This window comes from Pantherophis guttatus, chromosome 1 (genome assembly GCF_059756535.1).
Source record: "Pantherophis guttatus breed Tessera chromosome 1, ASM5975653v1, whole genome shotgun sequence".
Lineage (NCBI taxonomy): Eukaryota > Metazoa > Chordata > Lepidosauria > Squamata > Colubridae > Pantherophis > Pantherophis guttatus.
Window position 1 is genome coordinate 216853409 of NC_142063.1, and position 144179 is coordinate 216997587.

Below are 144179 nucleotides of genomic sequence, written 5' to 3' on the forward strand. Positions count from 1 at the left end.
TTAGTGGTGGAGGAAAATCAAAAAGGGCCAAATATTTTCAGCCTTCTCTATGATTTTCTGTCCCATCACTCCAAATAATATGGGGCAAAGAGAGATACGTCACAAAGGGAAAAGATAGATAGGTTTAGGCAGATAGGACCTTTTGTTCATAAAGATGGCTACCACATCTATACATAATTCTGAGTGAATTGAACAAGTACAGGTTTTGCCGCTACTCCTGTTGAGCATTGAATCTATTTCCAATTACATACTATACCATACACCATCTTAGAACAGACTGCAAGGTGGATGGTGTGCATTATAGAGGTCTAAGAGGATGGAACGTGAACTTCCCTTCTGCTGGCTGAAATTCTGTGCAGCAATTGGGGAAGGTTACTGCCTTGGTCCATAAAGGTACCATTTCATTTTCCAGGCCTGTAAGTAGGTTTCTTTTGAGAATGTATAATCTGTCTGTCTGCCATGTCAGGTAAAGGTAGGGATTCTGTTGATTGCCCCAGTAATTATTGGAATCCCCAACTAGGTCTATGATCTTCATCATTCCCACTGAGGTAACCCTGAATTCAGAATTTCATGCTTTACTCCAATTGCTTCAGCACTATGAGTCTGGCCAGATTCTTGATTTGGATTTTATCTTGGATAAAAAACATGGATCTCTTATGTGATGAATCATTCTTTGTTGAAAGCTGGTCTGCCACAGCAAATTCCCTTCTTCTGAAGAAGAGAAGATTAGTTGGTCTGCCCAGATTAATGGATCTAATTGGATTCCAGGCAGCACTGGAATATATTTTCCAGTGCTTCCTTAAATCTAATTGATTATTCTATTGATAATCAAACTTGAAAGAATAAAGTCTTCAGGGCACTTGATGTGATGGTGATTAAGCTAGGTCCTGTTCCTTGCCAGAGCCCATAATATCCCATGGCATACAGGCAGTTGTGTGTGATGAAGAGACTTGAATGATTATAGGAACAAATTTAAACAAATTGGTTAGGCCCCATTACAAAGACAATACTGTAATGGTCCTTGATTATATCTATGAAGAAGCTTCTGGAGTTCTTAATGCTGTTGGATGTTTGACATAGCTCTTTGCAGTCCTATCCACCATCCTTCTACCATCCAAGCTTCATTGTAACCACTTTGCATGCTTTCTCACATACAAAATAGCTTGGATCTGTGCCACTTTGTACATTATGTTATCTAAGGTATCCAGCACTCCATTGTATAACATTTGTTTGAGACTTTCATTGCTTGTCTTTTGAGGAAGTGAGTAAGAAACTTGGATTGTTTCCCACCATTTCTTGCCTATTAGATCTTTCACTGGCTTGTTTTATAAGGACTTCCAAGGACTGCATTTTGGAGATTAACACCATTATACAGCAAATGGAGTTCTCTGACACCTTGCTTAAGAAGTCTCTTCTAGACTGACCTATTTTAAAAAGAGTATGCTGGAGTAGATTCACCTCAGCTTCAATGCAAGAACTTCAGTGGGAGATCATATATAGCTGGCACTTGACTCCAGATAGAGTGGCACATATATTCTTCCAAGTTGGAGAGATTGTTAAAAAAAAGAGTCATTTTTTCATTTGAGATCATCATGCAATAAAGCTATTTTCTTTTGGCATAAAATTTTTGGGGAGAAAAGTACCATCACTAAACAAAGAATTGAATGCTTCCAAAAGTTAGGCCGAATGCATTTATTTACAGGACCAAACCTCATGCTTAAAAATAAGGCACATATTTTCTAATTTTAGCAGCTAAAATAATAATTGCCCAACATTGAGAAACTTATATAACATAACAATTGAGATGTGAACAAGCCCTCTTCAATTCCCACATTAGAAAAAAGTTAAAATAATGGCATATCAGAGACAGGAACCATACTTTTATCAAATTTGAATGGATTTTATGGCTTTCCTCAATAACAGTAGACTATAATATGGTAATATTTTACATATACTGTATGGTGACTTCCACATGTACAGTACAGTGCTTGTCTATTTTAATAATTTATTTGTACTTTATATATCATTTTTCTCTGTCCATCTTAGATTTATGTTAATTTAATTACCCAATAATATTTGTTAATTATAGTTCAATAAAAACAAATTTAAAAAACTCAACCATCAACCAATGTTTATCCAAACTGTAGAGAAGGAAGTGAGGCCACAGTTCTAGGAATTCTGAGATGAAACAGATTATCTACAATTTTTCCAGTGTGGATTTAGATCCAGATTTGACAAATGATGTCCTTGATCCCTTTGATGAATGAGCCATATACAGAGGAATTATTGAGTCTGTCATCTGCACCTCCATAACTGTCTGGTTTGGCTCTGCAACCAATCAAGACTTCAACGGATAATTAGAACTGCAGAAAAAAACAATTGCTACCAACCTGCCTTCCACTGAGGACCTGTATACTGCACAAGTCAAAAAGAAGGCTGTGAAAATATCTACAAACCCCTCACATCCTGGCCATAAATTGTTTCAACTTCTGCCCTCAAACGACCCTATAGGACACTGCACACCAGAACAACAAGACACAAGGACAGTTTTTTCCCAAATGTCATCACTTTGCTTAACAACTAATTTCCACAACACTGTCCAATAATCTACTATGACTTTATTACAATTATTCTAGGGCAACGCGTGCCATAGGTTCGCCACAGTGGTGGGTTCCTCCTGGTTCGGTCCAGTTCGGCCGAGCCGGTAGCGGTGACGATATGACATCACCGAACCGGTTCTCCCCCCCTCCCTCCCACCCCCCACATTATTCTTACCTTTTATTTGGTCCCACCCCCAATCTATTGCTGCCTCCTGAGTCCCAGCTGATGACTAGAGGGAATAAAACTGTTTAAACTCTTGCCGCGGGGCTTCAAAAGGCCGTCCTACAGCTGATCAGTGTTAAAAGCAAACAAATGAGTTGGGTCGTAAGTGCGAGGACTGGTCGTAAGTGCGAGGACCTTCCAGAAATGACTCTGACCAGCTAGCCACGCCCACCTAGTCACATGACCTCCAAGCCACAGCCACAAAATAAGCCACGCCCACAGAACCGGTAGTAAAAAAATTTAGAACCCACCCCTGGTTCGCCATCACAGGGATAGACAATTTTCAAAACCCTATCTAAAAGGTTTATACTTTCCAAGAATTCTGAAGTATAGACAAAAAAATCCTCACCTGAAGTTTCAGTAAAGTCAAAGTTATACCACAGATTATGAACGGTCATTTAAATATGTTAAGATTTGCTTGTTAGATTTATATATTATTTTTCTTTTAGGAGTTTAAGAAGGTATTATTCTGTTTTCCACTTTTATTCCCTTTGCAATGAGCAGTCAAGTCAAGAAAGAATGGCTGGCTGAATAACCACCATAAATACCATAAAATTTGAAAGTTGGGGGTGGATTAAACCGAGGCCTCACTGGTTCGTTTCCTGTATTTTAACCACATTACCAGAAGTGGCTATCATATATTTTTTTAAAAGAGAAAGGAATTTAAGTCTATGTTTGGACATCTCTTAAATTTCTCTAGGTTTGGTTAACATTCAACTATTGTGGGAAAGGCACCCCAAGTGACAGTGCCAGGAACCACTAAAGCAGAGCCAAAAAACTTAATCCAGCCCTTCCCCTTTAAGAAAACCAAGAAACACCAACTGAAAGGAAAACTAACAAAAGTAACAAAAGCTGTTACAAAAGTAACAAAGCTGACCACAAAAACACTTAAATAGAGCCAATATAAGAGCCAAGGTGGCACAGTGGTTAGAGTGCAGCACTGCAGGATACTTCAGCTGACTGCTAGCTGCAGTTCGGCAGTTCAAATCTCACCAGGCTCAAGGTTGACTCAGCCTTCCATCCTTTCGAGGTCGGTAAAACGAGGACCCAGATTGTTGGGGGCAATATGCTGACTCTGTAAATCGCTTAGAGAGGGCTGTAAAAAGCACTATGAAGCAGTATATAAGTCTAAGTGCTATTGCTATTGCTATTGCTATTAAGATAAGGGGAATCAGGCTAAAAATAAACTCTCCAAGGTAAACCGAAGCTCCCTTTGTTTTAGCCCTGACAGGATTAAACCCCAAGGACAGGAAAAACAAAAGACCTGGGACCAAGATTAACCCAGTAAAACAGAAAAAAAAATCCAGGGCAATCAGAAACACATCAAACTCATCAAGCTGCAGGAGCTTCAAAGGGGAATTAAGTATAAAAGGCAAGATTCACACTTCCAAGCTGCTTGCAAGCCAGGAATGCTCGAGCTGTGTCACTTTTTACTTCTTGCCTTCCTACATTAAAAGAATTCCACTTTCTGGCAGCTGGCTTCTCTATCTATTTCTTCTCAGCATCTCTAATGTATCCCAGCTGGGAAAGAATTGGGGAAATTTCTTCCAACACTATGAACCTCAATCTTTCTCAACACATCAACATTCCTTGATTGGATTGGAGTCAATCCAAATTAATTGCACATAAGTCTTACTGAATCATGGTTACATTTAACCAATGTTTTTAGTAAGACAGATATTCTGTTAAGTAAGTCTGAGTCAATTCTGTTGTCTCTGAGCTGAATAAAATTTGGAGTATCCAGGAGTGGATTTTATTTAGCGTATGGTTGGTCACACACAGTATTCCAGGAGTGGAATTTTCTGTGAACAGGGACTGAAAGTTCACTCAGTCCAAGTCATCACAACCAAGTCCTGCCTCAAAGTTATTCAATTCCATATCTGTACCAAGTTCTATCTGGTAAGTCAAAAGCTTCCCAAAGACAATTTCTACAAGCCTGACATTCTTCATTGAATATATTCAACAATGAAGTGTCTTCCTATTACCTTTTCAACCAATATTCCTATTGGTTGGCTTATTTATATTGTCAACTTTATGGGGAAGACAACAATGTCTCTCCCATCCTTTCCTGTCTCTAGTTCCCATGCTCTCCAAACTATAATCTCCTTTTTCACAAAACCAGGCTTGTTCTGATGCTGCTAATGTAATATAATTACTTTGAGCTACCTGCAAATATCCACATCGCATGCCAACATTTTATTTCTGTTCCTATTCCTCTAAAGGTAAACCATCTGTAATTTTATTTTACCCCTATTGAAGAGGAAAATGAAAGCGGAGAAGGAACAGGTTATCAGCATGAGCTAACAACCAGGTTTAGAAACTGTTTGACAGCAAACCTCACAAGAAGGGTTTGGGGAATGGATTAAGGACTTGTGCCTGCATGACAGGTAAATGGATTACCTAAATTTAAGCTACCATTGTGTAATCCATTTTAAAAGTTTGTATGTGAAATGTTTTAAGTTCCTTAAATGCAGTACTAGACACATTTCTCGCTCACTCTCTTTTATTCATTCTTCCTGTATTAAACACAAATCTCTTCCTAAACATTCAGCAGGGAGGGTGCTGATTAGAAATCATTCTCTCTCCTTCCTTCCTTCCTTCCTTCCTTCCTTCCTTCCTTCCTTCCTTCCTTCCTTCCTTCCTTCCTTCCTCCCTCCCTCCCTCCCTCCCTCCCTCCCTCCCTCCCTCCCTCCCTCCTTCCTTCCTTCCTTCCTTCCTTCCTTCCTTCCTTCCTTCCTTCTTGTCAGAGATCAGAACTGAATATTTGTAGAACGTTTAGTTCAGAAATGTTATTTTTCCATTGTCAGCCCAAGCATTCCTCCCAATTCCCAATCTTTATCAGAAATGTTAACTGTAGCAAAGTTATTCCCAAACATTTTTCCACAGTGTTTGGTGGGAAGGAGAATCTTTTCCTAATGTCAAAGCACATGCGGATCCAAGAATAAGCAATATTATTTTATTAAATTTAATTAATAAACTGTGCCTTTTTCGTGGGATAAATGCATTCCAAGTGTGACAAGTGAATTATTACTAAGCCAAATGTCAAGGGATATTGTTCTCCTATCTGACAGGCCTTTGTCAAGGAGGAAATCTCACAGGGCAATCTGTAATGCTTTCTTACCACGACTTCCTGCTGAGCCTCCTTTTCAGCTACCCTGAACTTCATTTAATCACACGCCCAAGTGCAAAGTGGATATAAAGTTTCTCATCTAAGAGCATTTCACACTCGCTTTGCATAGGCATCAGTGACTGCATAAAGTGCCAGACCAACCAGCAAATATGGTCAGAGAATTTACTCTTGGAGAATCTCTTACAAATTTTATAACTGAATTGGGATTTTAAATAGACACTAAAATTGGGGCATATTCTGCCAGTAAAAGGACATTGTGTTACAAAAACAGTATTAGTTTTTCAGAGACTGCAAACCATAGTTCTGTTTTTCATTGTCTTGTCTATATCCCACAGTATAAAGGGATTTTTCCCTCTTCTGGTACTTATTTATTTATTTAAAATACTTATAAAGCTGCCCATCTCACAGCAGCGACTCTGGATAGGGCACCACAGATTAAAACAAAAAATAAGAACATAATCTACAAAATAAACAATGCAGTTACTATTCCATAATAAAAATATAACAAAATGTGCTAAGGTCTAAAACGCTCACTTTTCAATCTCTAAAGAAAATTCAACTCACAAAAAGGCTGGTCTACCAATAGGGCTGCTTTAATCTTCTGGTCTAAATTCCTGCAAGAACAGTCAAGTTTTAAATCCTTGCAAAAGCTGAGTACTGAGGGGAAGGAACACAGGGAAGAGGGAGGAATGCTGTTCCATAGGTCTGGTCCTAGCACAGAGAAGGAATCTTTATGACCTTTTGTGTCTTAAAACAAGCCTCACACATGGTTCCTTGCTCCACATTCACCTACAGTTCCCAACTCCTGAATCAGGGGACTGTAAATGAGGAGTATGCTTCCTATCACTTTTCTCGGTCAGCTTAAATTGAGATCAATACAAAAATATACCAAAGTTATTTCACGAGTTACACCCAGTCAACAGAAATTATTAGCTGTTCTGAAACAGGCTATATATAAGTTCAGATAGTCCTCAACTGACACTCATTCATTTAGTGACCAATCAATGTTACAACGGCATTGGAAAAAAAGACTTATGACCATTTTTCACACTTACAACTGTTGCAGCATCCCCGGTGGTGGGTTGCCCCCCATTCCCACCGGTTCTATAGAACCTGTAGTAAAACCGGCGGAAGGCTCCACCAACCGACCCCGATGTCATAAAACTGACGCATGCACATATGAGCGAAGCGAGCACACGTGTGCGGCCCTGCTGCAAACCGGTAGTAAAGGTAAGTAGAACCCATCCCTGAGCATCCCCATGGTTACATGATCAAAATTCAGACGCTTGGCAATTGGCCTGTATTTATGAATATTGCAGAGTCCTGGAGTCGCTTTTTGTGACCTGACAAGCAAAGTCAATGGGAAAGCCAGGTTCATTTAACAACCGTGTTACTAACTTAACAACCGCAGTGATTCACTTAACAACTGCGGCAAGAAAGGGAGTAAAATGGGACAAAACTCAATAATAGAATTGTTCTGTTCTATTGCTGAGCAATAGAAATTTTGGGCTCAATTACAGTTGTACATTGAGGACTATCTGTATGTGTTTTATTTACATACACAGAGCTGCAATTTGTTATAAGCAGCAAAAAATGTATGTTCTTGTCTAGCTAGTAGCTTTAACTGTGTAGATGAAAAAATATGATAAATGTTGTTAAAGAGTCCTAAATAAATGAAGTCATCTCTGGTTCATAAAGACTTGCAGGGAGCAGCATTAAAAGAGCAGATGTAGCCAAGGATCATATATTGTCCGGTCTTGCTGTTCATATTTAATTGGAAGTAAGCCCCACTTAATGCAAAGCTGATTTCTGAATATACCAGATTCTACAGTCAAGCAGAATTCTTTGGCTGAAAGCCCAGTACTCCTTTTTATCCTCTGGAGTAGAGCAACGATTCTCAAAGGTTGGAACTACTTGTGGGCATGCAAGGAAATTTGATAAGGAGTTGCACTCACTCCCACGTTGCCTCAACAGCAGAGGAGATATTTGCCAAGCTTCTAGATGTATCTTGACCAGGGGTGAAATCCAGCAGGTACTGACAGGTTCTGGAAAATCAGTAGCGGAAATTTTGAGCAGTTTGGAGAATCGGTAGTGAAAATTTTGAGTAGTTCAGAGAACCGGCAAATACCAGCTGGCCCCAGGAGTGGGGAGGGAATGGGGATTTTGCAGTATCCTTCCCCTGTCACGCCTACCAAGCCACGCCCACCAAGCCACACCACACCCACCAAGCCACGCCCACAGAACCAGCAGTAAAAAAAATTGGATTTTACCACTGATCTTGACCCAGCAGCAATGGTCCTGCAAATGCCCCAAGTCAGTTTCTAAGATAAATCCCAAAGATGCTTTTTCCAAAAGGCAACTGGATCTTCTTGTTTTTTTTCTCTTTGAAAACGTTTAGCTTCTCATTCAAGAAGCTTCTTTGGTTCTGAACTGTTCTGAACTGAAGAAGCTTCTTTGGATTGGAAGCAAAACATTTTCAAAGATTAAAAACCAAGAAAGTCCATTGCCTTTTGGAAAAAAAACATCTTTGGGACAACCGTGATCTGGATGATTGAGAATCTTCATAGACATTCCCAAGATAAGAAAAAAAAAAAAAATCTCAGCAGATTACCAACATTTCCAGTTTTGGAATGGAAGTAGAAAAAAAAGAACCTCAGTATAACTAACTTTTTGGTATTCATAACAGGCCCAGCTAAAGCCTTGTTCTTTGTGTTTTTCTTTCTCACTTTTGAAGATTTTTGCTTAAATTCCAAGGCTGTCATTGAAAAAAAATGAAAGTCCTTTTTGATTTATGACCCAGCTATTGTTGAAGGGATATAAACCCTGTCTGCATTACTATTATTCTGCGGCAACAATAGTTGGATGATTCTAGAAGATGCTATAAATCTTTAATGAAGAAAGGCCTTACAACGGGCCTTGAATCAGTGTCCAAAGCTGCGATCCTACCCATATTCCTATACAAATAAATCCCAGTGAATCCCGAGGGACTTGCCATTAGCAGACATACTCCGCATACTTTTTTTTCCATCAAGGTTTTTAAATTTATACATATCATTATGTGGATGGTGTGGTGTTTGAGTATCATACATTTCAATACAGATAAACATATTCATAATTATTACATTCCATTTTCCTTATTCCATATTATTTACCCCTATCTTTTACACAAAATTTTTATTTTCATATAAAAAATTAACAAGTATGCAATAACATCTAAACCAATATGCTTTAATGTCCATCATATTATCTTTCGTTATAATTTCAATAGTATAACCCTCAAGTAGAAAAAATACGAAATTGCCCGTCTGTTTTCTTTTCTCCTGTACATCATATTTCACCCAATTTTACAACAATCCATCTCCTTTCCTCTTTTTTCTCCTCCCTCTCTTCCCTTCTCCCCTCTCTTTCTCTCTATTTCCCTCCTTCCTTCTCCTTTTTCCCCTCTACTTCCCACTCTCCTTCTCTCCTTCTCCTCTCCCCTCTCTATTTCCCCTCTCTTCTTCTCCGCTTCCCTCTTCTTCCCTTTCTCCTCTCCTCCTCCTCTCCACTTCCCTCTCTCCTTTCCCCTCTCTACCATTACTCTTTCTCCCCTCCTCTTCTACTCCCTTCCACTCTACTCCATTTCCCTCTCTCTTTTTGTTGTTATATATAATATTCCCAATATCTACACCATATGGTGTATTTTCCAATTAATATCTCTTTCAACTATAACTGCAACTTCTTAAAGTTACATTCAAAAATAAAAGAAACAGGCTTAATCACTTAAGCATGTGTTATTGATAATAAGCATCATCATAATTATAATATCATAATATTGATTAATCTTGATGTTAATAATTTTACCCACATCATCATTCTAATCTTTTAATACTAACATCACTTCATTGATCAAACAGCATAACGTCTGAATACCAGTTTCTTACATCCTAACATTTCAAGCTTACCACCATTTTCATTCTTTGTGTCTATTTTTCATGTTTCTTTTCCTAACTTATTTTACTTTGTGATACATTGCTTTACACCCTTCCATTCTAAACTTCCACTAATATTCCCCCCCTCCACATTATTATATTCAAGGACATGATACACTGTTTTGTTATTCATATTCCCATTATTTAACTCTTCCTCTCTGTATATTTTAAAGTTTGTTAATACACATAAATATATCTACCTATACAATAGTCATATTTTATACACTTTTAATAATACCATCATTCAACCTCTCATTTCCAATTAATGAATTCTCATTCATAATTTTCCAGTTTAATATCTATTTGTAGTAATGTTTATCCTAATGTTTATTTATATTAAATACCAACTAATTGTCCAGCCTATATCATTCTAATATTAATACAATTATTAACATATAATCATGACATATCTATAACTTTTTCTCCCCTTAACCATTATATCTTAGCCACATCCCATCCTTTAATCCTACTTTTTTTTCACTTGTCTCCCCTGTTTTCCTCTTAAATCTTTTTCCATCTACTTCGAAGTTTATATTCTGAATCCATAATTTAATTTTTTCTCCTTGCCCTTTCTTTTCCCATTGTTTAATTGGAAAGCTTTCTGCTCTAAATCCTATCATTTCCCTCCAAACCTCTTCCTGTTCCTCCCATTTCTTTTTAAAATCTTTTAAAATGTTTTCCCCCTGTTTTAATTCCTCAATTCTTATTAATTTTAATACTATCTACTCCTTGTTATCTTCTTTTTGCTGGTTTCTCAGTTCTAATTCCCCTTCTTTTCCAGCTGATGATTCCATTGTTTCCTTCTTGTCCTGGTCTTTGCTCCTTGTCTCTTGTATACAATTTTCCTGTCTTCTATATATATGATCAAATATTTCCACCATGTCCTTGTGTAATTCCAGGATAAGGTCCTTAATGTCCTTAATGTTTTGAATCATTAACTCCATTCCATTTGAGTTTCCACAATCATCAGTTCAGAAATCAAACCCCCAAGTCAAATTTAAATGTCTCATCAATGTTCAATCAAATCAGTTAGTTACTTCAGGGATCCTCCACTCCTCAAGTCATTTTTGTATATCCAATAGTATTTAGGGGTCCCCAGACACAAATTCTTTTTTAATATTCCGGTCTCGAGTGGTTAGAAGGTAAATATGTATAGTTCAACAGTTATTTCCCTTCATTTCAATATTTACTCCCAAATTGCAAAAATTCACTGTCATCAGCAGATGGCACTCTTTACTTCACTCTGCTACCTCTCTGCTTTTATTTTGACTCTGCTGCCACTCTGCTTTTATTTTGCTTTTATTTATATTTGAAGAAAAGGTAGGTTTATATTTCCAGCATCTTAATATGCCTTCTTAATATCACGCCTTTTGTTTTGGGGATTCCATTTCCAACTTAATTTTCTTTTTAAACAAATATTTACTTCTTTAAATTTCCAATATGCTTTTTTACAATAGTTACACGCCGCTGTAACAAATTGTTCTAAAAGGCATTCTCCTTAAATTTTTGGGGGGTCCGGCTTCAGCTGTAAATCTTTTCTTACCCAGACAACACACCATTCACCCTTTCTCTGCTCCTGCACAAACTAATGGTTTCTGGATGTTCCCCAGCTTCATGGCAGCCATTTTAACTGCCACTGCTCCTAGTCTTCGAATGAAGGGGTTTTCCAAGTCAGGGAGGGGAGATGTGGCTACCCTCAACCTGCAAAGTGGTCCCCTTTGCTTCACCACCCCTACAGGGTGGCTATGGCTTCAAATGAAGCCCCCAACAGGGAGAGCTCAGAATGGACTCATGGAGGTCACGGATCTCACTTCCGAAGGCGCTGGAAGTTCAACCGGAAGTCCCCATATTTCACATACTTGAAATCAATTCCAATTTTCATTGAAATTTGGGTGTTTGACAAAGGAGTGACCCACCCCTTCTCATCTTTCCTCGGTGATATACACTTTTTAAAACATGCATATTGATTTTATCAAAAGTATTACATCTTCAATAGAAGCTACTGTCTATAAATAAAGAGCAAACCCATACTTACTAACACTGCTGATATTACCTGTTCTGGTAATGAAACATCTGCAAGCAAAGAACCATGCTGAGAGAGCACCAAGGACTTCACAATATCACAACTCAGTTATCCCCTCATTACTTTATGCCCATGCATCACTACTGCTCCTGGGCAGCAATGTTTGTTTCCCCTTGCTGCTGGAATTTAGAAGAATTTGCTTCAGACAACAACTGTTGCCTTTTCAAAGAAGTGTATGCTAATTTATACAAGCTCACAATGTCACAACTTTATTTTCGAATGTTGAGTAGAAGCACATATCTAAATTGTTTTGAGTAGTAGTATTATAGCATTTTGGTAATGAAGCAGAAGATAAAATTTAATTGTGAATTAAATTCCAGACAAATTTTGTTACTAAAGTTCCACTGGAGGCCAAATTATACAGAGCTGCCTGACAAATGAATCAAAAACAGATCTGTAAGTATGTTATTGTAGGACCCATACCATCTCAGAAAAGCCAAATTATCTTGGTACAGTTAGGCAAAAGATTGTCGATTACTGGTATAACTGATTTACATGGTGGCTGTATAGATTATCTGTATTTTCCTTATTTTTGTTATGCGCCTAATTCTCCTCAGTTGCCTTAAAATCTCTCTCATAGTCTGTAAATATGAAGCTCAGTGGGTAATTACACTAATTTATTTTCAATAATTTTCAAATTAAAATGATGTGCTGTGGAGATGTCTGATTGAAAATCGTGCTGTTCTGTTGCTTGGCTGAAAATGTGTGTTGCAGTCAATCAAACTGCTCAAACTTCTATTTAGAGAAATGTGTGTAGTCTTCCCCTAATTATTGAAAAAGGACCATTAAAGATCTTTGGTTTGGTTTGGTTTAGCTTGGTGGGGTTTCTGTTCTGGAGAATCCCACCATTTTCCTTTGAAGTGTGGCATGTCTCTTCAACAATAGGATCTCCTATGTAAAAAATACGAGACAAAATTCTGGTTGTGGATATATATTCTTTGGCTATATGTGAAGATAACCTTTAAAAAATATGAATCTATTAATATATTATGAAAGCAACTGATGCATATTACTATTGCATTTTTCCCTGAAAAGAAATCATTTTCACAAACTGTATTGGAAATATACAGAACAAGAAGTTGGGCTAGACCATGAGCCCCATCAGCAACATTGACCATGGCTTTATAAAAAGTCTCTCTATATAAGCACATTCATCTTTTTATGGCCATGTTCGGTCATAACAAGCTTGGCTGTATGTTGGAGCAAAATTAGCTATACCCACCTTGTTCTTGGTTTTGTGCTCGTGTGCCAATATCCAAAATTCTGTCTTTTAAATCATTACTTGCAATTCATGGAATGAATTCTACTTACTTCTGAATAAGTAATATGATGAGTATATTACTTGCTCAAGCATGCTATCTCTGCCCCTCTGGTAGAAGAAAGTTTCCTGGTCATCTGTCTATAGAGATTCTCAATCATCTAGGTCATCATTGTCTCAAAGGTGCTTTTACAAAAGGCAACTGGACTTCCTTGGGTTTTTTCTTTGAAAACATTTTGCTTCAGAAGCTTCTTGGATAAGAAGTGAAACAAGAAGTGAAACATTTTCAAGTTAGTTATGTAAACAGTTTCAGGCCCTGGGATTGAAAGATGATGGTTTCTTTCCCTCTGAGCTGTTAAAATGGTTAATTGTATTTGGCTGATTGTGTTTTATTCCTGTTGCTTATGTAGATGTTACCGTGTTTCCCTGAAAATAAGACCCTGTCTTATATTTTGTGGAACCCTGAAATAAGAGCTTGGCCTTATTGCCATGAGCTCAAAAGCCTGATGGGGCTTATTATCAGGGGATGTCTTATTTTGGGGGAAACAGGGTATCTTAATTGAAGATACTGTTTCTTTGGTATGTTCTTAATTTAACATAGGAGAGAGAATGCAACATTGTTGGAGCAGTCTAAAAGCTTTATTAAATATGATGACCAAGGAGAATAAGTTTTTTCTGGATAAGCTTTCTTGCACATTTAAGTGGGTGTGTTTGCTTGTTGATTTAGAAGTGAATTCTATGTTTTATTCAAGCCAATCAAGGTAAAAAAACAGGCTCTGATTGTCAAATAAAGAATAAGAGAATTAGCTTAATATGAAATAAGGAGGGTGGTGCTAAAGAGCAGAAGGAATGCTATGCTACATGGTAAGCAGTAGGGACAAAGAGGAACATTGTAGTTATGAATAACAACTATGAGAAAGAATCTCATTTGTACCAGCTGGACCCAATAGCTTGTGAAGTGACCTGTTCCCAGGAGCACAGACCAAGATGTGACAAAATAGCTGCCTGCGCTCATCAAGTCTACTGGCAAGTTTACCATCCTGCTTATCCATGTGAGGAGAAATGATTCTTCAAGAAGAATTAACCATGGAAGAAGTTGAAGCAGCTGGAGACTTAGATGTTGTTCTATCTCAGACTGTGGAAGGAGACCGTAAAGGAATAAAAATATTGTATTTTTATTCCTTTACAGAATAAAACCATTTTATACCAAATATAGATTTGGAGTCTTGATTTAATGGGGAATATACCAGCAATTTATTTGATATCACCAAATGTCAATCTCCAATATTGAAGCAGACTTCAATAAACAATGCAGAGATAAATCAGTAGGGCTGTACAATGATTTGGAAAAAGCGATTCAGACCTCAGGTGAACAAATGGGAGATGAGGAACTAAATTTGTGCAGAAAAATAGAAGGAAAGGGACTTTTTATAAAGCTAAAGGATTATCACACAGAAGATAGTTAAGACCTGGGGTTTTTTATAGTCTTGGAACACAGATCATGGAATAATAACCCCGAGTTACAGATTGAATGCTAGAAAGAACATCTTGACAGTAAGAGGAATTCAGCAAGAAACCAGGTTCAGATAGTTATTAAGTTCTGTTGGGGACTATGTTCAAGCAGCATCTTTTGATGGCTGTGTGTGTGTGCTTTAATTTGGGCTTGAGTACTCATAAAGGTATTGCCCAAGATATTCATCTCAGAGATCTAAGTGGCCCTTTCCAGCTCCAGAATAATGCTAGAATTTTTCCCCCTTAAATGTCATTTCATGTTTCCTTCCCTCTCTCTTTTAAAATAGCAGTTGCGTGCAGGTCCAATCACAACCAGGAGATGAAGTATTTAAAGAAGTTCTTAATCCTGTTCCACATGCTGTGCTTCTGGCTGAAACACCACCCACACGTGAGTCTGTCTTTTTGGCTTCTGCTGTGCAAGAAATGGAAAACCTAGAACTGGAAAACCAACTTCCATCTCTGAAAATATCTTTAGTTTAAAGTTTAGACTGCTGTGCCATATTGACTCATTCAGCCTGAAGTTGAGTCCAAATGAATGTTGTTGTGTTCCCAGGAAAAAGACTCACAGAAAACACTTGATATGCCATTGTGTTCATAAATGGAAAAAGAAGACATTCCTAAAAAGATGTAGTTAGTGTAGCCTGCAATCTTAGAAATTACTTATCTTGCTATATTTCCCCCTAAATTTGTGGACTGTAAAACCAAATAATCAGAAAATAATATTATGGCCTGTTCTTGTCCCATATAGTAATGGCATAATGATCTGTATGAACAAACAGGTGAACTTGTGAGATATGATAATGATTGGAGATCAATCTGCTATTAAAATAATAGATTTGTTAGTTGGCAACCTGTGGAGAAATGTTATCTTTTAACACAGGGTCCAAGCAAACAAAATGTATGGTGTTGCTATTTTAACCATGATAAATAATCATCTTCCCTCTAACACTCATACAGACAAACAGACAGGCACCCCTGGGTATTTCTAGATAATTGGGACTATCCTCTTACTGTATTTTCTACTCCACTTAAAGGGCTGTTACCATTTCCCAGTGTTTGAAAAGTAAATCAGAATATAGTATTCAGGTGTGTGGCTCCTGATAAGAAAATAAACAACTGAGAAAGATTATAATTACCAGAAGCCAAATACCTCCAAAGGCTTGGGAATGTTATCTCACCCTTTTGAGCAGCTAGAGAAATCAAGGCATTGACTTGGCTTAAAGCCAAGTAGTTATTGTCACCACTAAGATCAGAATTTTCTAACCTCATCATTCAATACAGATAGTGGTGCACTGAACACACCAAACAGGAGAAGCGTGAAGGCGTCTTGAGGATTACGCTATGATGCCTTTTTAGTAAAGAAAGAAAGTTTGGCCAAGAGATGTTTGCACAATTTGAGGCACTTTCTTAAGGACTAATTCTTTGCATTTAATGAGCTTTGGACGACTTCTCTTTTCCTTTCTTTGTAAATCCCCATAGAAAACAAAAGTCCCTGATAAGATCCATGGATGTATCTGCTTCAAATTTCTTTGCTCTGTAAGAAGTGTGGGAAAACTTTTTGAATGTTTTTAATGTATACTAGATTAGGCACACAGATTACTTGCCTTGTTTGTCAACATCTCTCAGAAAAATCCGCCTGTGACAGGCGTAGGGAAAAATAGCATGTAAAACAACTCCTTTTTGGAATCCCTCAGAGGACTTTTCCAGATGCAGGCCGTTATTGTCTGTCCAAACCCCCAGGCAATGAATGATATCTGATGCTGTATTTTAGTAAGTCTTTTCTCCAGAGGTGAGATTCATTTCAAAACATTGCCTTCACTCTTCAGGTCTCCATAGGGTCACCCAGAGGGAATATACCTGTTTCAGGTATCCTACCATTGAGGTGTCAGGGAAATGATTTGAGAGAGGAGTGCCATCTGTTTACATTGCATGGTTTTATAGGTACTGTGTGGAGTTGGTGTGACTACCCTGTAAAGTCCAGAAGTCGACTAAGACTATACTTTTTATATGCCATGTGCAAACAGCCACTTACGGTGGAGTCCTATGTGTCTCTTGACAACAGAGTAAATGTTGTTACTTTCCAAGTGGTAACTCTATTTATTTTAACCATTTTTAGATGATTATTTATTTATTTATTTATTTATTTATTTATTTATTTATTTATTAGTTTTTATTTATTTTTATTTTTTTAATTACTAACATTACAAACAACATATACAATACTTCACCCTGTGCTATACATAAGAAAGGAAGATTTGGTTCTTCGGATATATCCTCATGATCGCCAAAATCAAAATATTTATTTATTTATTTATTTATTTATTTATTTATTTATTTATTTATTTATAACACAACACAATATAACAAACACAAAACACATAATATAAGTTCCCTTTTTACGACTGTTTCATAACTGTCATCTTCTAATATTTACATCTTCCCCCATTTCCCCTTATACTATTCTTTTCCTTCTTGTCCCTTTTTCTCTTATTTACATTATAATTTCTAACAATCATGATATTAATTTTGTACATTTTATACCTTGTCCTATAAACAATTTATATTTACAACTTCTCACCTGTTCTTATTGTGCACTATTTCTAATCTTCAGCCAGTTGTACCATTTATTCGATACTACATAGTATTCCATATCTTCCTTTTCTTTAAGTTCTTTTGTTAATTTGTCCATCTCGGCACACTCTAAGATTTTTTTTTTATCAATTCTTCCTCTGTTGGTGTATTTTTATTTTTCCAATTTTGTGCAAAAGGGCCATAGCCTGTTTAATACAATTGATGGTCAAATGCGCATGTGCGAAGGTCCACTCGCACGAACAGAGGGTGCTTTATACTTGCGCTCAAAACTCTACTCACACGAGCAGTAAATGCTTGCGCTTGTGTGTGAAGCTCCATTCACATGAATGGAAGGTGTGCCTGCTGCTAGCACAAATGGAGCTGTGCACATGTGCATGCGCCTGCCACTGCCGGGTTGCCAAGCTGGAAAGGTTGGGAACTGCTGGTTTAGAGAACCAGTATGATAGCAATGGCAATAGTACTTAGACTTATATGCTGTTCACAGTGCTTTACAGCCGCCTTTAAGCGGTTTTACAGAGTCGACATACTGCCTCCAACAATCTGGGTCCTCATTTTACCGACCTCAGAAGGATGGAAGGCTGAGTCAACCTTGAGCTGGTGAGAATCGAACTGCCGAACTGCTGGCAACTGGCAATCAGCAGAAGTAGCCTGCAGTACTGCATTCTAACCACTGCGCCACTTCGGCTCTGATGTAGTAGTTAAGGTGCTGAGCTAGAAATCAGAAGATGATGAGTTCTAGTCCCACCTTAGGCACAAAGCCAGTTAGGTGATCTTGGGCCAGTCACTCTCTCACAGCCCTAGGAAGGAGGCAAAGGCAAACTACTTCTGAAACCACTAGCGAAGAAAATTGCAAGCCACCTTCCCTCCCAAAGGACCTGGGTATTCTCATTGTCATTAAATGTTAACTATTGGGAGGGGTGAAAAGAAAAAACAATAACACAGGGGCAGGGGAAATTTAATGGAGCAGGTTATATGGAAACCTCAACACAGCACCTTGTTGTACGAGGATCCATTTTGATAGCTGAGTAGAACCTACCTCCTCCCCATCTCTTTGTTAAGCTTCTTTTCTTTTCTTTTCTTTTCTTTTCTTTTCTTTTCTTTTCTTTTCTTTTCTTTTCTTTTCTTTTCTTTTCTTTTCTTGTCAGTTATGCACTGAACAGTAACTGGGTATACTTAAATATGAACTGCAGATGACCAAAATGACCCTTTCTGTCTCTAAAAGGCACAGTCATAAAATTTTCCAGGATTTGGGTTTTTTTCCCCCCAGTTTTGGGACTGGAGAATTGAGCTTTTCTCTCTTTCATCATCTATAGGTATTATACGCTTTATTTACTGCCTCAGGCTACACGATCTTACATGAGTGTAATGATTCAAACTAACTAAATGGGACTTTCTTCTGGGGCGAAAAACAGAGGTAGTGTTGTTTACCTTTTGAAATTAGGGGTAATATAATTCCTCGCAGAGTACTTTCTTAGCTCCAGCTGCCCTCCCCTTGACAAAGACACATAATAATCTGTCAACAATTAATAATGCATCTCTTTACTTTTGGTGTCCAGACAACCACAGATCTGAGAAATACTTACTTAAAAGGGCAGGTTGAGAAAAGTCTAACAGAAATCCAGGGGAATAACTTCTTAAATCTAGTGAAAAGCAAACTTCTACTTTAGACATATTTAACGGGTTTAAGGCCAAAGTGATATTCAGCAGGTTCTGACCAGTTCTGGAGAACTGGTAGTGGAAATTTTGAATAGTTCGGAGAACCGGTAAATACGGCCTCTGACTGGCCCCGCCCCATCTATTCTTTACCTCCTGAGTGCCAGCTGAGGAAATGGGGATTTTGCAATATCCTTCCCCTGGAGTGGGGAGGGAATGGAGATTTTACAGTATCCTTCCCATTCCACGCCCACCAAGCCACGCCCACCAAACCATGCCATGCCACACCCATCAAGCCACGCCCACAGTACCAGTAGTAAAAAAAAATTGAATCCTACCACTGGTTTAAGGACATTCCAAAAGGCACATTCGTTATTGCTTACACAACGGAGAATCATTTTTAATGTTCTCAAGAGGTGTTTCAAAGGTAACAGTTATGATTATGATAACACTATAAATGAGGCTCAATAGTCACCATGGATTATTGCCATTATCTAGTCATTTTTCCTATCTGGTTGACCCAGATGGGTTGACACTTCTTTATGGAGCAATTAGTTTTGATAGTTTATGAGAAAGAAGATGGGCAGCCATGAGCAGGAATGGTCATTTTTCCTTAGAGGACCTGTGGTGGCCTCTGTGTCAAAGGATTTATTGCTGGTCCAGAGAAATGAATCCATTGTTCAAATCCATTGTTCATTTAGTTCAAAGACTAAAAGAATAGAGCTAGTTATTCCATACTGGATTTGTATTCTGTTTGTCGATTTATTATTCTGAATAAATTCCCATTTTAAGTTTTGGAGAAGAAAAGCTGTTTTTTTCCTATAAACCACTTAGGATGTTCTGCAGCAGAACCAGGATTGTAAGATTATTAGAGACCTTATTCTCAGTTGTTGAGAAGAGAACATTTCAGAAGCTATATAATATGTGACACTTAAAAGAACTGGTCTGAGATGTGATAATGATTCTGGGAAGGATGGAACCATATTAGAAAATCCCAAGTCCTTATTAATTTATCCCCACCCCCATTTATTTATTTATTTATTTGTAATTTTGCTTTTCTCGATCTGGCATACCAAAATTTGGTTTATGAATGAGACATTCAAAGAGCCTCAAACATTCTTTTCCCCATTATTTTAAAGCAGTACATTCGGCTTGATGGGATAACTATATTTATATACAGTTAGAGCCTGGTGGCATAGTGATTACAGTGCAATATTGCAGGCTAACTCACCCCTCACTGCCAGCAGTTTGATCCCAACCGACTCAAGGTTGACTCAACCTTCCATCCATCCGAGTTCGGTAAAATGAGGAGCCAGATAGTTGGGGATAATATGTTGACTCTGTAAACCACTTAGAGAGGACTGTAAAGTGGTATATAAGTCTTAAGTGCTATTGCTATATGAAAGTAACTGGATTTTCTACTTCTTTTAACTGAATTGTTAAAGGGGGGGGGTGGTTCCCCAAATTTAACCATTCTGTTATTTTATCCAATGTACTACTGTGGGATAGACTCCAGGAAGTGTTTTTAGAGATAAAACCCAGTCTACTGTGTATTCATAAACTTAGGGACCTGTCTCTTAAAGTAATAATACCGTGTTTCCCCAAAAATAAGATCCTGTTTTATGTATTTTGAACCCCGAAATATGTGCTTGGCCTTATTTTCGGGGAGGTTTTCTTATTTGGGGGCACATGGAGCAAGGTGGGGCTCCCCTTGCCATCTTACCTGATTTCCAGCTCTGCATTTAAATATTTTAGGGGAGGGCTTATTTTCAGGGGGAGGCTTATTTTAGCTCATGCACTCAAAAGCCTGATTGGGCTTATTATCAGGGGATGTCTTATTTTCAGGGAAACAGGGTACTTATATCTATTATTATATGATAGGCTACAGGTATGGGATACATTGCAATAGTTTTATTATAACCATCTAGCTCTTGTGGCCAGTTCTTTGCTTTATTTGATATTTTAGTCTGAGGATCCTTTGATTCTTTAGATAAGACCCATTGTTCAAAGAATTAAAATACAAGTATTTGTGATCTTTAAAACATACTTATACATCAAAGACTGAATCATATGCACGTTAAAATGTAAAATTAGATTGTAATTCTACAAATTTTATCAACTAACTCAAAAAGTATTTACTTCAAAGTAGACAAGTAGATAAGCATTGAGCGGCCATTCATTAATTATATAATAATTTTCTCTCTAGCAACAATTTAAACCATTAAATATATCTTTTAAGACACACCCTTTAAAAATCTTACAGTCATATATACAGTCATGTATACCTTCATTGCAAAAAATCATGCCTCCTGCTATTAATAGTATCACTGAATGTTGATTATTTCAGATATTGAAAGCGCTTCTACGCAGCATCTCAAAAATGTTTACATTCCTGTATGATACATCAATGGAACGACACTTGGCTTAATTACCATCTGTGACCACTTGCTAGCTCATTATTGAATTACTGTTGGTTTCATCAGGAATGAATTTCCTCACTACCTGAGAAACAATGCAGATGCAATAAGTTTGGGGAAAGATTGCACTGACTTAATGTATTCTTTACAGTGCCAAAATCCTCCCCCTTTGGAGTTGTCCAGGGACTTTATTTTTTACCAAGATGATCCTCCTTTCTGGAATAAAGGATGAAGGAGGAGAGATTCCAAAGCCCATCTGAATTATATTTTCTCTATGGCGCCTACAAGAAGGTGGGGCCATGCTGGAAAAATCCATTAATGGGAAGGGACATTTCCAAGCAAATCTTGTTCTGATGTTCATCCCTTCTGGAAAATACATATTTTAACAGGCATCACTTTCTCATATTCCAGGTGCATAACCTGAAGCCTTACGGGAAGAAGTAGGTAACTACTCCTAGACTGTCGTTGACAGAAAGCGAGAGAGGGAGAAAGACAAATATGGGGTGTGTTAGCCGAATAAAGCTGGTTCCTCCAATTTGCAACATCTGTTTGGGGGCTTTGGAGGGGGTGGGGGAAATGAACGCACATGTGAATTTTGCAGGATATTCTTGCAGGACTACCCAAAGCAGTGGATTTGCTTTCATCTGTCTGGGAAGTTGCTTCTGCCTGATCAGCTTTGCCTCTTCCTGGCTGTTTGAGATGCAGCCGGCATCACCAGAGACACCGAGCAGCCCGCTGACGCAGCTGTGGTGTCGCAGCTCTTGCTTCAACATATTTAGACACAGCACTTCGGTAATTTGTCTCGACATGATATCATCTTTTGTCTTACGCAAAACTGACCCTTCTTATCTGCCTTCGTTCTGCACTCTCTCTCTCTCTCTCTTTTGCCAGGCATTTGCTGGCATTGAGAAGGGGAGAAGGGGGCTGAGGGGAACATAAAACCAGACCTGGGTACAGGAAGGAGAGCATCACAGTAATGCGCATTGTTCTTTTCCTAAGGGGTATTCCTTCTCCCTCCCTCCCTCCTTCCCTCTCTCTCCTCATTCTCTCTCATTCTTCCTCTCCCCCCCTTCTCAAAAAAGGGAACATTTTGTTTTTATCAACGTTACAAATATTATTAGTATACATCCAATAGAACCCAGTAAGGAGTTATCAAGGGGGCTCTATCTTCACCTGATTAGAAGAAACACAACCTTTTAAAAACAGCATCTTTATTAGGGATTCTTTTTAAGTATCTACAGTGCTCTAGAGATTCCTCCCCTCCCCAAATCTTGTGCATGTGACATTAGATGACATTTTGGTTAGTGTGACACCAGAATAAATGGTTGCCCCCATGTGGCTCCTCTGCTTTACCGCAATTGCTTCGTTGTTGATGGCTCTCCCGATGTTGATGAGTGAACTTCTTATGAAATATTTTGATTCTTCTGGAGGGGAAGGTTTATTGATTTGGTGACAGAAGTTCACAAATTATGCAAATGTGAACTTGTTACATCTCTGGAGGCCCCATCAGTGAGGTTCAAGCCCTGAAGTCTGGCAGCTGAAACACGGGATCCATTACAAAAGGAGGGAGCAGAGCCTGCGGGAGGCATGGCTTTATTTCTAAAAGGAAACTGACTCAAAAATGTTTGGCAGGGATTTTTTTTTTCACACTCCTTCCCAAGCCTGAGTGTGGTGAGCTGCTTTATTGCTCTGACGGTCAGTGGTTCTCAACCAGGGGCCCTATTGCTCCAGGGGTTGGGGGGGCAGGGTATTTCGATGTGGCCACAGGTGAAAAACATGTAATAGGGACCCATGCCACATGTTGAGAAGAACCACAAATAAATGTCTTGATGCCAGAAAATGTACCAGTTACTGTCCCATGATCATATGTAATAGTTGGACCTGGGCAGGAGGCCACAAGAGAAAAACAAAGTTGGAAGGAGCCATGAGGGGAGAAAGGTTGAGAAACATGGTATAGATCAGGGTGTCAACTCGCAAAGTCGGAATCCTGACACAGGGAACAGTTCTGATACTGTAATGGTATGTGAAAATGACCTTGGAAGATGCTGTCTAGGGAACAATCAGATAAGAGAGGTCACAACCCATAGCTGCATAACGGATGAAAAAGGAGGCTCTAACTTTTACCGCCTAACTTCTCAGGGCTTAAAAGAGATGGTGGGAGATCAGACTTGTAATGTAGTTGTACAATAAAGTAGAATTAGCTCATGTGGTTGTTTTTCCTGTCTGGTTTAACTGGGAGGGTTGACAGATACAAAGAGGGCGCATGATGGAGGAGGAGAAAAACAAACAAACAAACAAACAAACAAATAAATAAATAAATAAATAAATATTTTTGGGAGGAGAAGCTCTGTTTGGAGCATTGGACAATTCAAGTTTTGCTAAATTTTGGCAGTGTGATCGGGGGACTCTGAAGGGAGGTGAAAATTAGGTCTTACATATATAATAATCTCTCATAAACAACAGACTCTCTTCCTTAAATTTACATCACTTCTCTCCAAATCTAGTAAAACACCCACAGTTTTAATATTTATTTATTTATTTATTTTAAAAAGAAGACTTTAGCCTGGTGTTGCAGAAATTGCAGAAAGGCATGCAATTGTCTTTACCTCCTTGAGAAAACCTTACCACTTTATCATGGACATTTGGCAGTGATCATACTTAAAACCAATCATAATTCAGTTGCAATAAGATCTTGGAAACACACCAAACTGTTTGCCAAACATTTCCCAGAGCTCCCTGGAAAACCTCTGGGTCTAAAGATCTCTGTGGGTGGATTCCAACATGTGGACCTCCATCACTGCAGACTTGTAGACATGGACAGGAAGAGATCTGTCCATGACAGCTGCTGAAAAAAGCAATTGATAGAAATTAAAGATATTCTAATGGGATAAACTCTCTTCACGCCTTAGATGTGATTGTTTTATGTTAATGTTTTTATTTCTAGTCCACAGCTACTGTTAGGTAGATCTTTCAGGCTCATGTTACAAGCTGTGGATTAATTTCCAATAGTAAAATGTTGGCTTTTGGTTTGAATTATGGCAGATAAATTTGGACTGCCAGCGTCCAAGTTTGAGTTATTTTGGGAGACTTGAATAAAGTCAGTTTGACCAGTTGAGAGGAATAAAATATGTCTGAAAAAGTTATAGGTTCACAGAGAACTCATAGCTGAGAATAACATTTTAACATGATTTAATTTCATGCACTGTCACTCTGTGATCAGTCAGAGGAGCACAAGCTGTGGAAGAATGGGGAAAAATTCACAAACATTCGGAATTTGGTGAAATTCTCTGATGTCCAGAGGGCAATAAACCCTAAGGTACTTCATTTTATCTTCAGTTCAACAATGCCCTAGAAATAATAGATGCAAAGCTTCTTCTGCTCTGGGACTAGAAAGTCTACCAAGTTCAATTTTGCTCAGTTTCTTACTCTGATTTTTCTATTCCTTCCTACATTGTCATCAATTTAGATTTTTTTTAGTTATACATTTATATCATTTTTGTGCACATTTTGGAATGTGTGCTTTTTGCACAAGGCTTCTGCATACACACACACACACACAATTTGTATACATTATTTGTAATATGTTAATTTGGATAAGAATTTTCCTTAATGTTGTGTGTTCAATTCTTCTAAATGTTTATATTTTCTTGTGGAACATCTCCTAACAACCATGTTTTTGTTCATATTTTTGAATTGCAAACTCAACATTATCAAACTGGGAAAAATAGTGATAGTGATTATATCCAAATTTGTAAACATTTCTACTAATGATGATAACATGCTGGTTGGAGCATTTATAACTAGTTGGAACAAGATAGACTTCTCTAAGCCTGAACCATTCCTAGAGCACTAATGTCGGTATAAGTTCTTCATATCCGCAGATCCACAATGAAATTAACTTTCTTTCTTATATATAATGTTTTTTATTAACAGTTTTATAAAGGACATAAACACTAACACAAACTAATAAAGAGTAAAAGAAAAAAAGAAGAAGAAAAAACAAAAGTGCAAAAAGAAAGAATAAAAAGAGGAGAAGCTTCCAATTTCTTTTCTAGTAAATGCAAGTACAGTTACAAAATAATCTCTTCCTCTTTGATTAAAAATGTTCACTTTTTATTATCCAGCCTTTTTCCCCCTAATCATCAAAACCACAAATCATAAGTACGTTTTCTCCCACTTCATACGAAAAGTTGATAAGGGGTTTCCAGTCAGCCATAAACGCAGATCATGTTTTTTTTTCTCTGATAAGTTAATTTAGCCATCTTCACAAGTTCCAAGATCTTCACTAACCATCCCTTCAGTGAGGATAATTTAAACTTTTCCAGTTTAAACCCACTTGTCATATTTAAGTTGTCGTATATAAAAGCAAAATTCCATGTCCATATATTTATGTTGTTGTTAGTTGCAAAGTCGTGTCCGACCCATCGCAACCCCATGGACAGTTTTCCTCCAAGCCTTCCTGTCCTCTATTATCCTCTGGAGTCCATTTAAACTGATGCCTACTGCTTCAGTGACTCCATCCAGCCACCTAATTCTTTGTCGTCCCCTTCTCCTTTTGCCCTCAATCTTTCCCAGCATTAGGTTCTTCTCCAGTGCATCCTTCCTTCTCATTAGGTGGCCAAAGTATTTGAGTTTCATCTTCAGGATCTGGCCTTCAAAAGAGCAGTCAGGGTTGATCTCCTCTAGAACTGACTGGTTTGATTGCCTTGTAGTCCGAGGTTCTCACAGGAGTCTTCTCCAGCACCATAGTTCAAAGGCCTCAATTCTTTGGCGCTCAGCCTTTCTTATGGTCCAACTTTCATAGCCATACATTGCAACTGGGGAAACTAGCCTTGACTATAGGCGCTTTTGTTGGCAGGGAGATATCTCTGCTTTTTAGTATGCTGTCTAAATTTGCCATAGCTTTCCTCCCCAGGAGCAAACATCTTTTAATTTCTTGGCTGCAGTCCGTATCTGCAGTTATCTTGGAGCCCAGGAAAATAAAATCTGTCACTACCTCCATTTCTTCCCCATCTATTTGCCAGGAATTGAGAGGGCTGGGTGCTTAACATTAGTTTTCTTAATGCTGAGTTTCAAGCAAACTTTTGCACTCTCCTTCTTCACCCACATCAAGAGACTCTTTAATTCCTCTTCACTTTCTGCCTTTAGAGTGGTATCATCATCTGCATTTCTGAGGTTGTTTATATTTCTCCTGGCAATCTTAATTCCAACTTTTGATACATCTAGCCCCGCCTTTCTCATGATGTGCTCTGCATATAAGTTAAATAGGCAGGGCGACAGTATATAGCTTTGCCGGACTCCTTTCCCAATTTTGAACCAATCAGTGTGTCAGCATTCCAGAACACCCCCACTCCAAGTAAAGATGTGGAAGCAAGCATTTTCCAAAGTTCTCTTTACTAAAATAGGTAAACTGGCACATCTGGGAAACCTGAATCTGAGAGGTCCGAGTTTTCCCTCAGTAAATCAAAAACCCCCAAACCATCCCCTCACTCCTCAGTCAATTACATGCTCCAATCAACGTCCGTCCCATCTCAACTCAGCACTCTGACCACTCCTTCTCCAGATGCCGGATCACCCTGACCTTGACTGACAGGAAGAATGCTAATATGTCTACCAACAACTCCTCTACTAAATCCCCCCTCCTACTTTCCCACACATGAGAGGGTAGCAGCATGGAAGCTTCCAGCCTAATATGGCTTCCAAAGCTGACACAGTGGTTCCATGTCCAGTTCTCACTTTTGCTTCTTGACCCGCATATAGGTTTCTCAAGAGACAAATAAAATGGTCTGGTACTCCCATCTCTTTAAGAACTTGCCACAATTAGTTGTGATCCACACAATCAAAGGCTTTAGCATAGTCAATGAAGCAGAAATAGATGTTTTTCTGGAACTCCCTTGCTTTCTCCATGATCCAGTGTATGTTGGCAATTTGATCTTTAGTTCCTCTGCCTCTTCGAAATCCTGCCTGTACTTCTGGTAGTTCTCAATCCACATACTGCTGGAGCCTAGCTTGTAGGATTTTAAGCATAACTTAACTAGCATGTGAAATGAGTGCAATGGTGCGATAGTTTGAACATTCTTTGGCATTGCCTTTCTTTGGAATTGGAATATAAACTGACTTTTTCCAATCCTGTGGTCACTGTTGAGTTTTCCAAATTTGCTGGCAAATTGAGTGTAGCACTTTTACTGCATCGTCTTTTAAGATTTTGAATAGCTCAGCTGGAATACTGTCACCTCCACTAGCTTTGTTGTTGCTCAGATTTCCTAAGGCCCATTTGACTTCACATTCTGGCTCAAGGTCAGTGACCACCCCATCGTGGTTATCAGGGATGTTAAGATCATTCTTGTATAGTTCTTCTGTGTAATTTTGTCACCTCTTCTTAATCTCTTCTGCCTCTGTTAGGTCCATGCCATTTTGGTCCTTTATCATGCCCATCTTTGCATGAAACGTTCCCTTCATATCTCCAATTTTCTTGAAGAGATCTCTGATCCTCCCTATATTCTATTGTTTTCTTCTATTTCTTTGCACTGTTCATTTAAGAAGGTATTTTTATCTCTTCTAGCTATTCTCTGGAATTCTGCATTCAACTAGGTGTATCTTTCTTTCTCCCTTGCTTTTCGCTTCCCTTCTTTCCTCAGCTATTTGCAAAGCTTCCTCTGACAGCCATTTTGCTTTCTTGCATTTCTTTTTCTTTGGGATGGTTTTAGTTGCTACCTCTTGTATAATGTTGCAAACTTCCATCCACAGTTCTTCAGGCAATCTGTCTATCAGATCTAAATCTATCTAATCAGATCTAATTCCTTAAATCTATTTGTCACCTCTACTGTATATTCATCAGGGATATGATTTAGTTCATACCTTAGTGGCCTAGTGCTTTTTCCTACTTTCTTCAATTTAAGCCTACCAAATGCAAAGCCTATCTGTAGCCATCAAATCATTCGTAAGAAAGATGCCTTTAACTTTTAACCCCTTCTTGCCTTCTCTGCAATCTCTCCCTGCCTCTGATGAATTCCATTTCACTTTTTGGCATCATGTCTCATGAAGATAAGAGCTTTCCTTTTAGCAAGACTTGGACTTTAATTTATACCTTTCTGTTGCCTTGGCCAATGTCACTCTGCCAACTTCACCGTGGCATTATTCTAAGCTGGCTTTATGCCACCCAGCGATTGGCCTCAGTGATTGACAGAATGAGCATAATGTGGCAGATAGCACAGCCTGTTCAGTGCACCAGGGAGGATAAGCAGAGTGCTGCCCCAAATCCATTGGGAACTAAGAATGCAAGCTTTATGGTGTCTTAAATTGGATGAAATGTTTACTGTGATGATGTACAAGGCTGCTCTGAGTTATATTTATACACTAATATTCTTCCTGTAGTACAACCTCATTCTTCTAGTGAGGACTAGAGGTGACATGCCAGCAATGTTCCAATATCTCAGGGGTTGCCATAAAGAAGAGGGGAGTCAACCTATTCTCCAAAGCATCAGAAGGCAGAACAAGAAGCAATGGATGGGAACTAATCAAGGAGAGAAGCAACCTAGAATTAAGGAGAAATTTCCTAACAATAAGAACAATTGATCAGTGGAAGGACTTGCCTCCAGAAGTTGTGGGTGCTCCAACACTGGAGGTTCTTAAGAAGAGATTGGATAGTCATTTGTCTGAAATAGTATGGGGTTTTACTGCTTGAGCAAAGGGTTGGATTAGAAGATTTACAAGGTCCCTGTCTGTCCCCGTCTCACACACGCACACAAACAGTCAGCCAGGAGTTAATAAAACCAGCAGTCAGGAATTCCTTTGAGATAACAGAATTGGCAGCAACCCAGTAGCTGCCTGCCAAAGACTTTATTCACAAAGGGAGGTTTTTCTCCTCCGTCTGATACACCAAAATAAGTCCACAAAGCCAAAGAATTGTCAAGTTCAGTCCATAATAAATCCAAGGAGGGCATATAACAAAGTTCCAGAAACGCAGTATGACTTGCTAGCTTTTCAGTTTTGTCCGTCACAAGGCCTGAATGGCCACCACACCCCCTTTTATCCCCTGTGGGATGTGGTCCAGTGACTCAGCTTAATCTCTGGCATGCCTCTTTCTCTGCTGCGCGCGCTTATCTTTCTGATGCTGTCAGGGATCCAGCCAAGTCGCTGTCTAACTGCGGCTGCTCGGAAGTGCCTGGCTCCTGCCCTATCTCTTGGCCTTTGGAGGACACCTGAGGCATTGCCAGAGAGGAGGGTTCTGGAGAGGGAGGCCTTGCCAACTCCTCTCCTTCACTTTTGAAGTCTTCTCCCTCTGATAAGATGGGCTCGGGGGTCGGAGTCACAACAGTCCCTTCCAACTCTCTATTTCTGCCATTCTGTTATCCTGACCAGTTCACGAACCTTTCTCCACCTATGACCATGTGATGATGAGAGCAGGAAGAAAATACATAGCACCGGGAATGAAACCTCAAGAGTTCAATGTGGCAAGCATAGGGTTATTGCATTCTGTCCTTATATCAATCCTGTAGGTTAGCAAGAAAGCTGAGAAGTATGTATCCAATACGTTGACATGCTCTTCCACACCTCCTATCAGGTTCATCTCATTGTGGACTGCTACTCTGCTGAGCAACAGAATGAGCCACCCAGATAGCAGAGTCTGTTTGGTGCACCAGGGACAATGGGCAGAACGTTGCCCTGAAGGAGAGCACAGTGGAATAGGAAAGAAGTGTATTATCGCAATTAATTCTTTTCTTTCTTTTCTTCAAGTCAGTGAGAAATCCACCAGGAAGAAGAACTCCACTAGGAATATTGAAGTTATGCTGAAAACTCAACTACTGGACATTTTTTTTTTGTAAAGCCAGGTAGCTTTTATTTATGATATTTATACCCTGTCCCAATCAATAGGAATTCTGGGCTGTATTGGCAGATAGTGTGGTATCTGGACTGTAATGGTAGTAGTGCTAGAATAACGTCGGACCAGGATGAAATTGAATATTTTTTTTCTTTTTTACTTAGAATAGAATAAAATAGAATAGAACAGAACAGAATAGAATTTTTTATTGGCCAAGTGTGATTGGACACACAAGGAATTTGTTTTGGTGCATATGCTCTCAGTGTACATAAAAGAAAAGATACGTTCACCAGAATCATAAGGTACAATACTTAATGATAGTCATAGTGTACAAATAAGCAATCAGGAAACAATCAATATCAATATAAATTGTAAGGCTACAAGCAACAAAGTTACAGTCATACAGTCATAAATGGGAGGAGATGGGTGATAGGAACGATGAGAAGATTAATAGTAGTGCAGACTTAGTAACTAGTTTGACAGTGTTGAGGGAATTATTTGTTTAGCAGAGTGATGGCGTTCGGGAAAAAACTGTTCTTGTGTCTAGTTGTTCTGGTGTGCAGTGCTCTATAGCGTTGTTTTGAGGGTAGGAGTTGAAACAGTTTATATCCAGGATGCGAGGGGTCTGTAAATATTTTCACAGCCCTCTTTTTGACTCATGCAGTATACAGGTCTAGACTATATTCTATATTCTAAAACCTGTCCCTAGTTAATCTTTACCAAAGTTAAAGAGTTTGGGCCTTGAATTGACTAGAAAGAAAAAACTTGAGAGACAATTTTAATGTCATTTTATCCATGATCAATGCATATCAAAACCTTTAAGAGATTATAAATGGAAAATTGAGATAAGCAGATCAGTGCAAAAATTGGAAGCGTAGTCAAACTTACCCAACCACCATCGAAGCTTCACTGCATGAGCCAGGTAGTGTATAATCATTTACCATGCCCTTATATGAAATGAGCATTTCTCATTCATTCATTCATTCATTCATTCATTCATTCATTCATTCATTCATTCAATTTCTATAGGCATCCATCTCCAACTCATAACTCTAGGGGCTTACAATTCTAAGATCCTGAAATGAATTTGAAATCTTTCCACCAATCCAATCTCTCATCACCAGATGAGAGATGAAGGGGAGGGTTGGTGTTTTCAGACGAAGGGTTGACTCAGAATTAGCTCAGTTTCTATGCTATGCTGAGCTCAGAATTAGCTCAGTCTCAGTGCTATGGAGCACTAATTTCAGTTGCAATGATATTTCTAAAAATGAGTAATTGCCTCAGTTGCTGGAATTGGGTCTTTGTACAGCTGTCTTTCCTACCTCATGTGAAACAATCCTGATGACAGTTACAGCTCACTGATAGACTGTGGAGAAGCCAGATGTCGAATCGTCCTTCTGCACACTGTCTTTGTCAGATGGTTACCTCTGAGTGCATATAACGCGAGACCACAAAAATACGGGGGCTTCACTTGTCTGCATAAATGTGGACCTTGTGATTTCACCGGGGAGACGTGCGAATTCTAGACTTTTTGGATATGGATTAAAAGAACATCTGGAGGAAAAAATACAATTAGTAATGACATGTTGATTTGCAAAAGAACATTTCAGCCATGCTGATTTTAGAGCTGGGGCAATCTGTGCTACCCACAACAGAGAGCTCAATTTTTATAGTCAGTTGTTTCCGTATGCACTTGGAATGTGATGTTTGTACGATAAATAATTGTGCATTGGAATAAATCATCCCGAAGTTGCCATTTAACTTTTTGGAAAGCATGTCAGAGAACAATGAATGTTTCTGCCACATTTTAGACAAAAAGGAGGTTGCGTGAATGTTTGAGCAGTCTAGGATTTAAGGTGGTGTGCGTTTGGGTTGATACTATTATATATTTACAGCCTTGAATGACAAGAAAGTAGCAGGTAGCATTTGGTGGAAAAAGCTCTATTATTGCACAAGGGATAATGCAACAATTCTGCGCCGGCAAATTAAAGCTTGCAGGGTTATCATTTGAAGATGAGCAACTTCATTCCATGTCAGAATCAATGAGATGTGTTATGCAATCCTGCCAGATGGTGTAGTAGACTTCATCAACTGTATATAATAAATTGTTATGAAACTATGGCTGCATTCAGGTTCAAAGTGTTTCTGCTCTCCTGCCATTGGACATGACATAAAATTGTCCTATATGACAGCCTTGAGGATTAGTGAAATTCTAGCACATGGCTTTAAATATCTAAAAATGTAATGATGACAAATACTTGCATCTCTTTTCAATGCCTTTGGTACCTATTGACTCCTTGGCTTAAAAGAATCTTTTCAAATACTAACCCTGTTTGTATTTCATCAGATAAACCTCAAAGCCTGAAGTAAGAAAAGTATTGAAAAGTCCACTTACCGATCCAATATTTCTTGGGCAACTAGATACTTCTCAGAAATGTTAGGAAATCTACTGTCTACATTAAATGTCTGTTCTATAGTATTTTATCATTATTGCCAAATGTGTTGGATCATGAAGTAGCCCTGTACATAAAGTTTGAGGAAAAAGAGTGTAATAGTATTCTGGAAAAAGCACTCAAGCAAATGGCATATAATGAAAATGTTGACATTTAGATTTTTTAAAAAAGAATATTTCTAAGCCGATCATTTTCTGCAATGCTTTCTCTGAGTACATGGTAAATATCAAGATTTTTTAAGGATTGGCTTCACAGAATTCAAAATGTAATAATGAACTGTAATACAATGTGTTATTGTGTTTTAGATCAGAATCTTTATGAGTCTTGAACAACCACCTAAGTGTGCAATCTTCTCTCTCTCTCTCTCTCGTGTTTGTTTATTTATAAACAACTAAAGACACCGAACATACCTAATATTCTTTCCTCCTCCTCTTTTCCCAACCACAACAATCCTGAGAGGTGGGTTGGGCTGAGAGAGACAGTGATTTGCCCCAAGTCATCCAGCTGGCTTTCATGCCTAAAGTGGGATTAGAACTCACAGCCTCCTGGTTTCTAGCTTGGTACCTTAACCACTAGGCCAAATTGCCTCTGTCTATCTCTTAACAATAGAAACACTCCAGGATGGTTCTATAGAATATAGAATATATTCTATAGAATATAGTGAATAATGTTGATCCCCTCCAAAGAGACTAATCCCAACTCTGCATAGCCATGCCAAAATGTGTCCCAGCAGCATTAACAAGCTTTTTTATCAGGAGAGGGTCACCATGTTGCTAAAAAGCCAAGCCTTTTCCTGATGCTCAAAGGTTGGTACAACTGGAATATCACAACAGAAGTGGCCCTCTTCCTTACTGTTACTCTCTGGAACTTACTCTGCAAGTAGGAGCAGAACCACTGAAGACCATTGCCTCCCATTTAAGCTCCAGGGCAATTAGTGCAATGGGATACAGGTAGTTCTTGACCTAACAACAATTCGTTTAGTGACTGTTCGAAGTTGCGATGGCATTAAAAGAAAAAAGTGACTCAGGGCCGTTTCTCACACTTACGACTGTTGCAGCATCTCCACGCGATCAAAATTCAGGTGCTTGGCAACGGATTCATATTTATGACGGTTGCAGAGTCCCGGGGTCACTTTGAGCGACTCTCTGACAAACAAAATCAATGGGGAAGCCAGATTCGCTTAACAACTATGTTAGTGACTTAACAGCGGCAGTGAATCACTTAACAACTGTGGCAAGAAAGGTCGTGAAATGAGGCAAAACTCATTTAACAACGGTCTCGCTTAGCAATGGAAATTTTGGGCTCAGTTGTGGTCATAAATTGAGGACTATCTGTACCGTGTTTTAATGGTATCAGAAACTACTAAGGAAGGCAGGAGATTCATATCCACGCCATCTTTCCTCAAAAGCAGATGAGGTGTTTGGTGAACAATGCGGTTCTAGTCAGGGGTGGCATTCACTGACCTTTGCTGCCAGTTCACAAATGTGAGGGGCCTTCCGCCTTGGGGAAATGGGATGTGATTACGTCCAGGCGGGTGGGCGGAGCTACCCGCAGCCACCGCTCCTGAACCCGATAGAACCTGCTGAATACCACCACTGGTTCTAGTACTAAAACCTGATCTGAATTCAGATTGGAAAAAAGTCTGGATAAACAAATCTTCCAGAGTGTATGAAAGGTGGTTGGCTTTTCCCCCTTTAGGGACTCCTCCCCAACCCCAGCCTCAAGGGGATTTTGTTAACAAGTAGCACAGTGGTGAAATCCAATTTTTTTTACTACCGGTTCTGTGGGCGTGGCTTGGTGGGCATGGCTTGGTGGGCATGGCAGGGGAAGGATACTGCAAAATCTCCATTTCCCCCCCTCCAGAAAAGGATACTGCAAAATCCCCATTCCCTCCCCACTCCTGGGGGGAGGATATAGCAAAATCTCCATTTCCACCCCACTCTGGGGCCAGCCAGAGGTGGTATTTGCCGGTTCTCTGAACTACTCAAAATTTCCACTACTGGTTCTCCAGAATCTGTCAGAACCTGCTGGATTTCACCCCTGAAGTAGCAGTCCTTGGGCTTCAATGAGACCCTTCTTTTAAGGGAAGGGTGTAGGAACAGACATGCAGGCAGATGTAAGGAGGCACTTACCATTTTCACAACCAAGGAAGGCTACTCTTCAACTGAGATTAGCAGTATATGCAGAACTTTTTCCCCACTGGGATTTGCGGGTATCTCCCATCAATCACTGCCTTTGGCACATACAAGCTTCAATGAACACAATCCTGGATTTTTTCCCCCCCACAGTGAATGCCCTCTATATATCATTGCCCAATTTATGTTTTAGTCAATCATCTTGTCAAGTAAGGGGAGACAAGCTTTGGAGAAGGTAAGATTGCTTTTTTCAGCACTCAGTGGCTTCGTAGTGTGAGGCAAACGTGTGCTGTTAGATTCCCTGGGGCGGTTGAAGATTTATTAGGCTCCTCCTTTTACAGTTTTCACGGCAGGATTCAGTTGGGAGATCTGGATGAGATCCCTTGCTTGGTCATTCACGTTCATCATACGGCTTTGTTTGGAATGTTCTGTACAGTTTTGGTGAACACTTGGATTGGAATGTTCTAGATCTAGAAAAGGACCAAAAAAAGGACACCTGAAATGATCAAGTGGGTTCAAACAAACTGTTCTGTAAGAAAAGGCCAGTGACAGCAAGACCCATGCAAATATGCAAAGCTGTTTTTCTGTTTGTTGACTTTACATTTTCTTGAGATTTTAAAGGGAGGTTGAATACAAAGGGAGGTTGAAACAGCTGAAGATCTGAAGGGAGCTAATTCAGAACTTAGTGTCAACACTTCACATCCAAATAGTTTGACCATTGCATCCATTTAAAAAAAAATGGAAGAGGAAATACTGTATGTTGTTACATCTGCAAACATCAAATGATCTTTAACTGAGCTTTCTGCCCCGTTCCCTGCTGTCTTCCGTAGGCCTGAGTAATCAGTCCCCCACTGCAGGATCATTAGAGTGGAATACTGAACAAGCCATGCGTGAGACCAACTTGTATGTTTACTTCAACTTAATTATATTAAAGAGATTATCATTTAGTAGTGATGTTCTCCATTGATATGCATGCATAATCATACATACAACAGAGAAGGTCTTTGCTTGGTGTGTGATAGATTTCTTCTGAGTGTTGGTGATGACACCAGAACTTCAATGGGCTGTTCTGGGGCTTGTCAGCTACCTTGGGACTCAGCTAACTGCTCTTTGTATCATAAGGTCATTTATAATTTTAACTGATGGTCCATAAAAATAACTCTTTAAATAACACCCTTTTGCCATCTCCTCCTTGAAGGCTCTGAAATCTTCTGATCACTTCTGATTTTCAGCTTGGCCCGTTTATTGACATAGATCCTTTGTTTACAGTGTTTTTTGACCCTCATGTGCTCATTTATTTGCTCCCTGAAAAAGTTATTTAAAAAAAAAATCATTGCATTTAACTCCTATCCATTGTATTACTGCATTTGTGTTACTAATTCGTGGCACTGTTAGCCAGATGTTCAGACTGGATTTGGCATTTGTTATCCATCTATCAAGTCCTTCCAAGGGACCTGAAATGGGCAGATTTATTACTATTATGGTGGTGAAGATGATGATGATCATATGATGATGTTGATGATGATGATAAGCCATATACTGCACTCCCAATAAGTATTGGATAGATGATTCACCACATTCTAATACATTATACTAGATGATAGCTAGCTAGCTAGCTAGCTAGCTAGCTAGCTAGATAGCTAGTTAGATAGCTAGATAGCTAGATAGATAGATTATAGATAGCTAGATAGATGATAGATAGATATAGATGATAGATATGAATATGAAATAAATAGACCCTTCCTTCCTTCCTTCCTTCCTTCCTTCCTTCCTTCCTTCCTTCCTTCCTTCCTTCCTTCCTTCCTTCCTTCCTTCCTTCCTTTCTCTTTCTTCATATTTCTTCTTTATATTTTGTTTTGAGTTTACAAAAACCCTCTCCCGTTATGTTTTAAATGCCCTTTTTAAAATGCATTTTAACCAGCCAGAGTCATGACCCGATAGTCAGAGAAGTGGAAAGTCTGGAGAATAGTTCCGTTCTACAGTTTAGTCTGAGATCCATCCATCATATCATAAGGTAAAGCAGAATGCTAAAATTCACAAAGAAGCAGTCTGTGGGTTAATCACTGCAGAATGATGATCGCTTAGGGTTCTTAAGTTTGCAAAAATATATTTTTTAAAAAAAATCCCCACAAACTTTCCTGAAAAACCAGCAGGAGAACCTAACCCTTGGAATATGCCAGCAATTGTTTTAGTGCAACAAACCTTATCTCAGTAACAGCAGAGGTAATCTTACAAAAGGATGGCATATTTGGGTATATCTAGAGGGTGTGCGCATGTCTGTTTACATTTCTTCAGGCCCAGTTATCTGTGATGCTGTTAATACTGGCTGATCTACTGACAGCTCCTCTGTGTCAGATTAAACTGAGCATTTTTTATTAGGCAGCTTTCCAAGGTTAAACCAACCTGGAATACTGTACAGCTTCCAAGATAAAACTTTCTGAACCTTATGGTGACTCTTTTTAAATAAACAGGGTAAACATGACAGTGAGCAACGCAGAATGAGGCCACAGAAAAAGGACGAAAGCAGCTTAAATGGATATAAAATGAGCCCGGAGAAACATGAAGCTTAAAATGAGTTCAAAACATTTCAGGGTTACCAAACTTTTTAGGAAAATATAGTTATTTTATATCTGAGACTTTAAGGTGGAACTATGTATAAGTTTGATAAATGCGTCTTTATCCTAGTTTGTAGGCAAAACAGAAATGGGGAAGAAAGTGAAGCCTGTTTAGTTCAGTGGAAAAGTATTCACTCCTTTTAGATTTCTGAATTGTTACATATCTTTGCTGTGGAATATTAACAGCTATCAGATTTTTAAAGGGGGTTTGAGTGGAAATATGACCATTGGGTGCTTCCTTCATTTCTTTCATATAAAAGTCACTTAACGTACAATATGCTATCGTGAAAAAAAATCCTCCCCACCCCTTAGCTCATTCAATTAAGGGGAGATCTAGATCACTTGTCTGAGTACTGCATGAAACAATCAGCCAGCCCTGTGCTATATAAATCTCCCCTCATCACAGTGAAAATCTCACTTTACAGATGTAGAAGCATATTATGACTTGCTCAAAAGAAAGCTTTGAAGACTCCCATAAAAAAAAAAATACTGATGTCTACCTGTTTGGAAGGCTTAAAAGATCATTTTGGAGATCACTATTCCACCATTGTGATCATCATCATGAGATGACGATACTGAAGCAAAAGGGCATCCTATCAAAATCTCTCAAAAGAAGAACATAAAGTTGTCCAAAGAACTCAGAACAACATCTGGAGATCTTCAGGCCTCTCTTTGCTTTGGCTAAAGTGGATGTTTGTGACTCCATTACAGAATAACTTTGGGTAAAATCCGCATTGCTGACTAAGAGGAACGTAGATATTCATTTCAAGCTTGCCTAAAGCTCAGGATGACCCTTCAGAGTTCTTGAAGAATATTCTGTGAACAGATGAGTCAAAAATTGGAATTTGGGTGGGGTGGGGTATTTATTTATTTTATTTATTTTATTTTATTTCTATACCGCCCTTCTCGGGACTCAGGGCGGTGTACAGCCGAGATAAAACATTGCATATAAAATTTAAAAACAGTTTAAAAAACAATTAAATAATTTCGGCCCAAGATTTAAAACAACCCAATTAAAACCGAATTCAATTAAAACTGAGAGGATGGGATCAAGCCAGCCCGGCTAGATAGAATAAGTGTGTTTTCAGGGCCCGATGAAAAGTCCAGAGGTCTGATATCGTGCATATCTCAGGGGGTAGGCAATTCCAGAGGGCAGGTGCTGCCACAGAGAAGGCTCTCCCCCTGGGGGTCGCCAGCTGGCACTGTCTGGCCGACGGCACCCTGAGGAGGCCCTCTCTGTGTGAGCAAACCAGTCGGTGGGAGGCTATTGGCGTCAGAAGGCGGTCTCGCAGATACCCAGGCCCTAAGCCATGGAGCGTTTTAAAGGTGGTCACCAACACCTTGAAGCGCACCCGGAAGGCCACAGGAAGCCAGTGCAGCTCGCGCAGGAGAGGTGTCATATGTGAGCACCCCATTGCTCCCATAAGCCCCCGCGCGGCCACATTCTGGACTAACTGCAGCCTCCAGGTGCACCCCAAGGGGAGCCCCAAGGGGTATAAAGGTATCATTGTGTTTCAATCAAGCAGTGCATTCCACAGTAAAAAATACCTCCTACTTTGAGGTTCTAGTGTCATACACCTTCTAGTATAGTGGTTAGGTATTGGATTGGCACTGGGGAGACCCAGGTGCAGTCATAGAGTCATTGAGTATGATACAATATAGTCTGAATTCCCAAGAGGGAGGAGTGCATTCCAGAGAAGTAAGCGGCAGCTCAGTTCATGTGTGAGATAAAGAGGGTGAAGACAGCTCCTTCCTAACAGTTATCAGAATATATGCTTGTTGTAGATAATAGTGTGCTTCAGTTTGGCAAGATTCTGTCTATAGGTGTGAAACAATAAAGAAATCTACTTAGAAGAATTCCCACATGTCTTTCTTGATTTTTGGAGCCTGACACTGAATATCTTTGGGACAATAATTTTGTTTCAGCCCAACCTACTTTATAAAGCAACTGCTTTAATAAGTAAAAGTGGAGAAGGGACTGTGATGTATGCCATCTTGAACTCCCAGACACAAGTGTGATATAAATTGAACCAATATTTGGGAATACTTTGCTACCTCAGTATCTGGGTGCCTTGCCGTCATTGAAGGAAGCATGAATTCTGCTTGGATCGGAGATTACAATGAAGAATAACATGCCTTCGATCTGATGAAAACGAAGAGCATGTAGATCAAACAGGAAGATAGTGACTCCAAATTTACAAACAAGTCTTAAAGGGAATGGATGAAGGACAGTGTTGTGGATGATGAGATCAAACTTCCATAGAAATGTTGTGGAAGGCCTTGAAACATATAGTTCATGCTTGAAAACACTCAAATATTGCTGAGTTGAAGCATCTTTCCAGTTACATTGACCACCAGGAAGCACTACATGATTAGTTTCATCCTTATTGGGACTTCTCAGAAATAGGTTGCAGGTATTATTTATGGGGTTCAGGTCCTTTACCTGAAACTGAGCTCACAAACCTTCACATTTAGTTGGGTACATACAGTGCATTTGGTTTCAGAGCTACCAGGTTCTGGCAGTCAGTACTTGCAGTTCACCATGTAATTCACTATATGGCAATGGGCCAAAATGTTTACACAATGATGTTAGCCCTGATTGCCAATTACTGGAAGCATTTTGTTATGGTTATAGCAGCTAAACGTGGTCAAACCAGTTCCCAAATCTAAATGGCTTTTTCATGGGGATATATCACGTGAAATAAATGGAGCACGTACCAAACACCAGTGTTATTATGTTCACTCAGCCTCTATGTGAGTATTAGCAGAACCCACAAAAAATTCTGATTGCATTTCACAACAAAGATAAGTGAACATTCAATAAATCTTTTAATAGGCAAATCATTTTCACAAAATTATAGGAGTTAAGGGAGGGATTTAATTTCATTCATCTGTATATATTTATTAATTCAATTTATATGGCCACTCATCTCAAATTCACCTCTGGACAGCTAGCAGCAGTTAAAAACTATACAGATACAAACACACAAAGCTGAGAAACAAAAAAGCACTAATGATAATCAATATAAACACTGCATGGGCTCTACCATACTTCCTGGTCCACGTTCTTCCTCAATTAGAGATTCTCCTCTGCAAATACATTTCCCCCACCAAGTTGGTTCTCTTTCCCCTTTGAGAACTGAATTCTGGAGCTCAGCTAATTGAAATAGAAAAGCTTTACCATAGGCCAGAGGAAAGAGAGCAAACAAATTTCTTCTGTGTGGTTGCTATTCCCCTTTTAACACCTAGTTCTGCTTCGGGAACACAAAATGTGTTCTTAGAGTGCTATTTCCATTCCATCTTTTAAACTCTAGCAACCTCAAACATTTCACACAACCACAAACTACCTCTGCCTTTAAGTTGAGGAGAAAACCACTTGGAGTTATCTTGAAATATGGCCAAAACGCATATTTTTCATATTTCCAGTAGCTTTTTCTTCCTCTGAGCTGTGCTAAGATTTCCAGGAATAAAATAAAACCATCCTCGAGTCTACAAAATCCAAAGCATAGGAAAAGGAAGAAGGAAATGAGCCTGGAGATTGCATGGAGGGAGGTATAATATTTCACTGGGAGAAAATACTTTTTAAAAAATGATCTGCTTTTGGAAATATCCACTGACAAGAGTAAAACGAAGCAAGAGCAGCTTTAGAGTTAAGAGAGAGAGAGAGAGAGATTGTAAAGATTCCACCTTCAAATGTTTTGCTTTCCTCTCCTTGGTCTTTATTTTCATAAAGACTCAGAGATGTCAGAGTGACTTTTTAGGCAAGCATTGCATTTTTATCCCTTCGTGATGGGCAAGTTGTCACCTTCTGCAACTCCCCATTTCTCTCCAGTGCTCTGCCTTGTCGATTCTTCCTGCCGGCGTGGCTCCCTGAGTCGTAGGCCTGTTTTAAATGTCTGTGTGACATAAAGGCAGTAGGATATGTGACAGAACATAACTGGGAGGGATTCGTCTCTGCTGTTTTTTCTGTGAAAGAGCGAAAGAAATGCAGCTAAAGGCAGGGATATTAAAGAGGGCTGTAGATCTTTTGAGAAAAAACAATGCGCTGTAACTGAGGAAGAAGGAGATGTGGGGTCTAGAGGATTTCAATGAATGTTATTTATTCTGGCAGCACAGATAGCCCTGAGTCAGGTAAGATAGGAAAATGTGGACTTTGTAAGCTGTCATCACAATGGTTTTCATATCGCATGGTCAGGCTCTTGCCCATTTGCCTACCTGACATATTGACTGGGCCCAGGAACAGCCTTCTGCCTCTATCCCATCTGTGAAAGACCCATATGTCTTTCTCAGACATGGATGCCACAGCTGCTCTTGCTATTGTTAGAAGAAGCTTCTCGGTTCATTCCAGACTGGGTCAAAAAACATAGAACAACCGCTTGAAGTGGAGGTAGAATTTTTCAGTAACAGACAGGTTAGCAATTGAAGATGGCCACACATTGAAAGGCAGGGTTAGTAATATTTATAGGAAAGCTGGGTCTTTGTTTTAAAGAGCACACAAATGTGGTTCTCCTTGGGGGTAAAGCTGTCTGGTGTGGATCATATGCAATTTTCTCACCCTCCAAGATGAGATAATCTTCTCCTCTTTGTGTGTCCAGGTGCCAATTTTGGGTGATGGGTCTGGAGAATCCTATTGTGCATGTAGATAATTTCCATATTTTGCAGGGATCTCTTATGGATGTGATTGAGTTGCTGACATTTGCCAATTTCCTAGCGAGGGAACCGCTAGTTTCAGTCCAAGGGTCAATGTGGGCAGAAGAGCATAAGGAGTCTTTTGTTTTGTTGCTTGGGATTCACTGGCATGACAGGGAAGATCAGGGTTGGGTGGCAAGGGTGGCATAAGAGTTTTGCCTTCCCACACTACTTGCTGCAAACCAACGTTTAAAACATGGTGATTGTGTGCAGCCCAAGACAATAGAAATGATGATAAGGGTAGTGGCAGCCCTTTACTGATCCATAAAGACCACTAAGTTTTAGGCTTGGTCCAATCTGATTAGTTTTTGGAAGTGAGATCATTAGAAAATATTGAAAACATAGGTTAAATTGGGAAGTCAAAAAGAACCCCGAAAGGAGCCATGGATAGATCATTTTTGTTTGAAAACTATAGAACACTAGATACGTGTCCAAAGAAATCTACCTACAGTATATGTTCAAATGTTGAGCTTAACTAACTCAAACTGGGCTTAACTAAGATGTTATTCTTCAAGTAGTAAAAACTGTAGAAAATACACATATGTGCCAAGAAAAGTGGCTCAGGAAAATACTTGTCCTTCTGAAATAGTTTTTGGTTTCTTATGATTACATGTTTATTTTAACATTAAAGGGAATGTAGACATTCTTCCGTTTTTGTCTTGTGTGAAGCTCCATTTGATTCGGGGCTAGAAAGAATGTCCTTTGATGGTACATAAACCACCCGAGATAAGAAAGAGCCCATTTGACAATTGTTGATTTTCTTTTTTTAAAAAAGAAACTCTTATAATGCATCTATAGATAGCTGAGAAGTATAATGCTCTCTTTATCTAAAAGGTGGACTTCAAAGGAATTTACCACTTCTACAAGTGCAAGCCATGTGAGAGTTGAAATTTAAGCTACTTCACTGTAAATTGACCTCTTCATATAGAGATCTTCATACGACCAATCCAGAAAAGGGCAGAAATATGGAAAACCATTTTCCATTTTTGAATTATTTTTTCCTTCCACTGTTCCCTCTCTTTTGGTTTTGTTTTTAAAAGACTATCTTGAAAATTTCCACTAGTAGTTTGAGAATCATTCCATTGCATCCATTCGATTATCCTTTTTCCATTTAAATTTCATTATTCTTTTTTTATTTATTAATTAAAGCATTATTTCAATTTTGGTATCAAACAATTAATATATAAGTGGCTAGTCTCCATTCTGCATGGTTTCACTTAACAATGGCCTTGCTTAGGAATGAAAATTCTGGTCTCAATTTTGGTTGTAAATTGAGGACTACCTATATAGATGACAGGGCTGTTGTGTTTTGTTTCTCAGTGCAATAAGTGATGGGTGGATCTTACCTCCCAAAGAAAGAATAGGGATCCTGCAGTAGATTTCCCATCTACAGCCTAATCCTAATGCAATCGGCATTATAGCATATTTGTAGCTATACAATTTGGGATGAACACCTTTTGAATGGTGTGGAATGGATTAAAAAAAATATTTGAAGGATGGGGATGTCAGCATGAGATGTTGATTTCTCTTCCTTATAAATATCACGTATGGTAAATCACTCAGATTCAAAGTGGTGAGGCAAGGCCTTTTATAGAGATGCATGATAAAACAATACCGCAATGTGGGATAGGATTGGTTCTTTGGGGATGGGAACAAAATAAATTTTAGGAGATTATAAATGTGCAAGGCACATTTTCCCAACTATTACGTTCACAGTGTAATCCCCGCGCTTGTATTGAAGCCTCAGTTCAGTCCTCTTCTTCTCAGCAAGATTTATACTAAAATACATCTACTTACGGGCCTGTCTAATAAGCAGACCAGGGATACCACTTTCTTTGTATTAGATGGGTCCTGCTTTGTATTAATCTATGCTGGAACAGTAATTTTGTTTTTCACATGGTGATGCTTGTTATTTTTACCCATTTTTTTTTACAGCTGATTGTCGCATCCAGACAACTCAAGGGGTTATGAAAGCACTCAGTTTAATTAAATAATGGGAGAAGGAAAGTGATTAGTCATGCAAATGTAAAGCAACAATCATGTGGATGGGCTAACCCAACTAACAAATGAATAAAGAATAGCTCCTATTCAAAAGAGAAAATTCAGTAACCAAATTACAAAAGATTATGCTGCACCCCATTGTGTGACTATTTGTACGCTTACTGAACTTAGTTTTTCATTAATAGAAAAATATGTATACGATTTATCTAAATTCAGCCACTTCTTCCAATTTCCATGGACTAATACAAACATTTAGTAGGCAAGGGAAACATAGCTATGGTAAATGGGCTTCTATAATCCCCTATAGAGTCTGAGTTTATTATCTTACAGTCCTAGCAATATTTAATTTGAGATTGTGCATCTGCTTAGCTAATGTGTTTTACTTTGAAATGTATAGCAATTAAGGACACAAGTTGGCATTTTATAAAATTGTTCTTTATTGTTCTAAACTGGATTGCTATGCTTTGGAGCATGGAACTTTGCACATAAAACAGTATGGATCCTAAGATGATAGGAGCTGTATTTTGAGAGGCTGCAATCCATTGACACATGGGCAGATATAGAAAATGACATAATTTGAAGGGTGAGATTGGTCTGAATGCTGATATATCCATGGCAAGGTATGTTTAACAAAGAAAGGAGCTTGTTTATGATAACTATCCAGGAACTGATAGCAAGTCTCTTAATTAAAATACTGTAGACCAAATATTAGTTTCCCTCACCACAGGGTTTCCTAATCTTGACAACTTTAAGATATGTGGACTTTGACTCCCAGAATTCCCCAGTCAGCATTGTTGGGGTAGAAGAGGGTTTCCTAACCATAGTAAGTTTAAGATGTGTGGATTTCATCTCCCAGAATTCCCCAACCAGCCATGCTAACTGGGGAATTCTGAGAGATGAAATCCATACATCTTAAACTTGCTATGGTTGGGAAACTCTGTTCTACCCAAACAATTTTAGAATATTGTTATGCATCCTCTTTAATGGTTATATATGGGAGGCACAATTCTGTTGATTCCAGTTGTATATAGGTTTGTTCAAATGAGCTGTTAATATCTCAGGGCTCTTCTGCAGAGCAGCATTAAGCTGCTGCTATTCGGTGAGGGAACCAGCATAAAATTATGCCATTGTTCAAATGCACTGCCTGTACCTTTGCTCTCTATTCTACTTTGACAACAAAGCCAGGTCAAGATTTTATCCTTCACGTGATCAGAAAACAGAAAGGAGAATGTTCACTTCCCTTCTCTCTACTAGAGCTGTTTCCCTCTCCTCCATGGATGAGTTAAGTAATGCCCAATCTGCAGGTGGGGGTATAGGTTTGACACATGGCCAGAGCCATTTCAGAAAACATGTCAAAATTGCATCCTCAACCTTTGATTAAGAGCCAGTTTCTCTAGTGGTTAAGGCACCAAGCTAGAAAGAAAGAGATCAAGAGTTCAAATCCCACCTTAGCAATGAAAGCCAGCTGGGTGACTATTGATTGATTGATTTAGTCAAGCATGTATTAGATAACAGATATAAGTATAAACATTTTTTATTTTATTTTATTTTTATTCAATTTGTATCCCGCCCTTCTCCTAGTGGACTCAGGGTGGTGCACAGCCAGAACTAAAACACATACCAATACAAAATTTAAAATTATTAAAAGAATTATATGACTTTGGCCCAAAATTTAAAACATTCAAACTAAAACCCATTGACAATTTAAAAGGCTAAAAAAAAAAAGGGGGGGGGGTGTTCCATACCAGCCCTGCTTGATGGAAAAGAAAAGTTTTTAGGGCATGGCGAAAGACCCAGAGATCCAATATCCTTCGTATCTCCGGGGGCAAATCGTTCCAGAGGGCAGGAGCTGCCACAGATAATTATGAATACATGAAATGAATACGAATAAAAGGGAATATTAGGAAAGGGACGGTCCAATCACTCTCTCTCAGCCTAACTCACCTCAAAGGATTGTTGTTGTAGGAAAAATGAGAGGAGTGTAGGAAGTTAGCATCCACCCCTCTCTTAGGAAAATGAGATATTTTAGGAAATATTAAAAGGGCAGAATATTTCCCCTAAAAGGGAGGCAGAAACCCCACCCCCCACCTTTGTCAATGGGCCATTGAGGCCTGGGCCAGTCTATTCAACATAACAAAGATCTACCTCCTTCAAGCAAAGCCATAATAGGAATTGCCCAAAGCCCCTTCATTACATCATCACCCAGCAAGAGTCAACCAAACTTGGGACTCAAAAACACAACCTACAAAGTTACCCCTGCATGGCCCCATGGGAGTCTGACAACTAATCAGAATGCAAGCTCAAATTCAAAAGCCCAGGGACGGTATAAAATTCAGGCACTCTCAGCATCTCTTCCCTTTTTTTCTTCACCCAAGATCTTCAAGGCACGTTATTCTGTCCACCATTAAAACCATCTTTCCAAGCAGCCACCATGTTTCCAGTGTCTTTCTCCCCACTTGGAACTGAACCCAAATGGGCATTGCTTCCAACAGGAGGAAGGAGGATTAGATATGTTATTTGTAACAATAAATATGGAGTTATTTGTAAAAATAATCAAGGTGGGAGATGGAGACAGATGATAGACAGACAGACAGACAGACTTGTTCTTCCTTCTTCTCCAGGGTTGATGACTAAAGCATGCTCCCCTCTCCCCGCTGATACTTCTGCTACCATCCCTCCAAGCTCTAGTAACCCAAAGATCTGCTGTCAGGTCTGGCAAGGTTGGCAACAGAAGGAGAATAAGATTTCTTCAGTTCTAGAGTTGCTGGCTGTGACACCACAAAGGTTTCCCCCCCTTTTTTTTTAATAAAAGGACCTAGATTTATTGCTTCTTCTAACCAACAGATGCCGCTTGCCCTGAAAACTAGAAAGTGAAGTGGGATGAACAGTGCATAAAGCATCAGCGCCTGGTGTTGTTTTCATGGGCCGAGACTGGCCAAAAAAGCTTTTTGGAGTGTCTCCCTTATGACCCATAATAGAGCAGTTCGCCAGAAGATGTAGAGCTTTTTCAGTGATGGCACTCCAGCCATGGAACCCCTTACTCCGAGGGCTCTGCCTGTCAACCTTTTTATTGGTTTCTAGAAGGAAGGTCAAGACAACCGTAATTCAGGGAGCTTTTAACTTGAAGTCAATATATGCTTAAATATAAAACACAGAGAGCCACATTGCTCCTTGTCCAAAGTAATGGTTTGTTTATACATTTCTCTACTTTACATTTTAACCCCACAAGTTTGAGCATGATGATGAGGTCATCCAGAGGGGCTTACAAATTTGAAGGGAGGCAGGGAGAATACAAATATCCCAGTTAAATCAGGCAGTTAATACATACTAGAAAAACGCATATAAAAATCTGAAAATGAGCTTGGCAATTTCATTAGCCTGTCAAAATACATTTTATTTGCATTGTTTACACAACTGTATATATTGGATATCACCATCGTTTTTAATGATGACTCTTCTTGTATTCCTTCTGCCCAATAATTTTTACTGCTTTTTCCAACTTGGGCCTGCATCCTGCTTTTTCCTTGTGCCCCTGACTCCCCCCCCCGCCCCCCACAAATCTAATACAATATGAGAGAGTGCTACAAGCTTGCCATGAAGTTTATTATGCATGCATTCATGGGAACTGCAAACAAGATGCCAGCAGAGAAGTGGGCAGACCCTCATCCTATTCACATAAGGTATAAAAGGAGAGAAACAACAGATTTGAGGGAAATAGTAGTAGCAATCCCCTTTCCCCTTAATACAATATGTATTGTATTGGAAAAGCCCCAGGATGTGCAGGAGACAAGAAATGAAGAAAACAGAATTGTATCATTTAATCTACCTTGTAGAGTGTTAGTGTTATTATTTGTCTCTCCCTTAGTTTCTAAATGTAGTTATATAAATTATCTGCTATCAACTCAGTATAAGAAATAGAAAGAGGCTGTATGTGTGCATGTGTAGATGGATACATGGATGATAGGGATGATAGACAGAGAAGGAGAGAGAGAGAGAGAGAATAGAAGATAGATAGATAGATAGATAGATAGATAGATAGATAGATAGATAGATAGATAGATAGATGATACAGATAGACAGACATGATAGATGATAAATAGATGATATAGATATATAGCAATAGCAATAGCATTTAGACTTACATACTGTTCCATAGTGCTTTACAGCAGTCTTTAAGTGGTTTACAAATGTCAGCATATTATCCCCAACAATCTCATTTTACCGATTTCAAAATGATGGAAGGCTGAGTCAACCTTGAGCCCCATCAGGATAGAACTTCTGGCTGTGGGCAGAGATGATACAGATAGCTAGATGATCGAGAGAGATGGTAGATAGAGGTAGAAAGACAGACAGACAGACAGACAGACAGACAGACAGACAGACAGACGAGGATAGTGGAGGGATGAATGGATGAAAGATAGATAGATAGATAGATAGATAGATAGATAGATAGATAGATAGATAGATATAGATTTTTATAAAGGAATACAAATAAAAGCTGAAATCAAAATAAATCCAAATATAATTGTTGTGCCCTCAAAACTTCTTAAATGTCTTCTTAAAAACCTCACTAAAACGCAAAGGAAATATAGAAGCAGTAGTAAAACTCAATAGCAAATCATCTAAAACCTCACCATCAGGAAAATTTAAGGCACAGCTGATAGTAAAGTTGAAATTCTTGCCAAAATAAAAATAAAATTAGAAGTATCCTTGTCTCTATAACACTGTTATAAAGCAGCCTTCTGCTGCTTCAGATATATATATTGTTCATTTAGATAGCCACCTATCCCTGGAGAAAATCGGAGGAGAGCTACTTTAACTAGTTCTCATTTATATTTTCTTATATCTAATATGTTATTAATGCTAACTGTATTATTTTTTCCAAATCAAGAAGACTATGGTCTTCAAAGGAGTTTAAGAAATCAATTAATTCAATTAAACACTGAACACAGAAAAATGTTGCTGTAGCATTGTGTTGTCTAAGTTGTGTATGTGTATGTGTATGTAGGAAGTAGCTTTCCTCAACCTATTTTTGCAATATTGACATATTTTCCCCTGAAGTTTATCCCCTGATATACTGCACTTCATTATAGTCCTTTGCATGGAGCTAACTATGGAATTACACATGTTCCATTCCCAAGAAATTGTATCTCTCTAAATGGCTCTGTTACGATGGCTGATGAGGTTGCTCTTAATGCAGAACCAATGGCTATTTACTGTGCTGAAGCATTGTTTATTAGATAAAAGATATGTTTTGAAAAGTACTACAGAATCCTTTAATGGAGATAGGAAAATTCTTCCAATCATCTTTCAGTATACTTTTAACACAAGGATGGCAATGAACTGAAGAGGTGAAGGATGGCCTTGCTCTTGTGGGTGGTGAAAAATTGTATCCTGGGCAGAAGGACAGAGGAAGAGACGTATCATAAACAATTTCTCAAGGTGGGTCCTCAACCCAACAGCATGAAGACAGTGAAGTCTTCATGAACCTCTGGATGTTCCACATCAAATAAGTTTAACAAACGTGCCATTATGCAGGGCACAAAAGCAAGCTATAATGATACTTCAGAATGGTCAAGCATTGTGGACAGGAAATGGCTCTATTTATCACAAAGAAATAAGCCAGCTTTGTGAGGACTCACATCTCCTATCAAAAGTTTTGTTCAATTGGACAAACATTTTTTCAGTTAAAAATCAAGGTCAGTTTTCTCCCCAGGAATGGTGAGGCACTCATAATTGTCTTCAGGTCAGACTTCCAATAAGGTCCTGGCATCTAATGAACTGCTGCCACATCACACGTGCACACACAAAATCACATTAAAGTGTGATTCTGATACATAAGCTAACTACAGTATACCACTGAATCGAAGCCCACTTTAAAACTTGTGGAAATAAATGTTGCAACAACAACAAAAATAGCAGCAGCAGCACATCTATTACAATAGTATTTTTAGTAAACCTACCTGACCCAAAAGCCAGAAGTACCAACTCCTTGGTAGTATAGTGGTCTAAGGCACCCTGTTATTCAGCTGGTTATTAAGACCAGCTGCCTGCAATTACTGCAGGTTCGAATCTTGCCAAGGCTCAAGGTTGACTCAGCCTTCCATCCTTTCTAAGGTAGGTAAATTGAGGACCCAGTTGTGGGGGCAATAAGCTGACTTTGTATAAATATACAAAAGGATGAAGGCTATTGCTTAGCGCATTGTAAGCTGCCCTGAGTCTCCGGAGAAGGGCAGCATATAAATCAAATTTAAAAAAAAAGAAAAAGTCCAGCCAGAGTTATCTAGTAGACTGTATGGAAATAACAGCATTGATACAAATATTTTAACCCCATTGTCTTAAAAATGTCCTTGATATCTGTGCAATATTCAAATAAAAAAATGGTACTGAAAGCCAAAGTTCTTTGATTCTGGATATGAATCTTGGTGACTTTACCAAGTTATCTGACCTTGATTCTTTGCGAAAGAGATATAGGAAGCCGTTTAGAATTAACTGGTATTTACTTGGGTTTGTTTTTGTTTTTTTACCCAAAAGAGAGAGAGAGAAAGAGAGAGAAGAGAGTTTGATTGAAATCTGTGGCATCTGGAAATGCATACCATAAAATGCATTTTAGAAAATGCTGATTTTTAAAGTCTTCCTGTCCTTCCATTGTTTGCTTGATATCCATAATCCACTGGTACTTTTTGAGATTTGGGTGCTGAGCAGCACACAAGGAAAGTTTTGATTCCCCCCCCCCATTTGTCACCCCCAGCCCCTATTAGTATCCTTTGAAAATTTGCACATTTCTTTTTCTGCAACATATTTATAGTAATGTCAATTTCATGTAAATTTTCACAAATAGGCTTCTTTTGTCTTCTTGAAGAATTTACATACTTCCCTTCTACAATCTAGACATTCTGATTTGCCAGTGACAATGGCCGAATCAATGAATGGTCCCCTTAAAAAGGAATTGTATTTTGAAGGCTCACAGTGATGTCAGCAGTCCTGCCTTGCAATTCAACACCTGACATAGAAATGTGAGTCGGAGGCTTATCTATCCAAATTAGCTGCAAGTCCTGGTATATTGTTCAATCATCTCTAGATATATTAAGGTACTCTCTGTCCAAGGTGGATTATTGCTTCTGGGCATAATTTAAACTGTCTCTAAAATTTATTCAGATAACACAAAAAGTAAAGAAGTTTTCCAAGTGAACTTAATTTCTAATGATTGTATTTAGGCAATTGTATTGTTACTTCTGTAATGGCAGCATTACAGAAGTAACTTGTTATTGCCATATTCTGAGGTGCCTTTCAGTCTAGTCAACAGCCTTTAAAAAGGTGTCCTGTATCCAATTAAAAACCATATCACTTTTGCTAACGATTGAGGTCAACAAAGACCATCTAGGTGCGATCCCTTGTTCAGGCTTTTAAAACATGGCAGCCTAAAAGACTTCCTTTCAGACCTCGATTAATTAATTGATGTCACAAAGAGACAGGTTGTCTGTTATGGACAAACAAATCATAGGAGCAAAGTAATAGAAATTATTTTTTATCAAAAAAAGTGCTCAAGTGAGATGATAGAATGAGTTCATGGTAAGTGTTTCATTTTATTTTTTTCTTTCCATTGTCTTATTCTTGGAGACTACTTGGACTAGTCCCTGCAATTTTCTTGGCAAGGTTTTTCAGAAGTGTTTTGCCCTTGCCTCCTTCCTAGGGCTGACAGAAAGTGACTGGCCCAAGGTCACCTAGTTGGCTTTGTTCCTAAGACAGAACTAGGATTCATGGTCTCCCAGTTTCTAGCCTGGTTTCCTAACCACTACACAAAACTTGCTTTCTTTTCAGCATAACAATGCAAATCTATGTTCCAACCACAAATGTAGAAAATGCTAAGAATTCTATCCTACTTCCAACATTTTGCCAATAAAATGCACACACACAATTATAATAAACATAGGCAAATGGAATGTTAAAATATGAAATAGACTAACAACTGAAATATCATGACAGTAAGGTACAAGAAATTAATCACATGATTAATAGTTACGACAGTATAATTTGATGCATATGGCAAATATCATTTTTCTAACAACTTGAAAGACAATTATGTACATGGACATATCGGATGAATTGCATCAACATTACATTTATAAGCAAAATGGGGGAACTCTATTCAGTCAACAATAAGACCTGGAATTGACTGCGACTCAGACCATGAACATTTTTTCCCCAAAATTCAATTTAAATAAGTAAACAAAGAGAACCATGAAGGTACTATCTCAGCAATATTCCAAATGAGCATATGGTGAAGATAAAGAGCAAATAATGGAATAGATTTAATAAACGGAGTGCCTGAAGAATTCTTGACTGAAATTCACAATATCATTAAAGAGGAAACATTCATAAAATGCTTTATACTGGGGGGGGGGAAGCAAAATAGCTATTGTCTTGATACCCAGAAAATTGTTATGGAAAGACAAGGAGCAAAAGGCAACAACAATAGAGGAATATGTGCACGACTAAATTCCCAATTCCAGAGAAAAGGTGAGGAGATATATCTAAAATCTAAAAGAAACTGAGAACTGCAATTGAACAGGAATACAAATACTATGGGGAAAGACTATGTAAAAGTACAGATACATCAAATTGATAACAAAGGCATATACTGTCAAGGCCACCAACTTTCTGATCTTAGCATATGGTTGTGTAACAGGGTCATCAGAAAGGCAGAAGAAAATTGATACCTTGGATCTGTGTTGCTAAGGAAAATTATGGAGAGTACCTTGAACAGCAAGAAGAAGAAATCATTTACTACCAGATGAAGCAACACCAGACCAATGACTAATAATAAAGGTGAAGCTTCATTACCTTCAGCTTCACCATATTGTGAAAGTAACAGTAATTGGAGAAGACCCTGATACCTAGAAAAAACAAAGACAATGGAAAAAGCTTGATTGATGGCTAGAGGCTATCACTAATGACATAAGCAGGGGCTTACCAGAAGCTATAGAAGTAGTTATTGACAAGCAAACTTTAAAAAAACAATGTCTGTCAGATCACGAAAAGTCACATGTGATTGACAGCTGAACAAGAACATATTATACTGAGAAAGGGCTCCAAAAATAAATTACCTTTCATTTGTGTTGGTTTTGCAGAATTGGATTTAGCAATTTCCAATCCATTATCTCGAAAAAGGACTTCTTTATACTTATCTGCATAAACCAAAGCATAATTCTCACTACTCGGCAGATTTTAAAGATTCCCAAAACAGAAAATAAAGGAGAGAGGAGTGAACGCAGCTCTACACTACCGTTTGCAATATTTTGGATTTAATTTCATAGAGATGCTTTGGAATGTCTGGGATGCTGCAGAGAAACCTCTTTGTAGCATCTTCATGACCTTGGAAAAAGACACAACCGCTTTAATAGCCATAGAAAGTCCCGCACTATGATCCTGTGCACTCTGAAATACTTTTTCCAAATGAAATCCATTGCATTGCACGGCCTTATTGCATACTTCTGTCCAATAAAAAAATATTGATTATATCATTGATACTGATATTCATATAAATTATTTTTATATTTTATAAATAACGCTCTACTATATTATTAACATTATTTTAGATTTTTGGGAAAAGAATAAAAAATGCCATCCAATTAACATTTCCATACAAGTAATGTTTAAAAGAATAACTAGTTTTGTCAATAAATTTTATCAAACGCTTCTCTGCATCTAATGAAACTGTTACAGCAGGAGCCACCTTTGCTTTATTTAAAGTTATAAGACAATCTTATCAGTGGTGGGTTTCAACTGGTGTTACCACCAGCTCACTTCGCTTGCACGCACGCCAAACTTGCACTTTGCACAAGCGCATTGAATTTCAGAACAGCTGAGGCACGGCAATCTGCTCTGATGCGCCTATCAGCTGGGCTAAAAATGAACGAATATAGGTAGATATAGCGCAGGGGCGGGCAGGAGGGCCCAACTGATGGTTGGAGCGAACCGGTTTGGTCTCACCTCACCAACTCCGCTACCCACTCGCCCGAACTGGGGAGAACCGGTAGAAACCCACCACTGAATCTTATATAGTCAGCTCATTGTCCAGGACAGATAGACCCTGCTTCATCAAACACATCAAATATACTGCTAATTTCTGAAGCAAAGATGCCAGATTCGAACATATGAAACTTGAAGCTGACAAAAAGTTTAAAAGTTGATAAATGAAGGTACAGGCAAATGGCTAGAACGTCTGTCACATTGATTCTCCCACACTGTTATAACAAATGTATATTACTAGGCCTTTTCCTATTCGGCATCCAGTAATTTCCCTTGTACAGAAGCCTAGATACTCTATCCACGTTTATTAATATGCTCATTTTACAATCGATACATTAGAAAAAAAGATCTTCTTCATCAGCTCCCAAAAATTGCTGAAATTACCATTCTCCACCCTGGCATTAAAATCTCCAACCAACAGCAGTTAAACTCAGCTTAAATGAATTTATCTGCTTCAAAAACAGATCCCAGGTGTGTTAAAGAAAACCTTGATCTGGAAAAAGGGAAATGTAAACATTCATGATGACAAAGGATCAAGTACTATAGTTGTCTAGTTTCAGATTAGCTGGACCTGATATTTGTGTATCAAATGCTACTTTAAGGAGACTAGTATAGCTGGACTTCTGATAGTGTGCCCCCTGCTTGCATTTGGACTGGGAGTGTCCATACTTTATATCTTGAGTTCAAACTATGGAAGGGGTCTTTCTTTTGTATCCAGGTTTTCTTATGGCTTGTTTTCCTTCTGGCTTTTGTTTTGGCTAGTTTGGGGCATATAAGAACCTCTATTACGTTGAGAAGGGGCAATTCTACCCTGAGAAAGGAGAATGAGAATGGAGTCTAGAAGAAACTCTACTAGATTGCTCTAGAATTCATCTTTTCCCTTGGCCAAGGCTTTGCATTGTCAACTACTGGAATCCAAATAGGATTGTTATAATTCCTACAGCTCTTTGGGTACAAGGGGTATGAAAAGAGTTTTCATAATTACTCTTCCAGGACGTTCTAAGGCAGGAGTCTCCAAACTTGGCAACTTTAAGACTTGTGGACTTCAACTCCCAGAACTGAGGAATTCTCAGGTGTTCTAAGGTGATAGCCTACCTCCAAGTCTGAAGAGGCATGTTCTTTTCTGTTTCATTTCTCCTCTTTAGACAGGGGAAAGGTTTCTATCTTTTTTTTTGCCTGATATTGATTATGGTATCCTACACCCGCTTTCTTCTCAGCATGGAAGATGGAAGATAATTCTTTCATGAAGAGCAGTTTCCACAAATAATTTATGCCTCTTAGAGAGCAACAGGTATTTACAGCTACTTGCCCTTTAACACATGCTTAGCTTTTAACTCAGTGCTCCCTTTCTGTCTTCTAATAAACTTTACATAGCCCCCACTCACTCTAGAGGGAGGCATGAAAGCTGATGCAAATTTTTCATCAAAGTTGTTTTTCCATTGAAGGAGTCTTTACAGTTCCTAATTGCCCAAGAGTGTATAACCAAAATTAGGCCTTCACAGGTGTGAGCTTACATCAACACACCATGTTTTGAATGACACCATGATCCAAGGGTATGACCTTTTTCTTCTTATTTAACATTTTAAAAATCCACATGGTCTTCCTCAAATGGATCAGTATATCACTGGGCAGAACTGGGTACATGCTGAAAAGCTATGCCTGCACTCCTCTGCTATCAACAGAAGTCTTCAACCAGGTTTCTGGTAACTGATCAGTCCAGCCCAGTCTAACTCACATTATGATTAACTGGCTCTTCTAAGAAAAAGCAAGGTCAACCCCAGAACATTGTTACTTTGCCACTGGTCTGTGAGCATCATCTCCCAATTCCTTATCAGAGTTCCATGCTACTATTCGACCACAGCTAGCATTACCATGTTTATCAGTTAAAGCATGGGTGTCAAACTCACGGTGTGATGTTGTTGTCATGTGACGTATCACGTTTCTCCCCTTTGCGGAGCTGGGGTAGATGTGGCCTGCATGTGCTGCATTCAACCCACGGGCCGCCAGTTTGACACTCCTGGTATCAGATATTACTGGGAGAGCCAATGCTATCTGTTACAACAGTGTCAATATCTTATATTAGCAAGCAAAGTTTAGACACCCTAGGTCAGAGGTGGGCAACTATTGTGACTTCTGGACCTCTGGACTTCAACTCCCAGAATTCCTGAGCCACCATGGCTCAGGAGTTGAGGTCCACGGATCATAAAGGGGCCATAGTTGCCCACCACTGCCCTAAGTGATTTTAAGAAGCTGTTGAGTTCTCATTATAACTTGCATCCCATTTAATTCATCTGAATTTCTGTATGATGAGTCTGAACATTTAGCTCAGGCTGCCCAAGGAGCTGCTGATACATTTCTACAGAGGAATTATTGAGTCTGTCATCTGCACCTCTATAACTGTCTGGTTTGGTACTGCAACCAATCAAGACAAACACAGACTTCAATGGATAATTAGAACGGCAATTGCTACCAATCTACCTTCAATTGAGAACCTATATACTGCACCAGCCAGAAAGAGGGCTGTGAAAATATCTACAGACCCCTCGCATCCTGGACATAAACTGTTTCACCTTATATCCTCAAAACGATGCTATAGAGCATTGCACACCAGAACAAGTAGACACAAGGACAGTTTTCCCTCCCATGCCATCACTCTGCTAAACAACTCATTCCCACAACATTGTCAAACTATCTAGAAAGACAGTATTACCATCATTATTCTCATCTTCCCTAGTCCCTATCTTCTTATCTTCTTATGACTATAACTTTGTTGCTTGCATCTTACGATTTATATTGTTTACTTAGTATCCTAGTATGATTTATGTTGATTGCTTATTTAGTATCCATGACTATCACTAACTGTTGTATCTAATGTTTTATGATGAATGTATTTTTACAATGACTATGATAATGATCTATCACTATTGTTGTATGTACACTGAGAGCTTATGCACCGGAGACAAATTCCTTGTGTGTCTAATCACACTTGGCCAGTAAAGAATTCTAATTCTAATTCTAATAATTCTAATTCTAATTCTAATTCTAATTCTAATTCTAATTCTAATTCTAATTCTAATTCTGATTCTGATTCTGATTCTGATTCTAATTCTAATTCTAATTCTAATTCTAATTCTAATTCTAATTCTAATTCTAATTCTAATATAGACAAATACCTTGTATTAGAGATTTGCTGAGGGAATTAATTTGCATAGATTTCCTTGAACTTGACCCTCCTCTTCAAGTTCACCTGAATCATTCAATGAGATTCCTTCTTTTTCTTTAATCAAAGATAATGGGTCAGAAGCCGAAGCAAAATCACCCCAACTTGAGTTAATGCAGCAAAACTACTCTGCCTAGGCTGCTGAGTAAATGTATTTACCTAGAGCAAAAAGCATGATTGCACCCCCAAAAAAGGCCTGAAGGAAGGATCAAAGTCCACATAGCAGGAAAGGGCAGCACAGCTGGTAAACAAGCTGGAGCCCTTCAACTACAAGCAGCAGAGATCTTCACCCTGGTTCTGGCTGAAAGCAAAGCTTAGAGCCCAAAAAGGAATGCTGCTTTTCAAACATCTGTCAAATCAATAAAACAGAAATCAGAGAAAGGGATGGGACGACCAATAGCTACAACCCAAACCTTCTTCAATTACTAGTAGCAAAAGTCTCCGTCCTGCCCCAAGCTCCAGGGGAAAATAAGGTTTTTATAGGGGCAGGCCAGCTAGCACAGGGTCTCCAACCTTGGCCACTTTAAGCCTGGCGGACTTCAACTTCAAACTGTGGTTGTGCGGGGGTTGGGGACTTGAAACAACTGCCCCACTTCCACCTCATTTGTCTCTCCTCCAGCGCTCCCTTTTAAGACCGGGCCCACTGGGACCAACTTTAGCCTGTGGGACTCACTTTCGCTATGTTCTCACTACCAGCTGAACCCCCTGACTGTGGAGAGGGCTATGGAAAATGGAGGTCGGCTCATGGCTGCATCCCTTCGGCTAAGGGGGCTGGACACCAGTTGGCCACCGTGAGAGGGTGGCCTGGTGTTGGGGCCTCCTGAGGGCTGAATCGGGATGTGTTCACACATAAGCACTTTACCAGCGGTGGGGACCCGACCATCGGACCAACCGCCGTGAGAGGGCGGTTTTTTGGACCTGATCCCTGGACACTGTTTGGATGTACTGACTCTATTGCTGCCACCTCACCACAAATGGGGGCGGACCAGCTGACCTAATCACCGTGAGAGGGTGGTTGGATCGATTTTCCCCCTTGGATTGTGGTCGTTGTGGATTGTGACTGTGTCCTCTGTTGTGAGGGGACAGTGGACTTGGTCCTGTGAATTATGTGTGAGATTCCCCACTTCCCTACCTTCTTCCCTGTCCTTTTAAGGACCCTTAGGATATGGTCATGGCGAGCCACTATGACCAAACTGTACTCAGCAGCGGAGCTTCTTGGTCTGCGAGACTCCCCCCTCTCGCAGGCTTGGCCCTCCACTCTATCGAGGGCCTACCTCGATGACGGGCTTTGGAACCCCGAGAGGTGGCATGTCGCAAAGAGGGGGTTGCGGGGTTTTTTAAAATTGTCTATGTCTAATCTTTTAAGGGGTTTGGGGAGGAGGGAGGGGGTGGTATTGGAGTTAGGGTCGTGGGTTTGGGGGATAACCCACCAAGGGGAGGGTCGGGCCCGGCCACGACGCGCGGCGGGGCGGGTGGGGGACCCAGGGGCAATGGAGGGGGTCGAGCTTGTTCGGACTGTGTTTTTACCATCAGTACTGTGAGTGGGAAGGGTAGATATGGCGGGAGCAGGGGGCCATATCATGTTAAGGGAGCACGCACCCGCTGTCTCCAAGTGGTAGGGTGCTCCGGCCCCCAAGGCTCCACCCGTTGCCAGGTTGCACAGATCCTCATGGCCCGGGCCTTCGTCTGATGTTGTGCAACGCCAGGTCCGTAGTAAATAAAGCCCCCCTCATCTGTGATCTTGTTCAGGAGGGGGGAGCGGACCTGGCGGGTATTACGGAGACCTGGTTGGGCCCAGAGGGAGGGGTCCCTCTGGTAGAAATGTGCCCACCAGGCTTCCACGCATTCCATCAGCCGAGGTCACAGGGGAGGGGCGGGGGAGTAGCGGTTATTATTAGAGAAGGCCTTAGGCCCAGGGAGACCACTGTACCTCAGACAGCTGGTTGTGAGTCCCTCCTTGTGAAGTGGGGCCATGGGGTTCAGATGGGCTTGCTGATCACGTACCTGGCTCCCTGCCGCGTGGCAGCAACCCTGCCTTAGCTACTCAACGTTATCGCCGCGGTGGCGGTTGATACCCCCAGACTTATGGTCATGGGGGATTTCAACCTGCCGTCCGTGGGTGAGACGTCTGAGGTGGCTCGGGAGTTCATGGTTTCCATGACAGCCATGGATCTGACCCAACTAATTCATGGCCCTACGCACACTGGGGGAAACACACTGGACTTGGTTTTTGTCTCTGGACAGTGGTTGAGTGATCTTGAGATAGGGGATGTAGTCATCGAGCCCTTGTCATGGTCGGATCACTCTCTCCTTCGCCTTGACCTTCGTACCACGGCACCCCGCTGCAGGGAGGCGGAACCGATAAGATGGTACCGCCCCAGGCGCCTGATGGAACCCAATAGGTTCCAGACGGAGCTTGGGCCAATTCCTGAGGTTCTGGCTCACGCCTCGACTGGAGACCTAGTGGCCGCCTGGGATAGGGTGGCCGCTGGGGCCCTGGATCGAGTCGTGCCTTTGCGGCCTCTGACCCGGCGCGGATCTCGCCTGGCTCCTTGGTTTACCGAGGAGTTGAGGGAGATGAAGCGCCAGAAAAGATGCCTAGAGAGTAGTTGGAGAGCTAGTCTTTCTGAATCGGACCGGACACTGGTTAGATCCCATATTAGGACTTACCTAGTGGCGATAAAAGCAGCAAAATGTACGCATTTTGCTGCTCTTATTGCGTCATCAGATAATCGCCCGGCCGCCCTGTTTAGGGTGACCCGCTCCCTGCTCCACCAGGAAGCGCGGGAGGACCCCTTGGAGGGAAGAGCCGAGGACTTTGTTCAGTATCTGTATGACAAAATCACTCAGATTCGGGAAGGTCTGGACTCTGACTGGGTAGATCCGGCGAGAGTGACGGAGGCAGGTCTTGAGACTGTTATCTGGGATGAGTTTGATCCTGTGACCCCAGATGACGTTGACAGGATTCTGGGTAGATTGAATGCGACCACATGTTTGTTGGACCCGTGTCCCTCCTGGTTAGTGCTGGCTTCCCGGGAGGTGACGCGAGGCTGGCTCCAGGGGATTATAAATGCTTCATTGGGTGAGGGTGTCTTCCCCACCGCCCTTAAGGAGGCGGTGGTGAGGCCCCTCCTCAAGAAGCCTTCCCTGGACCCGGCAATATTGGCTAATTATCGTCCAGTCTCCAATCTTCGTTTTGTGGCGAAGGTTGTTGAGAGTGTGGTTGCGGGACAGCTTCCCCAGTACCTGGATGAAGCGTCGTATCTGGATCCGTTCCAGTCGGGTTTCAGGCCTGGGTACAGCACGGAAATGGCATTGGTTGCGTTGGTTGACGATCTCTGGAGGGCTCGGGACAGGGGCTGCTCCTCTGTCCTGGTCCTGTTAGATCTCTCAGCGGCTTTTGATACCATCGACCATGGTATCATGCTGCACCGGTTGGAAGAGTTGGGGGTAGGAGGCATCGTACTAAGGTGGTTCTCCTCCTTTCTCTCCGACCGGTCGCAGTCTGTGTTGACAGGGGGGCAGAGGTCGATCCCGAGGCCCCTCATATGTGGGGTGCCGCAGGGATCGGTCCTCTCGCCCCTTTTGTTCAACATTTATGTAAAGCCGCTGGGCGAGATCATCCGTGGTTTTGGGGTGAAGTACCATCAGTACGCGGATGACACCCAGCTATACATCTCCACCCCGGACCACCCCAACGATGCCCTTGAAGTGATGTCCCAGTGCCTGGAGGCCGTACGGATCTGGATGGGGAGGAACAGGCTCAGGCTCAACCCATCCAAGACCGAGTGGCTGTGGTTTCCGACATCCCGATATAGTCAGCTAGTGCCATCGCTGACTATTGGGGGCGAATCATTGGCCCCCACGGATAGGGCCCGCAACCTGGGTGTCCTCCTGGATTCACGGCTGTCGTTAGAAGAGCATGTGACGGCCGTGTCCGGGAGGATTTTTCATCAGGTTCGCCTGATCCACCAGTTGCGTCCCTATCTAGATCGGGACTCCCTACACACAGTCACTCATGCCCTCGTTACTTCTCGTCTGGACTACTGCAATGCTCTCTACATGGGGCTCCCCTTGAGGTGCACTCGGAGGCTCCAACTGGCACAGAGTGCGGCCGCACGGGTGGTGATGGGAGCGACATGGAGTTCCCATGTGACACCTCTCCTGCGCGAGCTGCACTGGCTCCCGGTGGTCTTCCGAGTGCACTTCAAGGTTCTGGTTATCACCTTTAAAGCGCTCCATGGCTTAGGACCTGGTTATTTACAGGACCGCCTGCTACCACCAATAGCCTCCCACCGGCCAGTACGCTCCCATAGAGAGGGTCTCCTCCAGGTGCCGTCGGCCAAACAATGTCAGCTGTCGGCCCCTAGGGGGAGAGCCTTCTCTGTGGGGGCACCTACGATTTGGAACGAGCTCCCCCCCGGAGATACGTAGGATCCCAGATCTGCGCACCTTCCACCGCGCGCTTAAGACTTTTCTATTTTATCAAGCTGGCCTGGCCTAAATCTTCCCCCTTTTTAAATGTGGAATTTTAAATTTTTAAATTTTAAATTCGTCTTATTTATAGGGGTATGGGTAAGGCGTTTTAAATTGGGGAGCCATTTTAGATTTAATTCTGTTTTAAACGTATTTTAATTGTTTATATTGTATGTTTTTTAATTTTGGCTGTTCACCGCCCCGAGTCCTTCGGGAGAGGGGGCGGTAGAAAAATCTAATAAATAAATAAATAAAACTTCCAGAATTCCCCAGCCAACTAAACTAAGCTAAACTAAGATAAACTGGCTGGGGAATTCTGGGAGTTGAAGTCCCCCAGGCTTAAAGTGGCCAAGTTTGGAGACCTCTGAGCTAGCAGATACTGTAAATCCAAGCCACTTCAATTTCAGTAATCAGCATTGGAAGAGGGGGATTAAGTATTAGACAGGATGGAAAAATAATGGACTGAAAAAATAAAAAGAGGTTAAATTAACTTTAATTTTAGCATCTAAAAATTTAATGGCTTTCGCAGATGATTTAGTTACCGTGCTTTTTTTTTTTAAAAAAAATCATCCCATGGATTTCCCTCAATGAAGGAAGTTGTGCTAAAGATATCTGCACGATGGGAATATTCTCTCTCTCTCTTTTTTTAGGCAGATGTGAACATCCTATAATATGATAAACACAAAACTCTTTGAGAGATATGTCAAAAGGAACACTGCATTTCCATGAGATGGATAGTTCTACATAACTGAACATTGCTTTTTTTGACCAGCTTTTTACCATGGAAGAAACATATCTGTCCTCCATGGTCTTCCTTGAATAATCAGAATTAATATCTTTGTCTCTGATGCTCGTAATATTTATTTATTAAAATAATATCACAGCTAATCTTATAACTGATAGGTTGGTTAGAACAGGAAAACCCAAACCCCAATCCATAATAATAACTTTTTAAAAAATCATTGGCAAAAAATGCAGCAATCTGCCCCCCCCCAAAAAAAGCGTTAAATAAGAACAAAATGCATGCACAATCCATTCGCAGCAACCATAAGCTTTACCTGCTGATGAGCTCTTCCAAGGATATATCTTAATTGTAAATCTCAAAATCTTTGAATTGAAGACTCGAGGCTATCTGGACCTGTTCCCAAAATGAAAGAAAATCCGATGTGCCCTCTTGTAAATAAATATCTGCAGACAGACCAAGTATCTTACACAAGGAAGTCTAGAGAGGCAATGGGATACTCTTTTTCCAATCTTCAGTGATCTAGTATGATCGTGTTTCCTAATGCATAAGCCTAGTAGTGAGTAATGCTTAATTAACTTTTTAAAGGTTTTTCATTACAGCATTTTCAATAGCATTTCCCCTCTTCTAATTGGGAAGTCATGTTTTTCGTGTTATCAGGTCTAGTTGGAATTGTATCAGCAGATATTGGGAGCACACCCATCAAATCTAATTCTTTAAATGCATGGTACATGTTTTATTCATGTCTTTTAAGATAAAACTTTCCTCTTTCATCATTTGTGTCAGATGAAGGAGGAGAAAATGGCACTGCCACAGGACTCAATTTCAGGCTTTCCTCCCTTTGAAGACATCTAGATAAACTATAAAATATATGCCAGTAAGATCAACAACAAAAAAATTACTCAACTTGTTTATCAGTTTTATGGAAGGAATTATTCAGTTCCCTCAACCCAAAAGGCAGAAAGCAACAAAAATAAAGGGACAGGGTGTCCACAGGAAAGAGTCAAAAAAGTCAAAGCAATTGTGCAGCATGTGGCCTGCTCCCTTACAAATGCATCACGGAGAATATCAAACGCAAGGGGACTTTAACTATGCAGTCACAACCGTCATCTTGTCAGCCCTGCTAGGACAACCAGATAGGAAACATAGTCAAATGAGCTAATTCTACTTTCTTGCCAATGCTACATTAACAGAATTTAGCAAATCTGAAAGTACAAATCTCCCCCTGTCACTTTTAACTGCCTAATCCATTAGGGCGGTTCCTTCCTAAATTGATTTCTCTGACCATTAAGCAATAGCAATAGCACTTAGACTTATATATCACTTCATAGTGCTTTAAGCCCTCTCTAAGCAGTTTACAGTCAGCATATTGTTCCCAACAATCTGGGTCCTCATTTTACTGACCTCAGAAGGATGGAAGGCTGAGTCAATCTTGAACCAGTCAGTATCGAACTGCTGGCAGTTGGCAGAATTAGCCTGCAATACTGCATTCTAACCACTGTGCCAACACGGCTTTGAGAGCTCCTCCCCCTGTTGTCTGATTGGTTCCATAGGCAGCATTCTCTTCCCATTATCTCTCAAATTCAATCCCACATACAGTACAATCGCACCCAACCCTGGTGAATGATCTTGAGAAGGAGAGTTGTATTGGATAAACATTGATTTGCTTCTTCATTCCTAGATGACAACAAGTTTGGGTAGAATTTGGAATATGTGCCAAGCAGCAGAAGAATCTTCTTACGAAGCTTGAACTATCTGAACTAAGCAGAATGGCTCTTTCTTTATGTGGATAACATTTGAAATGAAGTGATTTTTTTATCTTTCAGAAACAATAGTAAAGGAAAAAATCCATCAATGGCAGAGCAGTGATTCTGACCTGGAAAAGGACCAGAAGATATCGGTATTGGGGCGGAAGGAGAAAGGGTGGAGAGGCAAGTGTCAAAATGTGCCTCACATTCTCCTGACACAAAGTCCACTCCATATCTACTAGTGTGCAACACTGCACTACATTGTGATATCACAACATATATGTCCTCATTTTGGCCTCCGGGTTAGATATGTGTACTAGATTGAAAAGTTTCATAGATTTATGTATTCATATTTACTTTGAACGAACAACTTGTTCCAGGAGTTTGGAGACTTAAAAAAACCAAATAACACAGGAGAGAAGTCATGTTCTTCTCTACATGACATAATTTGAGATGATTGAGGTGTCTTCTTAAATAGTCTCACATCAGAAAAGCATAAATCCCTCCCCTAACCCCATCGCCTCTCTGCCTCCTCCCATGAATGGCTACAAGACCTAATGTCATTTCAATTAGGAGTATGCAGATTGGTGTAAATTGGGTCTGGTTTGCTGCCCACTTTAGAGGGACAGATTTTCATTCTGCTAGGTTTTTCTCTAGATTTAGAGAAAGAAAGAGGAGGGGGGAGCCCAATAGACATTTGCTGGTTTCTTTTAGAGGCAGAAAGGATCCACTTATTTTTAAAAATGTATGAAGTGGTCAGAGCTCTTGGCTTGTTCTTTTTTTTTTTTAATAGCAAAAATATCTTACATGCTTATAGCAGTACAACACTCTCTTTAGAAACTATTTCTCTTTTGCAACATTTCTGACGTACTAGAGAGAAATAAGCCACAATCTAAATCAATCAGAATAGAGTTGGAAGAGACCTTGGAGGTCTTCTAGTCCAACCCCCTGCTCAGGCAGGAAACCCTATACCATTTCAGATAAGTGGCTGTCCAGTCTTTTCTTAAAAACCTCCAATGATGAAGCTCAACTGTCTGGAACCCGCACTGCATATCGGTCATAAATACAATCGAGAGAGTCCAGAGATATTTTACGAGAAGAGTCCTCTATTCCTCTAACCGCAATAAAATATCTTATGGCACCAGACTCCAAATTTTGGGCTTAGACAACTTAGAACTATGCCGACTTCAGTCTAACCTAAGCATAGTATATAAAATTATCTGCCACAATGTACTTCCTGTCAATGATTACTTCAGCTTCAACCACAACAATATGAGCAAATAATAGATTCAAACTCAAGGTAAACCGTTCCAAGCGTGCATAAGTGCACCAGCGTGCCTACCGTCCCTGTCCTAATATTTCTTTTTACTTACTCTTTTCATGTATTCAAATTATGTTTATACTTTTACCTGTTATCTTATATATACTTGACAAAATAAACTTGTGACTTATGACTTATGACCTACAACTTCTAAAGGCAAGCTGTTCCACTGGTTACTTGTTCTCGGCTGTTAGGAAAATTTTCCTTAGTTCTAGGTTGTTTCTCTCCTTGGTTAGTTTCCATCCAGTGGTGGGTTGCCCCTGGTTCGGACCAGTTTGCAAGAACCTGTAGTAAAACTGGCGGGAGGCTCCGCCCACTGACCCCGATGTCATCAGGAAGCTTCTGCACAGCCCCGTTGCGAACCGGTAGTAACGGTAAGTAGAACCCACCCATTTCCATCCATTGTCCTGCCTTCAGGTGCTTTGGAAAATAGGTTGACACCCTCCTCTTTGTGGCATCCCCTCAAATACTGGAATACTGCTATCATGTTATCCCTAGTCCTTCTTTTCTCTACACTGTTTGGGACTATTCTGGTTCATTTAGCTAAGCCCTCAGGAAGGAAGAGTGTAGCAGAATTTGGAGTCTGGATAAGCACATTCCTCACTCATGATAAACTTGCAATTTTGGTTTGCCATATTATGGCAGCTGAATGCAGCCATTATCTCTCAGCCTAACCTTCAATTGTAAGATTGTTATGAGGCTAAAGATGTGGGCGGGGGAGACCCAAATGCGCTTGATTGATAAATAATCCATAGATTGTGTATGGGACAAACAAGCCAGTAAATTTGTATACTAAATGGCATGGCAAAAAAAAAAATAGTTTTATTATAGTAGTAAAATGTTCTTTCTTGTTTCTTTCTTTTTTGGAAATAGTATATCCAAATATATGGTTATTTTTTGTTGCTAGTTTGGTTATCCTGGTTAGGCCCATATATAAGAGACTGTAGGCTTTCTTGTAATAGTAATATTTATTTCTTTTCTTCCTCAGGAACACAATTAGACAGGCACTAATCTGGGAGGAGCAAGAACTTATATACAGAGAAGGCGGGGCTAATGGTAAGTATTAACCAATGGTAAGTGACACAATGACATCACACAATGACATATAAACAAGCACACATATTTACAGATATCAGGTTAGGTATTTTCATCTGTAACAAATCCCCCTCTAAAATACCTAACTAATGGTGGGTTATTAAGATTATATATGCACATCAAGTTTGGAAGTCAAATACATATGTTGTTTGGTTGGCAATGGCTTAGTGAGGATATCAGCAATTTGTTCACTAGTATTGCAATGGATAGCTTTAATAAATCCTATACTTGACAGTTGTCTTACATGTTTATATTTTATATCGATATGTCGAGATCGTTGACCTATTGCTTCGGAAGCTGATATATCAATTGCTGCCTTATTGTCCTCATTGATAATAATTGGATAAACAGGTTCATCCCACACATTGGTTAACAAGTCATCGAACCAAGTTAGATTGTTGACCGCTTTGGATAAACAAACATATTCGGCTTCCGCTGTGGAAGTGGCAATTAAATTCTGTTTGCCTGTGTACCAGTGCACCGCACAGCCATTTATAAGAAAAACATATCCAGAAGTACTTTTTCTGGTTTTTGAATCAGTAGCCCAATCAGCATCAGCGTAGCAGGTCAAAGTTGGTTTTTCAGAAATGAATGGTTCTAAGAATAAGCACATATCAATGCTAGACTTTAGATATTTTAGAATCCTCTTAATTCCTTCCCAGTGGTATGAGTTAGGATTGCTTACATGTCTTGACAACAAATTTACAGCAAGGGTGATATCAGGCCTGGTCCAATTAGATATGTATAATAAGGACCCAATAATTGATCGATATAACGTGTTATCCTTGAATGGTTCGTACTCATTATACACATTCCTATAAAAATCAGTTGACATAGGAGTATCACAAATTTTTGAATTAATTAAATTACATTTTTGTATGAGTTCCATAATCTTGTCTTTCTGAGATAATTTGAACCCCTTATCTGTTTTGTCAATTTGGACTCCTAGATACTTATTTACCTTTCCTAATATTTTTAAGTTGAAATTTTTGCCTAGTTGTTCAGCGAAATTATCACATTTAATTTTGTCGTGTCCAAAATACAATATATCATCAACATAAATCAAAACATATTCAATAGAATCATTATTTTTTTTTGTGAAAAAACAAAAATCAGATGAAGTAGCTACAAAACCCATATTTTTAAGTATCTTTGATAAGCACTCATACCACCGCTTACCGGACTGTTTTAGTCCATAAAGGCTCTTGTTTAATAGCCAAATTTCTCCCTTTTTTGTATCCTTTCCTGGGGGTGCTTTCACATAAATTTCTTTATCTAGATCAGCGTGCAGATAGGCTGTCTGCACGTCAAATTGATATACTTCCAGATTTAAGATAGAAGCTAACACTAGTGCTGTTTTCACGCTTTCTGATCTAACGGTTGGGGAATAAGTGTCTTCATAGTCATCCGGAAATCTTTGGGCAAAGCCTTGAGCCACCAACCTGGCTTTGTATAGGAATTTACCATCCTCTAGCTCCTTGATTTTATAGATCCACCTAGTGCCAATAGGGGATTTCTCAGTGGGCAGGTCTGTTGGTGTATATACATTTAGTTCTCTCAAACTGTCCATCTCTTTTTTCATTGCTTCCTCCCACTTACTTTTTTCTTCTAGGGGTAGCTTAAGTATGTCATCATATGTGTTAGGAGTCAGGTGTTTAGCTTGGATAGACAGTACGTAATCATCTAATCTTTTAGGAATTATGCCCCTATTGGATCTAATGGGCCTATTCTGGGGATGTTCATCGCTATGCATATACTTAGCTTCTTTTTCGGTTAATTGATCTACTTTCAAAGTGGGGTGTCCTTTTTTCCATTCATCATTAACTATTACTGGGCATTTGATTCTGTTAGTAGATGTGGATTTGGGGTTCGTATCTGATGTGTGATGTTTTGCGTGCGTGTGTGTAATATTTTTTGATTCTGGGTAAATTTCATTGAGATGTAATTTTGACCAGTTCATGTGTTCATGAAACACGGCAGATCTGGATACAATGAAGTGATTATTTTTATCAATGAAGCGATATCCCTTGGTTCCTGATTCGTACCCCATAAATATCAGTCTTTTGGATACTTTCTCTCCTTTGCGTCTTAACTGTGAGGGCACATATACATCAGCAGATACACCAAATACGTGTAAATGCCCAATTTTTGGTTTCCTTCCATACATGAGTTCGTATGGGGTCTTATTGATTGTACTGGACCATAAGCGATTTATAGTGTAATTGGAATAATTAAGGGCTTCAGCCCAGAATGACTGGTTTAAACCAGCATCATCTAACACACATTTAACCATGGTTTGTAGCAAACCATTCTTCCTTTCAGAGACTCCATTTTGGAATGGGGAAAATGGACAAGATTTAAAGTGCAATATTCCTTGTGATTTTAGCCAAATTGAAAATTCGTTGGATAGGAATTCCGACCCCCTGTCAGTCATTATTTGTTTGATTTTGGTATTGTATTGTGTTTCTACCATTTTAAAGAACTCCTTAAATTTTTTGAAAACCTCACTTTTGTGGTTAAGGGTGTATACAAAACCAAATCTACTATAGTCATCGACTATGGTCAGGAAGTATCTTTTTTTGTATTTAATTGAAGGTTTTAATGGGCCTACTACATCCATATGAATTAGTTGAAAGGTTGATTGTGTGGTGCGGGTGGCTTTTTTGGGTTTTGGCTTGTTTTTAATTTTGGAAGAATTGCATACAGAGCATTCTAAGTAATTTTTACAGTTCTTTATTTTTAAATCTTCGGAACACTCTAACATTTTTCGTATGACTGGAAAGCTCGCGTGTCCTAGCTTTCTGTGGAGTAAGTGACTACAATTATCGTGAATAGGTTTTCCATTGTTTAAATTTTCAGACATATTAGTATCAGTGTTTGATGCATTCTTATCATTATTTTCATCATGGCTATCTGAATTTGGTTTTTTGTTTCTTAATTGATAGTTTGCATAGACTAGTTCGTTATCTTGTGGCAGTAGGTATGTTAGTCCATCATTTGTAAATAGTTTACCTATGTTTCTGTTGTTCTTAGTCATGAATACCTTTCCACCTCTGAAAGTGGTTTCTATTGCATTGTCTAAGCTTAACTTTAGGGTTGCCAATATGTTATTTGGAATTTCGGGCACAAATAGTACCCCCTCTATTTTTCCTATACCTTTTATATGCGTGTCTCCTATTCCTCTCACTAGGACTCTATTTTGGTTTGCTACTTTAATATAATATTTCTTTTCAGTGAAGTTACTTAATATTTCTCTATTATGAGTTGTATGGCATGTGGCTCCTGAATCTATGAGCCAGGTGTTGAGTGAATCAGATATCAAAGTGTTATTATTTCTTATTCCATATAGTGATCCTTTCTTATTTTCTCTAGGGTTATTTCTGTATGTTTGTCTTTCTCTAGAGTGTGGTGATTCTCTTCTCTTATACCTGTAATCTGGGGAGGTTCTGTCTAAAAAGTGTATTCTTCTATCCTTGTGTTTATATGAGTCACTGTATCCTATATTCTTGGGACAGTCTCTACTCTGATGTCTTTCAGATCCACATGTGAGACATTCATGTGGGTATCTGTCTCTGGCCCTGAAATCAGTCCTTCTTTGATTTCTACCTTCTCTTTGTTGTGTATATCGCTCTCTTCTAAGTCTATCTTCAGTAATAAGCTTATTGGTAAGGTTTTCTAAAGTAATTTGCTCTATACTTAGGTTATCTATTAGTGTAATGTAGTTATCCCAGCTGTGATCTAGTGAGTTAATTATAATGCTTTTCATGGTGTTGTCAGAAATGGTTTCTCCCCTTTGAATAAGGTCTGCTCTTACAGCGTTTAAATTCAAGATATGCTCACTCATGGATGTATCATGTTTTAGTTTGGCAGAATAGAATTCCCTAGAGATTTTTGTGGTAGTGGCTACATTTTTGCTATAGAACAGTCTGAATAATTTTTGATATACTTCAAATACAGTTAAATTATGCTCTATACTGGGGAGTATACTTGGGGAAATAGAAACAATTAACATATAGTATGCTTTGTGGTGGAGGCAGTCTATTTCATAGGTCCAAGGCTTATTTGGTGGGTTATCAATAAAAAATAAAACATTTTCTTTCATATATACAATCTGTAAACACTGATCCCATTCCATTAAGTTGCTTCCATCTAATTTCAATTTTATAAAGTCTGGAGGTATTGTCCCTGAGTGTAGTGAGGTGTTATTCATGTTTAGTAGCTGTCCATGATTTAAGACCTTAGCATACTCACAATAAGGCCTGGGTATGGTAGATGTATGTCTGTATTTACTTATCTCTATGTTGCGCTGACTTGTATTTATGTTTCCTTCTTCTTTCTTTGCAGGCTCGTTCTGGGCATGCTCAGTCCTCATTTTTCTCCAGCAGTCGATGAGGGAGGTTCCTGTGTCTGCAGCTCCTGGGGTGAAGTCCCAGACGGCCTTCTGTTGCTCTGCTTTGTTTCCGGAGGGCCTCTGGTGACTGAAGAATGCCTGGGGTGCTGCTCTGCTCATCGGGGAGTCTTCTCTGAGGTCGTCAGTAAGTGGAGCTTGAGGCGGGCCGCCATTGCCAATGGAGCCGGGTTGTTCAGGGAGCTGCTCTTCAGTAGGTAAGTATGATTGCCAGCTTGTCTTTCTTCGGGTGGCTAGGCCTTTCTTTAGACAGTCTATTTCTTTTTGGCCTTTGGTAGATGGTAGTTTAGAATTTTCTATTTCATTTTCTGGTTGTTTGTTTGGTATTGTTAGTTTAGTCCCGAGTGCTGCAGTTAGCACCTGTATAGCATTGTCTATTTTTACTTCAGTAGGTTGAGCTTTGTTTTGTTTAAATAATTGTTTTTTATTTGTTTTTGGACTCGGGTAATCATCTTCTTGGTAGGTTTTGTTTTTTATTTCGTAGTTTGAGGTTTGGAATTCTTTTAGTAATTGGTCAGGCATTTTAGAGGTATTAGGTGGGTAAGATGGCTGCCATGAAAAAGGCGGGAAGCTGTCGCCATCTTTGATGTCATTTTTGAAGTCAGGGGTTGAATTTCTTACCTTGCAGTTTTCTTGTTTGTTATTTTCGTTATCTGCTGCTGTTCCGTGGTCGTTTATTATGCTGCGGATTTTCACAAGCAGATTTGATTCAGCTGTAGTTGTTTCTATTAATTCTAGTATTTTTCTTTTTACCTCATCTTCTTTGTTTGGTGTTAGCAGTTCATTTTCTTGTAATTGCGTTTGTTTCTTAATATTTTCAAGTGGTGTATATTTGTCAGGAGTTAGTTGAGCTGCCATTCTTTTCGTTATGTATCTGGTGGCAGGTCTTCTTTTGTCGTTATGTGAGTCTTGCATCTTTATGTTCGGTTGGGCCTACCAAACCATCCTCTTGCTACCAATTTGTTGCTAGTTTGGTTATCCTGGTTAGGCCCATATATAAGAGACTGTAGGCTTTCTTGTAATAGTAATATTTATTTCTTTTCTTCCTCAGGAACACAATTAGACAGGCACTAATCTGGGAGGAGCAAGAACTTATATACAGAGAAGGCGGGGCTAATGGTAAGTATTAACCAATGGTAAGTGACACAATGACATCACACAATGACATATAAACAAGCACACATATTTATAGATATCAGGTTAGGTATTTTCATCTGTAACATTTTTCCACAAGTATACATTTGCAAAATATCTGGTATTAATTTCTACACTTTGGGATTTTGTAATATTTTTAGTTGAAAAGAAATGCAGAATACTTGTGCGATAAGGAAGAATTCAAGTAGCCATAAAAGCATGCTTCTTTTAGAGAGGATTGCTGACAAGTCTCCCTTTATTACAACATTGTGCAAGACGTCACTATAATTAACTTAGTGGCAAGATTTCTGCAAGATGTAGAAGTTACTCATATGAATGAGCTGTCAAGTGTTGGCTTGCCTGATCCAAATAACCCAGAACTTTCAATGGAGCAATTGAAGACAATGACTTTATTTATTTTTATCCTGTGTTTATTATTTTTTATAAATAACTCAAGGCAGAAAACATATCTAAATTCCTTCCTCTTCCCTTTTTATGCACAAAAGTGAACCACTACAGTTGTTAAGTTAGTAACATGGTTGTTGTGAATCCGGCTTCCCCATTGGCTTTGCTTGTAACGAGGTCGCAAAAGGTGATCACATGACCCTAGCACACAGCTGCGGTCATAAATACATGCCAGTTGCCAAGCGTCCAAATTTTGATCACATCACCATAGGGATGGGCATAAGTGTGAAGAACAGTCATAAGTGGCTTTTTTTCGGTGCTGTTGTAACTTTGGTCACTAAATGAATGGTTGTAAATTAAGAATTACCTGTATGTGATTATCTAGAGCGCCCCATCCAAATTATTTATTCCCATGTGCAATCACAGTCACATATGTGAAAGGAATCTGTGCCAGGAAGGTAAGCTGATTCTTATAGAAGATATGCTGAATGGCTTCTTTCAGAAGGACAATTTATCCCCAGGCTCATATTCAATTTATTTGTGATTGAAAAAGCCTGGATTCTCCTGACAGGATAGGTAACAACCATGGGGCTTCCTTTAGAGGTGTGTAAATGATTATAAGACTCAAGGTGGTTATTTGGCTTGAGGTTTGGAGGATTTCCTGTGGTTTAATCAGTTTTGACATCTGAATTCCGCACAATAGGAAGGAGCTGAAGTTTCAAAATGGTATGGATGGATCATCCCAGAATTAAATTAAAGGAGTAAGTAGAGTTGGCCAAACTGATAATAGCTCCTGAGGACACACATCTCGCTCATTGCACACCTGACAAGATATACACATTCCCTAGGTAGTGAAGCAAGCCACACGTTCAAGCAGATCACAGCTGCTCTCCCTCCAAATATTGGTAGAGAGGAATAAATAGTCCTAGCAAATGAAGTGTATGATCCAGCCAGAAACTCTCCAGAAAGAAGTCACAGGTTTTGTCAGATGTAAATGCCTTATTCTCCAATGTGTAAATAATGTATATATGGAACATCAGAGGTTAACTTATTCTTTGGACTTTAATGTATTCATAACTTACCACTCCTATTCCTAGCTCCACCCCTTGTATATATAAGGAGCCACCCTCACCATTCTCGTTGCTTCTACCTTGAATATTCAGTGAATATAGAATGCCTATCATAATTAAAAAGAAATATATTTAAAGCTCTAACTCCTATTATCTTTATTGAGTCTGATCCTGAAAATATTGCAACAAGCTGGTAGCAGAGGATGGTTAATTGACTCAATAAGTAATTAAAAATGTCCAAGAAAGATAGGCCCAACACCAGGGCCTACAGCAAAGAAATAGAAACTGATCAAGAGATGATCAACGAATCCACCAATGCGATTTCGAGAGAATCCGAAGAATACACCACTGAAGAAGAAGAACTAATGAGTGAAAATAATGACCAGAAAGAAATCGAAATAGAAAATAACGAACTCAGGTCAGAGATATTAAAGATACTAAAAAGCCAAAAGAATGATGAAAGTCTCATCGCGGACCTCCAGGAGATGCTGAAGAACAGCGGAGCAGCGAGAGAGAAAAACGTCATTAAAGAAAAACCCAAAGATCAAAAAATCGTAAGTGAGATGACTACTGAGAAAATAGTTGTTAAAAAGAAAAGATGTGATCCCGCGCGAAATTTTGAATGGCAGCCATCTTGGTTTCAACGAACTTCAAAAGAGAATGGAGCAGAGCCAATCAAAACGCTCAGTTCAAAATTTCTGGCGCGAAAAACACTATCAGACGAAGAAAGTGAGGAAGAAGTCTCAAACTCTTCAGATGATCCAAAATCAGAAAGTGAAGACGATTTAACAAAATCTCAAGTAAAATCAGCAATGAAAACGCTTTTTGCTGCTTTTAGGCCAAGACTGAAAATTACCAAGACATCTACGAAGAAGCAAGAAATCAAACCGGCGACTCAAGACCTGCACGCTCCCATCCTGACTTCGAAAGCGACGACGCCCGAGCCCAGAGAGCCATGCCGATTTCGCCCTACACCACAGACAAAATCGAATACCAACGCACACAAAAAGAAGAAAAGAACCGTCACCACCACCAGAACCCCAAAAACCGAGCCAGAGACCGACTCATCTGAGGAGGAGCGGATCGAGAGAGCTGAAAGGGAGAGAACCTTCCACGACGCCACCAAAGAAGAAATGAGCAACGCGCATGTGCGAAACTACGTAGACGACCCAGAAGGACTTGAACTGGCCAGAGAACCGCGCAGACTCATTGCAAGCATCCCAATGCCGTTCTGTAATTTCCTGCACTTGAGAGATCACGGACTGCCCCAGGTTGTAAGTAATGGACAGAATAATATAGGTAACTTACCCAGTGACTTCCCAAAACTTAGAATTGATGGCATTAATTTACAAGAGTGGTATCAACAGCTTCAGGTTATTTTCATGAAAGAAAATTTACTATTCTTTATAACTAGCCCTCCAAGAAGACCTTGGACTTTAAAAATAGATTGTTTACATCATAGAGCATTTTTCATAATAATATCTAGCGTGTCTTCTGCAATGTATCATAGCATCAAACCAAACCTAACTGTATCAGAAATAATTCAATGCATGTTTAATCTATTTCACAGCGATAGCGTAGCTACAACCACAAGAATGTCTAAGGATTTCTTTTCCTCTAGAGTAAAACCAGGGGTTTCTATAAGTGAGCATTTGATAAATCTAAACAAAATAAGAGCTGAGCTACAATTGAGGGGGGAAGTGATTTCAGATCAAACAATGAAAAGTGTTATTATCAATTCACTTGATCCATCATGGGATAGCTTTATGTCACACTTAGATACCATTAATTTGGGATATTTATCCATAGAAAGTCTATCTAACAAATTGATAGCAGAAGACAATTCAAGAAAAAATCGATCCAGTAACCAAACAGACCACAAACCTTTTAGGAAAGTAGTCTTTCAAGATAAACATAATGAGGCCTTTAGATGCTACAATTGTGGATCCAGGGAACATAGTAGAAGAGACTGCCCCAAAGTCTCAAGAGAGAGACATAGACCAGAATATAGGAGCAAATATAATTATAGACAATCTTCCACAGATAGACACAAATATAGAAGCCCACCAAATTACAAAGAAGGTAGAGGGGGTAGAGAAAATTCAAAAGAGAGGAAATCTGGGTCACTGAATGGGCTAAATAAACAAGACAGCACCAGAACACAGCAGGATGAAAATAACAATTGGCTTATTGATTCTGGTGCAACAAATCACACCACCAACAACAAAAGCATATTATCTTCATTTATAGAAGATAAGTTTGTGATAAAGGTAGCTAATCAAGAAAAGGTTCAAGTACTAGGCAAAGGAAATGTGACCTTGCCTGGTCTAGGGAAAATAGAGGGGGTATTATTAATCCCAGAAATACCTCACAACATACTAAGTGCCATAAAATTAAGCAGAGAATCTGATATCAATATAGTTTTCTCAAAGGGGAAAGCAACTATAGAAAAGAACAAAACAAATGTAGGTACTGTAATGATAAAAGGAGGTCTACCCTATCTGATAATTAAAGAAAGATGTTTACATAACATTGATTCAAATATGGAAGATTGTATTGAAGCAGATGATGAAAATGTCAGTAACAGTGACAATGATGAGTGTAGAATAACTCATGATCACAAAAATACATACAAGGAAAAGAAACCAAAAATAGGTAAACCAATTCATGATGAGTGTGCTCACATCTTACACAGGAAGTTAGGACATGCAAGCTTTCCTGTAGTACAAAAAATGACTGAACACGCAGAAGGTGTCAAAATAAAAAATTGTGAAAATTATTTGGAATGCTCAGTATGTAAGTCCACCAAACTAAAAACCAGTCCCAGACCAAAAAAATCTAACAGATCAACTAACAATATTTTTGATTTGGTACATATGGACTTAGTTGGTCCATTAAGTCCCTCAATTACCTATAGAAAACGTTACTTCCTAACAATAGTGGATGACTACAGCCGATATGGTTTTGTTTACACATTAAAGCACAAGGATGAAACATTTCAGAAATTTAAGGAATTCTACAAACGTATAGAAACACAACATAATATCAGAATAAAGCAAATTATGACAGATAGGGGATGTGAGTTCATGTCTAAAGAATTCTCCCAATGGTTAAAGGATAGAGGAATGTTACATTTCACGTCCAATCCTTTTTCTGCATTTCAAAATGGAGTTGTAGAGAGGAAAAATTCCACACTACAAACCATGATTAGGTGCACATTAGAGGATGCTGGTTTAGGCAAACAATTTTGGTCAGAGGCATTACATTATTCGAATTACACTCAAAATAGAACCTGGTCCAGTATTGTGAATAAGACACCATATGAGGTGATGTACAATAGAAAACCCAAATTATCACACATGCACATATTTGGAGTCACTGCAGACGTACACATACCTAAACAATTGAGGAGAAAGGGAGAAAACGTATCCAGGAGATTAAGATTCATGGGATACGAAACTGGAACCAAAGGGTACAGATTTATTGATAGTAATAACAAATTTATAGTATCCAGAACAGCTGTGTTCCATGAACAGGCCAATTGGTCAAAATTGCACCTTAATGAAATATTTCCTAATAAATATAAAGATACGATATCTTGCGAGGAAGGAACAACAGAAAATCAAAATATTAACAAAAGTAAGAACAAAACCAAAACTTGGACTAATAGTCAGCATAAAATAAAGACAGACACATTAACAAAAAAGGAAGCTAGATATTTGCATGATAACCATAGCAAGCCTGAAAGAACTATTAGAAACAATAGGAACCAAATACCAAATAAATACAAAGATTACATAATGCATATGAATGGAGAACAAATAACACCTAATACATATGAAGAAGTATTGAAACTTCCACATGAAGAAAGAGAAAAATGGGAACTAGCTATGGAAAAAGAGATGGAAAGTTTACAAGGATTAAATGTATTCACACCTGCGATCGCACCTAAGGATAAAACAATTATAGGTACCAGGTGGATTTATAAAATTAAGAACTTAGAAGGAGGCAATACCTTATACAAGGCTAGACTAGTTGCACAAGGCTATGCACAAAAATATCCAGAAGACTATACTGATACATATTCACCCACAGTGAGAACAGAGAGTGTCAAAACAGCCCTTGTAGTAGCATCTGCACTCAATCTGGACGTATTCCAATATGACATACAGACCGCATACTTACATGCAAAATTAGATAAGGAAATATATGTAAGAGCACCACACAGTCAATACACTAATAAGAACGAAATTTGGTTATTAAATAAGAGTCTGTACGGATTAAAGCAATCCGGCAAAAGATGGTACGATTGCTTGGTAAAAGTACTTAAGACCATGGATTTCAACGCCACCACTGCTGATAACTGTTTCTTTGTAAAAAAGAGTAATGATCATATTGAATTTGTATTAATTTACGTGGACGATATTTTATACATTGGAAAGCATAAAGAGAGCAGGGAAATCTTTGTAAATAAGTTAAATGAACACTTCTCACTGAAATCTCTGGGTAAAGTGAATAAATACCTTGGTGTGCAAATTAACAAAACTAAAAGGGGATTCAAACTTACACAGAAAGATAAAATCATCGAACTCCTAAACAAATGTAACTTAAATAATGCTAAAACCTGTGACACCCCTATGCAAACTGATTTTCTTAGAAACACTGATGAATCTTCCCCTGAGTTTAAAGACAACACATTTTACAGATCAGTTATAGGTTCACTCCTTTATATATCTAATTGGACTAGGCCAGATATTGCATTACCTCTCAATCTATTGTCAAGATATGTTAGTAAACCAACCTTGTATCATTGGGAAGCTGTCAAAAGAATTCTAAGATATCTGAAGGGTACATTAGATTTTTGTTTAATGTTGGAACCCAATAATGACAGAGAACCAAAAATTACTTGTTATGCTGATGCAGATTGGGCTGGTGATACATCATGCAGAAAGAGTACTTCTGGTTATGTTTTTCTATTGAATGATTGTCCAGTTTACTGGTATACTGGTAAACAAGAACTAGTAGCCACTTCTACCACAGAAGCGGAATATGTTTGTTTGTCCAAAGCTGCAAATAACCTTGTATGGTTCAATGATCTGATCACTGATGTTTGGAAGAAACCCACCTTACCATTTATTATGCATGAAGACAATAAAGCGGCCATTGAAATATCCAGATCCGATGCAATTGGACAAAGGTCCAGGCATATTGATATAAAGTTTAAGCATGTGAGACAACTGTCTCAAGACGGATTCATTAAAGCAATACATTGCGATACTTCTGAACAATTAGCTGACATATTAACAAAACCCTTACCTTCTAAACAACACAAATATTTAACTTCTAAATTATATGTATTATATTGTCCTGAATCAGAATGTAATTGGTGTTGTGTAACGAACCGGCATTTAGAGGGGGATTTGTCAGATGTAAATGCCTTATTCTCCAATGTGTAAATAATGTATATATGGAACATCAGAGGTTAACTTATTCTTTGGACTTTAATGTATTCATAACTTACCACTCCTATTCCTAGCTCCACCCCTTGTATATATAAGGAGCCACCCTCACCATTCTCGTTGCTTCTACCTTGAATATTCAGTGAATATAGAATGCCTATCATAATTAAAAAGAAATATATTTAAAGCTCTAACTCCTATTATCTTTATTGAGTCTGATCCTGAAAATATTGCAACAGGTTTCTTATTATGTTCATGAGATTCCCACGACCTGGTTTTTTTTCAACTGGTGAATTTGGACAGCAACTGGGTTTAAGGGGGGGGGGACGGGGGGGAACATTCCTTCAATTCAAACAGATTAATTTCCTCAGCCGTGCTGCTTGAAAATTAGTTGTGTGCAACTTCCATTTCATAACTTCTGAGAATCTCCTCTTATGTCAGTCATGGGCCATTTTGTATTGGCACTGTCTAGATCAGTGTTTCTCAACCTTGGAGATTTTAAGACAGGGGCACTTCAACTTCAACTTCCCAGCCAGCATGGGATAGTTGCTAAGTGAGTTTTGTCCCATTTTACAATCTGTCTTGCCACAGTTGTTCAGTGAATCATTATAGTTGTTAGGTTAATAACCCAGTTGTTAAGTGCATCTGGCTTCCCCATTGACTTTGCTTGTCAGACGGTCGCAAAGGGGGATTGCATGACCTTGGGACACTGCAACTATCATCAATATAATCCGGTTGCCAAGCATCCGAATTTTGATCACGTGACCATGGGGAATGCTGCAAAGTGTGAAAAACAGTCATAAGTCACTGTTGACTTATACTGTTGTAACTTCAATGCTGTTGTAACTTTGAACAGTCATTAAACAATTGGCTGTAACTTGAGGACTACCTGCATCCACTGATTCCTAATGATCCCTAATAGTGGTTTTCACGAGTAAAAAGCAAAGGACCTTCTGGAAAACTAGAATGAACATGAAAACACCTTTTGCTACCAAAAGCTTTGTTTCTTGTCAGGATATACCTGGGCACAAAATTCTATGTATGAGAAAGGAAAAGATACAACATCAATCAATGAACCAACAGAGCAGATAAAAAGGCTTTCAGTATTTTTGAGTTTCTGCTGAATCTTTGCAATTCGCCCTTGAGCCCATTTACGTCCATCATTTGCTGCAGCTTTCCTACCAAGTTCGATGGGCAGATTCCAGAGATCCTTTTGTATGGCGCATGATTCAAACTCAGATAGTCCCCACAAGGCCCCTTCTCTGTTGTTATCTCAAGGCTATAGGAAACGGGCCCAGGTTCATACAGGACCCAACCCAGAAATTTATTTCCCACTTATTCATCTCAATGGTGAATGGTATGAAATTCAAAAGCTCACACGGTAGCCTGAGAAAATGTGTTACTCTTCATAAAAAAAATTGTCTTGCTGTTCTTGCAGTGAATGCAATAATCTATCAAGTCTTGCAAGAAGGAATGGGCCAAGGAAGACTGTTTTCTCTATGTTCTTCTTGTGCAAAAGCACCGTGTTCTTAAGTTGCTATAAGCCAAGGGTGTCAAACTCAAGGCCCGCGGGGTGCTTAAATCTGGCCTGTGGGGCTGTCCTGGAATTAGCAAAGGTGCCTGCAGTGGCTCTGGAAGCCAAAATGGGGCATGGGAGGTGCAAGCAGCCCTCCTACAACCCGTTTTGGCCAGCAGAGTGCCCCCCGGCCAGAGGAGAACTACAATGCTGATCTTGCCCGCAAAGAAATCCAATTTGACACCCCTGCTATAAGCTATTCACTATTACAACTGTGCATATCTTTTGTGTGTTTTAAATCTTCTTCCTAATAGCATCACGGTGTATCATAAAACGTACTGCTAAAGTTTAATAAGACAGTTCTGATCAGATTCCTGTATTTTAGAATGATTTGTCCTTTCAATTAAAACCGGGCTGTTGGAAAGAACATATAGGAAAATATAACTTCTGAAATAATTTTTAAATGCCTAAAAACAGTCAAAAAAAAAAGTAGCAGGCATTTATCACTGGTGCATTAGAAAGAGCAAAAATATCAATGGAGTATGACATCATATGTATTCTTATCTCCATCAGAAGACAAAGGGTCTCTATTGTATGTGATTATAAATCCACAGTAGATTTTTTTAAAAAAATCTCCAAATGAATATACATCATGATATAGAAAAACAAACACCAAAGATCTGTAAAGCCTCTGAAGTGTAAGAAACAGTACAGAATATAGAGCCTTTCCAGTTTTTCTCTCTGGAGAGACACATTAGGCTTCTTAATACAGAAAATGAAGGTTTTGTGTATTAATGCTACAAGCTGTAGGCTTCTCAGATGTAAAGGATACACCTCTTCTTGCAGCTTTAAAATTATACCTCCCTCTTTTACAAGGCTGTGCATCAGTGATGGGAGTCAAAGTTTTTTACTACCGGTTCTGTGGGTGTGGCTTGGTGGGCGTGGCATGACTTGGTGGGTGTGGCATGAGTTAGTGGGCGTGGAAGGATACTGTAAAATTCCCATTCCCTCCCCACTCCAGGGGAAACTTGCTTCAAAATCCCCATTTCCTCCTGTTCAGCTGGGACTTGGGAGGCAGAGAATAGATGGGAGCAGGGCCAGTCAGAGGTGGTATTTACCAGTTCTCCGAACTACTCAAACTTTCCGCTACCAGTTCTCCAGAACTGGTCAGAACCTACTGAATACCACCTCTGCTGTGCACTCAGAGACGATCACAAACCGATTTTGGAGCAGCCCTTCTTTCTTGGTCTTTTAACGATGCAGAGAACAATGTTCTGTTTGGGCTGCCTCGCATTATGAAGACCCTCTTACAAAGTACTATCAGGTAGCAAGACAGCAGGATTTCTGAAGAAGGATCACAAGGGGCAACAGCCATTTGTTTCAAAGGATGAAGAAAAGTCAGTGCAGTCCTGGATTATGGCTATTTTGTCCTAAACAACACTAGGGCTTCTCTGCTAGGTTATGGATTCTAATCACCTGTTTTTCTTTTCGTTTTAATGATAGTACATTTTTCCAGCATTCAACCTGCAAGAGGAAAACATATATATGATTTTGCCTGAAGTACTAAGAGGCTGTTACAATATGGATCATTTTCTTCTTTAATTTTTTAAAGTTAATTTTATTTAAAGTTTCACAAAGAATATAAAACCTAACACAAATCAATAAAGAGGGAAGGAAGGAAGGAAGGAAGGAAGGAAGGAAGGAAGGAAGGAAGGAAGGAAGGAAGGAAGGAAGGAAGGAAGGAAATCTAAAGTGCAGAAAGAAACAATGAAAAGAAATAGAAGCAGCTTTTGATTTCCTTTGCAGCATATCTAATTCCGACTACAAAATTATCTCTTACTCTGTGATTTCAAAAAGCTTTTTCAATTATCCAGTTTTTGTTCTAACCACCGAAACCACAAATCCTAAGTGCACTTTTTCCCATTCATGAAAAAATCTGTTTCTAGTCAGCTATAAATGTAAATATTGTTTTTTCTCTCTGATCAAATAAATGAATTTAACCACCTCTGCAAGTTCCGTCATCTTCAACAACCATTCCTCCATTGTGGGTACTGTAGCGTTGAACCTTTCCATTTTTGAGCATATAATAAACCTGCTATAGTTATACAATGTGGGTCATTTTCTGAGGGTTACTTCAACAGCAGGCAAGGTAGCTTGTAGGCTGCACATGGTCCTCAGTACACAATGCAACTAATGCAACTAAGGTTGGATTCCTCCTCAAACCCAAACAACATGATGCCTTCTTGTGGGCTAATGGGGGGGGGAGTCCTCCTTTCCATAGTCCAGAGAGAGTCATGTGCACCCAACCTACTAGTCTAATAGATGTTGTAATCTGTATAATAGATTCTACTAGATGGCGTACTTTAACTACAGCTCCCCCAACCTTCATTGTTTGTCCTTTTTCACAAAGGTGAAGCTTGTAAGGAGCCCTTCTGCTTTTTGTGTGACAGTCATCCCTACCAGCTTCCTCTCAAGCCCTTGGCAGTTCATCTGTAAGTACTTAAGAATGGATGAGATTCATAGAAGATGGATCTATGAGAGAGTATAGAAGATGGCCTTGAATGATAGAGGGAAGATAAACGTGGCTTTAACCCAGACCAAGAAAGTGGTTTGTGAAAACACCACAGACAACACATACATGTGCGCACGCACACACCGTTGTACAAAGATAAAAGAGGGAGGAAGGAAAGTACATTCAGATTTGGGAGATATTGTTACTCTAGTTGTTGTAATAAAAGTAGCTTTAGAGTTGTGGTGGTGCAGTGGTTAGAATGCAGTATGGCAGGCTAATTCTGTCAACTGCCAGCAGTTCGATCCTGACTGGCTCAAGGTTGACTCAGCCTTCCATTCTTCTGAGGTCAGTAAAATGAGGATCCAGATTGTTGGGGGCAACATGCTGACACTGTAAACTGCTTAAAGAATGCAGTAAAGCACTATGAATCTATATAAGTCTAAATGCTATTGCTATTTAGGTCCATATAGGATTGACATCAATATATCTACTACCCTGTAAATCTCTGCAAGTATTTTCCTTCTTTATTCAGAGTAAAGAACTAAGAAAGGATTGAGTTTTGGTCAGAAATACTGCAGGTTACAGATATGGTCAGAAATACTGCTATAGCAACACTGCAAGTTACAGATAGAACTGTAAGCATATGCACTCAAAGGTATTTAATGCAGTCCTATTCCACATCTTCACCTTGAATGTGCAGAGATCCCTGCAAGGAACAGTATATATGGATATGCTGGAATGGGTATGCAGAAGTACACTCCATTGCTATTTAGCCCAGTGGTGAAATCCAAATTTTTTTACTACCAGTTCTGTGGGAATGGCTCAGTAGGCATGGTGTGGCTTGGTGGGCGTGGCTTGGTGGGCGTGGCAGGGGAAGGACACTACAAAATCTCCATTCCCTCCCCACTCCAAGGGAAGGATACTGCAAAATCCTCATTCCCTCCCCATTCCTAGGGGAAGGATATTGCAAAATCTCCATTTCCACCCCACTCTGGGGACAGCCAGAGATGGTATTTGCTGGTTCTCCAAACTGCTCAAAATTTCCATTCCCGGTTCTCCAGAACCTGTCAGAACCTGCTGGATTTCATCCCTGATTTAGCCTCATGCACACATGCAAGCGAATACCTCTGTTGGGCTTAAGGCATCACACATGCCTTCACAGATTTTTTATTTTTTTTGTTACAAATGTTTTATCTTTTTCCATATCGGAGTAGGAATGACAAACTAGCACATCTGGAAAACACCAGGCTTAGAAGACAACATTCCCCTATTAATTATTCTGTCTTATACCTTTTTCAGCAGGTCCTTTCATCACTATCTCCATGGAAACCTCTGATGCAATCAGTCATTCTCTTAAATCACCAATTGAGTATAACTAGTGGATACAAGCAATAAGATCCTCAGAGATGTTTTTCGTGGTCTTGGATCCAAAAAAGAGCAGACTGGAGGATGAGTTTCCTGTTCCCATCTTCCCCAACAGCTCTTACCCACAGAAAAGCTGCTTGTCTAACCTTGGAGGACCCCCTCATCTGTGTCCCATCCCATCATAACTTTACTCCTTAGGAATCAATTGTGGGTGATCTACTGAATGGAAAAGGATCAGACAATTGTAATTCATTATCTACCAGCGTATTTATGGATCCAAACCATATAAAGATTTAATATTTTTTTTTGTAAATGTACAAATATATCCCCACTGTATTCATTCTGTGAAGCAGAAATTGCATTTCCAAATTTTATAAATTCTGGTTAAATATATTGAATGATTTTAATGCTCCGCATCAGTTCTCTTTTTAATGTTTTCTCATCATTGTTATCATTTCGTTCACTCAAATCTCTGAAGGTTGGTCATTAGCTGTCTGAGAGTCATTGAGGCCACTTGGGATGGTGGTGGTTAAAAACATTTTCAAGGAAAAAAACCAAGAAAGTCCACTTGCTTTTTAGAAAAGCACCTTTGGGATAACCACGACTTGGATGATCGAGAATCTCCATAGAAACTTTGTGAAAAATATGAAAATGGTACAATCCATTTCTGATCTCTACATGCTACATACTTTTGTTCCAAACAAAGCCACTCAGGATCACTTTTGGATCCTATTTTTCTCTTCCCATTTTATTTTACCTATCTATGCATATTTTGCAAATATTCAACAAAATATGATTAGTGATTACAGAACTGTACTGGCTACTGTTCTAAGACAGTGAAGGCTTCCAAGAATGCTTAAAAGACCAAAAGGAGAAAGGTTTTTTTTGCATTTCATGTTCAATCTCTCTTTTTGTCTACTTTGCTTACAATAAGGTCAGTATCGAATCCAAATTATTGCCATTACGATCCTATTTCTATGTGCATTATATTTTGTATTGACTGATTTTATGCAGTTTTTTAAATTAATTTTTTTTTGTATAGTTTTCATATGGCTGTTTTATGGCATTCCTGTTGACCTATGTGGATTGCTGTGAATAATTTTGATTATGAGAGGGTATAATCAATCAGTCAATCTGCTTGCAATTTAATTACCGGTAACTCTCACTGAGGATAAGTCTTATATTTAAATATAACTTCCAGTGTTTATTGGAGATTATTAGGACCAAGTGATCTATGGAATTCTGTTCCCATATCAAATTGCCTGACATGTTTCATCTCAGTTACTTTTAGAAATGCTTCCAAACACGGGTTGTTTGGGGGTTGCGTCCTTTTGTAAAATTCCTGCTTCCAAAGGAATGTTTGCCTCTCAATGCAATATGTTCAGGCCATACCAGCTATTCTTTTTTGTGGTTCTGAGTCACAGATGATTTTTCGGAATGTATGTTTGTAGTGTTATTTAAGTCTATCGCTCTTATGTTGGTCTGTTATATTGCTGCTGGTTTTTTTTTTCTTTCACTTTTGATTGTGTTAATCTTTGTTATGCAAAAATTAGTGCTTGAAGGCTCGTTGATTAAAAACGTGCTAGTATAAACTTTAAAAACAGACTTAGAGGGATTATCGCGCTGCTTGAACATCCTCCTAAACCAGAGTTTAATGTGAGAGCAATTATTGAAGTCTTAAGGTTTTGGTGTGGTTGGGCAAAGTTTTGACCACTTCCTTCCATTCTCTGACCCAGTAGAGAGAAGAGTTAAGAGGCTTTCACTTCCCCATTAAACTAACTGCTAATTGCATTGAGAGCTAAGACTAAAGAAACAACAGAGCATCCTAACTGCTATTTCATGAAATTGTTTTGCTTTAGTCAGCCATAGTTAGGGTTCAGTCACAAGATGAGAGAATCTCTAGCATGTCCTCAGAAATGGAGAATCCACTTTCTTTTTAATCAACCAAGTGTTGATTCATTGATTGCAACCGGAATTGACTGATCGGCTTCTCGCCTGAGCCTCAGTTGTGCACTGAGAGTGAGTGACTGGCCCAAAATCACCCAGCTGGCTTTCACGCCTAAAGTGGGAGTAGAATTCACAGTCTCCTGCCTATCGATTTAAAAGGGAGACCCTTCTCTGTGGGGGCACCCGCCATCTGGGACGAGCTCCCCCCGGAGATACGGAGGATCCTGGATCTGCGCGCTTTCCGCCGTGCCATCAAAACATTTTTATTCCAGCAGGCCGGCCTGGCCTAACCTCCCTTTTAAATTGTTTTTAAATTTTTTTTAAAAAATTTAAATTTTAAATTTGTCTTATGAATTTGGGGTGTTTTAAATTTCATTTTCCAGGCCAATTATTTAATCGTATTTTAATGGTTTTTTAAACATTTGTATTATATGTATTTTATTTGGCTGTTCACCGCCCTGAGTCCTTCGGGAGTAGGGCGGTATACAAATTCAAATAACAACAACAACAACAACAACAACAACAACAACAACAACAACAACAACAACAACAATAATAATAATAGAGAGTCTCAGTCATCCTGGTCATGGTTGTCCCAAAAGTGCCTTTTCAAAAGGCAACTGGACTTGTTTTTCCTTGAAGATGTTTCGCTTCTCATCCAAGAAGCTTCTTCTAAACTGAAGCTTCTCAGTTGAGAAGTGAAACGTCTTCAAGGAAAAACAAAGTCACAGTCTCCTGGTTTCTAGGCTGTTGTCTTGACCCGTGGGCCAAACCTGTTGGGACTAGAGAGTGAGGAATGAAAAAAAGAAAATTAGGTTCTTGTTCTAATAGTAACAGAATTGGAAGGGACGTTGGAGGTCATCTAGTCCAACCCCCTACTCACGCAGGAGACCTGTACTAGGGAGTCGAACTGCCGAACTGCCAACCTTTCTGATCCTCCGATATCTTGGAGGGGAAGGTGTATGCACATTACAGGCTTAGTGAACATTCAAGATGAATGCTGTCATGGGGATTGCAAATTTACCTGACCTCTCAGTGTAACTCACTATATTATGCTGCACTCCAATTTCATGTTAGGAAAAATAGCAAGAACGGAAGGGAAAAAGAAGGATCTGAAATATTTGAAAAGAATGTGAATGTATAAATAACTTCACCAACTCAGGCCGAGGACATGCCTCTGAATGTATTTATTTATAACAAATGTGACCTCCTTTTCAATGCTAAAAACCTAAACTCAGAATAGGGGGAAATTAACAGTAATTTACAATTAATTGTAAACTATAATAATAAAAAAAAAACCCATTCAGTTAAAAATTCTGGAGATATTTTACTGAATGCATAAATAGATAAAAACCTAAAATACTAGTGGGCCATTGTAAAACCAGGTCAGCACTCACACCTTAACTGATTGACTGCCATTCAATTACGTGGTAAGTGGCAGCATAAACGTTTGCCATTAAGCATAACAGGACAACAAAGGAATTCCGGAAAATCAGCATTTGCACCAAGGATTTCTTGTTTCTAAAGCAACTAACCAGAAGCCCTGGCTAAGGACAATACACAGGGCATGGAAAAGGCAGCCCACTGAATCTGAACTAACCCCAAATTTCTTTCACCCCTCTGGCATATTTTTGCCAGTGTCTTGTGGGATGGTGTCTCCTAATCTCAGCTACTGAGATGTGCCTGAATCTTTGTTGGAGCTGCTGGCCTTGACTGACTTTTGCCCATTCTGTTCTGGAACAAGGGCAGTAGCCGCCTTGAGCAGTTCCTTTTTAGCTATCATCTCTTGTGATTTGAATTGTTCTGAACTGGGAGATAACTCTCAAGCCGGCCAGATGCAGAGGAGCCTGCCTTTGCCACTGGCTGGGCTTTACCTTCATGGCATCCTAGCAGCCTTCCTTTTAACTCTGGCTCACCGGGGAAAATTGTGGGAAATGACAAGCTTGTAATATTTATGGTTCCCTTTCAACTGGCTCGGACTCCTACAGGTACCCATCATGTAAAGAAGCCTCGATTCATATTTTTTTCCCCCTCATTAAAAAAGAAGGCTCTTTGGGAATTTCAACAGATGTAACAAAGGCAACAGCAGGTGTGGCATAATAAAAGCAAAGCACTTTGAACTGTCAGCCACTGCTGGGCCAGGCTTTGTAGCGCTCGGGTGGAAGTATGCTGGTGCCACTTCAAAACAGCTGCTCTCTCACAAGTAGACCCTTGGCTCCCCTTCCTTCACAGCACAGTTAGGAAAAAAAACCAATGCTCAGACCAAAAAGGCCAGCTCAATCCTCTTCCCACCATCCCCCTGAAAAGATTAAAAGCCTGGAAGAAGCCTCAGCAGGTTAGCACTGATCCCTCGTGTGAAACTTGGCTACGGTTCAGATGCAGACCAATGCTGTAAAAATAAAACATTCCTTTTTCGGTATGTGTGTTCTGTTAAAAAGGTGCCAATATCAAAATCAAGATTCAGGAAGGACAAAAGTATTACATTTCATAATCACTCACAAATGCCATCCTGAATTAGCGACTACTGCAGGGATATAAAACTCAAGGCCGGCAAAGGGGGGGGGGGCGGATCCGGCTCATGGGGTACTTAGATCTGGCCTGTGGGGCCACCCTGGAAACAGCGAAGGACTGGCCTGTGGTGCTTCTGCCAGAGAAAATGGGCTCCCTAGTTCTGTTTTCGGCTGCCATGGCCTCCTGCAACCCTCTGCCAGTAAAAATGGAGCTTGCAGGCCTCCCGAGCTCCATTTTCACTGGCAGAGAGTTGCAGGAGGCTGTGGCAGCTGAAAAACAGAGCTCGGGAGCCCGTTTCCACTGGCAGAGCGCTCGGGCCACCACAGGCACCCCTGACACGAGTGACGTCAAGATGGCCACACCCATCCTGGCCATGCCCCCCTGCCTCCCCCCCCCAGGGTCAAACACAACCCTGATGTGGCCCTCAATGAAATTGAGTTTGACACCCATGGTCTAATGTAACATACACTTGGGTTTAGTGTTGTCTGATTTCAAGATAATGTAGATATATTATCCAAACACACAGAAATGCTACAATGTCTGCACCAAGGACCTCTTTGAAACTGAGGAACAAAAAGCTGAATCAACTGAAACAACAATGTACTCAATTTTGTAATAATAGATCAAGTGATAACTTTGTAATTGTACTTATATGTGCTGCAAAATCAGAAGCTTCAACTTCTTTTTATTTTTTCTTTCTGCCATTTTTTTGTTTTCCTTTTCTCTCTTTTCTGCCTTTGCTTTTTGTTAGTTTCTATTGTTTTAACTGTTTGAAAAAAATTAAGTTTTTTTTTTTTTTTAAAGGGGGATGTGCTCATTGTATATTATACACTCTATTTCTATTACTCGGGAAAGGAACCAAGAGCTGAGCAGGAGCAATTTTACCATTTTCAACAGATTTTGATTTCTGATCAGTGTGATTAATCTGATCAATCAGCTTTATGTTCACATATAAAAAGGCCAAGAAAAGCACTGATAATCAAATTGATAGAAAGAAACCATGAGAGCTGAAATTACCAGAAAATGGTCTGAAGCCCTCTGCCAGTGCACCAGCAATTCTCTGCAGAATCCTTGTTCAGTCCACAGAATACTGATTTAGAATAGCTCAACTAACAAAGATGTTACACAATATAGAAGCAGTTCTCTATAGGAGAAAACAACTACTACTCTTTGCGGGGTAGGGGTGATGTATGTGCTGGAAAATAATGAACCATTCATCACAGCACAATGCAAACCGAATCAATCAGAAAACAGTTGGAAGGGACCTTGGAGATCTGCTCAAGCACGAGACTCTATACCATTTCAGACAAGTGACTGTCCAGTCTCTTCTTAAAAACATCCAGTGATGGAGTGCCCATGATTTCTGAAGACAAGTTGTTTCACTGGTTAATTGTCCTGTTAGGACAATTTAACCAGTTGTTAGGAAGTTTGTCCTTAGTTCCAGGTTGCTTCTCTCCTTGATTAGATTCCATCCATTGTTTCTTGTCTTGCCTTCTGGTAATTAAGTTGACCCCCTCCTCTTTGTGGCAACCTCTCAAATACTGGAATAATGCTCTTGTGTCCCCCCAGTCCTTCTTTTCTTGAGACTAGCCAAACCCAAATCCTGCAACTATTCTTCATATATTTTAGTCTCCAAGCTTTTAATCATCTTAGTTGTTCTACTTTGCACTTTTTCCAAAGTCTCAATATCTTTTTTGTAATATGGTGACCAAAACTGGATGCAGTATTCCAGGTATGGCCTTACTAAGGCTTTATAAAGCGGTACTAATACTTCATGATTTTCAATCTGTGTCTCTGTTTATGCAACCAAGGATTGTATTAGCTTTTTTGGCTACTGCCGCACACTGCTGGCTCATGTTTAAGTGATCGTCCACTAGGACTCCAGGCCTTTGACTTATGTGCCAGATTTTTTTTCTGTACTCATGTAGATGTTTCCATCTGTAGTGTAGGGTCCACCTTCATCCTTGATAGACTGCATTGTGAATAGATATAAGCTCCGTTCATATGTCCAGCTTTCTGGACAGATTTAAGGACAAGAATTATAACCCAGACATTTCAAATTTCAGATCTATGTTGGATTTTTTATTATTATTTCTGCATACAGGTCATTCTCAATTTATGATCCCAATCAAACCCAAAATTTATGTTGCTAAGGGAGACAGTTGTTCAGTGAGTTTTGCCCAGTGGTGGGATTCAAATAATTTAACAACCGGTTCTCTGCCTTAATGATTTCTTCCAACAAAACTGCTCAGAAAGTTAACAACCAGTTCTCCCGAAGTGGTGTGAACTGGCTGAATCCCACCACTGTTTTTGCCCCATTTTATGACATTTATTGCCACAGTTGTTAAGTGAATTGCTGCAATTGTTAGATTAGTAACACAGTTGTTAAATAAATCTGACTTCCCCATTGACTTTGCTGGTCAGAAGCTCGCAAAAGGTGATCGCCTGACTCTGGGAAACTGCAACCATTGTAAATACATCCCAGTTGCCAACCTTCTGAATTTTGATCAGATGACCATGGAGATGCTGCAATGGTTATAAGTGTGAAAGAAACGGTCACAAGACACTTTTTTCAGTGCTGTAGTAACTTCGAATGGTCACTAAAAGAATGGTTGTAAGTTGAGGAATACCTGTATACTCACACATTTGCCAGTATCATCTATCTTTTCTAGAATGGACAGTCTGTGTTCAGGTATATTCAAAGTGAAGGTTACCACACTACTGTACCACATAATACCCAACCTATATGACACAAGTGTTGTGTCAAAAGCAAATAAATAAATAAATTATGGCTTGGCACGATATATAACCTCACCCGTTGTGATATATTATTGCTTCTTCAAGAAAGTGTCTTTTAAGAATTCCTCTCCTGGTGTTCTTTGTCAATGTAGGCACACTATTACTACCAGATATCTTAATGAAAGCAACTCGGTGCTTATTTTTTCTGATTGCAGGCCCACTAAAACCTTATTAAGCTGGAGCAAGGCCTAGCATGGAACATTGTTTTCTCACTTACCAGTCTGGAAAGGATTGACTGTTGACATAAGACAGAGAGTATTGGGGGCGGGAGGAGCTGATGTCTCTGCGGGATTCATCTCTTCAGCAGTTTGCTCTTTACCTCCCATTTCCACCTCAATTGATCCTCACAGAAAGCAGAGAGTGAATACATTAGGGTTCCCATTTCTTGCCCTATTTTCTTGCTTGCTGTTGCAAAGACTACTGTAGCACAACCGAGAGAAAGCATTTAGAAACAGTAACCTAGCTTTTAAAGGATCCATCAACATTTCTGGGTCAGGAGACACATTCCTCTTAATAGAGCTTGCATCCTGGATGATAGTTTGTTGGATGTGGCCTCCCATACTAAAATTTCTGGGGGTCTTAGTATGGTGCCATCCCTTATGCTGAAAAACTCCCCTTTCCCCACCTGGGTATGATACATCTTCAATGTTTAATCGATTAATTATGTTCATCAATTAACACCTCCAGTGAAGTATAATTTGTTTGGTTTTTTTTAAATACAGATTTTTTTTTGTCGATGCAAGCAATTCTTTCTGCAGCACAGAAATTATAACAGGTGATATATCAGCCAGGGTTTATTGTGTGTGTGTGTGTGTGTGTGTGTGTGTGTGTGTGTGTGTGTGTGTATAAGATCTTAACACTTTCCTTAAGCTAAATCTTTCAGTTATGTGAAATGCAAATGCTGCTTCAGCAAGATATATCTTCCAGGAAGCAAGCAGCTTATTCAGGTCCCTCTTTCCCAAGCTTAAATCCACTCCTTTCCAGCTAATTCCAAGCAAAATACTCAACTCAATTTCTGCCCTTTCCCTACTCCATTCACAAAATGGCTTTTGCTGTTGTTCCCAATCAGACAGTTTAGGGTTGACACCCGTATTTCACTTTACGATCCCATTGGCTCCATCCTGCACCCCTCCGATGGAAGGGACTGTAGAACGATGTGGGTATCAAAAGTGGGTCCTCTTTTCTTTCTTCTCCAATTTGCCTTCTAACACTTTTCCTCTCTGTCTCGCAAGCAGCAGACTAAAAGTTGACTGAACTAATTTTTTTAAAAACATTTTTTTTTTACAAACATATCAAATCAATGTGTGAACAGTGTGGCACCTGAGTGTCATACATTCTAATACAAGTAAAACTAGTAAAATTGATCATAGTTATTACATTCCAGCAACTTATATATTTCTAATAATGATAAACAATTATCATAAATTGCAATCTGTCATTGTTCAATTATTCCATGTTTTCTCTTATTGTTACTTTATTTTATTATATAAAAGTGTCTACACTAATATTCCCCTTTCTCTTATTTCTATCACTTATTCTAACTTTTAATCATATCACGTCTAACTGAAAAAACATTTTCTTTCTGTCCTACCTGCCTTCTATTTGTGTCACCTATGCGAAACAAAGAAAAGAAAAAGAAAAGAAAAGAGAGAGAGAGAGAGAAAAAAGGAAACACAAATCTGAACAACAACAACAACAAAAATAAAGAAATCATTCATCCATCGTCTCTTGCCCACTTCAATACTTTGGTTGCTATGCTTTTTTTTAATTTGCCCCCTACCTTCCTCTCTAGAATCTTTATTTCTATTATCTCTATCTGTAACTGCTTCTTGACTATTCAATCTGGGGATTTGAACTGAATTCTTGTGAAAGACTTAATCAACCTCTAGACCCCTCTTTTTTAAACTTTCCCCCCATTAGAACCTGTTCCCACTTTTTAAAAAAATATAGAACACCCAAAAAAGCTTTTTCTATATGAGTTTCTTATTGATATTCAGTGTACTAAAAATTAAAATTGATACATTCACTGCCATCACCACTGCTCATGATTATTTGATTAGATTTTAATATTGTATTGTTTTTCAACGTAGGCTGGCAAATAATTTTGATTTTTTTTTAGATCATTGAGAGGGGTTTGGGATCCTAGGAACATAGTTTAAGAAATACTGCTCTAGATGGCTTCCAATGAGAATCATGGCAAACTAGACATCTCTGAAGACGTAGGGATCATATTGTGGTGGAGAACACTGACCAGAGGGTGAATACTAGCCTGCAAAGTCTCTCCATGCAAAGGAGAGATAATGAGACTGGCCACATGCACTCCAGATACTTGCTCCTTGGGAGTAAACTGCAGAAATGGTACTTTTGCAGTCGGCTCATGAGTTGAGCAGATGGGAGTCAAAGGTTTCCCATCTAAGTTCACAGCCTTAAGGTAGCCTATAGGACACCAAGTTCAGCCAAGCTTCATTTCTTAATCACTTTTGGATGCAATTAATTTATCCCATGACCCCATTTTTATAGGACAAATTGGGATGAGATTTTTTTTAAATTAAAAAAAATTAAATGGACGTTTTGATTGAATTCTGCCCAGAAAGCAAGAGATTTTTTAGAAAAATTCAAAGAGTTGGAAGAGATTCAAATGAAGGTGTCCGAGGACGCTATACAAAAACTCCAACCGAATAATGATACTGAACAAGACAGTGCAAGTATCAATTTTTCTATATTTTGGACTTGACTATGGATTACAAATATTTAATATGCAATATAAATGAAGCAAATACTCCTTAAAAGAGGGAAAATATCATTATTTGATTACATTAAAACAAGATATAATTTTCCTACAAGACAATTTTTTTAAAAAAAGATATATTTTCTCTTCACAATTGTACAGAACTTACATTAAAATTATTCATGGTAAATTACCAAAAGTTTTTTTTTATTTGATGGATAATTTAGGGATAGTTGATATATGGAGATCAAAAATGGCAATTCAAGAGTATACCTATTTTTCAGAAAGACATAGATTCTTTTCAAGAATAGATACGATTCTGATTCTACTAAAGTTCTCTAAAGCAGAGATATTACTAAAGAGTTTTTCAGATATTATTGTTGTGAGTTTTGTTCATAAAATAAAATCTAATTCTTTCAGTTGGAAACTAACTGTAAAAAGAAATTAAAAGAAAATTTCCAATATAATGTAGTTAAAATCACTGATGTAAGAATGGCTTTGGATGCAAATAAAGCTTTATTAGAGGTTATTTTATACAATCTATTAGTGAACCCAAAAAGAAGAAGAAAGAGAAAACACAAGCTATTTTGGATGAGATAAAGGAAGAAGAAAGAGAATTAAAGAAATTCCCAGAGTAGATAAGCATGTCTCAGCAGATTTAGCTATTAGAATGAAAGTTAACTATTATAGCAAATAGATTAACAAAAAGAGAAATGACAATAAAAATGAATTATGTAAAAAAAAAAATGTGTTTGCCAATAAACCAGGGTAGCGGGCGGCATATAAATGAAGAAAAGAAAAAGAGAATTGAAATTACAAGAGGGAGATACTGTGTTAATGTACAATGTGACCATACAAAAAACATTTTATCAATATTATTTAACTTGTTTAAAGAAAGTGACACCTCTTTAGAGAAAATAGATGGATAGCAAAAAAACGAATTTACAGAGGATTACAGAGGAACAGAGAGAAATTTTGATCAGATCTATAACAATAAGAGAAGTTTTTGAAGCTATATAAAAAATCAAACCAGGGAAGTCTCTTGGACCAGATGAATTATCAGGTTTGTATTCTAAATGCCAGAAAATTGCAAAGAAGGCAATATAGTACTAATACGTAAGGAGGGACAAGAAATTATTAACCAATAACATTACTGAATAATAGCTATAAATTGTTCACAATGATTTTGATAGCCTGAAAACAGTGTTGGAAAATTTTATTCATGACAATCAATGAGGGTTTTTACCTAAAAAAAATATTTTTTGGAGCAACATAATAAAAAACAAACTGCATTGATTTTCCTAAATGCAGAGAAGGCCTTTGATAACTTGAACTGGACTTTTCTGTTTAAAGTATTGGAAAGTAGCAATTTTGGAGAGAATTTTATAAAATGGGTAAGCTTGATGTTTACTTCCCAGAAAGCACAATTAATTAATAGAGATCTAGTATCGACTATAGTTCCCACTTTTTAAATTTTGGTTCCTGAAATAGTGAATAGAGATATAAGATAAAATGGGAAGAGTGTGGGAGTAAAGATTACAAAGAGATTTACAAATTAACAGCTTTTGTAGATAACTTGATGTTGGTTTTGGAAAATCTTTTAAAGGAAATTGAAACATTAATCAACAAATTTAAAAAATGGTGCATTAGCAGACTTTAAGAATGATAAACCAAAGATGAAGATGTTAACAACATATGAAAATAGAAGATCAAAGAGAATTGATGAATAAACAGGCTTTAAGATAGAGAAGAAGATAAAATATTTGAGTATCACTATGACTATAAATTGTATGTTAGTTCAAAATAGCTATGTTAAGAAAGGGAATGAAGTTAAAAAGATACCTTAAAATGGTAGAAATTACAACTGATTGCTAGGGAGAATTTTTGTGATTAAGGTGGGTGTCTTTCCTAGACTGATACTTTTGTTTTGGACAATATGTTGACAACTAATATGCCATTTAGACAATGGTAGAAGAATATATATATAAATTTGTGTGGCAGACAAAGAAAATCACAAATTAAATTAAATATAATGTATAAACATTGTAAACATTGTAAGTCTGAGTTTTTAATAGAACTGTGTACAAATGATGAATGTGTAATTGCTAAGATGTAACATTTCAGTTATAATATACAGATGGAACATTGGGAAAATATGTGGCTGAAAGAACTGAAATTTACATTATGCTATGATCTTAAACAGATTTTTTTATATAAAGAATGAATTGTTGATAGATGCCACAAGATAAATCTTTAAAATCTACAATTTCAATACAATTGAAACTGGAGACTTTTTTTCTGGGACTGATGGACAGGCAGTTGAAAACAGTCATTGAATTTTGATTTTATACATGATAACCACAGCTGGATTATTATTTACACTAAAATGAAAATATTTGGTTTTACTTACAGTGGAGGGATAGTTGTGTAAGGAATTGGTGGAAATGGACAAATTAACTTCTTTAATAAAAGACAATATGTATATTTATGGCTGACAGAAAAATCCTTATAGATTTTTTGTGTCTGAAACAGTAAAAAAATGACCTTATGATTTATGGTTTTATGATTAGACAGAATATATTATAGAAAAAACCATATATACTAACTATAGAGAAAGAGGTAAATTTACAATTTAGTTTTAGTTTTTTTTTAATTTTTCCCTCTTTCTCTATATAAATTTCTATTTGTTTTTATCTTCTTTCTTAAAATTTGTAAATAAAATTATAGAAACGTAAAAAGAAATGCAGTTCTACACAAAGGATTTTAAATTGCTTCAAGCCTGATGCCTCTTACTCAAAACCACAGAAAGATTGTCATATATAAACATGAAGCCTGTTCTTATTTACAAAACATTTAATAGGCTGGTTCTCAATTATTAATCAGGCATCTTACTTAGTAGAAGGGTCCACTAGTATAGCTGAAATCCTTTCAGCTCAATGTCAGAATTTGCAGAATCTTTTCAAAATACCTTTTTGAATAGTTTTAAGCCACGAAAGCATCTTATGATTAATGTAATTATATATCATAGCAAAAAATGTAAAATTGTTAAGACACAAAATTCTGCCTTATCGTTTCAGATTCAAGTACTGAGCTTGTAGAAGACTCTAGTTGCAATCTCATAGGACAAGCTATTCTAGGAAACATTGTTAAAAAATAAAATTATTCAGCCAGATGGTTAATATTTCATTCTGTATTGGTAGATTTAAAAAAAAGGGTTTTTAAAAACTTTCTCTGAAAAAAGGAAAGCTGCATTTGCAGGCTACGCACACATGCTAGTATTCTATTAAAAAGAAAATAGAAAGGTGTGTGGTAAATCTCAGGAATTTAATCAGAAAATAAACGGAAGTAAATTTTGATAGTATTCAAGCAGGAATAAGAAGATCGAAGGAACAAGCAGTCTCTCTTTAAGACGTTTTGTTGTAAATTTCAATACAATGAAAGCACATCCACAGGGAAAGTCTCTAGCACCTGCTGCACTGAAGTGATGAGAGCCGAACTGCAGGTTTTTTTAAATAGTTCCCTTATTAAATGATACTGCTGAACTACAATTCCCAGCATCCATCAGAATTGGCCAACCTGACTGGAGTGCTATATGTTGTGATATTGGGAGAATCCAAGCTTCTTTCTTTGCCTTAGGCATCCATAATGGAGATTGTAGAAAAACTGAATATAATCCTTCATTCACCTTTATAGAGGAAGATGTGAGGCAGCAATCTGTGCCTTAAGTTTTTTTTTTTTATTTTTTTTATTATTATTTTTTTAAATTTGATTTATATGCCGCCCTTCTCCGGAGACTCAGGGCGGCTTACAATGCGTTTAAATAAAACAATGCGTTTTAAATAAAAGAATTGGAAAGCCAGAGACTAAGTAGGGCATCAGCAGATAAAGTGGTGAAGTTCTAGACTTTATTACCAAGGTGAGCAATAGCAGATCCCTAGGTGGTGATGGAGGCACTTGGAAGGTAGCTCAGCTGGACTAAATTTAATGGTCATGCTCAATATTTCCTGTAAAAAACCTTTATAAATCGATTGCCAGAGTTGCAAAGATATGCACGGAGATTTATGATGATGACATCATCATCATCACTATCCATTTTTATTTCTTCCATTTTTACAAATAACTTTATTATTAGTGGTAAAAGCATAAGCACATCTGGACAGCAAAGCTAAAAATCCAGCATTTTCTCCCACAGTAAGCCAAAAAGGCTGTCCATGGATAAAAGACGTGCTTTAGATTTCGGGTCAAAGATGAATCATTAAGGGCATTAAGCCATTATTCTTTTAACACACATTATCAATAACAGTGATTAAAATCCCTCTCGCAATGAATTGTAGAGATTAGTTCTCTAGTCTCTGGAATCTTAATGTTTTCACCTTCGGCTTTCTAAGGAATACTTTTGCTTAGGCAGCAGATGAAGTAGAAAATGAATGAAGAACAAATGGCTGAAATGAAGAGGTTAGTGACTGCAGAGATCTTGGGTTTCTCTTAGGTCAACAGCCAGTCCCAGCAACAGGAAATAAAGTTACGTACCAAGAGAGATGTTTGCACCGTCCAAAGGAGAGGAACATAAAATACTGGGTTCGATTTTACCAGCCACAGCTTGTTTGACATTTAGTTGAGATTCTGAATTGTTCTGACACCTTAACTACAGTTTTATTTAATAAATGAGGTTTTTTTCAATTGATGCCTCTTAGAGAATGTTCTACCTAACATATGGGAGGTAAGGAGGAGATAATGTGGTGGGAGAGAAAAAAACTTTGTTAAATTATGTTCAAAGTTATGCTAGATGAACTCATAAAATAATAATACGTCTTAGAATCCTGTTGGAGAGAGAAATTTCTGGAATTTCAGTTTGTACAGATTCTTAGTCATCCATGGTTGTTCCAAAGGTGCTTATTCTGGAGACAACTGGACTTCTTGTTTTTCTTTGAAAATATTTTGCTTCTCATCCAAGAAGCTTCTTCAGCTTTGACAGGATAGTGTGGAATGGAAGGATTTATATTCCTTGTAGACAGCTGGTCATTTGCATCCTTTTAGAGGGTCGTTGAAGCACTTGGAGGTTTCTCTGTGTCTTCAGGGTCATCTGAGTAATGCTTCTGGTTCCTGTAGTCTGCAATTTTTTCTCTGGAAATCCATTCCTACTCCCACACCACTCAAAGGATATTCATTTGAAACTTCTTGGATGAGAAGCGAAACATCTTCAAAGAAAAAACAAGAAGTCCAGTTGCCTCCAGAATTCTGGAATTTCGGTTCCAATCCCTGGAAATAGTTACAGCAACAGAACCAATGATGACCTTTTCTGATAATAGGTTGGAAATCCCAAAGATGCTTTTTCAAAAGGCAGCTGGATTTTCCTTTCTTTTTTTTTTTTTGAAGATGTTTTCCTTTTCATCCAAGAAGCTTCTTCAGTACTGAAGCACCTTTGGGACAACCAAGATCTGGGTGATAAGAATCTCCATAGACAATAGGTTCTCTGCCCATAAATTTCCTTCTCAGAATTAAGAGTCCCACAGCAGACATCCTTAAGATTGTTCCTTACAATTACTAAAAACAAAAACCACTAAGTATACAAACTGTATAGAAAAGTGGAAACATTACAAATGGCAGTAACAACAGCAATAAAGCATTTCAGATAAAACTATCAACCTCAGCATCCCATCACATCCTCAGGCGACATTGAAAAGACCTCAGACTTGATGAAGTCCGAGCCCAGAAAATACTTTTTAAACTCAAGATGTCACCTTTTAAAAGGTGACCTTGGGTGTCAGGGAATTTTACGTCTAAAGGCAGATGAACACCAATAAGTACCATAAGATCAGGGACTGGCTTATCATTAGGCCAAATGACGCAACTCCCCTAGACAGCTGATTTAGCATTTCATGAAAGGGCAGCAGGATGTTAGCTATCAAATTTGTCATTGCTGTATTTTTTACTGCCAGGAACCAGAAGAGGGTCTGTGGAATTTTTCTGCCTCGATGCCAAAATCATTTGGCTGCTCTTGGGTACAATGAGTTTTGTCTTGGGAGGGTTGGGATGGGTGGGTGCGGGAATACATAAGGAGCGAGATTTCTAATTTTAGCAGAGACTAATGGGATAAAAAAAAAATCATCCAAATGATATCACGGTTGTACAGCAACAGTATTTTTTCTTCTAGTTTCCCAGCTGTGCAGTCTGTTGTCATTCCCTGATGGTATAGAAGCTCACATAGTCTCTTTTTTGAACGCATAACTTTCATCTGCATTAGTGAACCTGGGTCCCCAAAGTACTATCCATTCTCTGAAATTCAGCCCTGTGTGTCATGCCTACGTGCCACCTGGCTTGAAGGAAGCGTTTTTTTCAGGAGGAAACAAAGCTCCTCTGACACCCTTCAGCAAAGAATCAGGCAGAGTCTTCTCTTGCAGCTGCCTTTGTTACTGCCACCAAGAAACGGAAGGAGAAGGCTGAAGCCTGTCATTTACATAGTGGAAAGGGACAGGCAGCCATGTCAAAATGATGCCTCTTTTGCTAGTCTTGCAGAAGATGTCTGGCATGATGTGCCTGCAGCTGACATCAAACGACATAAGTGGTGCTTTCAGCAGTTGACTGAAATTCATCTGCTTTTGCCTCATTTGCTGCATAGACTTCTAGAGCTGATTCTCCACACACGAGTGAGGGATGGAAGAGATTCAAGTAAATCACATAAAGAGATTCATAATAAAAGGTATAACATTATTTAAGGTGGGCAGAAAGAAAACACTGCTTTCCTCTCCTCTCCCCTCCCCTCCTCTCTCCTCTCCCGTCCCTCTCTCCTCCCCGCTGTCCTCTGCTATCCTCTCCCCTCCCTCTCTCCCCTCTTCTCTCCCCTCCCACTCCATTGCTGGAGTGGTCAAGTAAGGCTTATGGAAAAAAAATTCTAAGTCCTACCAGAATTTACCTCTGCAAGCAATCAGCAAGCTAGCTAGCTAGCCAGCTGACTTATTTATTTACTGAGATTTTTATATTGGATGATCCCCAAGCCTCTGAGAACACATCAATAACCCAATATAATAAAAACAATCCAGATTAAACAGATGGCAACCCTTCATCCTCACTCTGCATGATATTTGTCAAAGGTATCTTTTGGAGTCAGGGCAACAAATTAATCTCTGGGGGCAATGTATGCCATAATGTGAGGGCTACAATCAAGCTTCTTGTTCCATCTCCTCCTCCCCACACATGGTGGCAGGATAATAAACAGGCCTTCTCTAGTGACCTACCTTCCTTCACATCCACCCTTCTACTCTGTCCATCAACATCTGTCTTAACCACTTTACCTTTTAACCTAAACTTCCTACCCCTATCCTTGTTCGGTGTCATTTCATCCAATCAATCTAATTTCCCCAGACCTAAGTATGTTGCCCTTATATAAGAAACAAAATGCAGTAAACCCCGTGGGCTAACAGCAGCCTCGCTCCGTGCCATCTTTTACCATTTCATGCAGAGGTTTTTCTTAGTCCTACCTGCTGATGCCTGGGTTTACACGAGAACACCTTTGCATGCAAAGCACGTCCTGTGTTGCTGAATTGCAGTCCTTGAGGAATGCTATACGATGGGAGACGTTGTGTAAAAGATTGGTAGTATTGCACTGCTGAGTGCAGTGGTTGCTACCTGTGACCTCGGGTGCTTTGAAATGATTGCTTATCCATCTGTTTGGCTCTGCAATAACTGATAACATGATTCTGACAAGTTACTTCCTTTCCAACATGCACAATTAAAGCATGAGACAAAAATTCCCAAGGTAACTCATAAATTGCATCTTCATTAATCATGAAGATATGAAGCCTTATTGCTCAACTTTGTTGATGAAAATTATGCAGTAAGACTGTTTTATGCCTTTTTCACTTCTCTGCTTTTGCTGAACTCCAGGAACCCCGGCCACTTCAAAGCTGTTAAAAGCCTTTTGGAAAAGCAATAAATGCATTTAAACAAATAAACAAACAAGTCAGCTTTGCCATTCAGTAACTCCTCCTCTTTACTCCTCTTTCAGTAACCCCTCCTCTATCTATCTATATCTATCTATCTATCTATCTATCTATCTATCTATCTATCTATCTATCTATCTATCTATCTATCTATCTATCTATCTATCTCGTCTATCATCTATCATTTATCTATCATCTACCATCTATTTATATATCATTATCTATCATCCATCTATCATCTATCTATAGATCTATCATCAACTCAAGACAATATATTCCTCTGCTTTACCACCAGCATGCCAATTTTGAGCCCTGTTTGATACTTTTTCGGAAATAGTGACCCTTTCTCACAGAATAAGCTGTCAGCAATGCCTCCTAAGGACATTACCTGATCACAATCCCTCTGGAGGATTCTTCTTTTGTTGGAGGGCCTGCCACTAACTGGCCTAAAGACTTAAACCTATTCAGCCTCTAAATAGAATCCTGCTACTTGTCCCAGTTCAGAATTTCTAACAGTACATAGCTGAAAGTTTATTGGGATTGTGGGGAACTAGCATAACTTACCTCAAAACAATTGTTGCAGGAGGATCACAATAACTTTCTGATTCGTAAGCATTTTTAGCAGTCCCACAGCATTAAACACCATTATTTTGTAGTGATGATCGTAAAAAAATAGTTTCTTTCAACAGGAGTCTGCAAATCATCAGTTCAGATTTAAAGGGAATTGCCAATCATGCTTAAAATATCTCTGTAATAATTAAGAAACACATCAAAAGCATTTTGAGTGACAATTTAGATGAACACTGAAAAGGTGAACAACTAATCATATGTTCCAATTTCTTCCAATGTCATTTACATAAATCTCCCTAAATGAGTTTCATAAAGTTTAGCTATGAATTCTTGAGGAGTCAAAGAGTCACCGAGCAGCTGTCAGTAATACGTAAACCCCATTTGACCCCATTAAACCCACTGCTTTTTTCATCCCCTAATGTCTGGCCTTCAGATACTTCCTTAATCCTGGGGTGGGCATCTTGGGGTCAAATGTGTCCTACTCCTCTCCTTGTCCTTGTTAGTCTCTCCATTCACTTGATTAATTTTATTTTTAGATGAATATTTAAAAATAGATGTGAATGTGTGTTCTGGAAGAAAGCAAAGTCCCACCTTCCAGTATCATCTTTGATCTCTGGACTCATTAAGGTATTCGTAGAAAACTTAAAAAAGCAGGCAATTTAATCCGGAAGTTAGTCTGGTAAATGAATATTTGATGGTTGGGCCAAGTCCCCCATGGGAATCTAACAATGATAAACCAAGTCAGATTTAACAGAATAACAGAATTGGAAGAGACATTGGAGGTCTTCTAATCCAATCCTCTGCTCAGGCAAGAAACCATATACCATTTCAAACAAATGGTTGCCCAATCTCTTCTTTCAAACTTCCAACGTTGGAGCACCCACAACTTCTGGAGGCAAGTCCTTCCACTGATTAATTGTTCTGTCAGGAAATTTCTCCTTAGTTCTAGGTTGGTTCTCTCCTTGATTAGTTTCCATCCATTGCTTCTTGTCCTGCCTTCAGGTGCTTTGGAGAATAGCTTGACCACTTCTTCTTTGTGGCAACCCCTGAGATATTGGAACACTGCTATCATGTATTTATTGACTAAAATGTATTTATCTTTTATCTCTTCAGCAATTGGCCTGATTAATTTTATATATTTTTGTCAGATTTCCTATCTTATTCCTCTACTTTGCTACTCAAATATTTGGCAGAAAAGTTTCTGATGGTTAGCGGTTCAGGTTTTTTTCCAGTTGGTGCACACGTTATGGCAGGGCTCTTTTGCAGTGATAACTATCTATCAGGATTTTGTCTTCTTTTCAAGGCATATTAATGAAATTTTGTATAATAGTTATGAGAGGTGGCCTAGAGGTGAAGATGCTCTTCTCCCACTCTTCCAGAAGGTTGAGAGTTCAATCCTAGGTGCCGTAGTAGCAGATGATTCTCTCTCCTAGGGTGCAAAGAAAAAAAAAGCATGTGCTGCGAACTCCATGTGGTGTCAGGAAGGGCATCTGGTCAGTAAACACTCAGCTCAATCCAGTCACCCCGACTGTACCCCCCAAATTAAGGGATTACAGGGTCAAAAAAGGGAATTTGTATAATAGTTATGTTAATGGAATTAGGTCCCATCATTTAACTCATTTGTGTTTGTTCAGGGACCAGTCTTTCTGTTTTATTTCCCCCAATTTGGATAAATTGTATTTTGGGATATTTGATTTTTCACTCTGACTCCTTAAATTTTCTTAATACAAAACAATTCTACTTTGTTTTTAGAAATAGGGTATGTTTTCTTCTATTCCTCATGACTCTGTGATGTGTACCAGTATAGCATAGTTACACATACACTGCAGTGGGTTAGTTGTATATGTGTGGGTGTGGGTGTCACAATCTTTCTTTGGAAAGGGGATGACATTAGTGGCACTGAACATAATAAATAATAGCCGTGCATCTGTTCTTGGCTATGTTTTGAAAAAAGAACCTTGGTGCTCTCCCTTCCTGCTGCTGTAGAGCATTCCTGTCAACAAAATACAGCACAAGGAATTTCTCCACAGTTAGCCTTTTCAGGATTCTCTCCTTTCTTTGGTGAAATTGATAAAGGCCTGAAGGAAAACAGTTTGCTATTGGCCTGCATGGGATAATGTTCTGAAAGAATTACAGGAGCATTGAATAAAGGGAAAAACACAAAGGAGGTGTGACTGTGGTGACAGTTGTGGCCCCTTTAAGACCTGTGGACTTCAATATGGATGAGCATGGCTGGCTCAGGAATTCTGGGAGTTGAAGTCCACAGGTCATAAAGGGGCCATAGCTGCCCAGCCCTGACCCAAGGATTGGTGACAATAGGCTTGCTGAGGCTTCAAGACCAGGTTGGAAAGTTTATTTTATTTAAGTCAGTCACTATCATAGATTCTTTTACTTATACCCATGTTAGGTAAAGGTAAAGGTTCCCCTCATACATATGTGCTAGTCGTTCCCAACTCTAGGGGGCAGTGCTCATCTCCGTTTCAAAGCCGAAGAGCCAGTGCTGTCCAAAGACGTCTCCATGGTCATGTGGCCGGCAGGACTAAATGCCAAAGGTGCACGGAACTCTGTTACCTTCCCACCAAAGGTGGTCCCTATTTTTCTACTTGCATTTTTTACATGCTTTCGAACTGCTAGGTTGGCAGAAGCTGGGACAAGTAACGGGAGCTCACCTCATTATGCGGCACTAGGGATTCGAACCGCTGAACTGCCGACCTTTCGATCGACAAGCTCAGCATCTTAGCCACTGAGCCACCATGTCCCCTATACCTATGTTAGTGACCTCCAAAACCCCAGGAAGCCAACACAAGGACACCTGGCCTCTAGGCAACACACCAACAAGCACTCAAATGCCAGTACACAACTTTATATATCACTCTTCCCCCATTCTATTATCACTTCTGTTCTTCCATTATTTCTCTTTCTGAGCCCCTATTTCTGGAGAATAGAAAGATAAATTTGGCTAGTCTGCTTCAGGCTGTTTTAGTTTTCTGAATGAACTTACAACAGTTCATTTAGTGACCGTTCAAAGGTACAATGGCATTGAAAACAACTAATGACAGTTTTTCACACTTAAGACCATTGCAGCATCTTCATGGTCACGTGATCTAAATTCAGATGCTTGGCAGCTGACTCATATTTATGATGGTTGCAGTGTCTTGGGGTCATGTGACCCCCTTTTGCACCTTCTGATTAGCAAAGATGAATTGGGAAGCCAGATACATTTAACAACCGTGTTACTGACTTAATAACTGCAGGGATTCACTTAACAACTGCGGCAAGAAAGGTTGTAAAAAGGAGCAAAACTCAACAAATGTCTCAATTAGCAACAGAAATTATGGACTCAGTTATGGTCGTAAGTTGAGAACTACCTATAATTTGGGAGGCATCCCCATTCCAAGGGATAATGAGAAATAAATTTCCATGCACACTTTGGAATAAATTGAGTGATCCCCAGTTTTCCTGCAAGTGCCTTGCTTTTTTCTGCTCATCATTTTGCAATAATTAATGTTCTTATATTTATAGTTGTTTTTACATTTCTATTTTTATTGTATTGTAGGCTGCCCAGAATTCTTTTAGATAGTGAGATGGACAGTATATATATTTAATGAATAAATAAATACAGGTAATCCTCATTTAGCTAGCAACACTGGAAATGGCAATTTGGTTGTTAAGTGAAGCAGTCACTAAGTGAAACTGTGATGGAGTTTAATGATCTTATTTTGGCTTTCTTTTGCTTTCCAGACTTGTGAAGGGTTAGTCACAGAGTTACTTTTTTCATCATCATCATCATCATCATCATCATCGTGAATGATTGCTAAATGACTTAGTTGCTAAATAAAGACTGTGTGAGCCTTGATACTGGTGCATACGAGCACATTTTTAAAGAAAACGTCCTCAACCTGGTGTCCTCCTGATGTACGGGCACAATAATTTTCAGAAATCCCAGAGAACATGATGGCTAGTCGCTCTGGAGTTGTAGTCCAGCTGCATGCATAACTCAGGGAGTCAGGATGGTTCCAGAGAAATTTAATTTCCAGTACATTATTGTTCTTGCTCTCCAGATGTTGTGGATTACAAACTCTACAATTGTTGACCACTCGGCATGTTGGATTCAATTAATGGAAATTCCAAACACTTTGAAGTCATAATGTTGCTTTTCCTTGACAGAGATCTGCTTTGAAACATAAATCTCTTTTCCCCAAATCAAATAATTTGAACAAGGGAAGAGTTTTGTAAAGTTGGATCAGAAGTTCAGAACTCCTAGAACATTTTTCAGAAATAATAGTTTCAAAGAGAAAGTACTTTCTATGAACTATATGAGCAATATTTAATACTGCATAGGCAGGTGATCAGATTCCATAATTCACATCATTAAAAGGAGCTTCAATGAATGTAACTAGTGGACATATAAGAAGAACTGCAGCTTTCCAAGTGTCTAGCTTACTCATTCAACAGAGTTTACACTTGTTTCACACTTAAAACAATTTATATTTTTCAAAAAACAAATATCTTTAAGGGTGATCCTATAAGTGTTTAACATTGGTGGGGAGGGGGGGTTCTGATGGCCCCACTTGATCTTTGACTGTCTTGCATAGGCCACCACACAAATTACCGATAGTTCTTGACCTAGAATTCATTTAGTGACCATTCGAAGTTACAACAGCACTGAAAAAAGTGAGTTATGACTGTTTTTCACACGACTGTAACCTCATGGTCATGTGATCAAAATTCAGAAGCTTAGCAACTGATTCATATTTATGCAGTGTCCTCAGGTAATGTGATCATCTTCTGCAATTTTTTGAGAAGCAAAGTCAATGGGGAAGCCAGATCCACTTAAAAGTTGTGTTACTAGAGTAACAACTGCAGTGATTCACTTAACAACTGTGTTAAAAAAGTTTATAAAATGGGGCAAAACTCACTTAACAACTGCCTTGCTTAGCAACATAATTTTTGGGCTCAATTGTGATTGTCGGTCATGGTAGGGGGTGCCAGGAAAAAAGGAGTGGGACTAGCACCATTACATATCATGAAATTTAAATAATAAGTTTAAATAACTTTTTAATGAAATATAGTAAAGACAGCCACTTGTCTGGAATGGTATATGTCCATGATGGCGAACCTATGGCACATGTGCCACAGGTGGCACATGGAGCCATATTGGTGGGCGTTGCCCTAGTTTAGCTCCGGTGCGCATGTGCGTGCCGGCCAGCTGATTTTCGGACCTTCTGGGTCCACTGGAAGTCGGGAAATGGGATGTTTCCAGCTTCTGGAGAGCTTCCAGAGGGGTGGGGAAGGCCATTTTCGCCCTCCCCAGGCTCCAAGAAAGCCTCTGGGGCCTGGGGAGGGCGAAAAACGGGCCTACCGGGCCCACCGTGTCATAGTGTGCTAAAAGTGGGGGGGAGCGTGGGGGGGTCACGTGTATGCGGGGGGTGGGTGGGAGGCATTGAATTGTGGGTGTGGGCATGCATGTGCACGACCTCCCCACGCTCCCCATGCTTGTGGCACGTGACGGCAAAAAGGTTCTCCATCACTGATATAGGGTCTCCTGCTTGAGCAGGGGGTTGGACTAGAGGACCTCCAAGACCTCCAACAGAATAGCTCTGTTATTCTGACTGTTCACTGTGTATTTGATCATTTTTCCCTTTTCATTTTATTAACCTGAGAGCTTTATAGGAATTTTTAGAAGGCTCTGGTAGCTGGGTAATGCCCTGGAGTTTCTGGTACTGGGCTGTACACACCTCTCACAACACAGTAAACAATTTGCACTCTCTTCACAGTTGACAGTCAAATCATCTCAAAACAAACCAGGAAATCATGACAAATAAGTTCTTCAAAGCAATGACAGTATAAAAGAATATTCCATATTAAAAGGCTGAACTTAAGTTAATCACTTCTTTAAAACCCATCCAGCAAAGAGGGAGCCGACAAATTTCTCACAGCAGGGAGCTCCACAGTCAGGGACCAGACTGAAAATGTTCTGCTTTTCCTCCTAGTTTGTTGAAAACGTTTATCAGATTGTGTTACGGCTGGTGATGGGACACGATTAACTTTTGCAGGTGACACACAACTGGGAAGGTGGCTAATAATTCAAATAAAGATTCAAAAGGGTTTAGACAGGCTTCCACACTAGACAGGAAAAAAAATGGAATGGAATTTAACAGGAAGAATAATAAACTACTTTATCTGGGTAGGACAAATAAAAGGCAAAGAAATATCAGGGTATCCCTGTTATATCACAAGGTAAGCATGATGTTTATTTTTGCACTGTGTTTTTAATGAGTTGTTAGCTACCTGATCATTACAGCATGATGGGCAGCCATATAAATCAAGCAAGCAAGCAGCGGCTAAGAAGACAAATACTTTCTAGAGGTGCATTAACAGGAACATAGAGTTCAGATCACAGGAAATATTTGTTCCACAATGTTCTCCTTTGGTCAGACGCCACTTGGACTAATGTCCCCAATTCGGAGCAACTATTAAAAAAAAAAAAAGGCCTGACACATTAGGGTGGGTTCAGAGGAAAGCTACGAGATGGTGAGTTTGGAAATCAGGTCCTACAAAGAACAATTAATTGATCTAAGTATGTTTAAGCAATAAAAAAGACCAGTAAAAGGAGATGTGACAACAGTCTTCAAATATCCAAAGGATTATCACACGAGAAAGGAAACTGACTGATTCTGTATTTCCCAGAAGGCAGGACCAGAAATAACAGGTCAAAACTATAAGGAAGGAGTTTCACGCTAGGCATCAGGAGAAAGATCTGGATTTTAAGAGCTGTCAGCCAATGGAACAGGCTGGCAAGTAGTGGGGCCTTTCTAGCGGTCTCTAGATGGTTAACAAAGATAGTTTACTGAAGGGGTCCCCAACCCCCAGGCCACAGTCCACTATTGGGCCATGGGCCATTTGGAACAGGGCCATGGAAGTGGCAGGCGAGTGTGTGCCCGCACACACACAACTGCACTTGCACGAGCAGTGGCCAAGTTGCACTTGCATGAGCAAAATGGAGAAATTAATCTCCCAAGGAATTTTAAGACTCGGAAAGTAATAATGCCCAGAACTTTAAATCAATCCAGGAAGTGCATTTGGTAACCCATTCATTTGTCTACATGTATACAGTAGGATTTGGATCCCTGTGCTAAAGAATAATTGACAGCATGTGTTTATAATCATATTATATTCAAAGCTAAAAAGACATTTTGTGAAGAAATTATATGTCACTGATAAAGCAGAGTTCTATTCCAACACAGAGACATTGTAGGAAGAACCAAAAGCCAATTCGCTTCTGTTTCAGTACAAATGGCAGAAGATTTTCCAAGTATGTGTACGTGTTGGGTTTTATATGCAATTTAATTGCAGGAAATTTTTATCTATAGGTCAGAAACTTCAACTCTGGAGACTGTGACCTATGAATAGGTCCTGCCAGGGTGAATATGGAACAGAAGAAAAAGAAAAATTAGCTTCAGGAAGAGAAAAAGGTTTTACTTGCAGCAGGAGGGGCCTAAAATATCACCAACAGGGGAGGGCGGGGACAAAGATTTGGATTCAGTATTTCCACAGCTTCTCCTAACACGTCCCAGAAATATTCACTGATTCCTTCTCTGGTGTGAGAGCTGGGGATACTTCTATCTCTAAACACATCCTCCGTGTACCAGCATTCTCTCTGACTTGGTGAGACACGATACAACACAATACAATACAAACCTGTCTTCCCAGGGAACAAAACTGCAGCTTTAGTTTCTTATAGATTATGTGTGTTTATCTTTCCGAGTGATCACAAGGAATAGAGTTTAGGCTAGCAGAGATCAAGGCCAAGATGTTAGTCCATTCCTGAAATGTTTGGGCTAAAATGATTGGCAGGTTGTCAGAACCACCTTGTTTCAACCTCCATAGTGGTCGTTTATTGGACAAGCTGATTATAAGAGCCTGATAGTACAGTGGACTAAAGCACTGTTATTAACATCTGCTGCTTGCAATTACTGCAAGTTCAAATCTCATCAGGCTCAAGGTTGAGTCAGCCTTCCATCCTTTCAAAGGTAGGTAAAATGAGGACCCAGATTGTGGGGGCAATAAGCTGACTTTGTATAAATATACAAAAGTATGAAGGCTATTGCTTAACGCATTGTAAGCCGCCCTGAGTCTCCGGAGAAGAAAGCTGAAAGTTTACAAAATGGCTGCAGGTTTTTCAAGTTTCAAGAGCTCTTTGTCAGGAGAGACAATTAGGGAAAAAAGAGAGAGAGGGAAAACATGGCTAGTCCTGGAGTTTTCATTGTGCTAGCTTGCATGGTTAGAATGATGAGGGAGCCCTAGATACAGAAATGCAGGCTTCTCAGCTGCAGAGTAATATTCTTTTGGACTAGAAGCTCTCCCCAGGCTTGCTGGAAAGAACACTGCTGTGAATTTGATAGGCTGCCCTTGATTTTGTAGGCTTTTGACTTTCTTCTCCTCATGTCTAATAGCGACTGCTTTTAAAGGAACTGCACTGTAATTGACAAGACTGTTATGGCACAGGCCCTCCTCCACTCTCACTGGCAGAGAAACGGAAATATTATAGAATATTGTCTTAAGGGTCTCCGAAAGGCTCCCAGATTTTGCATATTTGCCATTTTGATGCAGAAAAGGTCCAATTTTGCAAGAAGAGAAGACCAGGCCTATATCTGGTCTTCTCTGATGATAGCTACCGGTAAGTCTTTCCAACTTTATGGGGTTTGGTAACCTGTGAGCTTGGAGGTCTGAAAACATTGCAATATCAGAGGGGACATCTGATATTTTTCCATCCATTTATTTCTCTTGTTCTTCTTGTTTGGTCATCTTGATGGTCCTGCATACTGTGATAATATTGTCACACTTTACATATTTTTATAATACCAATAAAGGCGAATGTTTGTAGCTCAGGGTTGAAATGAGAGGTCTTGGTGCTTTCAGAACTTGGTGGTTTTCTTGCAGATGTTTCATTACCCAAACTAGATAACACCATCAGTTCTGGTAAGGAGTGGGATTTGCCCATTCCTTATTAGCACCGATGATGTTACCTAGTTTGGGTAATGAAATGTAAGAAAACAACTAAGCTCAGAAACCACCAAGGACCCGTCATAATTTATAGTGTTTTTGAACCTGCCTCCTAATTGCTTCCTATGTCCTATGAATAGTTTTAAAGATTTGATTTATTCAGTTTTATTTTTTATATTAATTTATAATATTTAGATCTCCCCATCCCATCCCCGATGGATTTTGATCAGGTGAGAGCTCTTTGAGATAATCAAGGTGAGGAAACATGAGTTGCTAAGAGTCTTGGAAAAACATCTTGAAAACCTATCAAAGCCCTTCTCTACTTCAAAATATACCTCTAAAGCAATCAAGGATTTTTTAAAATGTATTATGAGCCGCCCTGGGTCTTCGGAGAGGGGCGGCATATAAATTGAATTAATTAAATTAAATTAATTAAAGGCAGATATGTTCTGAGTTTTTCTCTCATGCTTTCTACTTTCCCAGGACTCTTTTGGACAGTGGCTTAATATTCTGCTCCCCATTCTCTGAGTTAAACCAAAATTTCATCACAACAGGTAATATACATAGAATAATAGATAGAATGCAAGACCACAATAAATAAAGAAGAAACAACTGAACATGATGCTGTTGAACTTATTTGCAAAATGTAGGTAGAATTAATTCCATGTTAACCTTCACAGAAGTACTCAAGGGCAGGTAACAACAGGATTAATCAAGATCTTAGCCTTTACCTGTGACATCCCAAGGAGTTTGGGTAAATTTATCTCTTTCCCTACCACTTTATTTATTAACGTGTAATACTTGATGTGCTACAAATATCTAGAAAGTTTGCATCCTTGGACAAATTCCCCAGACTTCAGTATCCTGTCATGGGCTGCATTTGACATCTTCCATGGACCTCTACTTTTAATTTTTTTTCAGGTTAGCATTAGTTGCAATTCATATTTCTCATATTTCTTATTTTTAAAAAATTTATTTTGAAGAATTTTATACAATAGTAAAAAATATACAAATTTAATAAAAAGAAAAATAAAGAAGAGCAGTGAATAGATAAAGAAAAGAAAAAGAAAGAAAAGAAAAAAGTGTAAAGCAGCTTCCAATCTTTACAGCAGTTACAAATAAATGTATTGTCTGCCTTCCTTTTTAAGGTTACATCATGATTTTCTTTCCATATTTTATCCGTTCTAATCATCAAATTAATAAATCACCAGTTTATTTTTTTCATTTTCAGCCAAAAGCCCATTGTTTCCAGTTAACTAATAAATAGTTATCTTTTTTTCTAATCAAACAAATTTTGCCAGTTCTGCAAATTCTGTCATCTTCACCAACCATTCCTCTATTGTAGGTATTTTTTTAACCTTTCCACCATTGTGCTTATAATTAACTTGCTGCAATTATCATATATAGCCCTTAGCACAATAGCACTTAGACTTATATACCACTTTACAGTGCTTTTACAGCCCTCTCTAAGCGGTTTACAGAGTCAGCATATTGCCCCCAACAATCTGGGTCCTCATTTTACCAACTTCAGAAGGATGGAAGACTGAGTCAACCTTGAGCCTGGTAAGATTCGAACTGCCAAACTTCTAGGTAGCCGGCAGTTGTAGAAGCAGTCAGCAGTCAGCAGAAGTAGCCTGCAGTACTGCACTCTAACCACTGCACCACCATGGCTCATATAAAAACATTCTTTCATGAGTCTTTTCTAATTTATTTATTTATTTTATTTATTTATTTATTATATTTCTATACCGCCTTTCTCCCGTAGGACTCAAGGCGGTGTACAGTCAAGAAAAATATAGACATACAAACATCATAAAATTGCTAATTAAAATTATTACTTAGTTTGGTCAATTAAATAAAACCCAGAATTAGATAACATTTTAAAAATCATTCACATGTTTGTATGTTTAGCCCTGCCTGTTGGAACATCAGGGTCTTGAGGGCACGGCGGAAAGCACGGAGATCAGGGATATTCCGTATCTCCGGGGGCAGTTCATTCCAAAGGGTTGGAGCCCCCACAGAGAAGGCCCTCCCCCTGGGAGTCACCAGTCGACATAATTTGACTGACGGTACCCTGAGTAGTCCCTCCCTGTGAGAACGAAATTGATTGTCCATAAGTCCCAACAGGAAAAAAAAACTAATTTCAGCTGTATGTTAGTTAAAAAAAATTTTTTTTGTATCATTATACATATTCAGATGAGAATTTTCTAGCCTTTTTACATGTGTAGCATGTAGGATAGATTGACCCTTCATGCTTTATATCCTAGAATGACCTTTCATGCTTTATTTCATGTAATATTTCTGATATAGCATGTTTCGAAACATAGAAGGAAACATAGTTTGAGTCAATCAAAATAAATGGCTTGGCCAAAAAATACATGAACAATAAATTACAGTACTTCACACACAGTAGTACATCTGATTTTTATTTAGCCGCACAATGGGTGTGTGTTGAGGGGGTGGGGTGCATGTGGATGAATGTGGGGTTTTTATGTATATGCACAAATTGATTTTATTTTATGTTGGCTTTAATTAAGTCAGACAATTCAATATTTGAGTTAATATACTGATTCAATTTAACCTAGTATAGAAGAAAACTTTCAATATATGTATTTTAATGCTATTGAAGGAAATAGAGTGTCCAAACAGCTTAAAAATAACTATAGTTGATTGTTAGTTAACGAAAGCTTTTTGCAGTAGTTTAATACTCCAGCTTGCTGCTCCAGTGATTAAAATTTACCCTCATAAATTAAATTTAGTCCCTCCTGACTAATTAATTTGTTTTTTAATGGTTTACCATATTAAACATGTCAATGCTTGTGGCCCTGATTTCCAGGTAGCATTACCTGCCTCTAGCTTATGGAATCAAAACAATCTGCCCTACAAGTATGGAAATGAAATTAAAAACAATTTAAAAACAGTCAAGTTAGCTAAAAAAAAATCAAAATAAATAGCCTCTAGTCTCAAGTTGCAAATAAGTTGCTGTGCTCACGGTTATTGGTTATGAGCAAAGAGAGAAACTTCTTCTTTCTTTTCTCTCACAACTTTGTATTTGTGCCGTGCAACATCCACCATGAAAACGTGAAGGAAATAAATATATTCCTAATCTAATGGAAGGCTCATGGAAGGTTGGTTTTATATATGGTGACTGCAGCAAGATTATCATACGCACAAAAATGGAAAGATTCAATAATACCTACAGTGGAGGAGTGGTTGGAGAAGATGATAGAATTTGTAAAGTGACAAAATTGATTTGCTTGGTTAGGAAAAAGACAACAAGCATGGAGCCCTGGCTGCTCTCTGAACTTGGTGGTTTTCTTGTGGACGTTTCATTACCAAATTAGGTGACATCATCAGGGCACTGGTAATGTCACCTAGGTTGGTAATAAAATGTCTGCAAGAAAACTACCAAGCTCAGAGAGCACCAAGGACCCCACAGCAAAACCATGAGCTATAAATATTCTCTTCTGTCAACAGCAAGTGCATTTATTAATGATTGGAAACTCTTTATGGATCTTTTGCTGAACATAAAAAAAAGATGATTTATGGGTTTTGATGATCCATAATCTAATCAGTACTAATTTATTGAGAATACAGCTTCCAGAATTGCCAGAAAGCATAGTAAGTTCTAACTAAGTAGCTATTCTGAAAGCCAAGGTCCCCACACTACAGTATCTCAGGACATTAAGCTGGGGAAAGATGTTTCACATTCTCTGCCTTCCAGATAACCCCAATCTAGAGAGGAGAGAGAATAGTGCGGGTCTGCAGGACTTGCACACTTGTGGTGAACAGCTTCTTTTATCAGGTTACATATTATCTGCTGTTTGATAAAATAAATGTTTTTATTCAGAATGGATTAGGCATTTATGATGTTGTTGAAAGAAATCAAGAACAGCAATGGGGTAGTAATGGGTGAGGGTAATAGAAATACAGCAGAGAAGAAAATTATCCAGAAATACTTAGTTCTAGAAAAAAAAACAAGTCTTCTCATTTGATGATTGCTGGACTAATTATAACTTTAACAAAATATAGGGAAACAAATGCAACATTTTATATCTTGAGAGATTGTATGTTGCTGCAGATATGAGATACTTTTTCTCTGTTTATTCTTGGAAAGTGAAATAGACACTAAATATGTGGGTATGAGATGCTCATTTTCCTGTCATTTATGCACTGAGGAGGGTGAAAAAATCAGAATTAATGATAGTTGTCACATAAAAAGTATCCTTTTTTTTTTTTTAAAGTGCCTGCGTATATTTTACCCAGTCTTGTTTTTGCTAGCATGTTTGCATTTTTCTCACACTTTGGCTCACCTTCTCTTAACTGCTAATGGCACATCTACCGTCGAGAACAATGGGTGGGCAACTATGGCCCCTTTATGACCTGTGGACTTCAACTCCCAGAATTCCTGAGCCTGCTATGCTGACTCAGGAATTCTGGGAGTTGAAGTCCACAGATCGTAAAGCGGCCATATTTGCCCATCCCTGATCTGAGGGAAATAGTTGGTTGAGATTCTCCACTAACAGGGCTAAGGGATCATCAACACACCAATACCCATCTGAAGATCTCTGCTCTGGCTAATGAAAAGATGCTGTTTGGATTCTTTCCCAGTGCCTGGAGTCCATGAGAATTGGATAAAGAAAAGCAGGCTCAACCCTGGCAAGGCAGAGGGGCTGAGAGTTTTAAGACTCTTCCCGGATCTGTACAAGTAGTCCTCGATTTACAACAGTTCATTTAGTGACCATTCAAAGTTACAACAGGATTGGAAAAAGTGATTTACGTGTAAATTTTTCACACTTCTAACCATTGCATCATCCTCATGATCACATGATCAAAATTCAGATGCTTGGCAACTGACTCATATTTATGATGCTTGCAGTGTCCTGGGGTCATCTTCTTTGACCTTCTGATGAGCAAAGTCAATGGGGAAGCTAGATTCACTTAACAACCGTGTTACTAACTTAACAACTTTTTGGTGATTTACTTAACTGTGGCAAGAAAAGTCATAAAATGGGGCAAAATTCACTTAACAAATGCTTCACTTAACAACAGAAATGTTGGGCCCAAATTTGGTTGTAAGTCAAGGACTATCTGTAGTTCTTTCATCTGTAACTTCCAACAGCTGCACTTCCCCAATTAGGATTAGGGCAGAATTCTGGAATCATGGACTCATGACAAGTGGCAGCCATAGTCCAGAGGACTATTGCACAGGATTTGTTTAGTGCACCAAATGTGCCTACTCCTGGACTGAGAGCTGATGACTCATGCCTTAGTCATCTTTCATGTAGACTAGTGTAATGTGCTTTACATGGGGCCACTTTTACCAGATTTACAGAATAACAGAGTTGGAAGGGCTTGAACTTTTGAAGAGCATTTGGAGCTGCAATAGGTCCAGAATGCAGCAACAAGGAAAAGTTCTTTGGATGCGACCTTATGAGTACAAAACACCACTCTCTATGAACTGCACTGGTTCTGAATGGTGTTCCAGGGAGATTTAAGGCGCTGATTATCATCGCTAAAGCCCCATATGATATAAGGCAAGGCTATTTGAGAGTTATTGGTCTCCCAAAGAGATCTAGGAGGGAGAGGCCATGCTCCGGATCCCTTTCATTAAACAAGGTCATGTGTTGGACTCAGGAGTTGTGTCTTCTGTCTTGCAGCTTCTGTTCTATGGAAAAGGATCCTCCTGGAGAGCTGGCTGGCCTAAACCTTGCAAGTTGTTTTACAAGTCATTAAAAACATGAGCTTCCCTCTAGGTGCTTTGGGCAGGTGGTTAAGGAAAATCTACCAGCTAATTTATTTGTTTTTTGTGGGGAGTCCTCAGATATTTATTATTTGGATTGTTGTTCTAGTTCTTGATTTTATTTTTGTATGCCAACAGAATCACTATTGTGAGGAGGGCAGTTATGTAAATAATATAAACAAACAAACAAACAAAAATGAATGAATGAATGAATGAATATAAAGGAAATAATGATTAATCTTTCATAGAAAAAGAATTGAGTAATCTAGCGGGAAGTCTTGCATTTCACACTGCTAGGAAATTCACATGCTAAATATGAATGATATTAGCCTTTGCCATTTTAATATTATAAATTAAATTATTATAATCTATTCTAGACAGTTCTTGGGTCAACATTTATGGCAGACATATTTTTTTTAAAACCATCTTGTATTTCTTAGTAAATTCTTGTATTTAAGAGTTAAAGATTTCAGAAATTAAGTTCGTATTATATGTCCAGGTTCGACAAGGTTTGTATATCTAGAAAGAGCCATGGCAGCACAGTAGTTAGAATGCAGTATTGCAGGCTAATTCTGCTTACAGCCAGGAGTTCGATCCTGACTGGCTCAGGGTTGACTCAGCCTTCCATCCTTCCAAGGGGAGTAAAATGAGGAGCCAGCTTGTTGGGGGAAATAGGCTGTAAACCACTTAGAGAGGGCTGTAAAGCACTATGAAGCAGTATATAAGTGCTATTGCTATTAAGTTTTCCTAGTCATCATGGTTTGTGACCCAACATCAAGTATAAACAGAAAAGAAGAAAATTCTTTTCATCTTCTGTTGGACATCATTCATAGTTTCATGAAGTACTCAGATTTATTCTAAAATGGCATACTTTTCTCCTAAACTAGAAAATCCAACTTGCTTTAGTAGAAGACGCCAGAGAGTCTTTCCTCAGAGAAGAAAACATTTCAATTTGGATGCTTTGAGGTTTTTTCTCTGTTAGCCAGATGCCTCATTCCCACAGTCAGTGTCATTCAGAAGCATGATGGGAACAAACCAAACTACCATGATTCCCACTGGGAATATGGGAATACACTGGGGTATGGTGGAGAACCTGATGCCATTTGGATGTTGCTAAATGACAACTGCCAACTGCCCCAACTACCATGTTCATTGCTTAAGCATGCTGAGCTTTGTAGTGCAACACTCTGAATTCATTCAGGAAAATCAGGTACCGTATATAAACAATTTTGTCTCTTCTGTTCCGTTGTGTCTGATTCTTGGACAAGTCCTGCAGTTTTCTTGGCAAGGGTTTTCAGAAGTGGTCTGCCATTGCCTCCTTCCTATAACTGAGAGAAAGTAACTTGTTTAAGTCCATCCAGCTGGCTTTGTGATTAAGATTACATCACCCGGTTTCTTACCTTATGCCTTAATCACTACATCAAACTGGATTTCCTATATAAACAATAAATAAACGAATAAGTACCATTACAATTATAAGGCCGGAATTACCAACAGATCGTTTGCCGCGATCCCAAGTTCTTTGAGACCTTGTTGAGACCTTCTCCTCATGACTTCCTTCCCAGTACAATTCAGCCATTATAGATTTAAAAAAAAAGACTTTTGAGATGCTTGTACTAAACTTCTTATGTCCAGAGGATGTCTGGGAAGTGAGGAGGGAGGAAGAGAAATAATGTTAATGACAACATATTTAGCTTGTTTTCCAAAGGCTTTTCACAGGGGGAAGAAAGAAAAACCATCTCTCTCACACAAAGCTTTGACCACATAGTTAGACACTTAATTACCTGTTTACTAGTTGGCAGCTTAGCCTGTTACCACTTCAATAAATGGTTGATTGCATTAACATCACATTCAAGAGAATTATTGGCATTATGAATAATTATTTCATTTATTGCACATCTTAAACGACCCATTTAAACATTATAAATCACAAAAAGTGCATAATTTGCTTTCTTCCCCCACCTTCAGAAAAGGACTGGGTAAATTACAGAAGCAATCCTTTGGGTTGGCATGCGAGAAACCCTGATTAATGGCTTCTTTGAGCACAGCAAAGGATGAGGAAATATGGGGAGGAGTAAAACTAAAACAAATGCTTCTGCCTCTCTTTTCACATCAATTGGGGAAAAAATATTTTCAAGGGTTGATTTGAAAGTACTCCCAAATTGCAGTCAGGACGGAGATTGTATCATTTACTTGAGGGAAATTCACGTCTAGTTTTTTTTCCCCTCCTTTGAGAAGATATGGCTACAGGTAGTCCTCGATTTACAACAATTCATTTAGTGACCTTCTAAGTTACAATGGCACTGAAAAAAAGAGACTTATGACTGTTTTTCATACTTAACGACTGTTGCAATATTCTGATGATCATGTGTTCAAAATTCAGATGCTTGGCAACTGACTCATATTTATGAGGGTTGCAATGTCCTGAGGCCATGTGATCATCATTCTGACAAGCAAAGACAATGGGGAAGCTTAACACTTAACAACCATGTTACTAACTTAACAACTACAATGATTCACTGAACAACCGTGGCAAGAAAAGTCATAAAATGGGGCAATGCTCACTTAACAAATGTCTCACTTAGCAACATAAATGTTGGGCTCAGTTGTGGTCCTAAGTTGAGGACTGCCTGTACTATCACCATCATCAAGTTATAAGGACTAGCATTTTGCAGCTCCGTATACAGAACCTGGATATGTAAAATGAAAACGAAGAGCTGAGATCAGTGGTGAAATCCAATTTTTTTTACTACCGGTTCTGTGGGCGTGGCTTGGTGGGTGTGGTGTGGCTTGGGCGTGGCTTGGTGGGCATAGCAGGGGAATGATACTGCAAAATCTCCATTCCCTCCCCACTCTGGGGCCAGCCAGAGGTGGTATTTGCCGGTTCTCCGAACTACTCAAAATTTCTGCTACCACTTCTCCAGAACCTGTCAGAACCTGCTGGATTTCACCCCTGTTTTACCTTCTATACCACATTGTAAGAAAAGTAAGTAATGAAACACCAATACTAATCCTCCTCCTCCTCTGCTATATATTCAGTGCAGAGGTGTGCTGTTGCAAAATTTGAAGATATTGATCTGGTTCACCCTGATCAGCCTCAACTCTTCTCCTACGCAGGAGGTTACACAAAAACAGTTAAACTCTAAGGAACAGTTCCAGTTTGTGGAATACATTGTAAGAACCTAGCCTCTTTGGATGAAATCTATTGTGCAACAACTCTCTTTATTTGTGAATATAAAGATGGCTTTGCTTATCTTTCTTCTGTTTTCCAGCTATTGGGGAATTGCTTACATCATTTAAGGTTAGAAACAGGAATTACTTCAGCTACTAGATTTTGTACTGTGGTTACTAAAGGGTCAATAATGATTTGTTTTCCTGAACCCAGAAAATCTTCAGAGAATCTTTTATTTATGCAATGTAATGTCCCTTTATATATTTATTGATTTCTTTTTTTATAGAGAGTTTTCAGCACTACTTTGCTTGAAAAGTTCTTGGAAATTCACATTTTTCCACACTAAAGTAAAGTAAGGATGGGTGAAAAAAGTGCAAAGAAAGAAGAACAGGAAGGAAAGGGAAGGGAGTGCAGGAGAGGAGAGGGGAGGTTAGGGGGAAGGGGAGCAGAAGGGAAGGGACGGAATGGAAGGGAGAAGAGGGGAGGAAAAGGGAAGGGAAAGTGTCTGGCCTTCTTAACAGCAGTTACACGTACATTTATATTTTATCCTCTCTCTCTAAAGCTCTTTGGCCAGGTTTCGTGGTAGGAGAGCTGTTCCAGATCCTTGGTCTCTTGGATTGCCCTTTTCTGCATCTTTTCCAGCTCTGCAATTTTGCTTAGAAAACATATATGCTCCACAGAATGCATTAATTGCATTTAGATTTCAAAGAGGTGTTTACGATATTCTCTTACCTCCTTTGTCTATGGTTCAGGGTGCTCAGCTAGGCTTACTATAATAAACTGGAAAACACACTAGCACTCCCTTTTCTATTTATTTGATCCTCTCTTCTTCTACTGTCCATGTGGCTCAGTACACATAAGGCCTAGGTACAACTGCAGTTCCAAATGTGTGCATAGCAAGTTTTATTGATTCAGCTTAAAAAAAGGAATTAAAATGCTTGCTTTGTGGTAGAGAGTACTATTCCTCAGTTATACACATCACCAGGTTAAAGAATTCTGCCTTTCCTGGGAATGCATCAATATGAACCTCAAAGAAAGGTTGTCCCTTATATTTCTTTCTTTTACAGGTATTCCACTGTCCTTTTCTTTGGTGATGTTGACTTCTGGTGTCTGGTGATTTGGCAATAATTTTTAGGCATTGATTACAGTTGAATAGGTCAAGAATTGAGGGGGGGAGAGGGAGAGGGAGAGGAAGGGAGAGAGAAAGAGAGAATCAAAGCCAATAGCCAACAAGTCAAAGCTGAAAAACAATCTGAAGCTTTCTGAGAAGCTGAAAAAAATAGCATGACTCAGGTGGAGTCTTAGAGTCACTGTACCAGAGAGGTGGGTGGTATAGGCATTTAATAAATAAAAAATTAAATAAATAGAGAAAAGCAGGTCTGACAGTGAAGCCAGATCAGATTTTAACAAAACAGCAGAGCTCCCTAAGGTATTTCAAGCCCTGTTGTTTGAAGTCTCATAGCAGAAATGAGGTTGGAAAATGGAGAACTATCAATGTCAACTTCTCCTCTTGTGCTTGTCCCCAGAGTCCGGTGAGTCATTCTCAACAGGTAACAGTAGCACTTATCTGATTTTAACTAGTCTCAGGCCCTGGGAATTCCTGGTCTTTTGGCTAGACTGGCAAATTTTCTTACCAGGAGTTCTATTTTATAGGCAACGATTCCTTCATAGTGTTAAGAAAAATGGATGCTGTCATCAGGAATGTCTATGGAGATTCTCAGAGGCAACTGGACTTTCTATTTTTTTTCTTTGAAGATGATTTGCTTCTCATCCAAGAAGCTTCTGAAGGAATCAAGGTCAGCTTGAGATCATCTTTAACTTTCACCATGAGCCTGGGTATGCATTGGGTTCTTTAGAGCCAGAAAATAATTCTGTCTCAAGACAGATGATGCCCTGTTGCCTGCATTCTGTGGAGGAAACATGGCATTGATAAAAGTAACAGAACAATCCCTTAGAGCCTTAATGTATTGACCTATTTTACAAGATTTGCAAATATGGCAAAACATGGCTATGAAAAGCTCCAGAATGTGCCCTGACATATGTACCGGGCCAATAATATGTTGAGACACTTCCATGTTTGTCATGGAACTTATGACACTGTGAGTTGTCCTATAAGCACTGATTTTGGCATATTAAGTTGGACTTCTCAAACTGGCACATCGGTTGGGTTCTCCAAAGCAATAATTTTGAAGTATCCAACAAGAAATAGATTATTTGTTATTATTAATGGTAGATTAGGAATAGACAACATAAGACATTGTTGTATCCCCAAATACACAAGCTACATATTTAGCTGCAGAGCTGTTTTTGATGCTAGGAATGTAAAAAGAATAAGAATTATTTAATTGTGAATAGTACGTTGCTTGCCAGGTTTGAGGAATTTTACTAAGGATAATTAATAAATGTGGTAAAATTTAACTACTTGGTGCAATATTGCTCCCAATAGGCTAAATGTGGTCAATCCAACGTTTCAATGAAGTTCTGCAGTAAAGCAGAGGTCTAATTTTTTTGTTTTTCCAGTGTAATTTTTAACTATGATGAGATAATTAGGTAAATTTATTGGAAAATCCTATACATGTTTGCTGAGAGGAAATCTCATAAAATTTAGTGCGGCATACTTGTAGATAAGGGAGTGTTAAGATTTCCAGCATACTAGCGTAAGGCTATTCCTGATCGCAGTACAGGTAGTCCTCAATTTACAACTACAATTGAGCCCAACATTTATGTTGTTAAGTGAGAAATTTGTTAAGTGAGTTTTGCCCCATTTTACGACTTTTCTCACATTTCTTAAGCGAATCACTGTAGTTCTTATATTAGTAACACAGTCATTAAGTAAATCTGGTTTCCCCATTGACTTTACTTGTCAAAAGATCACATGACCCGGGACACTGAAGCTGTCATAAATGTGAGTCAGTTGTCAAGCATCCAAATGTAAATCATGGGGATGCTGCAATGGTCATAAGTGTGAACAATAAGTCACTTTTTTTTTTTAGTGCTGTTGTAAGTTCAAACGGTCACTAAATAAACTGTTGTAAGTCAAAGACTGCCTGTATAGATAATGGTGTTTCCCTTTAGTTCTCTTTTATTATATAAATTATATGTTGCTAGTTTGGTTATCCTGGTTAGGCCCATATATAAGAGACTGTAGGCTTTCTTGTAATAGTAATATTTATTTCTTTTCTTCCTCAGGAACACAATTAGACAGGCACTAATCTGGGAGGAGCAAGAACTTATATACAGAGAAGGCGGGGCTAATGGTAAGTACTAACCAATGGTAAGTGACACAATGACATCACACAATGACATATAAACAAGCACACATATTTACAGATATCAGGTTAGGTATTTTCATCTGTAACAAATCCCCCTCTAAAATACCTAACTAATGGTGGGTTATTAAGATTATATATGCACATCAAGTTTGGAAGTCAAATACATATGTTGTTTGGTTGGCAATGGCTTAGTGAGGATATCAGCAATTTGTTCACTAGTATTGCAATGGATAGCTTTAATAAATCCTATACTTGACAGTTGTCTTACATGTTTATATTTTATATCGATATGTCGAGATCGTTGACCTATTGCTTCGGAAGCTGATATATCAATTGCTGCCTTATTGTCCTCATTGATAATAATTGGATAAACAGGTTCATCCCACACATTGGTTAACAAGTCATCGAACCAAGTTAGATTGTTGACCGCTTTGGATAAACAAACATATTCGGCTTCCGCTGTGGAAGTGGCAATTAAATTCTGTTTGCCTGTGTACCAGTGCACCGCACAGCCATTTATAAGAAAAACATATCCAGAAGTACTTTTTCTGGTTTTTGAATCAGTAGCCCAATCAGCATCAGCGTAGCAGGTCAAAGTTGGTTTTTCAGAAATGAATGGTTCTAAGAATAAGCACATATCAATGCTAGACTTTAGATATTTTAGAATCCTCTTAATTCCTTCCCAGTGGTATGAGTTAGGATTGCTTACATGTCTTGACAACAAATTTACAGCAAGGGTGATATCAGGCCTGGTCCAATTAGATATGTATAATAAGGACCCAATAATTGATCGATATAACGTGTTATCCTTGAATGGTTCGTACTCATTATACACATTCCTATAAAAATCAGTTGACATAGGAGTATCACAAATTTTTGAATTAATTAAATTACATTTTTGTATGAGTTCCATAATCTTGTCTTTCTGAGATAATTTGAACCCCTTATCTGTTTTGTCAATTTGGACTCCTAGATACTTATTTACCTTTCCTAATATTTTTAAGTTGAAATTTTTGCCTAGTTGTTCAGCGAAATTATCACATTTAATTTTGTCGTGTCCAAAATACAATATATCATCAACATAAATCAAAACATATTCAATAGAATCATTATTTTTTTTTGTGAAAAAACAAAAATCAGATGAAGTAGCTACAAAACCCATATTTTTAAGTATCTTTGATAAGCACTCATACCACCGCTTACCGGACTGTTTTAGTCCATAAAGGCTCTTGTTTAATAGCCAAATTTCTCCCTTTTTTGTATCCTTTCCTGGGGGTGCTTTCACATAAATTTCTTTATCTAGATCAGCGTGCAGATAGGCTGTATGCACGTCAAATTGATATACTTCCAGATTTAAGATAGAAGCTAACACTAGTGCTGTTTTCACGCTTTCTGATCTAACGGTTGGGGAATAAGTGTCTTCATAGTCATCCGGAAATCTTTGGGCAAAGCCTTGAGCCACCAACCTGGCTTTGTATAGGAATTTACCATCCTCTAGCTCCTTGATTTTATAGATCCACCTAGTGCCAATAGGGGATTTCTCAGTGGGCAGGTCTGTTGGTGTATATACATTTAGTTCTCTCAAACTGTCCATCTCTTTTTTCATTGCTTCCTCCCACTTACTTTTTTCTTCTAGGGGTAGCTTAAGTATGTCATCATATGTGTTAGGAGTCAGGTGTTTAGCTTGGATAGACAGTACGTAATCATCTAATCTTTTAGGAATTATGCCCCTATTGGATCTAATGGGCCTATTCTGGGGATGTTCATCGCTATGCATATACTTAGCTTCTTTTTCGGTTAATTGATCTACTTTCAAAGTGGGGTGTCCTTTTTTCCATTCATCATTAACTATTACTGGGCATTTGATTCTGTTAGTAGATGTGGATTTGGGGTTCGTATCTGATGTGTGATGTTTTGCGTGCGTGTGTGTAATATTTTTTGATTCTGGGTAAATTTCATTGAGATGTAATTTTGACCAGTTCATGTGTTCATGAAACACGGCAGATCTGGATACAATGAAGTGATTATTTTTATCAATGAAGCGATATCCCTTGGTTCCTGATTCGTACCCCATAAATATCAGTCTTTTGGATACTTTCTCTCCTTTGCGTCTTAACTGTGAGGGCACATATACATCAGCAGATACACCAAATACGTGTAAATGCCCAATTTTTGGTTTCCTTCCATACATGAGTTCGTATGGGGTCTTATTGATTGTACTGGACCATAAGCGATTTATAGTGTAATTGGAATAATTAAGGGCTTCAGCCCAGAATGACTGGTTTAAACCAGCATCATCTAACACACATTTAACCATGGTTTGTAGCAAACCATTCTTCCTTTCAGAGACTCCATTTTGGAATGGGGAAAATGGACAAGATTTAAAGTGCAATATTCCTTGTGATTTTAGCCAAATTGAAAATTCGTTGGATAGGAATTCCGACCCCCTGTCAGTCATTATTTGTTTGATTTTGGTATTGTATTGTGTTTCTACCATTTTAAAGAACTCCTTAAATTTTTTGAAAACCTCACTTTTGTGGTTAAGGGTGTATACAAAACCAAATCTACTATAGTCATCGACTATGGTCAGGAAGTATCTTTTTTTGTATTTAATTGAAGGTTTTAATGGGCCTACTACATCCATATGAATTAGTTGAAAGGTTGATTGTGTGGTGCGGGTGGCTTTTTTGGGTTTTGGCTTGTTTTTAATTTTGGAAGAATTGCATACAGAGCATTCTAAGTAATTTTTACAGTTCTTTATTTTTAAATCTTCGGAACACTCTAACATTTTTCGTATGACTGGAAAGCTCGCGTGTCCTAGCTTTCTGTGGAGTAAGTGACTACAATTATCGTGAATAGGTTTTCCATTGTTTAAATTTTCAGACATATTAGTATCAGTGTTTGATGCATTCTTATCATTATTTTCATCATGGCTATCTGAATTTGGTTTTTTGTTTCTTAATTGATAGTTTGCATAGACTAGTTCGTTATCTTGTGGCAGTAGGTATGTTAGTCCATCATTTGTAAATAGTTTACCTATGTTTCTGTTGTTCTTAGTCATGAATACCTTTCCACCTCTGAAAGTGGTTTCTATTGCATTGTCTAAGCTTAACTTTAGGGTTGCCAATATGTTATTTGGAATTTCGGGCACAAATAGTACCCCCTCTATTTTTCCTATACCTTTTATATGCGTGTCTCCTATTCCTCTCACTAGGACTCTATTTTGGTTTGCTACTTTAATATAATATTTCTTTTCAGTGAAGTTACTTAATATTTCTCTATTATGAGTTGTATGGCATGTGGCTCCTGAATCTATGAGCCAGGTGTTGAGTGAATCAGATATCAAAGTGTTATTATTTCTTATTCCATATAGTGATCCTTTCTTATTTTCTCTAGGGTTATTTCTGTATGTTTGTCTTTCTCTAGAGTGTGGTGATTCTCTTCTCTTATACCTGTAATCTGGGGAGGTTCTGTCTAAAAAGTGTATTCTTCTATCCTTGTGTTTATATGAGTCACTGTATCCTATATTCTTGGGACAGTCTCTACTCTGATGTCTTTCAGATCCACATGTGAGACATTCATGTGGGTATCTGTCTCTGGCCCTGAAATCAGTCCTTCTTTGATTTCTACCTTCTCTTTGTTGTGTATATCGCTCTCTTCTAAGTCTATCTTCAGTAATAAGCTTATTGGTAAGGTTTTCTAAAGTAATTTGCTCTATACTTAGGTTATCTATTAGTGTAATGTAGTTATCCCAGCTGTGATCTAGTGAGTTAATTATAATGCTTTTCATGGTGTTGTCAGAAATGGTTTCTCCCCTTTGAATAAGGTCTGCTCTTACAGCGTTTAAATTCAAGATATGCTCACTCATGGATGTATCATGTTTTAGTTTGGCAGAATAGAATTCCCTAGAGATTTTTGTGGTAGTGGCTACATTTTTGCTATAGAACAGTCTGAATAATTTTTGATATACTTCAAATACAGTTAAATTATGCTCTATACTGGGGAGTATACTTGGGGAAATAGAAACAATTAACATATAGTATGCTTTGTGGTGGAGGCAGTCTATTTCATAGGTCCAAGGCTTATTTGGTGGGTTATCAATAAAAAATAAAACATTTTCTTTCATATATACAATCTGTAAACACTGATCCCATTCCATTAAGTTGCTTCCATCTAATTTCAATTTTATAAAGTCTGGAGGTATTGTCCCTGAGTGTAGTGAGGTGTTATTCATGTTTAGTAGCTGTCCATGATTTAAGACCTTAGCATACTCACAATAAGGCCTGGGTATGGTAGATGTATGTCTGTATTTACTTATCTCTATGTTGCGCTGACTTGTATTTATGTTTCCTTCTTCTTTCTTTGCAGGCTCGTTCTGGGCATGCTCAGTCCTCATTTTTCTCCAGCAGTCGATGAGGGAGGTTCCTGTGTCTGCAGCTCCTGGGGTGAAGTCCCAGACGGCCTTCTGTTGCTCTGCTTTGTTTCCGGAGGGCCTCTGGTGACTGAAGAATGCCTGGGGTGCTGCTCTGCTCATCGGGGAGTCTTCTCTGAGGTCGTCAGTAAGTGGAGCTTGAGGCGGGCCGCCATTGCCAATGGAGCCGGGTTGTTCAGGGAGCTGCTCTTCAGTAGGTAAGTATGATTGCCAGCTTGTCTTTCTTCGGGTGGCTAGGCCTTTCTTTAGACAGTCTATTTCTTTTTGGCCTTTGGTAGATGGTAGTTTAGAATTTTCTATTTCATTTTCTGGTTGTTTGTTTGGTATTGTTAGTTTAGTCCCGAGTGCTGCAGTTAGCACCTGTATAGCATTGTCTATTTCTACTTCAGTAGGTTGAGCTTTGTTTTGTTTAAATAATTGTTTTTTATTTGTTTTTGGACTCGGGTAATCATCTTCTTGGTAGGTTTTGTTTTTTATTTCGTAGTTTGAGGTTTGGAATTCTTTTAGTAATTGGTCAGGCATTTTAGAGGTATTAGGTGGGTAAGATGGCTGCCATGAAAAAGGCGGGAAGCTGTCGCCATCTTTGGTGTCATTTTTGAAGTCAGGGGTTGAATTTCTTACCTTGCAGTTTTCTTGTTTGTTATTTTCGTTATCTGCTGCTGTTCCGTGGTCGTTTATTATGCTGCGGATTTTCACAAGCAGATTTGATTCAGCTGTAGTTGTTTCTATTAATTCTAGTATTTTTCTTTTTACCTCATCTTCTTTGTTTGGTGTTAGCAGTTCATTTTCTTGTAATTGCGTTTGTTTCTTAATATTTTCAAGTGGTGTATATTTGTCAGGAGTTAGTTGAGCTGCCATTCTTTTCGTTATGTATCTGGTGGCAGGTCTTCTTTTGTCGTTATGTGAGTCTTGCATCTTTATGTTCGGTTGGGCCTACCAAACCATCCTCTTGCTACCAATTTGTTGCTAGTTTGGTTATCCTGGTTAGGCCCATATATAAGAGACTGTAGGCTTTCTTGTAATAGTAATATTTATTTCTTTTCTTCCTCAGGAACACAATTAGACAGGCACTAATCTGGGAGGAGCAAGAACTTATATACAGAGAAGGCGGGGCTAATGGTAAGTACTAACCAATGGTAAGTGACACAATGACATCACACAATGACATATAAACAAGCACACATATTTACAGATATCAGGTTAGGTATTTTCATCTGTAACATTATATGGCATGGTTTTCAATGGAGAAAATCAGTTTTTTTAACAAGCTTGTCCTTCATTTTTAGAAACAAAATAGCAATAGGGTACAGCATTCCCAAATGCATTGCTAATGTATTGGAATACATTAGCATTTATTTATAAAGCAAATACTGTGTCTCACATGTTGTTCTGTTGTATTAGCAACTAAAGTGTCCCTGCCAAGGCAACTTAGACCTTGTATTTTCCCCCCCTAAAGTAGATTTTTTTTGAAGCCTGTTATTGGCTTTAGGTTAGAGGAACAGAGGATGAGGAATGCACCAAAAACCATGTTTGATTCATCTTTAGCTTTGCTGCATTCCCTGGGGAAATGCCCACGGACAACACACTGTACAAGAGAATAAGCATGAAGAACATCCAGGCAACAGAAACTGAAGAAGTTCTGAATGTGGTTGTGAAATCCCAAAGGTCTGTGCTTTTCTATTGATTTCTTTCCAGAGGAAGAATGTGATATGTATACTGGCTGACCGACACAAAATAAAACCTTGATTTTTCCAGCAAACAAACCCCTAAAGTCCCATAGAAATAAAAGATCATGTCATGTGATTAGAAAATTTACACGTGGTACATTCTTCAGGTAGCTTGTCAGCATGTGGCAATGTGTTTGTGGCAACAGCTGGTCCTATCTATTTGACCTAACAACTTGCTAAATGTCGCTGGGTTTTACCTGGTTTAACTTTTACGGTTTGTGTGTGAATTTTGTTTACCAATTCTCCTTTTATTTCTTTCATGTGGTTTACGAGCAGGCAAATATTTTGCAGCAGTTTTTATTTATCAGTGTAGGAAGTTAGCACCCACCCCTCTCCTAGAAGAATGGAATATTTTAGGAAATATTAAAAAGGCGGAATATTATATTTCCCTAAAGGGAGAAATGGAGAAACATGCTCTTGGAGACAGAAAGCAGCCCCCACCTTTCTTAATAGCCCTCAGCAGATGTCAGCACTTAAGAGATAAAGAGCTTATTGAAAGAAGCCAAGTATCTAGGTAGTTCTATTCATAGGCAAAGCAAATACTTCAGGCAGAAATCTATTCAAGACAGGATATTTTGAAATTCCTTGGAGCAAGGTCTTAACAAAGGTAGGAATTAGCCCTCAGTCACAATAGGAATTCCCAACACCCTTTCAGTTGCATCACCCCCAGCAAACCTCAACCAAACCTGGATGCTCAGACAAACACCTAGGATTTGTACTTTGGCTATAGAGCCAGCTATAGCCCATACATAACCCCTACAACAGCCAATAGAATACATGTTCTTGCACAGGAACAGGAAGCTCAAATACAAAGCCCAGAAGAAGGTATTAAAGGCACCCAGTCTCAACTCCATTTTGTCAGCTGCACCAGAACCACCCATGTGGTCCTGTGCATCAATAAATGGACCCTCTTTCCAATCAGCCTCCAGCCTCCATTTTGTCTCCAGTGCCTTTCTCCCAGATTGGAACTGAACCAGATGGATCTGTCTTCCCACATCACCTTATTTTTGAATGCTTATTCAGTTCTTTGCTTGCCATACTACCTATGGCTGTCTTTGAAAATATTTATCTAGGAATATGTCTTAAAATTCTTCTCAAGATTTTATCACTTTGATAGTGTGAAAGCTCCAAAGATTAATGATAATGGGAATGTGAGCCCATTGTAGGGTCACACATGCAGGTAAAAGGCAAAAGGTGAGTAACCTACAATACGGGTGGAGGGAGCTGGGGCTCTATCAGCATGAGAAAGGTCAACCCACCGGCAGGAAGGAATCCAAATTCAACAGACAAAGGCAAATATTTTAAAAGGAAAACTTGGCACATTTAAACATGAAAGCTTCCCTCACACATGTCATTTCTCTGATTTCAACTACTGATTTTGATGGAAGTTAGACTGTCCTGTCAAAGGGAAGCTGGCCAGCTTTCCAGATTCCGCTATTATACCCTATAACAATAAAATTAACATCCCTGTAATCGTCTGTAGAGATTCTCAGTCATCCAGATCATAATTGTCCCAAAGGTACTTTTTTTCAGGAGGCAACTGGACTTTCTTGTTTTTTCTTTTGAAGACGTTTGGCTTCTCATCCAAGAAGCTTCTTCAGCTCTGACAGGATAGTGGGGATAATCCTTCCATTCCCCACCATCCTGTCAGATCTGAAGAAGCTTCTTGGATGAGAAGCCAAGCGTCTTCAAAAGAAAAAACAAGAAAGTCCAGTTGCCTCCTGAAAAAAAGCACTTTTAGGCCATCCCTGTAAACTTGAGATGATCCTGACCAGGCCTACCTGAAAGGGATGGTAGTATGCCACAGCTGCTGCAGCAGATAATCAGCAACCATAAAACTACGCAATGTTTCCTTATGGTACAGAATTTTGTTTTACTCTTTTAGGATCCTCTTTTGGTTTTGGTTTTTCCCTCTAACCATTGACACCACCTTTGCCAAACCAGGTAGTAGTCAGATTCTTCCTTTCCTTGAATTTCCTTGGTGAGTCTGTCCATCTCAGCACATTCCATGATTTTAGATATTATTCTATCTTGTGTTGGGACTTCTTCCAACTTCCAATTTTGGGCATAAGTGATCCTTGAGGCAGTCAAAATATGTGTGATCAAATATATTATTTCTCTGTCGTAATTACCTGTAAATATGCCTAATAAATATGTTTCTGGTCTTAGTAGTACTTTTTGAGCTGTTATTTGTTCCAATTGGGTTTTGATATTATTCTAAAATTGTTTGGCTTTGGGATACGACCACCACATGTGGCAGTATGTCCCTTTTTGTGCTTTGCATTTCCAGCAGAGTGAAGATGTATTGGGGAACATTTTGGAGATCTGTGCCGGTGGGAGATGCCATCTATAAAACATCTTGTAGATATTTTCTTTGTACGGTACTGATAATGTTAGTTTGCTGTTAATTTTCCATAGTTTTTCCCATTTGTTTAGTTCTATAGGGTATCCGAAATTCATCGCCCACGTAATCATGTTTTCTTTGACTATCTCCTCCTCTAATTTATATGCCAATAAGAAGTTATAGATTTTTGTTATTAGTTTCTCGTTGGGGCCCAATAAGATTTTGTCCAGTTGGTTTAGTTCTTTTTGGATTCCAAATTTCTTCATATCTGTTTTGTGTCTAGATTTTAATTGTAAGTATGGCCACCAATCCATTTCAAGACCTTGAGTTTTTAATTGTTCTATTGTTTTTAATTTTCCTTCTTCATTTAAGAGATCCTGATATGTTTTCATTTTATTTGTGTCCATTGTATTTGGATAGATTTGTGCTTCCATTGTAGAGATCCAACATGGTATCTTATCATAGTGAATCTTTTTAATTTCATTCCAGGTTTTGATCAGGGTATTTCTTACAATATGTCTATGGAATTGTTCTTGTTTTGTGGGTTTGTCTTCCCATAGATATGCATGCCATCCCTTTGTCAAGTCGAAATCTTCCAATGTTAATGATCTGTTTTTCAGTTCAATCCAGTCCTTTATCCATGTTAATGCTGACGCTTTGTAATAAATCTGCCAATCAGGAAGTCCCATTCCTCCTCTATCTCATTTATCCTGTAAATGCTTTAATTTGATTCTTGCCTTTTTTTTCTGCCATATGTATTTTAGTATCATCCTGTCCAAATCTTTAAAGTATGTTCTGCCCGGGTTTACTGGAATCACCCTGAATAAGTACAGCACTCTTGGTAAAATATTCATTTTGATAGTGGCAATTTTACCTAAAAAAGATAACTGGAGTTTTGTCCACCTTTCCAAGTCTTTCTCTATTTGTTTAGCCAATTTAATATAATTGTCTTCCTTCAGCGTCGATATTTTGTTAGTGAGCCACACCCCTACGTATTTGACCATTTTTGTGGTTTGCATTCCTAGCATGTTTTCCAACTCTTTTTCTTGGTGTTTGGTGAGATTCTTTGTTAAAATTTTAAATATTTAAATATTAAAAAATAATATTGTTATATAAGGCAAGAGGAAGGAATATATATCGAGGAATTTAGGTTATTGATGTAGGAGGAAATCGGACATTACGTTTAGATGTTATTTATGTTATTAATGTCATATTTGTTGCATTTGTATTGTATATGTATGTGTATTTTGTGTGTTTATATATGCAATAAAAATTTATTAAAAAAAAAAAAACTACGCAATGTTTCCATAGCTCAGCAAAAGGCAGAGAGGCTGCTGCTGAGCTCAGGAGCAAAAAAGGAAAGGGTCAGGGAAGGGATTGTTTGTCTTCACCTCTATGAAATAAAATGCTTCTTTGTGGAATGGAAAGGGGAGTACCATCTAAAGAGTACCAGGATGCCACATACAAAATAAGACCAAGATAAGCCTGACAAGATCTCATTCTTTCCAGAGAACCAATTTCTCTCGATAACTATTGTGTTGGGAGACTATAAAGATGATAGAACTGCATTCTAGTGACTTGATCTACAGCAGGGGTGTCAAACTCAAGGCCCATGGTGTTTTTTTTTTTTTTAATTTGATTTATATGCCGCCCTTCTCCAGAGACTCAGGGCGGCTTACAATGCACTAAGCAATAGCCTTCATTCTTTTGTATATTTATACAAAGTCAGCTTAAATCTGGCCCGCTGGGCCCTCCTACAAATAGCAAAGGACCAGCCTATGGTGTCTCTGGGAGCCAAAATGGTGTGTGGGGGGCCCGTGTGCAGCCTGTTTTTGGTCTGGACGGCCTCCTGCAACACTTTGCTGGCCAAAATGGGGTGCAGGTGCCCCCACATGCCCCCCGCACCCCATTTTGACCAGCAAAGTGCTGCAGGAGGCATCCATCCTGTCTTCCTCTCCCTCCCCCCAGCCAGCCCGCAGAGGAGAACTACAGTGCTGATCCAGCCCTCGAAGAAATCCAGTTTGACACCCCTGATCTACAGTCTGAAGCGAACGATTCTTATTTCACACTTTAAATATGAACCGTATTTCAGTGGCACATCTGACTGAAATGTTATTTTCACTAATAATAACTTTTGTTTGCACTCCCATCATTTTTTAATACATTAAAACGAAGGCAATGAAACTTGGTCTGGTTCTATTCCTATTTGCAAATGCTTTGTCTCCTGTGGACAATGCAACTGGCTGCTGGCCCAACTGTGCCCTCACCATCAACACAATTTTTATTCTCTTTCATCAAGGAAAATGACAAATAACTGAGATACAGCATGATTTAAAATAAAATAAAATTTGTATTGGGCTTTAGAGATCCAGCTTTGTTCAGACTCCAATATATAAGCCACCAAGAGTCGCTCACGATGGTGAGATAAGCAATCAATCAATCAATAAGCAAGCAAGCAAGCAAGTACAGGCCAGGTTCCTCATCCATTTCCACAAAGGAGGTTGCAAGTATGTCTTCTCTTGAAACATATTGAGAATCCCCCCCAAAATTGATGGAAAATAGACACATGGAAAGATGATGTGAAAGCAGCTTGAAACAAAGTAAAAATGATGAAATTATAAAATGCCACAAAACTATCTTGTATTGCTGAAATAAAAAGTATGGAAAAATTGCTTGGTGGAACAATGATGTGAAAGAGAATGTGGATGAAGAAAAAAATTCAAGTAACAGGTGGATTGGAATGACTAATTTTTTTTTTCTTCAAGTAATCTCAAAACAGAAAAATCCGGTCCTAAATAAAGCATTCAGAACTGTATGTGTGAATACCTGAAATCTTAAATCTATTGTGACATGTAAAAACATTTTTTTTTATTCCTAGTGCCCACAATGATTGTAGGATGCCAATCTTTTAATTGGCTTAAAGATTTATGGCATTGTCTCTTATGCAACTGAAGGGATATTGACATTTGCATTTCTTCCTCTGCAGAAAAAAAAAAGCAATTGTTTTCGTATTTGTCATTTCCCTTCTGTTCCTTAAGGGGGAACAAAAGCAGATTTTTCAAAATGTTGTCTCTTTTAATAACTGCTACTTGCAATGTATCTCTCTACCATGTGGAATCTCCCACAAAATGGTTATGGCCTCGATAAAATATTGAAGTGTTTAGAATATAAATACCAAGTCTCACTGACGAAGCAGTCACTGTCAGTTCTCAGTGCTCCTGCTTCCCAGCTGCACGCTGTGAAATGAAATTTTATAGGCACCTTTCAAAGAGACCTGTGGAACAAAGGCTTAAAAGCTGCGTAATGGACACTACAAATACAATGTGAAATGAACCTGACTACATTGTTTGCATTTCATCTCTCATTGTTGAATGACAACATGTTTGTATTTCTTTTATATTTCATTACATTCTTCTTCTATTCCTCTTTACAGGATAACAATTATCTCAATCTATTTATGAAAGAGAAAAATAGTTGTTTCATTCCTAGGTTAATATTTTCAGGTGGGAAGAGGGGCAAGATTATTTCAGTATAGAAAATGTTTCTAGGCAGGTGCTGCAGATTTGGGAGAACCCGTGTGGCATAAAGGTTAAGGTGCTGGACTAAAATTCAGGAGACTGCAAGTTCTAGTCTCCCCCAGGCATGAAAACGGACTTTGGGTTAGTCATTCTCTCTGAGCCCAGCCTAATTCACAGGTGATGGTTATGGGGAAAATAGAAGGCAAGAACATTATGTACACCACCTTGAGTTGTAGAAAATAAGGTGGCAGATAACAACAACAACAACAAGAAGAAAAAATAAGAAAAACCAAAAAAATGTCTGGAGAACTTGGCAGTACCTGGAGACAGCAGAAGAGAAGATAAAAAAACTGGAAAAGACAATGAAATGCAAAGACCTGCAAATAGTAGAATAGTAGAACAATTGTGGTGAAAAAAAGCAAAAATATTACTAGTAATAAGAGGCATCTTGGGTGCAATGCAATTCCAAAACCCAGAACATCTGGAGCACCACTTGAACACAATCCACTTTGACACCATCAGTCAATTGCAAATGGCAGCCTTACCTGGAATAGCTTACATCCTGTGACGATACATTTAACACCATCAACGTGTATCTCAGGTCCAGTGGTGGGTTCTAATCAGTTTTACCACCGGTTCGCATCACCAATTTGCAGGGAACAACTTAGTTCACATACTTTTGTGTCTTTCTTGCTTATCTTATCAGCTTCCTGCAAATTGCTTTTGGGCATTCTGCCAACCATAGTAAGCTTTCAGTTGTTATTCTTTGAATTCTTGGCAGCTGTTAATGCAGTTAATTAACAGCTGTTGTTGTAAAATACTGGTTTATTTAGTAAACTAAGGTTTGTACAGACTTTGTGTGTGCTGTGTTCTTTGGGTCCGTAGCTGCAGCAGAACAATTGGAAGGGACTCTGCATTCATTACTCTCTAAAGGACACTTTCTTCAATTTCAGTAAGTTGTACTGCACTTGTATGAATGGTTACCAAACTGCAAATCTGACTGCATTTACTAGAGTTTACTTTCATTAAAAGTGTTAATTTTCCAAAGTAAAATTCAGACAAGAGGCACAAATTGTTCAGGGGACAGGTTTCAGTGTTCCCACATGTTCAGGAGCATTTGCAACACATTAAGGAAAGGTGAGGCTTTGCCATTGTGACATTGTTAGCCTCTCCTGTGGGTGCTCTTGCACATAGATACCAGCAGCAGGTACAGATAGGTGCTCCAGGGTCCAACCGTACTAAAAAGAATTCCCTTCTCCATGCCAACATTGCCTAGGAATTATTGGTGAGCAGGAAGATTCATGGCCTCTGGATTCAAAACCATGGGTGCTTTGCAGTGGAAGGTTCCAATGCTAGTGATTGAGATATCCAGGAAATGTTCTCCCACGTGGCTCTCTCTTTGGTTGTTCTCCTGCTGAGAATTCTGTTAAATTGTTTTTTTTTAATTGGATAAAATGGTATTAGGAAGTCTGAAGGGCATCCTAAGGATTCAGAGATCTACTTGCCAATAGTCTATTTTTCTAAGAAGGTGTAGACCTTGGTGTCCAAGGATGCCACCACTGGATCACACTGCCCATCCCAAATCATCCAATCCTGGCCATATCTTTATTTACAAAAGCATTTATGGACCCTCCACATGTCCCACATGTGAGGGTAGGATGTTGTTTTTGCATTTATTATTTCCCTTCTATCATTTCCCTGATTGCCCATGAAAAAAAGACAATGGTAACTAATAGAGGGCCAGTTTGGTGCTGTCTTAGAAACCAGGAGACTGTGAGTTCTAGTCCCACCTTACGCATGTAAGTTGGTTGATTGACTTTGGCAAATCTCTCTCTCCATATCACAGGGCTGATGTGGAGAACAATAAGAGGCAGGAATATTAGGCATGTTTGCTGTATTGAGTTATATATTTTAAAAGGAAGGATTAAAAAATCGTTATCATCATTATCAGCATCCAGAGGCCTATGGGATGTTGGATGCAACATCATCAGACATCATTACGGTAAATAGCCATAATGATACTGTGGTAGTTGTTTTGCAATTAGGGAATCTTTTGTGACAGCAGAGAGAATATGCTCTCCACACGTGCTCACCAGCCAGTTTGTTTGCCTTTCCTTTTTCTAAAAAAAGCCATTTTGCATCTGTTAGGAACTGAGCTCAGCTTCAGTCCAGATCGAGACCTGTCACCTGAGGACAACTCACCCCAAATGTGACCTATTTAAGAGGGACCAGAATCTTTGGACTTTGAGGATCATCTCTTACATGTTTTTTGTTTTCCTCAAAGGGTGGCGATCACCCCTTATGCCCAGTACTACAAAGTCTAACACCTGGCAGAGAACCGCAATCCTTCCTGGTTTCATTAGAACCTCAATTCATGCTATTATGACTGGGACTTTACAGACTTTACAGGCACAGTGGTTAGAATGCAGTACTGCAGGCTACTTCTACAACTGCCGGCTACCTAGAAGTTTGGCAGTTCGAATCTCACCCGGCTCAAGGTTGATTCAGCCTTCCTTCCATCCTTCCGAGGTCGGTAAAATGAGGACCCAGATTGTTGGGGGCAATATGCTGACTCTGTAAACCACTTAGAGAGGGCTGTAAAGCACTGTGAAGTGGTATTTAAGTCTAAGTGCTATTGCTGTTGCTATTAAAAGAATCATGTTAGAGCAAGCCGAGTCTCTGGAAAGTGAAATAAGCAGCATATTAATTTAAGAAGTAAATACAGAAATAAAGCAGCTCCCATTGTAGGACTTCCTCCCTGGATCATGGTGTGTGTTCGTGTGTGTGTGTGTGTGTGTGTGTGTGAGAGAGAGAGAGAGAGAGAGAGAGAGAGAGAGAGAGGGAGAGAAAGAGAGAGAGAGAGAGAGAAGAGTCTGGTTCTGCTTTTCCTCTCTAACAACTGGGTGTCCTTACAGTTCTAGCGTTGGACTAAATTATGTTTGCACAATAGCTCCCCATGTTTACCAAAGTGTTTTTTTAAAAGCTTAGTTCCTGCCCTAAGCCTTCTTAGTCTGCAGTTCAAACAGATCTGAGTCCAGTGCATAAGAAAGAGACAGCTAAATAAAGCACGGGCTGCACCTAAACAAACAGACCTGCTAATAAGTATAGTGCAACAAAGAAAAAGAAAAAATGGAGAGAACGAGATTAGTATATCTGATAATAGAAACAGTGCCTTAAAGAAAAACAAAGAGAGATGACAGGGACACACATATGGCATAAAAAAAGACCCTTTCACTCTCTGGATCATCTGTCATCCTCCAGGAACTCCCTACCCACCCAATTTACTTTTTCTCTTTGTTTATGGAATGTCACTCTCAGCGTGATTTAAAAAAACATGGTGAACTATACAGGTAGTATTTGACTCACAACCATTCATTTAGTGACCATTCGAAGTACTGATAAATGTGATTTATAACTGGTCCTCCCACTTATGACTGTTGCTGCATCCCCATGGTCACATGATGAACATTCAGATATTTGACAACTGGTTCATGTTTATGACGGTTGCAGTGTCCCAGTTTCATATGATGTTCTGCCCCAGCTACGGAACCCAAAGAATGCAGCACACACAAAATCTATACAAAGCTTATTTTACTCAAATAACTTAGTCTTTTTCAACCAAAGGCTGTTAATAAACGTGCTTAACAGCCTACAAGAATTCTAAGATAAGGTAATCAGAGTCTTACTAGAGTTGGCAGAAAGCCCAGAAGCAATTTTGCAGAGAATCCAGACACGAAGGAGAGTGAACTAAAGTTGTTCCCTGCAAATTGCTTCAGTCGGCGTTCCTCCTTAAGTAGGCTAAGGGAGTGGCCAATTAGCCCCAAGCCTTACTCTCGAGGAGACCTCCTCCTGAGGAGCCATTCCTGCCTTTTGGCAGCTCTGCGCGCCCGTGCCTTGAGAAGAGACTCCTCCTCTTCGTCCTCTTCACTTAAAAGAGCTTCTGGAGGTTCTGAAGGCCCTGGCTGAATCCCCGCCTCTGGCACCACATCTTCTCCAGCCTCCTCACTGTCTGACTCGAGCACCACACCAGCCTCCTCATTGTTGTAATCAGCTACAATCCGCACAGGCTGCTGATGGGCTACAACATATGATCACCTTTTGCGATCTTCTGACAAGCAAAGTCTAAGGGGAAACCAGATTCACCCTTACAAAATGGGTTACTAACTTAACAACTGCAGTGGTTCGCTTAACAACAACGGCAAGAAATGTCGTAAAATGGGGCAAAACAACTGTCTCATTCAGCAAGAGAATTTTTGGGTGCAATTGTGGTTGTAAGCCAAGGACTAGCTGATACTAAATGGGCCCTGAAAGCATTTTTAAGTTAGGGTGATAGTGCATTATGATGCTTCACTTTGAAGGATGCAAACCTTCCAGGTTTATTAAAAGTAAAAGCTAAATTCTGTAATGAAAATATTGGCCACTCATCCAAAAATATTTAATGGTGTAAGAATTTATATTTCCAATGACAGGTAAATATGTAGCTTAAGTGACTGGAAACTATGGTATACTAACTCAGCTTCTCTGCTTTAAAGAATCCAAATTCTGCTTTTGGCTCAGTGAAGCAATCAGCTCTCATTTATGCCTGTTTGTGTGACCTGTAAATGGGAGAGCCTGCTTGTTTTGCTCTGCATGTGCAGTGGAGTATTTATATTGAGGAAGAGCATCATTCTGCCAACCTGCTAATTAATATTTCTGAAATGGCGGAATATTTGGTTATTATATGCTGATTTAAAGTCACTTGAAATATGAAAAGTAACATCAGTTATTTTGCAAAATGGCTAGTTTTCTAGAATATCAAGTTCTACTTTGTAGCATCTTCTACTTTTTGGTGTGGTTTTATTAAGTTCTTACATTTCTGAGCACTTATCCTTCCACCAATTCTTTTTTTTTTTTAATGCAACTTCTCCCTGTCTTTCCATAAATTTAGATTCTTACAAGTTTTACTCTGAAATGACAAAACTGCTTCAGATGTCTAAAGTCCATATGCTGTATAGCAGTGTTTCTCAAATTTGACCACTTGAAGATATGTGGGTTTCAACTTCCAGAATTCCCCAGCCAGCATGCTGGCCGAGGAATTCTGGGAATTGAAGACTATGCATCTTCAAACAACCAAGAATGAGATATGCTGCCTATAGTAACGAAAACCACTAGTTTAAGAATGGCAGCTGCATTGTCCAATGGAGCGCATATATATACTGGCTTCTGACCTCCAGACATTCCCAACCAGCATAGCATGTAATGCTAAGTTATTAAATGAAAGGCACATTATTATTTGAAATGAATCCATAATTGTTTCTGAGACATTAGACTCCCAAAGTCTACAGTTTTCAATATGTTGAGACATAGTTTGGGATGAGACCTGGTACCATCTGAACAGAATCAATGATAAATAAGATAATTGTTAGTTCTGACAATCCTTATTACAGTGAAGCCTTGGATATACAGTACGTGCCAATTATAACTAGAAAGGATTTGCATCCATAAACTGAGGCATATCTCTGTCACAGATTGAGCCTAGATTACATTCATTCTCTTGCTAAGTGTGAGGTGTGTAAATCAATACTGGAGCACATGTTTTGTGTATAGAGAGGGTTGGATTCAGACACTAGCAGGTTCTGTTTGACCAGGCAGAAGGTGGCACGAAAATTCAATGATATCACCCTCAGATATCAGGCCAGACAAGAGGTAGTAACTGGCTATGATGTTGTAAAGCAAATTCCTCCTTTTTTCCTTCTAGAACAGCGGTTCTCAACCTGGGGGTCGCAACCTCTTTGGGGGTCGAATGGCCATTTCACAGGGGTCGCCAAAGCCCTCTCTCGCCCCCCCCATGCCTTCACTCACCCTCACTCTCTGCTCTGTTGGATCGCTGGCCGTTCGCTTACCCCGCCGACCCCCAATCTATTGCTGCCTCCTGAGTCCCAGCTGATGGCTAGAGGAAAAAAAAACTGTTTAAATTCTTGCCGCGGGGCTTCAAAGGGCCGCCCTATAGCCAGTGGTGGGATTCTGCCGGAACCGTTTGTTAAATTGCTGGCTTGCCCTGCCCCTCCGCACCACTATTTATTGCCAATAAATAGTGGTGGGCGAGAGGTGGGCGAGCCAGCAATTTAACAAATGGTTCAGTGTTTTTTTGTAATTTTATTGGCCCGCAGAGCTTCAGCATAGGCTAATTAACCCCGACTCTCAGATGATTTGTCTCAGCTGTTTTGCTCAGGGCTCTGCTGCTTCCTTGCAAAGAGTGCAGATTTTTTTCCCCCTATCTATGCTGAAAAACGAAACTGAAACTGCTTTGCTGTTGCTGCAAGGTTGGAAAATTAGGCAGGCAGATTTCTTTTCTTTTTCCTCACCAAAAAAGGTAAGTGCAAACAATGGGAAATTTAGGGCAAAAGAGGAGAGTTCAAGATTTTAAAACACAGAAGAAAAAAAGCTCTATTTAACTAGGGAATTGTAATAATTGAGATACTATTAATTGTACATTTCTGAAAGCAGAAATGGTTAAGTTGTGGTTTGGAGGAATATATGGGGAAAATTATTTGGTTTATTATTATTGGTAAATATAATTAATTGATTTGTAAGAAATTGGATTGCATGGAGATAATTGGAATATTCATGTTCATATTGATTAATATACAAAAAAGGTAGTTATATAACTAATTGATTTATATTAAAATGTTGAATTTATATTAAACAACTGTAATATTACATAATTAACCAATGTGAGGATGGATATAAAAATATATGACAATGGGAAGGGGTATAATATAGAATAGAAGGGAAAAATTGAATTTGATTAACATTAGAGATTAGGATGAAGGGTAATATTGTTTTTTTAAAAAAAATAGATGAGGAATAAATATGGCAAAAAGGAAATATAGAAATTGTAAATTTAATTGAAATGACTAAACACTGTTTGAATTTGTGAACCGGCCAAAAACTCTGTTCAAAGAAAATACATTGTATGTTTGTATGTGTGTTTCTAATTATTGTTATTTATTCATATTTGTTCTCTTTTATTCTTTAAAGTTTAACAATTCATTCTTTATCTTAATATCTTTATATTTGTTTGGGGTTGGCTTTCTTCCCTTTCATCTTTTTTATTGTACAGCAATCTTTCTCCTCAAACTTACCACCTCTCTCTTTCCTTTCCTTCTTACTTTCTCTTCCTCCCCTCTTCTTCTCCTCCCTACTTCCTCTTCCTTTCTCCTTCTCCTCCTCTCTTCCTCCCTCTCTTACCTTCACTCCTACTCTAATTTCCCTTCCCTTCCTTCATCCCTCTCTATTGCTGTATCCTTTTATGCATATGGACTACTCAGAGGGCTGAAAAAGTTATTTCTGACTGGTCCTCGCACTTTTGACCAGTCCTCGAACTTACGACTGTCCTCACATTTTACGTTTTTGCCCTAGCTTGTCACCATGGTGAAGAGAAGCAGTTGTGAAATGAGTGACACAGTTGTTAAGAATGCTGCACGGGCATAAATGTGAAGATGGTCATAAGTGTGAGGACCAGTCAAAAGTGCGAGGATCTGTCAGAAATGACTTTTTTCAGCCCTCTGAGTAGTCCCTATACACATAGCCATGGCCACCCGGTCACATGACCAGCTAGCCACGCCCACCCAGTCACATGACCTCCAAGCCACGCCCACAAAATAAGCCACGCCCACAGGACCCCCCCCTGGTTGGGGGTTACCACAACATGAGGAACTGTATTAATGGGTCGCAGCATTAGGAAGGTTGAGAACCACTGTTCTAGAAGATAAGGTTCTCTAACAAAGACTTCTCAGCAGTCACATTTCATCATACAACTGCAATTTTTTGTG